Genomic DNA, 125,249 nt, shown 5'->3' on the forward strand with positions numbered 1-125,249 from the left:
ATTCAATTACATGGTTTAGAACTAAATTTAGTTTTAAATACCTCAGGGCTGCTGCTTGCCTTCTATGACAATTCCTTAGGCATTTAACAAATCTTGTTAGCTAACTGAAAGGACAGCTCCAGTTGCTCACTGCAGTGTTGTTTGCAGTGTTCACAGAGGACACCCACAAAGGCAATACTGACATTTGCCTTCTCATCAAGCCACCAGAGTAACAACAGCGCAACAGATGTTGAACACAGCTGACAAAGAAACATGACATCCCAAGGAAAAGCTACCTAGGTTATCAACTGACTCAGCAGAAATTTGCAAAGTATTCCAGTCTGGGTTTTTCCTTATGCAGGAAACAAGAACTGTCATGGGATGGTCATGACTGTCTAGAAATAGCACGCATGGACTAGGTTATTAGGCAGAAGCATCCTTCATGAAGTCTCGGAGTGGAGCTCAGACTGCCACTGCTCTTCATGAAGCAAAGTATTTGATAGTAGAAACCTATTCTTAGAAGCTGGTAGCTCCTAATAGTGGCATAACCTCCTGCAGGCAGACATCTGCTTCTTCCTGTTTTCTTCTTTGAGGTCACAAATTTTAGGCAGAGTAACAGCTGTAGATAAGATTGCCTTCAACTGACATTTGATGGGGTTGGTCCTTAAGAGTAGGTCCTAGCATGGTGCTTAGCAGTTTGTATCAGAAAATCCTGCAGAAATACTCCAAAATTGCAAAAATTTAAATGGAGGAAGAAGTCCATCTCCCATTCAGCAAATAAAATGAAAATTACTCTAGTTCAAGAAATCTCATCTGTCCTACTCAACTTCTGTGTCTGTAGCTGAGGGGTGCAAGCAGAGCAATCACAAGCATAAGCAGTGGGATTGAGTGCGCCCTCAGCAAGTTTGCCAATGACACCAAGCTGTATGGTCCGGTTGATACGCTGGAGGGAAGGGATGCCATCCAGAGGGACCTCAGCACGCTTGTGAGGTGCGCTGATACCAACCTCATGAAGTTCAACCATGACAAGTGCAAGGTCCTACACCTGGGTCGGAGCAATCCCAGGCACGGCTACAGATTGGGCAAAGAAGAGATTCAGAACGGCCCTGCAGAGAAGGACTTGGGGGTGCTGGTAGATGAGAAAATGAACATGAGCCGGCAGTGTGCGCTTGCAGCCCAGAAAGCCAACCGTATCCTGGGCTGCATCAAAAGGAGTGTGACCAGCAGGTTGAAGGAGGTGATCCTGCCCCTCTACTCTGCTCTTGTGAGACCTCACCGGGAGTATTGTGTGCAGTTCTGGTGTCCTCAACATAAAAAGGACATGGAACTGCTGGAACAAGTCCAGAGGAGGGCCACGAGGATGATCAGGGGACTGGAGCACCTCCCGTATGAAGATAGGCTGAGGAAGTTGGGGCTGTTCAGCCTGGAGAAGAGAAGGCTGCGTGGGGACCTAATAGCAGCCTTCCAGTACCTGAAGGGGGCCTATAGGGATGCTGGGGAGGGACTCTTCACTAGGGACTGTAGTGACAGGACAAGGGGTAATGGGTTGAAACTTAAACAGGGGAAGTTTAGATTGGATACAAGGAGGAAGTTCTTTCCTGTTAGGGTGGTGAGACACTGGAATCGGTTGCCCAGGGAGGTTGTGAGTGCTCCATCCCTGGCAGTGTTCAAGGCCAGGTTGGACGAAGCCTTGTGTGGGATGGTTTAGTGTGAGGTGTCCCTGGCCATGGTGGGGGTGTTGGAAATAGATGATCTTACGGTCCTTTCCAACCCTAACTATTCTATGATTCTACGATTCTATGAACTAAAACACCATGCAAGAGCCCAAGGAGCACAGCACCCCTCTAGAAAGGCTCTCTTAGGCACAGAGAATAATTGCCTAAAGTCAGAACAGTTTCATTCCCTAACTGAGGTGATCAGTCGTAGATACCTTGGAGGTGCATTGGGTCTTACAGAAATCAGTGAGAGTTGCCAGCTTTACCAATAGATGTAAGACTGTGCAAACTTGGTTTACTTGCAAGCTGCTTTATGTCATCAGGCTTCCTATAAAACTTGTGAATGTAATACAGCCCAGAGTCTTCTTTGAGGCTTTGAGATGTGCTACACCCAGACTTAGATTCAATCATCTATTTATAAATCCTGTAATGTTTGTGGCTAGTCTCATTTCAGCTGCCAATTAAGTGTATTCAGTCTTTTATAGAGCTTAGAGGCTGGGATCCAGGCTCCTAAGACCTTTGAGAAGGCTGGAATAGTCTTATGCATGTGTAGATAAGGATATAGTAGTCCAACCAAGTGATTCAACTATTATGTAAACAGCTGGCTGTTTGGACTCATTTTCAAGAGTCTCTGTCCCTTATCATTAGCAATATTCAAATTCAGTCAAAACACTTACAAGAGCTCTTGCATTCCTCTCAGACTAAATAGAATTCACTCACTGCTGTACTGGGAAAGAAGCTAAACATTAAACAAGTTAATCTTCATCTAAATGGGTTGTAAAGCAGCTTTTCTCCATAAAAATGTAAGCTACTTAAGAAATAAAGTGTTCAGGTTAATATCATGTCTGCATGTCCACATACTTCTCCTGCCACAAGCTATACATTTGTTTGTGGTTTTATAAGAGTCATAAGAATTATAGGATATGTTAAATATGTAATAAGAAAAAAAAAATCTCATGTCATCACTCCTCCCGTGCAAATTATTACGCATCACAACAACAAATTCTCTTTATAGTTTGAGGGTACCAGCTAAGTCTACAGTTTTCAGTGTTCTCTCTGTCTGAATCCATCTCTCTGAAACCATCCTCTCTGGCCTTAAGAAAAATGTTTAAAGAGATTGAGTGTGCTTAATAGCATATAGCAAAGAGATGATTTAATGACAGAGGGTGGTAGTCAGACAGGTGTGACATAAACCCAACTATTTTATGTCTTTGAGGAGTAAACCAAGTATCTAAGGCAACTCAGCTCAGCTTTATCAACTCATCAGGATGTGAAAGATGTGCGGGAGGGACTTGACAAAAGGGATGCTTTGTGTTTGTGATCTCCATCCATCCTGCATTAGGTCACCACAGTAACTTGGCTTCTTTTGCTCCAGGCATTGCCTACAAAAAAAAAAAAAAAACAAACAAACAAAAAAAAAAAAACCACCAAACCATAAGGAAACCCTGGCCTAAAGCTCATGCTGCCATCTGGAAGCATGCTGTGGGGCATCGGCCTGCTACCTTAATTACATCTATTTGTTTAAAAGAGATGCTGCTGCTCATTAAACACATCAAATCCCTTCAGTTTATCCTTCATGTAGGCTACTTATGTGGCTAAGACTGGCCCAGACCTGGGCTGTAAGTTAATGCTGCCCTAGTTTTCCACCATCTCAGGGCCGCCTTACCTCCCACTATCCTGAGAGAGCCTATATTTCTTACTGTCCTCAGTCTCTCAGCAGCACAGCTCTCAAGTGTAAACAGACTGTAAGGGCCCAGCTGTCTCAGCAGAACTGGGATCCAGGAATTGCTATCTGCTGTGCACAAGCCAAAAATAGCTTTGGGGAACATAACAGAAGTGACCAGAGCTGCTCTCAGACTGTGCCACTAGCCTGTTGCACTATTAAAATCCAGAGATCCCAGAGAGGAAATGCTTCTAATAAAAGCTGAGGGGGAGAAATGAGTCTAATGTTTGCTGACACACATTGTTTCAGGCCTGAAAGAAAATATGATGGTTTGATTTCTGCATATCAGGTACTGAAGGAACAACAGGCAACTCCAGTGCAGCACAGTACTGTTTTCATGCACTTACTAGCAGAACCCTTCTGTGCAACTTCCTTTTTTACGTAACCTGTGCAAGAGTTGTCATTCAAATAGACTGAGGGAAAGTGCAATGCAATACAGATAAGACACGGTTGTATCTTTTTACTGGTAATAAAGGCCATAAGCACAAATAATTCAGTAGACACCTAAATATTTATTCCCTGACTTAGTAGTGCAGTTATTCATCTCACAGAGTCCATTTCACTCTTAAACTATATGACCTACTTTGTAGCTTTTTTAATTTCGGTAGAGGTTTTACAGCTACATACGACCTCAACAGATCGTTTCTGCCCATTCTTTATTTAAAAAACCAACAACAAAACCCCCAACTTATTTAAGGCTATCTCTAATCACTCCAGAGGCAGAACCTACTGCCTAGGGCAGTGTTTGCGGCTCGCCCCAGAAGTCGTTTAAGACACAACAGCACCATCTACCGAGACTAACCTCCCTCTGTGAATGCTAGTATGCCTTGAAAAGTACGTTAGATAAAAGATATATTATTCAACCGGTATAAGTATTATGTTATTAGTGACAACGTGCTGAGTAAAAAGGAAAAGGAAACTTGTTTCATCTTTCCATGAAAACCATTAAACTTTACCTATGAATGTTGCTTTTCTCAAAGCTGAGGAAAACACTGCTTCCATCTCAGCAGTCAAGGTTGAGAACAAAATCAGTTATCATATAAATGATATTTTGTGGGTGCTATGCTTCATTTGTACTGCTGCACACACATATTAAAACAAAGGGGAAAATCAACATAGTTGTTCCATCTTGGTAATATAAAGCAATCTCCTACTGAGATATACAATAATTTAATCAAGTTTTCAGCACAATAATTAAGAAACTACACTTTTTCTGGGAAGGTGATGGTTTGAATCTGCTTCTTTAAAGACTAAATTCAGGCAACACATGACTGTGAAGTGTCTGAGACGTAGCATCAGATGGCATCCAGCCCTAGTTACTGTATTAGCTCAGTATTTCAAAGCATTTTTATCACCATTTTATGGCTTACAATGCAATTTCTCTTCTTCCTGTATCAAATTATCAGCCACAGCCATGGCAAGATGATCTTTCAGTATTCTATTTTAAAATCTCATATATATTGTTTCTAGGCACTCAGCTTAATATGTCTTGACACTGTCTTTGATTCAGTGCCTAAAAATGCACACTCTGCCTGGCTGGTTGCCTGGCTGATTTGCTTAAATCTGCTTTTAAGAAACACTGAAGACATTGATATTCTGTCTCACTTAAACAAATAAATACAGTCTGCTTTGTAGAAAGCAGATACCGTGTACTTCCTCTTCCTCTTTTTGTTCCTGTTTAATAGGATCTGGAGACTGATTAAAGAAAGAAAGAAACAACAACAAAAATCCTGTAAGAGGTTTTGAAGGAGATAACACTAGATTCATGTCTATAGCAGGTTCTATAGAACTTCACTGTCTCTGCTCATCACTTTTCTGTGGCCTGACGCCCTTTAGACTACAGTAGCAAACTGATGCATATTGATATACGGGTGTTCAAGAAACATCCTCTTTAAGCAAACAGTTGAAAATTCATGAGCAGAAAGGAAACCTGTGCCAAGAATGTAACCCCACCTGCTTTTGCATTTCCACATGCATCATTTGCATTTGTCTGGACCTTGGGTATGGTCAGCTGCAACTCTGGATCTGTATTTCAGCTCTCAGTCTCACCTCACTATCACACTTTTCTGCCTCCTGCTTAGGTTTTCTAGCTTTTCTTTTTTATTTAATCTGAATTTTAAGGATTGATCAATATTAATTAAGTAGCACAACACAGATAGGATGACATTATAAAATCTCTGTAGTTTCCTATATAACATTTTAATACACCTAGAATCATGATGATTTGATAAGCAAAAGTTACAGGAATGATACAGTAATTGCATGTAAATTTCACTGAGTCTACTCAAACTTTATTGGTTTCTAAAATAAGGACAGATATCAGATGTTGGCCCTGAGTGGGAAGCCCTGGTGTAAAGACACAGGCTGGCCCCTGCCCGGCTGGGAGCAGTAATGTGGGAAGAGACCCAGACGCCTGGGCAGGCATAACCTGGGAATGAGCCAGCAGCGTGCGCTGGCTGCAGTGATGGACAGCAGCATCCTGGGATGTGTTAAAGGGGTCACAGCCAGGACATAATGGGGAGGGATTCTCTCCCTCTGCTTGTCACCTCTATGATTTTGTTTTCAACCATCAGCTGTGCCTGATTTTGGGTCTCTGGTCCAGAACAGACATCAACAAACTGAAGTGAGTTGTGTTTGGAGACTGGAACATTGTTCTGTGAGAAGAGCTGAGGGACCAGGGTTTTTTCAACCAGAACAGAGGCTTTGGAGGTACCTAGTACAATTTTTGCAATATGTACAAGGAGGTCAGCAAGAAGATGGAGTCTGGCTCTTCAGTGGTGTGGAGGATGGGAAGCAATGAGCATAAACAGAAACAAGAGAACTGTGAAATGCGTATGGCAACAGTGAAGGAGTGGAACAGATTGCCCAAAGAGGCTGCGAAGTCACCAAGCTCACTGCTTTAGAGTGGTGTTACTGTTCCTGTATACACCTTCCTTCTCTCCTTAACTCAAGTACTCCACAGATTCATTAGTGCCTCTTCACTCTCAATTTTTACTGTAAATATGAGCACTGGTACCTTCTGGCTATCCATATGCTCAACTATGATAGTTTTAAGCTTCATGAACACATCAAGTTTAAGCTTTAACAATCCAATCGCAAAATGAAAACAAACTCATTCTGTGCTTCATTCAACACTCTCACACATACTAACAACAATAGTTACAATAGCAGCAACACCCCTTAACTATTTTGCATACATTGAATTTTTCCAGAAGTTTTCTTGATGAGGCAGACCAAAATATTATGAAAGCTTTTTATTACTAAGAACAAGGCTTGGGTTTACAATATGAAAAACCTCTTAAACAGGGCATTTTCAGCAACGTACAAAGAAAGCAACATGCTTAGCTGATGTTTGAGAAAAACCCTCCCAAGTCTAAGGTGCAACAAAGTTAAAAAAATAATGCTATCAGGCACCCAAATAGGTCATGGAGGGTTGCTCTTGGGAGCAGGAAACATGTACTTGTCCTCCATCTGTACAGAGCCTAACACAGCAGTCTCCTCCTCCATAGCAAGGGTTCTCAAGCACTGCAGAATGTAAATCCAAGATTAGGCATAGCAGACTTATACTAGTGTGTGTTACAAATAATGGAATGTGTCCCTTGGCAACAAAAACTGTGTCAGATAACATCAGGCCATGTATGTATATAATTATGCATACAAAACTGGATCCAAGTTGAATAGCTACTTTAAAAATATCCTTCAAGGCCATAGTTTTTAAGTTCCTCAGTTTCACACGAGCAAAGGTATATGTACACAGAATGGTTGAGGTTTGAAGGGACCACTGGAGGTCATCTAGTCCAACCTCCCTGCCCATGCAAGGTTACCTAGAGTACATTGTTCAGGGCTGTGTCCACACAGCTCTTCAATAAAAAATAAGAAAGAATAATCTTTGCAACTGCATAGTTATCTAACTTATTTATATGCAAAACTGTTTGTTGTGTTTGGTTTTGTTTGGTTTGTTTCTCTTAGCAGCATCTTGTCTGCTAAGACATTGAAAACTCATTGAAACACTTAACCATCAGCAAGGTGAGCATGAACTTTGTATGCATGCATGAGTTTAAGACCCTTTCAAAGTTTGTCTCTAAGATTACTAACAGCAGAAATTGTAAGGAAACCTTTCATGTATGCTAGTTAATGTTAAGGTATGTTTTCCATTCCTGAAGGATCCTGCCAATTTAAGGGAAGAAAGAAGGGGAGGGGGAGCAAGATATAAAGTACTCATTGTTCCTACTAAGTTTCCTTTTTGGGTTATTTTATTTTATCATTTACAGAGAGTATTGTTTTACTTCAATAGGGAAGAGAACTCGGATTGTTAATTCAGCAAGTGAACTTTATCCAGGCTTTATGCCTACGAACAGTTCCTGTGACTTTGCATAGCTTACTATAAGTTTGAGACATGATAAGATGTTCTGTTAACTCAGATCTCTGTGCACATAACTGTCTTTGAAATATTTTTTTTTTATCATTTCTGTAAAGCATTTGCCCTATTTGTATCCTAGTTAATGCTATCACTATTCCTCCTTCTCCTTCCTTCCAGTGTGCTTGGCATCCTGCACAGGAAAAGGGGGGAGAAGAAAAAAAGCAGTGGGTGATCAATGGAAATAGTGGGAACAGCAACAGAAAGAAGCAGTCTGGTCTGAGAACAGATGGGGTTTATGCCCCCATCCCACACACACCCTTTTTTTGTTTGTTTGTTTGTTTGTTATTTTAATAAAAAAGAAACATGCCTTTATTTTTTTTTTTTTTTAAATGCTGAGACTTAATCCATTTTTCGTATTTAACGCTCATGGTTAAGAATTGAAAGAGAACTGGAAGGAGTTCTGACATTGGATGTAGGGCTACAGAGAAGGACAATACTTGAGTCTGAACTATGGGACCACAGGACCAAAACTAACTGATAGGAAGAAAGAGGCAAGAGACTGAAAGCACAGACAAAAGCATCAGTGTTGTAAATGGAGTGCAGGAAAGGGCAAAACAATCCTTTGTATCAGCCTCCCTGACACAAAGGATTCAGCAGAGCCACAAAGCCAGGTTATGTAGTTATAAATACTGCTTGCTGTCAGATCAGCGGGATCAGTTCTCTGTCCCCACAACATGGGGAGTGAGACAACTGAATTGAAAGAAGAACACACGCAGGTCATTAGATTTCACAAGATCGAGAAAAGGTACTGGAAGGTCTTGTTTGCAACCACACACTGTTACATTTGAATAAACGTAATTATTAACAAAAAATAGTGATAGTGAGACAAGCATCAAATTGCACCTCTCATGCAACCAAGAGCATGAAATGGGAAAAAAGATGGGAAAAAGCAATCTACAGAGAGGTTTCCTAGGGGAAAATAAGGAATATATCCTTCAATAACAGAAAAATGTGACACAATTGTAGCAAGGAACTTCTCATTTAATCTTTCTTGACTTGCACTATAAAGCACATTTACCTTTTATTTACACAGATACCTGTATTTTTGACTGTAGCAGCTGGATTGGACTTGGACCTGAAACAACTGGAGGACTGCAAAGTTTCCTTGCCTTGATCAACAAACAATGCAGGATATGCAATTTTAGCTCATGAGTGGGATGCGGGTTTTCTCAGACTTCCAGTCGGGGGTATGAGTGCATGTGAACAGAAGTCAACCTCTACTACTAGATTACATCTACCTTACTGCTTGAGTGAGCCTATCAAGTTGTGTGAGACACCACAGGTAAAGATATCAAACCCTATGCCAAGGGCTTCACACATCCACTTCACCGCAAACAAAGGAGGTTGAAAACACGTCTTGTTTTGAAGGTTCTTATTACATTCAGTACTGGATGCAGACTTACATTTTTGAGATTAAGCATTTTCTATCAGCTGTACATCCAAGTTCACTGAGTCTGTGCAGGTGGGGAGCAGGTGGTAGCAAGCACAGCTTATAATGCAGGGTGTTGTGATGTTTTAAATGGAATTCTCTGTCATAAATCCTGCACTGATGCACAGTGCACTGTGCACCACTGCACTGGCCCTGAAGAAACTATACTAAGCCAATCTCAAGGTAGGAGGGGTTTGTTTGTTCAATTACACTTGTATCATGCCAGAACTGAGGTGACTAGGACCCCAACCACACATGGAAAAAAACATACAGCATTCCTTGTGCTGTATGCAAATACCCCAAACCAGAAGAGGAAACCAAAAACCCACACACAAGAGCACGCTTGAAAGGTTCCTAAAACTGTTTAGTCACGGTAACTGAGAGTGTAAAAATGTAACTAACAATTCTTTATCTGCTCTATTTCATCACAAAAATCATGGTGCATACATTCTCTTCAGCTCCTGAAAGACACAGGCTGGATGCAGCTGCTGAGTCCACCAGCCTGCTACATCTGCAAGCCTTGAAGCAGATGAGATGGTACATGGCTCAGGAGCCATCCAGGGCATGCTTGACTGCAGTTTCATACCACAACCAGGTGGAGGCAGACAGGTGATCCCACATAACCACTTCTGCACAGCTGGGCAGCCTCAGCTCAGTTTGAATGGGACTTTCAGTTGCTCAAAGTTTAGAAGATGGGGTGGTGAGGAAACGATAGCTGTCACGAAGACTTCAGTGCAAAATGCCTACTTAAATCATGGAAATACAGCCCTGTGAAACTGGTGATTTTCCTCTCAGAACTCCAGCAGTAATCAGCCATCTTTTTTCTATGAACCTCAGACAGAGCTGACAGGGGAATGATACAGATAGAACACATATTAAAAAATAATTAAAAAAATCACTATTTATACTGATGATTTCTTCACAATAGAACCTACCCCCGAGCTGGCCCAAAATTAACACTGTTATTCAAAAAAATAAAATGTTTGAAGTATTTCCGTGTTTATTAGGCTTCTTCCAGATATTGTTTGACAATATGAAGGATGGGATTAAGATGTCTAAGTACACTACTAAAGAAAAACAAAACAGCATTTGAGCTAATTTGCTTTGCCAGAAATATACTTTAGTGTCAAAATTAACATTCATGTTGTCTGTTTTTAAACAGAAAATCCTTTCTCCTCCATGGGTTACCTGTTACTATTGTTTACAGCTTTCAACTAATTTCTCAGAAAAGGCAAAAAATTAGACAGCATGATATAAATGTAAACAGCCATCACTTAAAAAGACAGTGAAAAAAAGGTGGAATTTGCCTGATCAGTCATCATACAGCACAAATATCACTGAAGCTCGTACCTCTGCATTTCTGCATGGGAATGCATGTTACAAAGTAAGATTGGGAATTACTGTCCATAGGTATTCAAGTGGCACAGATTACTCCTTAGCTGTTACATTTAGGTCAGGTACTTTTCTAGACAAGACACCCACCGAAGAGAGAAAATAAGCACCTGCGGAGTTTGTCTAAGGAGAACCTAGGCCTTAAACAGGTATAAATAAAATATATAAATAAATATATAAATAAAATAGGCATATATATAAATATATAAATAAAATATATAAATATATAAATATATAAATATATATATAAATATATAAATAAAATATATAAATAAAATAGGCAGGAATAAAAAGTTAATAACTTTGCTGTATTCCACCAAATACAGATAGCAACGTGGTGGGGACTGCCTGTGCCAGCAGCTCGGAGCCCCTCCTGCCCTCCTCCCGCTCTGCCCTCGGGGCTCGCAGGGCTGTTTCTCTCCCGGTTCCCCTCAGCCCCGGCTGCTGGGCACCCTTTGCCCTTCCTTACCCAGGCTTTCCCCGAGGCGCCCGCCTGTGGTTGAAGGGCTCAGTGGTGCCCTGCGGTGGGGCTGCTGGATCCCGGCCTCTCCTCACAAGGGCTGCCCCTTCTGCCCACCCTGCTGGTCTCCACACACACACCAAAACCTCCCTATAGGCCTGATGCACTTGCTCATAGGAGGTCGTGGTGTTGCAGGAGTCCCTGTCCTTGGAGACAGTCAAATCCCAACCGGACATGACCCTGACTAGACTTGTCGGTGCTGCTCTGAGAAGGAAGAGTGGTCTAGTTGATATTGTTGGTCCATCTGTACAATTCTTACGACTGTATGGCAAATGCTGGTTGTCTTTAGAATTAGTACTCTTCCATCACTACTGTTAAAATTTGCAATAAAGCTGTAGCAGTGCAAAGGCACGTCTTCTGAATCTGGACTGAAATACCAAACTGGAAGGTTTGTATTTATCAACTGAAAGCCAGCATTGCAGGGCTTTAAATCTGGAAGCTATTGCCTAATCTCAATGCCTGTGAATACACAGATGCCTTTGCTCTCTGAACAATATCCTAGGGCATTTTGAATGGCAGAGGGAAGGGAGAAGGGAGAGGAAAGGGGCTTTATGAGAACATTGAGTAGTTTTGAGTGGAAAAGTGTCCAGATACTTACTAGAAAAGAATGTATTAACCTTGCAGAGTTATTTATGCATACAAGTCAAATGTAATTAAGAAGCAAATGCCTCAACTGCGAAAAAATGAGCAACAGAAAAGATTATCATATCTGTCTTTTAGCCATGATGTTAATTTAACTCTGCTCCCAGCTTCAGAATATACTATCATTTTGGATTGGTAGCTCACATTTCATTGACAGCTTTTCCCAAAAGGATACCAGTAGGAGTTTAAACTTATCACTACAATTTGAAGGATGTCAGAAGCTTGGAAACAACAGCATAATCCTCATTCAGCATTTAGGATAACCTGGAAAAGACAATCCTTTTCTACCATTTGTCTTCAGAGCTATTGCTCTGGCCAACTTTACCTCATTAGTTAACTGATTTTTTTTCCTTTCTCTAAATGCTCTTGCTGAATTATTTGTACAAGCAAACATCCTGTATATGAAGCAATTCAGCTGAGAAGAAAGAAATATTAAGCATCCTTTAGAAACCTAGCATCTTATGTTACTTGTCTCCAGTTTGCCAGGAGCACCGGAGAGGCCACTGCGAGAGAGAGGAGGCAGAAGGAAGATAAGGGAGCAAATGGCAGCATGCATCAGCTTTTATGTACAGATTAGCCTTCATCTTCAGATATGAAACTTTCTGAAAACACTCTCAGGATATTATCTTAAGTGACTTCAAATTCAAGCAGGATGAACAGAATAGCTAAATATTTTGAAAGATAAACAGCCTCTTAAAATTATCATTACGAAGGTCTTAAATTACAGCAGATTAGGGGCAAGTTTTTTTAAAAGCCTCAACAAGGAAAAAATAAAAGGAAATATGAAGACTGGCTTTCCTTGAGTCCAAAATTCAATAGTGAAGGAGATTAGGGAGCACTGTGTTCATTTCTAACCTAAGAGATCTCTGTCTTAAGGAATTCATAATAGTCACAGCTGAGGAAAAACCTCAGTGTGTCTACATGGCTCATTTCTTCCTTAACTTTCAGGCTACTGTTTTGGGTTAGTATCCTAAAATTTCCTACTGTAACTCTGTAACTTTAGAAATATATTACAATGTCAATCCCTTTGTCAGTCTGAGAAACTATTACTTAGTGTCCGAGTGGGAACGCATATGCCCCTAGAAAAAGGAACTGTAAAAGTGGTTATGGTCCATGTACTTTTAAACCGTTAATTTAAAGAAGTTTCCTATACCATGGGTGTAATACTGAAAATTACATGTAATTTTAAAACAGACATCACCTGGAAAAATGAATTGCAGATTGCAGGACATTGGTAAAAATACCCTGATGCCATATGGAGACTATTTATGGACTATATTCACTGTAATGGTAATAGAGAAACAATTATAGTGAATTATTTCCCCTTTCACAGGTATAGATAATATAATAATGGAGCTTGATTTCATTTACAGACTGACAAGTGTTAACCTTTATGAGGTGTTGGCGTTTCCACTGTTAAATGGAAACTGAAAGTTCATATTGCACAGAAATTTCATTGAAATAAAATGCAAAAGGCAGGTCATTTAAGTACCTTAGTTGTAAGATGCAAGTTGGCTTTTACAGAGGATGGAAAAGACTTTATAAAGAAAACTAAATGATACTGTGATGATATAACTAACTGGTTTAGCTTTGAGAGGTAATTGACTAAGTTAAGGGACTAACATTAATGTTATCAATAGAGTTATCTAGGGAATGTGTTCTTCTCAAACATCAGCAGTGCAAACTTGTCTCAGGACCAAAGGACCACGTCTGGTTCCTTTCAGGCCTCATAACTGCATCACCAAAACCAAATTTGTTTCCCAAACTCTGGTGTATTTTATAAAATAGTATGTGCTTAAATTCATTGCATGAGTTTACATATGCACCAAAAGCTTACAATGAAACTTTTAAATGTGGAAGTATCTTTTAGGGCAGTGCATATATCCCCCCATTATGCTCAGTATTCAGCTCTCAGAGGTTTTAGAGACTGAAGGGAATTAAAAGGGCATATTGCAAACATACAGAAACAAAGCATTTCCCAAGCATACGATTATTCACAAAGAAATCTTGTTCTAATTCTTAACAATAGGTACATTTATCCTGCAGTAACACTGAACATCTTCTGAGAAGAAATCCCATTCCAAAACAATCTCAAGAGCCACATTGTCATCTGAACTAGAAATTTCCTGGGCCTAATGGGTAAAATTGGAGTCCATTCAGCCCAGGTCTAGCTGAATTGACTCATATCAGGAAGGAAAAGAAAAGGTAAAGAGGCTAAAATAATCACAAGTGGAGAGATTAAAGAAATGCCTTCAAAGAAAGATGGAGGTGGTGAAAATTGTCAAGAACAGCCCCAACTGTTTTACTTAGAGGCTAAGTGCAAACAGCGACAGACAAATAAGGCACACTCTGCCAATTTATGGCAATATAGGCATTGAGTGGGACATAGAGAAGAAATATTTCAGAAGTCAAAATGGATTTAAATTTTCCTTGTGATTAGAAGTGACATTGAATTTTTTTTCAAGCCCAACAGGCTTGAAAAGTCCCCATCAAAATGCACTCAGCAGCAGAGGTAAATGAAAATGCATGTGAAACAGGGGCAGGAGATGGCTCTGAATTACCTACGTGAAGCATTGGCTTTATGGGCAACATAGGCAGTCATAAGCCACCTGCTGATGGGGGTTGGCAATGACCTGGCTGACACAGGTTGTCAGGAGGTGAGCAATTAAACAGATTTGAATTGACTCGGGATGTGAGGCAGCGCAGCCTCATACTCACACCCTAAATCAATTAAAATGCCAGGTTACATCATAGGGTCTGCTAAGAGAATAAATGAGGCCAGGATGAGAACCTGTGTTCTTCATGGGCTTTCATGGCCAGTGGTTCCCAAGAAAACCAGGTTGGCAGCTCCTAAGTGTAAATCAAAAATCTGTGATCACCTTTGAAAATACAAGTAGTAGGTGCTCAACAGCGCAAATGCTCTTGAATTTCCTGTAGTAATAAACCTCTTTTCTCTATTGCAAGTACTAGCGAAACAAAAACAATGGCTCAGAACAAGCACTGTTCAGAGTTGTCTTTTCCTCAGGTTCTCCTTTAAAGACAGTGTCTAAATATTGACCTTTTATATAACAAATATTCTAACAATGCAGTAACACAGCAGTGTTACTTTCTGCAGCATATTTATCAAATCTAGTTTGTAGCTTCTGTTACACCAAAACGCTTATGCCAAAAATTCCACAAGAATCCAGAGGAAGTAAACAAAAGCATATATCAACTTTTTCAGACTTCTATTGTATTGCTATACATGTCTTGCACTATTAACATTATCTCACACTAAATATTCTGGTTATACAATCCAATTAGTAAATCACAATGCAAGAAGGCTATCTGCTTCATACAAGTATTTCAAGCAACCAGGCCCCATACATGTACACATCAAAATCTGTGTAAATATATGGGGAAAGTAAAGCACTTGAAAACTTGCAGACAAAGCAATTGGCTTATTTATCAAAGCAAAGAAATCCTCAAGTATCCTTAAGCTGTAACCCTATCAGAAGTATATCTTGGAGACTGCTCTCTTAGTTCCCCATACCTTCTTCTTCCTTTCCACAAAACAGCAGGGAAGATGGGAGAAAACACATCATAGGTTTTGCTTGATCAAGAGTCCCATAGGCAGCTAAAATTTTCCATGGTAGTTTTACTTAACTATTGCTGAAGCCACAACAACACATTCCAATATAGTCCCAAGCACTAAGGAACTGGAATAGATTTTTCTTGCCCTGAGTTCATTTAAAAAGGATTTTTGTCTTCCCTTAGCACTCTGTGCAATCATGCCAACATAAGAAGCCCAAACAGTAAGTCTTCATCTACCAGCATGAAGGCATGAGAGAAAATGGACATTTAACACTAATACTATATAATAAGGCTGCTACACAGAATTTGGTAAGCTCAGTGGGGAGCTTTTCATGTACAGTTCCTTCAAACCTCTAATTAGCAGAAGAACTGCACAGAATGTGCATGCCCCCTGCCTTCTTCCTTTTATTGGAAGGAAGCAGCAGGGCTGATTTCTTTTTTAATATACTGAGGTCAGCATCATTTAAGACAAGCACCAAAAGCCATTTGTTGACAACTCGCTGCACCATTGCTCTGATTCTTGTGCCCATCTTTGACATGTGTAGGGAACTGCAGAACACACTATAAAGAAAATTATGATCTTGCCAGTATCTGAGTACCTCTGAATAACTTTCTCCTTTTTATGGGTTTTCAGAAGACAAACAAGTGAGAAGCATGTACTTTAAATCCCCTTCTATAAGCTGGTAAATCCACATGGATGAGGGGCTGTGTGGAGCATAACTGAAGTCAGTAAGCCCTGCCAGAAGCCAGTAGCTGTCTTTTCAGTATTGGAACCATGCTGTACTTTTCAGAGCTATGTCATGAAATGCAAGTTGCCATTAACAGTACTGTAGAAATATGATAAAACCCCATCTTCAATATGTTTCTTCCCTCAGCAGTTACTGTTGCATGCTGCTAATCACTCCAACTGCACCCTGGGCAGACCCACCAGAAGTGACCATCAGCTTTCTCTTGGCTTCAACCAATCTGACAAACCTGAAATCTGAAAATCCAGACACCAATTTTACTACTTCTCAGAACAGAATACTAGGAAACATTTCTATTTGTTTTTAAATGTGAAAGTGCAGCCATCACATAATACCAAATCGCATAATATGCACTAAGATATTTTGCAGATTCACCCACTCCAAACAACAGAAACTGAATTTTTTGTATGCTTTCACCAGGGTACCATCCCTATGGGCCCAAACCCAGCAGTTTCTTTCATTGTATAAAACCATGTTATTACTGTGGGAAAATTGAAAGAAGATCATTTGAGAACTTCCAGGGAATCTAATGTTTAATAGTATCAGTTTAAAAATTTATTTAGCTCTATCTCATCTTTCCAAAATTTTCACTTTTCCAAATATCACTATGAATATTTATGATTCAGTAAGCAATTTATTTTTTTAATTACATTATTTTAATTGGGTTTATTAGCCAAAAATGACTGTCATGGTCTATTAACTCAGTACAAATGCTGGGCCTAGAAAGTGAATGCTAAGCACTGTATTACTGAAACATGAATGTTGAGAAATTTTTACAAGACACTCAGAACACTAAAGAAAATACACGTTCATTAAAAGAACAAGCATTCTTGCGTCTAAGATTATAATAACAATTTCTTTTACTTGCTAAAAATAACTCCCCCAAAAGATCAAAGCAATATCAATAAATGTTTATTAATTTAACCTGAAACTACAAGATAATACTAAAATTTCTAGATGAGTTATTAGCAGTGGAAATAAAGAAACTTTTTTGATCTAAAAATGTTTCTCTCTCAAAAGCTGAAAAGACTCAGGTGTTCCCAAACCTTACCAATTCATGAACTTTATGTTCCAGCCACAAAAGAAAAACAAAGTTCAGTAATGCATAAGCCAGAGGAACAGAAGCTTGCTTCCAGCACAAATATTGTCAAAACTCCAGCTCTAAAATCAGACACATTCTTGGTTACTGTTATCAGTTTGGATGTTGCACTAAAGTGAATTTTCACAAAAAAGAAATGTTAAATTTAGGCTTAGAATAAACCTTGAGCAGCAGAGAAATTGCAGGAATAGCAGCTCAGATCTCTTACAGCCAAAGCAGAACCCTGCCTATAATACAGATTGTTAATGAACATGTTAATGGTCAGCATGCATGCGTGACAATGTGAAGCAGTGGGAATATTTTAAACACTGCTTGTCTAATGAGAGCACAAGTGTGTTCTAATTAATGGAGTACTCACTTCATCATTATTAGAAGCATCTGTCCTAGGATCATTTGGCAAGTGATTGAAATTCAGACTCTACCAGCAGTTATACAGTTTGTTCATGTTTTATTCCCAGAAGAAAATAAACCTACAGTTGAATTTTGTTTCAAATTTAACCCAGTTAGTAATTTTAGAGACAAATTTAAAGAGCATTTAAATGGCTATATAAAAAAAAATATGTATTTTATCTTTGGAATTTTTCTCTTTGAAAAGGTATGTACCCATGTTTCTGCAGTATGTGCATCTATGTTCATCTGTAAACAGCATTTTAAAATTTTGCAATGTGGTTGTAAAATCTATCTTAATCTATTTTTTCCTATGTTTTCCTACATATTTTTATATCTATATATACACACATATGTATATATGGTACTGTATTGCATTATATCCACTGAGTGTGTTTTCCATAGGATGCTCACCAGACCAGCCATGGGTGACCAGTATTCGTTTATAGAGTAGTTACTCGACATACTGTTTTTTTCTTGCTGTTCAATGCACTGCCTTGGGCTGTATTTACTGAAGGATATGATTATCTGTTTATTTTTCATACAGGATAGAATACTATTACTAGAACACAAGTGGCTCATGAAAATTAATTTGTATCCATAGCCTGCAGTGGAATTATCCCCACCTTCCAAAGGAAAAGACAAGGTACAACCATATCAACATTGTAAGCACCAGTTAACAATCAGTGCTCATATTCTCATTGTATTTCATAAAGTATAGTAATTCCAAATCTAGTAAACTATGTTGTGGACATATGAAATATTATCACTTCACTTTTGCTATCACCACACTTTTGTAAATGCCTGCTCTTGATTCAGTTGCAATTTTCTTAGTATATTTAAAGGTCTTAGTTCTTAATCAAATTGGGATTTTTTTTATCCTCCTTAGATGAGCAGAAGGATACTTAATACAAAGGTAGCCTCCTATTAAATATCATTTCTTCAAAATACAAAGCTGCTAAACTTTAAGGGCAAGATATCGTCTCCTTTGTTCTTCGACATTGTTTAGTCTTCAGCAAATAAGTTTCAGCCCATTTCCCCACACCCAGGTCCACTAGAAACAGATTTCCAGAATGGAAAATTGCAAACTGTTAAAGCTTAGCAAAAAACTACAGAACTACAAAAAAACTATAGAAAACTGAAAGAAAAAGTTTACCCTGGGAAACACTGAGCATGATGGATTATGTTATCACCTAGGCTAATTGCATGTCTATAACATTACCTTTCAAGTACCCCAAGTTACACATGTAAATAATTTAACAAGCTTGCCAGTGAATTACAGGTCTTTTTCATGGGTTTGGATGAAGAGAAGACACAGCTGCCAGAAGGCTGGAAAGCAACCTGAAAGCAGGAGTTGACTGCCAAATAGTTTTAGCAGTACTGATTAGATTCAGTTTTGGGGATGGGTCGGGGATTCTCACCATCTTAATCTTAGGACATATGAGTCCAACACCACAACCTTCTTAGGTCATTGCAAATTCATGGCATCCTTTTTTACTACCATACATCAGTATTTCTGTTTAAATTATTTCAGTGACTATAAACTCCAAATTTACTTTCCTATAGAAGAACCTTAATATTTTGTCCATTCTGGCTGGGATGATACACACTTGTACGAAACAGAAAGCTACATAACTTAAACATTTTTAACTATTAAGCACTTCTTCACTAAAATATTAATTATTCTATGTGTGCGTATATATATGCATATGAAACAGAACTTAGCCCAGATTCTGCAGCTGAGCTCCCCAAATGCATGTATGAATGTCTGGATGGGCATTGCAAAGCAGGAGCAAACTTTGCAGGGAAAGGTAAAATAATCAATTCTAGGGCTTAGAGACAATTTATAATTACTGTAGGTATTGCCTGGTGTCAACCTGTAACCAAACGCTGGTGCTACACATCTATGTAAAAGGGAGTAAGTTTAGATGTTTTATAGCAGCAGTAAATTAATGGTTAGTAAAATTACTTCTGTGTGAGATGTACACCAAATAACAGGTGCTTTCCAGACAAAAAACAAACTGCCCAAGTTTAGTGAGTTTCCAGCTGAGTGATGTTTGCTTTAGTCTGTCATGGCATGACTGGGAATATTCCAGCAGAATATCTCCTGGAAGAATAATACATATTTCTGTGACAGAGAAAAACATGTTTTATGGATATGAGGAAAGTATGCAGAACCGACCAGTATTGTTGGTTCTAAGATATAAAATAGAGAAAGATGAGGGACTCAGCATTAACTATAGTGAGTATCATCATGCCTTTGAAGCAACTGAATCCCAGAGCACAAAAACAGTCATGCCTCACGTGCCTTGGAAAGAAATTCACAGCAAAAAGCACATGCCAAGAGAAGCAACAGGTTAACTCCCTTTCCTTGCCATGTGGTCCCAGAGACAGACATCTCTTACAAAAATGATGTGGGGCATATGGCACCCACCAGCAGATAGAGGACTTGAGCTCATTTTCCACAAAACAGGAAACACAAAATAGGGAACACACCCATGTTTGCAAAAAGAAAGCTCAGGACACTGGGTCACAGATCAAACTTCATGTATCTTCTTGTGACTGTGCCATCATACATCAGAAAATCAAAAAAAACCTCAGAATCAGGGTGACTGCAAGTGAGAGGGTACCTGAACCTGAAAGCTCAGTATTGGGTATAGGTTGTGAATGTAGCCAGAAGGAAGCATAATTCATGCCTCTCTAGAGAGAGTGAGCATCCCCACTGTCTCATACTTACTCAGAGGAGTTTGCAGCTGGTCCACGCCCTATCTTCTTTTGGGATTAGATGGTTTTAAGGGTTGTGACAAAAGCTGTCTCTGTTCTTGTATAAGACTTTCATTGCGTACATCCCTCCGTGTTAAGCTGGGAATTCCACACAGTCGATCTGCCAAGAAGTGCAGGCTCACTACAGTGGCCTTCTACCAGGGATGGGTTGTCACAGAATCACAGGCCTTTAACAGGACTGAAACAATAAACAGTAAAAAGAAGACAGAGGGAAACTTGATTGATCTGATCTTTACACTGTTGATGCAATATCTTCTCAAAACACAGAAACAACTAAGTATGCAGCTCACAATCTCATTTTTCTTTTGTAGGTAGCTAGATTTAATAAGACCTGCTGAAGGCTTGAAAGACTTCTTACCCTGGTTGTGAGGCTGTTTTATGCAGCTACTGGAATAATTAGGGTGCAGTTCATCAAGCAAATTTAGGCTGTTTTTAAAAGCATACCCGTATTTCAGGGCAGGAGCACAGAACAATGAAATGAAACTTTACAATTAATAAAAGCAATTTGCAACTTTAAGTCCAGACTGGCTACCAACCTCCATAACCTGATGTACTCTAAAATCATTAAAACACATTGCAATGCATTAAATCTTGCATTTGAGAGCTTACAAGTCAGTACACATATGATGTGACATGCCAAATTCTACTGAAGGAAATAAAGACTGTTATTCCACATTTCTGCTAGAGAAAACTGTGTTCTGGGTGTATTAGAAGGCAAGAAGAACCCTTGTCTCAGGATCACAGGAGAAGTATGAAACCCTAACTTCAGACTTCTTTATCACTGAATTATATGTCCAGTAATCTACTGTATGGTGAAGGGGGATATAGATCTGTCATGAATACCAGTCTAAATATTCAAAACCTTAAAAGTGAACACAAGAATATCTGGTATTGGTGACATAGCCTCTACCCTCAGTCACACGAGGTCCCACCACAGAGTAGTGAGGAGTCCTCTAACCTCCCATATTGTGGCTGCATCAGGATGTAGGCATCTTAACCTGCTGGCTTGCATTAACAATCAGCAAACTTCAGAAAGTATTGATAATGACTTCTGTCAACAGTGATTAAATCAAAACTGGGGCCTTTCTCATGAGCATACTTCTTCCCAGTAACTGTTAAGTAGGTAGATTTTTACCGTGTGTCACACTGAGGCACTGAGGGTATTTAACGCAAAAGGGTGGAATTAACCTGAATCATTTACAATGGGTCAGCTGAGCTTTTTTTGTGTGGATTATGGGATGTAAGCACACATGAAATGAAGACCATATGCTTAAACTAAGAATCCATTCCATTCTTTATTTTACAATCAGGTTGTATTTTACAGCCTTATTTAGATTTATGAATAGTCAATTCTATATTTATAACTATCATAAAAACAGAGAAGCTTATTGTTTTTGTAAACCTAACCTCAAATCTAAGCCAAGAAAAATAAAGCTTTCTAAAAAAGGAACATCGTTCTTACACTGACAGAACAGATAGAAAAATCAAATGTCTGTAATGAACTTGTGCTTCCTGGTCAAGGGAAAGTGGTGTCATGCAAAGATAAAACATGGATCATAGTCAAGTTTGCCATCTGACCTTCTGTGAGGCTTTTAAGTCCTCATGACCTTCCTTCAGCTTAGCCCACTCTGAGGACACTAACCATAGGACACAAGTAATTATGCTGACCTCCTTCCCTCTATGTCTTCATGGGAAAGATAATTTATCACTAGTAGCTGCAACGCGTTCAAGCACTTACACTCTTGGAAAACAGTCTGCTCTGTGGTTAAGCTGCAAGGCTTGGGAAAAGGGAAAGTGGATACTCTTGGTAATGCAAGCGCTAGACTGAACAGAAGTCTTGGTTGAAAAGAAAACAATGAACAGAAGGCTTGGTTGAAAGATAAAAAGCCACTCTGCATACATACAGGTTATTTAGTACAGCACATACTTCACGTTCAAGACAGAAAGAACATTCTCTTTCCTCTAGTTAATACAGTGAGGCTATCCCAAGAAATACTTCCTATATTAAAATTGACAAAAGCTACATCAACAATCTAGTATTTAAAATGCTAAGAAAAAACCTCAGGATTGTTAAAGGTATGTCAGTCCTACAGTTAAAGTAGGACCCTGTTACGCTGGAAACAGCACTAATAACTTCTCCTATAGATCATAAAGTAACTGCACTGATGCCTACTCAGAATTCTTTGAAAGTCATGAGAAAACCCAGCAGAGATATCTGGTATAGACAGCAAATATTTATAGGAGCATAGGGATCAAAATGTTTCCTAGAAAAAGAAGCACAGCAGATTTCTCAGTAAAACATAGGTACCAAAACTAAATATGTACTATGCAAACTGTAACTAAAAAGTTAAATCTCTGAATTTTAGGGAAGGAATTTATGAAGTTTTTGAAAAACCTGAAATTCAAAACTTGGCTTGAAAGATTTCCAAGTACTCTTTCCATTTAGGCTATCTCTCTTTACTAAGCCATACATCATATATTCTAAACACTGCTATTGCATTGCAGTGAAGCTGCTGCATGCTAGTGGCTTGGAAAGACAATATCACGTCAGTCATTCTAGTTTTCCCAGGAGAGATGGGGCTTACCTCTCTGACACCAACACCACTTCCTAGATCCCAGAGCTAACAATACCTGGAATCTTCTTCTGACAGTGTCTGGAAGGCTGATGGTAGGGAGAACTGACATGACATAAGGACTGTTAAAAACAGGAGAGGCTGGAATTCAAAACTGAAAGTTAAATGTCCAGGCCGGGCAAGGGACTAAGAAAAGAAGAAGGATTTGGGGAAGAAAAAGAGGCAGGAAAAAAACCCCAACAAAACAAAACCAACAGGCAGTGAGTACAGGCAAAAGAGAAGGGAAGAGCAAGGAAGAAATGGAAATGCTGTAATATTTGAACTACTGGTGACCATTTTAGTGGGGAAGGGCAACAACATGTCATCCCTTTCTTCTCAAATTCAGGTTCTGATTACAGGCTCTCCTGTCTGTGTGGGCTGAAGAAAATGATTAGGAAAACACAAAGAAGGTACATTCCACTCCCAAGAACTTTCAAAAACCAAACCTAAACCTAACTAAAATTGGAACTGCAGGTCATCATGGAGTTATGCCATCAACCAGGTTGGAAAAGACCTTCAACCAACCATTCCCCAGCACTTCCAGTCTAGATCATTCCAAGAGTCAGAAGTCACTCAAGCTTTTGTTTAAAACTGTATTAGTTTCCTTAACAGCAACAGAGAAGCATTTACAACATAAAGTAACAGCAGAAGCCTCATAACTACACAAGCCAGACAGCTCACCAGGATGTTTCCATCTCCCATTACAATTCATGTCAGAACCCGGCAATATCCCCAGCTGCAAACTGTAATAGTGATGGATGACTTATGTAGCTGACACAGAAAATCAGAGTGCACAGCTTGCCTTACTTCATCATTCCTCAGATATTTAGCATAGCTTTCCCCTTCTCTTACAATTTGCAGAAAGGCAGATGGCTACAATTTTCCATGCTTTAATGGAAGAATAGGACTGTCAGTTGTTTGTCTTTATTTAATAGTTGTTTCAAGAGCTCTTCAGCAAAGAGAAGAGGAAAAAAAAAGGGGGGGGGGGGGGAAATCTCCTCCAAAACCAAACCACTGCAATATTTCCAAGCCAGAAGGCACATCTGATTAGGCCACTTAAATAGTGGCATGGATTTCACTCTTATACCAGTAGATCCTCTGCCATATAAAGCTAGGTCAATCTTTCAGTAATAAGGTGACTGGTAATAGTGTTTATGTATCAAAGTTTGGATGCTAACCTCTCAACACTAGTAGGTTTTCTTGGGTTTTTTTCTATTTAAGGAAGATAACTTCATTGCTTCTTTTGACATTACTAAATGTGGTTTTGGGATGAAGAATGCAAAATGGACATTTTTTAATCAGAAACACACTGCAGTAACTACATTACTATTTGGTATTTTTAAGCAGTCTACTTAGTGACAGAACAATCACCCATCAGTTGCCCATCTGCCTTGGAGCAAAATGGAGCTCTGGTGTGAATGTCATCCCATATTGCAGAAAGCTATACACAGCAGGAGCGGAAAGGCCAGAGGATTCACATCTCTAGTAAGCCAAGTCCCCAGTGGATTAAGACCGATTCTTCTCTTTAAAGTATGAATGTACATATAAATCCCAGTGTTTCCATAAAACATTTATAGTTTCAGAACAGAAGAGCAAACATGGGCCAGTTGCTGGGATTTTACTGTGTGTGCCTTCTGCAGAAATGTGAAATCTCAATCATTCTTTTACAAGAGCTTTTGCAACATGCACATGTGCCTTGCTGAATTAGCAGTGGTCCTGTCTGGAAAACATACGCAATTAAATTGATGTAAGGAAAGAAAAAAGACAGCCCATTGTCTATTGTTTCTAAAAAAAACCAACTCATGTATCTGAGAAATAGGAGCCACGGGATGCAGAAGACAGTAAAAGTAAAGACAACAATAGGTTCACAGTGAACTTTCTGCATTCCGAAGAAGAAATGCTGAGGAGTTGTAAAGGCTTAGAACGTTATAACTCTTTCTCCTGTAAGGTCAACCATCACTTTAAAGCAGTGTGGAAATGCACTGGACTGTTTTATTTAACTTTTGATAGGGTTTTAAACTCCATCCCAGTAGGATTGTTATCATGGTGTACCTCTTGCCACTTGATACTCTGAAGTAACCAATACAGGGGCTAAAACTGTACTTCTGAGAAAGAAAAGAGGAGTGCAGCCCATTGTATAAACACACCCAAGCTCTCTAGTATATATGTTTAATAGGTTCATGTTATCAGGGAATTAATCATAATGGGATTTCATCAACAAACCTGCTTACCTGGTTTGTTTGAAACTGTTTTCTCCCAAATATACATGACGCTTAATTTCCTTAAGCTTAAAAGAACAAAATATTTAGCATTTAAGCATAAAACTAAGTGTTTCTACTGAAATACAGTACAAGTTAACTGTAATTTCTGAAATGGACAGTGCTTTAAACTAAATGAAGGAAGAATTACTCAAACCTCTAAAGGAAAACCAGCTGACTGCAGTGAAAATTTAAACTAACTCCACAAAAAGCCTGTTTTATTTTATAGTGCAGGTGAAACAAACCCTTGACTATCTGCGCTAAGAAAAGATGAACAATAGGACTGAAAGCTGTGCTGGTTGAGCTTTTAATTACTACAGATGGCCAATAAACAATAGTTACATACTGTAGTCTATAGAAGCATGGAAAAGGGAAATTTAATGAAAAAAACCCCATTTCCTTTCTTCAGATTTTCTTTGCTTCGCCAGAGGTCACTGAATGGCCTTCTCTGAGCATCACGAGATGTGTACTTTTAGCAATTTCATAGCCAGAACTGGTGGTATTTTCACATTGTCAGTCATCATCCGAGATATATTGGGCTGTTTTCCTATGCAGAAATTTTCCTCCCCCTCCCCTGCTTTTCTGTGTGTGCTTCATTGCTGTTCCACCTGCTCACTGCAGCTTTTGCAACATGTTCTCTGCAAGTTCAGAGAGCAGGGTACCAACCCACCAAGACGTACTGCACATTCCCCACAGGAGCTGAAAGGAAGAGAGCAGTATGCTGCCCCTGCCCCAAATCTCCTTGTTCTTTCCCACCACAGACAAAACTAGCACCATGTTCATACATTTCTTTAGGCCAAACACCATGGTCAGATCACCAGATATCAGGGCCCAGTCACGTTTGTTTCCATTTCTCACTATTGGCCACTGCTGAAGCTTTTACTAGTGGTTGAACAGCGGATGTGACAATTGTGCACCACTCCTATATCAGCCTTGCTGGGTATTGGTGTGAGTCCACTGCTGGGGCATCTGTCACAGGCAGAGTAGAGAGAGTCACCACGAGAGTGACCCCAACAAAACACACCACCTTTTCCTCCCACATCTCTAAGATTTTGAAAAATCCCCCTCCAGAAGATCAGAGGGGTCAAAGGCATACATTCATACATTCCTGCATGGAGCTGAACTCACTCTCAGCCTAGTCCTCCCGTTCATCTGCAGTGACTCTGACTTTCACCCTTTGCTCTTGGCTACGCCACTGGGAGTCCTGCCCCATGCCAAGTGTTTCCTTATCCCTCCTTTTCATGTGGTCCACCACACCAGGTGACTGAGTTTTGTAAATGTGTTTTCCAGCTGTGTCACACATATGCATATATTTCCCACTAACAGATCTTCACCCCGCTCTGTCAAAGAAGGGAGCAGCATGAGGACATTGGTGCTGTTGGTGCTTTTGTGTGTGCTGTGTCTGTCCCTCCATGTTGAACAGCCGGCCCCTGTGTGTGTAAGTATGTGTGATATACGGGTGCTTGTCTGTGTGTATGTACCTGTTGGGAATACAGGCTCAGCCTCACTACTGAGGCTTGGAGCTGCAGCAGCCTCCCCCCTATCAAACTACCACATTTCAGACTCCCCATAACAGAACCTTCTCATTTGTTTTTCAGAATGTGCCAAAAGCCTTTCCTCGGTTTCTTCTTTGGGAATTTGTATATGACCTATAGCAACAGTGCTCTGGAGAGAAAGAAAATCTAAATTTACTTTTCTTGATGAGTTTGACACCAAGACACTGGGGTTGAAATTCTCCTGGGACAGCCCTAGGAAAGGCCTTGATAGGGTGTCACCTTCCTCTGACAGGCACCTTCTTCTGAGTCCTTAATACGAGTTCGTGCCTGCCTTCGGCCCCTTCCAAACTTACAGGGATGGGCCTTTGATGGGATGATGGCTCCTGAGATGAGCCTGGGAGTAGCTGGGGCTCAGGATTGGATATTAGGGTTTCCCCATTCCATTGTCTCTCTGTGCTCCCCTGTGTGTGTAGATGAGCTTTGTATCACAAAACCTAACAGTGATACTTATGAATTCCAGACCTCGGTGGAAAAAATGTCTTCAAGTCTTACAAAGTGTTGCAGAACTTCTCAATTCCTCTGATGCTTAGAGGGTTATACATGGAAATCTCTGCATTCTGAGTTTCGAAAGAATAAATATAACCCTTTATTATCCAAGCAAAAATTTCATTGTTCGATTTATTACTGTCTGAATTTTGACTGATACCAGAACAAGTTTTTAGCCAAAGTGGTATTCAGCACTGCTGAAGAATGCTGAGGCAGAACAGCAATGTCTGCTCCAAGTCTTTGGCCTCTGGGGAAATGCTGGTAAATTTAAAAGTCAGCCTTTAGTTTCCATTAACTAGTTGTAGGGACATGGGGCATATTTTAAAGGTTTTTGCTTTTGGGGCATTTTAGCAGAGATGGATTAGCTCTTCACTGCTCCTTCAGGAAAGCTGGTTTCTTTTTTTCCTATTGTCAAACAAGAACAGAATTATTTGAACAGAAATAGTCTGAAAAAGAAAAAAATACACCAAGAACTAAAGGACTGTGTGTTGTCCAGTCATGTTTCCTTAGTTTTGTCTACATCTTAATTGACAGCAAGAAAAAATAAAAGAACATCTGTATTCTCCAGTTTATTCTGCGTACTTGTCCTGGTTTTGAGCAGCAGCAGTCATTTTTCTCCTTCTTAGGAGCTAGTACAGTGCTGTGTTTTGATCTTTTGGCCTTGGAACAGTGGTGATAACGCCGATGTTTTCAGTTGCTGCTCGAATGTTTGGTCTGGCCAAGGACTTTCTGAGCCTCATGCTCTGCCAGGGAGGAGGGGAGGCTGGGAGGGAGCAGAGACAGGACACCTGACCCAAACTGACCAAAGAGGTATTCCATACCACAGCACGTCATGCCCAGGATGTAACTTGGAGTGACCCGGAAGGGTTGGGACTGCAGGGTTGGAGAAGGTATCGGTCGGTGCTTGGCTGGGGGGAGTGAGGCGAGTTATTGGTCAGCTGGTGTTGAGGTGTTGTATTCTTTCCTCTTGTTATTTCCTTTATCATTATTATTATTGGTGGTAGCAGTAGTGATTTGTGTTATACCTTAGTTACTAAACTGTTCTTATCTCAACCCGTGGGAGTTGCATTCTTTTTGATTCTCCTCTCCGTCCCTCCAGAAACAGGGGGAGGGCAAGAAGGGGGGGGAGTGAGTGGACGAGGTTTGTGGTTGGGTTTAAACCGCGACAGTTCTTTTTGGCGCCCAACGTGGGGCACGAAGGGTTGAGATAACGACGGAGATGATCAGATTAATAGTCGTCACAGTGCTGATTTATTGGCTCTCAAAGTTGTTTCTCTTGCTCTCAGTGCTTCAGAATGTAGTACATTACATAGAGCCGGTATTCCCTGTGTTCGTGTTTATCAAGTGTGGGGCTTGGGCTAAGGTTTTTGTTTCACTGTACTTTATGGCAATGGCTTGTAATACGGTTGGGCTCCAGCAGCAGGGAGAGATGGACGTGGCCGTGGACTTGTACCGGGCCGTCCCGCTGCTCTTCACCGCCCTGGCCCTTGTCCTCGCCTCCGTCTTTGTGAAGCTGCGGGGAGCCGAGGGGGAGCGGCCCCGGGAGCCGGCGGCGGCCGAAGCGGCCCGGGAGAGCGGCCCCGGGGACCAGGCGGCGGCGGGAGCGGGGCCGGAGCCCGGGAAGGAGGCGGCTGCTGAGCAGCGGGAGGAGGCCGCGGAGGAGCCGAGCCCCGCGGAGGAGCCGAGCCCCGCGGAGGAGCCGAGCCCCGCGGCCGAGCCCAGTCCCGCGGCGGCCGAGAGCGTCCCCCGGCAGCCGCCCGCCGAGCCCCAGGAGGATGCAGGAGCCCAGGCAGCATTTCGCAGCACGGCAGAGGAGGAAGAGCTGCACCCAGGAAGAGAGAAGCTGGTGGTGGGAGAGCCGGCAGGCACGGCAGCTGCACCAGCCCCAGGGACAAGCACAGCAGCGTCATCGGAGAGTTCTGAAGGGTTTGAATGGCCTGTGGGTACCCTTGGGACCTGCCTGCTGATTGCGATGGGGATCAGCATGTTGGCACACACACAGAGCGTGTTCTACCCACGGCCATTTTGTCTGATCTCAGAAGTCAAGCAAAGTCAGGTTTGGGTCTTGTCTGGGGTTAGACCACAATATGGGAGGACCAAGAGATCTTCCCCAAGGCTGGACAGCCATGAGTGGCAGGGTGTGTGGGACAGTATGAGCGAGTATCTGGTCCACTGGGCCCTTCCAGTGCTTTGGAAGCATTGGAGATGGAAGGCGGCTCTATGGAGTCCCCAGCAACAAGCTGCAGAAACTGCTGAAGGGGACAGTGAATTATTTTGAACCTGGTGGGCCCATGGCACTTCAGGCCATCAGGGCAGAGATGCAACATAGAGATGGACTCATGATCGAGGGGTGGACTTAGCAATGGACACTACTGCCCAGGTTATTCATGAGTGTGAACACTGCACACAGCCACTCCTGCTCTGAGAGACTGTAACAAGAGATGGAGCCTGACATCGTGGACCAGATGGACTCAGCAGCTTTATAGGTCCATGCACTAAGAAATGAGGTTTTTCTCTGTGTATATGTAGATGTATATATATATGTAAGAGTGATGGGATATTGAAGATGTGGGATCTGAGCATGACGTGAATGGTATGGAATAAGGGGTGGATAATGTCCTGGTTTTGAGCAGCAGCAGTCATTTTTCTCCTTCTTAGGAGCTAGTACAGTGCTGTGTTTTGATCTTTTGGCCTTGGAACAGTGGTGATAACGCCGATGTTTTCAGTTGCTGCTCGAATGTTTGGTCTGGCCAAGGACTTTCTGAGCCTCATGCTCTGCCAGGGAGGAGGGGAGGCTGGGAGGGAGCAGAGACAGGACACCTGACCCAAACTGACCAAAGAGGTATTCCATACCACAGCACGTCATGCCCAGGATGTAACTTGGAGTGACCCGGAAGGGTTGGGACTGCAGGGTTGGAGAAGGTATCGGTCGGTGCTTGGCTGGGGGGAGTGAGGCGAGTTATTGGTCAGCTGGTGTTGAGGTGTTGTATTCTTTCCTCTTGTTATTTCCTTTATCATTATTATTATTGGTGGTAGCAGTAGTGTTTTGTGTTATACCTTAGTTACTAAACTGTTCTTATCTCAACCCGTGGGAGTTGCATTCTTTTTGATTCTCCTCTCCGTCCCTCCAGAAACAGGGGGAGGGCAAGAAGGGGGGGGAGTGAGTGGACGAGGTTTGTGGTTGGGTTCAAACCGCGACAGTACTTCATATATTTTTAACTGCTCTGCTTCCTGAAGTATTTCTAAAAATAAATCAGTAAATCACACACAGTAAAGAACACTTAAAACTTTTAAGTAAAATTCATTTTGAAAACAAATGGGTAAAAATGCTACAAGTTTTTGTACATACACATTGGTTAGAATACTCTCCTTGCCCCAAATTCATGCAGGTTAGGAACCAATCTTAGTTCTAAATGGTTTCATAAAATGATCATGTTGCTTTTACAAAAGAACTTATGCTACTGAACATCAGGGACATTGCTGACAAAAAGTAGGCTAGTATTTTGCCTCTTCCCCTCTCAGGACTTCCTTTGCAAAAGTTCCAGGAGGTCAGAGCATTGTTAAATCCAGAGAGCCCATTTTCTGCGTTGGGTTCCAGCTTTTGCCTGGACTGCAGAAATCCATCTTGTCCTCTCACTTTTTTCCTGTACATTTTATTTCTTACCCTGACTTTTAGTTTTCTTGCAAAACATGGGGAAAAAAAACACCCCAAACTTATCTACCTACTTTGCTCTTCTGATCTTCCTTGAAACAGAAGGTCTCACAAAATGCTCAAGTGACTATTTCCGAACCAGAAATGAAGGACCCCAGGCTTTCATGAGAGCATGTCACAGTTACAACCTACTCCTAGTTCACACCACAGGCTTCTCAGGCTCCCTGTACTACACATGGAAAACATGCTGCTCATCAAACCCTGTCTCCAGGGCCCTCCTGCTGCTTTGCCCCAAATATGAATCTGCCTGCAAACTCTAGGCTCAACCTCTTGCCGCAAGCAGAAGCTAGCTAGTCATCATAGCCTAGCTGGTGGGAACTGGGGGCTTCTACTGCCAGGGCTGCAGTCAAGAAACAAATGGCATCACACTGCAGAGGCTGCCTTAAGCTCCACCATCTCTAAACTGGCCATGAACCCTATCAGCTACACATCCCAAGGGGGAGGTGGCCCTTACAACCCCTCAAAGTGAGGGAGTTCTAATGAGCACTACAGATTAAAACTACCAGGAACAGAAGTCAGAGTATCTGGCTAATGAACAGAACAATGTTTTCTGGTCTCTGAGAATCAGCCATCCAGTTACTTCAGCCTCTGAATCCCTGCCAGTATTCTGTGATCTAAAGACTGGCAGCTAAACAGCACAGTAACCCTAATTAAATTTAGGCTAGAGCCTCACAAGCTTCTTTTTATAACCCTTCTTTTAAATACAACAAATGGACCATGCTGTTAAACAGCTTCTCACTTCCACTACAACCAAAGGATATTACAGAAACTTCTTTTGTTCATTTCTCCATATCAGCTAATAAAACTTTGAAGAAGTGATTTTCCTCTCCCACATTACTAAAGCCAGCTACTTCCAGGTTAATGCTATCTCTAAGGCATACTTAAAAGGAAAAGCTGTTACTTTGTCTAGGAACAAAGAAAAAGCATGGCAAGGCTAAAGCTGAATAATGAGGTCACTGTAGTTTCCATTTCATCCATTGATTACTTACGCAGAGGCTGCTTTTCTGGGCTGTAATGAGTTTTCATGCTAGCTCCTGCACATGAGATGACATGTTGGACTGACATGAGACAGGGAAAACATACTTTCCCACTCAAATATTTCAATACAGCAGTTAGATTTGCCAAATCTAGTGTCTCCCTGTTGAAGGAACATTTAGCATGAGGTGAACAGTGGTGTGGTCCTTTCAGTATTCTGCACACTAATCTTTGTGGTACTAGTGACCAAGCTGGCAGCTTCATCATTTCCGAACCTTCACCAGAACAAGGCAACTCTTAAAATAATTAAACAACAAAAAGGAACCAACCAAAAAAAACCCAGCAAACAATGCACACCCTCATTTAAGCCTCTGATAGCTGTTAGAAGATTAGAAGAATCTCATTGCCAAATATCACTATTAGGACAGTGAATAAAATGTGTCTTCAAGTACAAACTCCCAGACACAACAACAGATGCCACTGTATTCAAATTCAGAATCTTGGAATTCTGCTCACACGTACAGGATTTTTAAAATTGCCACAGATGTTACAGATTTGTTCGGGCAGTATCAGGATTTTTAGCCCTGAATTAGCAAAGGAAACTTCCTTCTGCAAGCCATTTCAAAGTAGCCCAGACCATCAACAGAACAGATCTATGACAGTCTGAAAAGGGCCAACTGCAAAGATGATGTTCTTTTCATTACAAAGTATGCTGCTATGGATGATTCTGAAATCTGACATACTTTAATACAAGTCAAATATAAATCAACAGCCCCTCTGTATTCAGTCTCTCAAGAAAGTAAAATGAAACGTAATGTTTCATTCTAGCACTTTACCCACCCTTTCTGCCTGTTTAGAAAAACAGTGATAAAATGCTTCTGACACTGGAGCAGCCATTGCAATATTAGTCACAAAAATAAGCTTTCCATTACCAGTTTCTGCAGAGCAACACTGGCATCCAGTGGCCAGTTAAGTAAACCCTCAGCGGCTGCTAAAATGGTTTGTCATCATACCTAAGATGTACCTACAATCTCAAACCAGATACAGTAGGGCCATTCAGTTTCTCATGACTGCCTATTGACTCCATTCTTTGTTGATCAAACCTAGCTATCAACAGGTTTTAAGAAAATCATTACACTGAGCTATACATTTTGTGCATGTTGGGCAATCACAACAGAAAATTTCAGTCTTTTGAACACCAGTGGGATTAGTTTGTGCTTTTGGTCTTTGTTTTACTATTCCACTGCATCTGGCAGGGAGTCTTTCAACAACTGTGATGACTAGCATTACACTTTCAAAGCTTTTTGCACCCTTGAACTGAAACAAAATTAACATGTATCAAAACAGTATTGTACGGTGTGGCACCTACATCACTTAAATTTTCATTAGCAATCATGAGACTAAAAGAAGCAAGAGAATGCTCTAGCTGCATGATTTAAGTACTAAAAAATTAGAAACCACAAGTTAGCCAAGCATCAACTATATCCTGAGGGAAGACCATGGAAATAGAGAAGTTCAGAGACCAGAACAGACATTTCCGGTCAACTCCCTGTAAGCTGCTGGTGATCTGCAAAGCCAAGTGCGTACAGACTCATCAGCTGAATAACAGCACTATATGTGAGCAACTACCCATATCCAAAGGTCAGCTCATACTAATTTCTACAGTGTAAAGGTAGAGCTAATTTTAGTATCTGAGGTCCCATTAAACCTGAGGTGGCTTTCTAGGATGACAACTTCCCTGAGATAGGAGCATGAAAGAGTGCAACACAAGAATAATCCAATTGGAACCAAGCCTTAGCTAGCGCTGATGATCCCAGATGGATCAGCCCCTTCAAAACCTGGTAGAGGACTTTATCCCATTCTGGTGATCTGGGAGCACTCATCATACCAGATGCAGGTCAGTATCAATACCCACACTCACCCTCTAGCTAACACTGCATTCAACCTGTGAGACAGCCCCACATCCCCAAGGACTGAGAAGCCATCAAGCTCAGTTTGTTCTGCAGATCTCAGAACGGACACAGCCAGGCCCCACTTTTGTACTGCAGCAGCCGTGTAACTTGGGCTTTCCCTCACTGGGAAAAGTTTTTCAGCATCACACAATCTTCAGCAAATAAGAGTAGATTAAAGAAGGAAGCTTGACTGCATGAAAGCAGTACCAAGCTAAGAATTAAACACAGACAAGTGTTATAGGGCTATATCAGGAGACAAACACATATAAAAATTCTTGCCAAACTCCAGGCTAGGAAGTACCCAGTGAACACAAACTTCCGAATTTAATGAAGGTGACAGGAACGCCTGCAGAAGACAGATAGGGGTGGCAAACCACATCTCCATCACAGGGACTGCCTCCTTGGCAGCTCCCATCTGTCAGATCTATAGAAGCTTTTTGAAACAGAAGCTTGCAAAGCTGAACACACAAGCAAATATTCATTTTTCTGTTGTTTAACACTTGCAGAATTTCAGTTTCACACTTCTCCCCCACACCCCACCAAAAACTGAAGACAAACACCTAAACCAGAAGGAGTTTCAAAATATGTCAAGGAAGAAATTGTTACAAGAAGGGTGGTAATGTTTTTTCACATACAATTGCTATATAGAGCATAGTGCATTTAAGGACTTACCTACTTCTCTGACCCAGAAACCAGAGTTCTGTATATCTCTACATAAGACGCAAGCACACACAAAAAAAATGGTGACAGCAAAACTAAGTATCCTTGGTGAATTCAACAGAATTGTAGAATCATTGAGTATCTCAAGTTGGAAGGGATCATCAAGTCCAACTCTCTGCTTCTCATAGGACTACCTAAAACTAAACCATATGACTAAGAATGTCATCTATCTTATTTGATATCAATGCAAGTCAAGACAAATCACAACAGAAGTCACGCTTTCTCTAACTAAAGAGTGGTAGCTCAGCCAACAAGGCTGAGCAGTTTCTCAAAGAGCACAGAACGCTTATGTCGCAGGAGCAAAACAGCACAGTAACTGAAGTATTCCTAACATATGTGAAAGCAAAATAAACCACCTGAAACCTCCCCTAGGAAGGCAAATAAAAACATCAGAATTATATGCTGCTCCTAATGGTTAGACAAATAACTTCTAATTCTTAGAATCCTATGCTAGCTCTTCTTGTTTTGTAGTAACTACTTAATATAGCTCCGTGTCACTTGTATTGACCAAAAACCTCTGCTGCTAATTAAGCTAAGGAAACACCAGAACAACACACTGAAGTTGAAGATTGTATGTGCTGCTGTCACCTGCGTTAAAGTGGAACAGAAGCACAGGTTCAGGTAGTTCTTCTAACAGCAGTGACAGATACCATGACAGACCCAGTTGGCCTCATTCAAAAGAAGTACATCTCCAGCTTTTTTGCCCTAGCCTTGAAGAGTACAAGCACATCATTGCATACTTAATGCTTACAGAGATCTTTTTCCCAGCATATGCTCTGGTAGTAGTAGTTCTGTAGCTTTGCTTCCCTGTAAATTCCATTTTTGGTGTATAATACCTAAATCCCACACTGTAACACGATATACACTTTGGCTAAATTATCTTATTTGTCAACGAACCATGCAGAGCTCCTGCTGGCATGAATTTACAAGCAGACTGACATCACATTTTCAACTCATTGTAACTTCATGGTAGGTTGATTCCATCTGCTTCATGACACGCTCTTAGCTTACCTTTGTTCACAGAAGTTAGAAATTGAAGAGCTAGACTGGATCACTTTTTGCAGTTCAGGACAGAATTATTCTTCATACTCATATTCAAGAACAGGTTATTTTGGTTGTTCTTTAAGGAAATACAAAACAAACAAACAAACAAAAAATAAAATAGAAAACCAAACCACCAAGAACATTTTAAGCTGATCAGTAAAGTGCTTATAAACTTGCTATTTGTCCTAAATCAATGCACCTTCTTGGAAGTATTCATAAGGCTGACAAATGCCAGCATAAGGCCAGCTAGTGTAGTTCAGCGACTTCCTTTCTGAGGAAAGACTTTAGTAAGCCACAGTGACATAGCCTACAATAACAAGTTGCTTGGTTTTCTTCCTTGAAGTGTTGGATCCCCCACATTTTCCTAGTATGTTACAGAAGCAAGTCTGTCTGGAAGCCTTCTCTAACTTTAATGCAAACATGGTATGCAGCAGCTATTAAAGTCAACTAAAGTAAAATGTAATTAGCCATCAACAATGACTTGCTCAGTCCTCAAAACCTTTCTATAGTACACTTCAAGCACCAAATCCAGAATAACGGCTTTAAAACTTAACATTACAACTGTTGAGTTAAGTCTCCCTGACCCTGTTTTGAATCCAAAAGCAGGGATAAATACACCCAGTATATGTTACTGAAATTTTATGGAATATCAAGTTGCATCAGACACCCTTCTAAGCCAAAGCAAACTAAGCCACACTCTAACACTTCAGGACTGTGCTGCTCTTACTGCAATTGAGAAGCTTCCCACATAGTCTTTTTCCAGACAGGACAGTGTGTGACATTTCCCCAAGGCACATTCTTCAAAAAACACACAGAACATCCCCTCTTTGACAATCATGCCATACTACGCAGAGAAACACACGGAAGTGTCTTACGCATTCTTTTTCTGCTTCACACTTGCAATTGCAAAGGACCAAAGCAGCTTTTAAGTGTTCAGTCAGTTATTTAAATACTCTGTGTAACTACTGAGCAGTTTAAAAACAGACAAAAAGAAAAAAAAACCCCACAAAAACACAAACCATGAAAAACCTCATCAGTGTGCAACATTTTTCTTGTCCCTGTTTACAGGCTCATACACAAAGTGTCTATAACTGCTCATGATGACAAAGCTACACTTTTCCACTCTAATATTTTCACCCAGAAAGCTGCAGAGTTCTCCTTTTCCACTTCTGCCAGACACCTCTTCCTAGTAGAAATGACAGCCCAGTAATTAGCACTACATCTGTTGCTGTTCTTCAGCAGGGTATCACAGAATGGTTGAAGCTGCAAGTGACCATCAATGGTCATCTAGTCCAACCTCCCTGCTCAAGCAGGGTCACCAAGAGCACATTACTCAGGATTGTGTCCAGACAGCTCTTGAGTTGTGGAATCTCTGGGGAAGGAGACACCACAACCTCTCAAAACAATTTATTTCAGTGCTCAGCCACCCTCACAGGAAAGAAATTCTTCCTCATGTTCAGCTGGAATTTCCTGTGGTTTAATTTGTGCCCATTCATTGCCTCTCATCCTATTGCCTGGCACCACCGAGAAGAGTCTGGCCAACTCTGGCAGAATTCTAGCAGAAGCTGGCATAAATGTGTGCTGACAGGAGGATCCTAAACCTTTTGAACTGATGCAATCACACTTTACAGTGACGCAGAGAACAGTTGTGGCACAGATCTAACAAGGGTAAATCATGCCTGACCAATTTTTCTGCCTTCCAGGAGGCAGCAAACGACTCTGTGGACAAGCAGAGAGTAGTGAATGTTGTATACTTTGACCTCAGCATGGTCTTTAGCATGATCTTCCAGTAACTTGGAATCTAGTCTGGGGAGATATGGGCTCCATCAACTAGCAACAGAGTGGTGGCTGAAAACTTCACTCCTTATCAAGATTGGTAGCTTCAAGGCTTCAGGTTTTTTTTTTTTTTTTGTTCCACTTTACTACTTTTATTTAGCCTAATGTTTTTCTTTTATTAAAATATGTTTTTCAGCAACCATTAACAGCCCATCTCAGTTCCATTTTGCAGAAGGAAGCCATTTGTTGAACTATTATGATGAAAGTGAATAGTAATAAGTACTTTAAAAATAAAAAATATGAACCTATCTTTAATAAAACAATAGAATTTCAATTTTCCCCCAATTCCCATAACAATTTTAAAGCAACTGCTTTAAAACTAGAGAACAACTAGTAAACAGCTTCTTTATCAATTTCTCATATTAATGTCTATTATGTTATGCAAGAACATCATCCGGATTTTACAATATAGACAGTAAATATGGAGTTTCCTATAGCTTTTATTTCTGCCTCCCAGTAACAGATTGTGTGAAACAAACACTATGGAGTTGCATTGGGTTGGCTTTTTTGTTCAGTCTCCTTGTTCCAATCACAAGCACTTGTTAGCAATGCAGATGTTAAAACTCCAGGCATAATTCAATCCGCTCTATACTGAAATGTCAAACTTCTTTAACAGAGAAGAGGGAGGAAGTGCAGAGAGGAAAACAAATGGTCTTGTGTTGGCCTTTGCTTTTTCCTCCTTTCTCCTTAATGAGCTCTATCCCAATAGATGAATGGATTTATCAAGTACAGTAAGTATTCTCTCAAAGACGTTTCAAGTAGCAATTTTGGCTTCTTGTGCGCTTCCAAAAAAAGTAAATTAACATTTCAATTTCATGCAAGTCAGCTGATGAAATGTGATCTCATTCCTAAAAGGTTTGTACTAATAAGACCAACCAATTTCTGTCATTACATCATCATAAAACACCATAAGGAAATTGCTAGCAAAACAAACATACCTTAGAGCTACTGAGAAGTTAGAATCTCTTCATATATTCTCCAAAATGACACAACAGATACAAATTTAATTTTATTATGGTGAGCAACTTTCCTATTTCAAAATTCACCTTGCAGAATGAGGGATGAGAAATTTAAAAACAAGCCTGAAATACATGGGAACTTCACATTACATCCCTAAATGCTTATATAAGGTCTACCATTTAAGCGATATCCAGCTTTGCAGGATCCTTCTTTCCTTTCTCATCTTCAGTAAGGATGTTATGATAGTCATACACAGTAGCCATACACAAAGCCACAAACATCTGTTCTCAACTGTGAGCTCACTGACTGTTGACAGGAAGCCGTGACAGCGGACAGGATACTCCTGCCCTGGTTACTGGTATCCTTCCAAAGAGCCCTGCCAGCTCTGTGGCTCCAACAGTTGAGGTCACAGTAATGAATGAGTCACATGCTGTGCACTGCTGATCATGAACCACCAATATTTTCTTAAAATAATAAAATAATAATAAAAAAATCATTTTGCTATATTGGTTTGCACAAGATATTTAGTCATCTAGATGTTTCTGGATTCATACTACTGACTTTTTCAGCTACATTTCTCACACCGTAATAACTGTAACAGCAGAATTCACAGTAATGGGGATGTAATTGTTCTTGGGAGTCTCAGTCTGTGCTGGATCAAGCTAGTTCTGCTAGAACAGATTACGTAGTTCTATATATCTGCCCTAGTATCAAAGAGCTAGATAGAGAGTGTAAGAATGGATTTCCTATAGACACTGCTAACTAACTATCACCAACAAGACAGCTGGTATTTTCCTGCAGTACTTCAGTTGTGTATTTCCTCTGTAGACTTCCCACCTTCCTGCTAAGCTTATTCATTTTTCAGCCAATACATAGTTCTATAGAAGTTGATCAGAGTCCACATGAAAAACTGATTCTTAAATGTATTGTCTGTGATACAATGTGCTCAGAAGGCAGAAAACCAGCAGAGATCATTAACCCACTGGTAAGGGCTGGTTCACTCTTTAAGTACAATTATTACAGGAAGAATTTGCCAGCATTGCACAGAAACAAGAGCAGCTCAGTTTTGTCTGTACCATTCCACAAGTCATGGCACTTCCAGCAGACCACATTTTGCTCTGCCTTTCACATTATTAGACCAAAACAGGAACTAATATGCAATACCCATATCATTGAGCTGAACAGCTTTCAAAATGCCACCAGGATGCGCAGCAGCAGAAGAAATCAGACTGCTTGTTTTCAGTGAAGAGTGCCACCACCTCCCACAACAGAGTTTTAATCTTACCTCTTTGGAGGACAGTTTGCTTTTAAGAACATTATAACATTATACATAAAAGTAAAGACCAGATTACAAGTCCAGCTATGTAAAGCATACCCAGTCATATAAATTATGACGCACCATAGCACTGTTTCCCTTTAAATAAATGATCTCAGCTTGTGACTGGGACTGTAATTAATATTTTCTCTTCCAACAGTTAGAAAAATTTACCTAGCACTGGGCTCCCTCTGTGTAGCCTCCAAAATACTTAGTGGAGTGTTTTGATTGATGTCTTTCTTAAGCTTCTTTTATTAGTATTTACCACACTCTCGTAGCTACCTAACTGCTGCAAAAAGCAGCTTTACGTAGACAGGCAGGGTCTCCCCTCTTTCAGACCAGCAGAGTTGGTGGCAGACACATGCCTTTCAGAACTCACAAGAAGATCTCATGCCCACGAAGGGAAAAAACATTTTCCAACATGAGACTTGCAAATTTTTCCATATGCTGGCTTCAGGAAGAGCTTGCAAAGAGTTCCTCAGATTCAATAAGGGCATAAGTTTTTATCCCAAGAAGATTGTGCTGGTTAGGTGCTACCACACACTGCTGTACTTACATAACCGGTATGTCATGCCACCTCAGAGAAAGTCTGGACTCAAAGAACCAAAGCCAAGCTGTTTATCAGGGCTTTTCTTTGCTTGTTTGTTTTTAAACAATAGTTGCAGCTTTGTAAAATTGGAGTATAAAACTGCTGCCTGCTAGGTAGTGACTAATTGAGCACACTGTCATTAAAGCAGCTCAGAGCTGGTAACTCAGAACAACCTCAACAATTACTTACGGGTGCGATAGGCAAGATTACACATTTCTTTTAATGGAAAAGTTTAATATCTTTTCATTTTATGTTGTATGCTGGTAGCCTGATCTGAATTCACTCTGCTCTAGGAAGGTGATTGGACCAGGTGACCACCAGAGATTAATTTCAAGCCAAAAAAAAAAATCTAGGATTCTATGTGAGAGAAAGCAGCCAAACCTATAATTTTATTATAAGTTTTGTAACACAAAATAATATATTTGCCACATGGGTTATTAAGTGACTGCCTGCTTCTGAACTTTTCTGGCATTGTATCTGCTGTAGACTGAAGCGCTCAGGAACACAGTTTAGGTCTATGTGCACTGCAGCAAGCACATCTTGCGAGATATACTTGAGCGACTTTTAATATGCTTACTCCCACTAGAGTTTAAAAGATAACTGAAGTTATGCTGAGTTCAGCATGGACTACATCAGCTCTTGTTGGACAACAATGAACAGGAGCAAAGAGATCTCACTGTGTGCTTATGAATTCTAGTGAGCTTTAGTAGGGATCAAGTAGATTATATTTCTGTTTAAAGACAGGTTTTAATTTTCCAGTTTTACTTTCCATAGCATAGCATGTCCCATCAGTTCTTACACACACACACAAAGAGGAATTTCTCTACACAGAATATTCTAGTTGCCAGCTCTCCTGCCTACAAACTTGCAGTCCTGCTGGACTGTTTGTAGGTAAACCACTAAACTGAGAAAGAATTATAGCAAGAAGTTGTGAGAACACATAAAGCTTATAGTTTCAAGTGGTTTCAGTGTTTTACGATGCAAGTTAATATGTTTGCTCTCTCTTGCTACTTTTTTCCTATTATCCAAAAAGAGGAAAGCAAAAAAGAAAAGCTTAAGATTTTTCTTAGTGGTTATTTGCTCAAAATAATGTTCTAGCAATGAAAAGCTGCCAAGATGTCAATAGCCTGCTTTTTATTACACAAACCATAATATGGAAAATAAGTAGTTTCCTGTTCATTGGTTCTTGACACAGACTACAGGAAGTCTGCTGTGCAGTTCAGCAGTCCTGAAATATCTTGCATAGCCACCTCAGAGGCTAAGAAATGCTTCATGAAAGCCTTGCTCAGGGGAGGCTGTTCTCCTAGACATTCTACTAACAAAAGCTCTTCCTGCAGCAATGCAAGACCCCTAGAAGTAGGATCCATTAGAAGATAACTGAGTGCAGGAACCTCCCCATTATTCTATTTAGATTTCTTCTATAGTTGATGTTTTTAAGGCTACTTTAACCCTAGATGGTAACCCATGTCCTACTGTCCTCCCACAGCTTACACTCATGTTGCAGCACCAGCACAACTCCATTCACAGCAATGTTGACTTTAATTCCAATTTAAAATAAATAAATAAATAAAATTTCTTAAAGATAGCAGTAGTAAAATGGACCTTCACAAAGCTCTGTTCACCACCCCAGTTCCCACATTTGGAAATACACTGCAGCATATAGAGATTTGCCTTCAGATCAGATGCCAATTCTGAAGACATTGAAGCATGGGTTTCAATGCGGGCTACCTACATTGCCTTACACTACCAGTTTTATTGCTATTGCACCTGAGCCAGCGCAATTATGCTAAGACATGATGTCAACCATCTCACTGACAGAGCTTCAGTCCATCTATCACATTACTTCTGGGAACTCTACTGATGTAAGTCGTGGGGTGAGCAAGCTTGGAGAAAATATGGCCAAAGCTGCAAGCAACCAATATCCTCAAGGTTTACAAATCATAGTAGACCAAGATCAATAATCTTTTCTATATTTTGTCCTTGCAGCAGCCCAACTGTTCCACAGGTAATTTTTTACTTCTCAGAACAGGTGGAATTACTTGTTGCTGTAACTGTCACAGCTGGATGGCTGGTCCACTTGACAATGCAAATCAGAAAACTGGAAATTTTTTATTAATGCACTCCCTGTTTGGTGGCTAAACAAGGCACAAACTTTGTCCCTCTTATTCAGCTGTATGGCAATGAAAAGAACAAGCCATTGACTCTCAGGCCAGCTTGCCAAGCATTCAAAACAGCACCCTTGATATGGTAAAAGTTCCTTGTGAAATTCAAATAAGATGCAAAAAACCTAAATACTTGTCCTGACAGCAGAAGTTCAGTTTAGAACATCTAACAAACTCTAATCTGGGAAATATATTTCTATGAAGATTTCTTCCCTTTAAATACAAGGGTTTCAGAAATAGAATTATATGAGCATTTCAGATTCTCCTATTGGGAAAGCTGACACAGTATAGAGGAGTATAATAAATACAAAATGAGTAAGAAGAACATTTAGATTGCATAGAAATAGCATATTACCATATGAACAAAGCAACACAGAACGGAGAACAGTCATGTTGAAACAAGACAACAAAGTGAAATTTCACATTTAGCCATTGTTTGCTGGGACACCTCAAGTACTCATAGAATGCTGCAATAGTACTAGGACATTTAATTCGCTCTCTTCATACCATTACAGTTCTGAAAAAGTAGAGAAAATACAGAAATGGCAATACTGGAAGAGACATAACAAGTTACAGAGAGATCTTTTAACTCTGAGGTTTCCATTTGAAATTGCACTTAGCTCAGTCACTAAGTGCTGCAGAATGACAGCCTGAATCCTTTCCTTAGATTTGTGTCTATCCAAGACACTCATTAGGGTATTCATCCCACTCAGACATATGCTCATTAACCAGATGCCTTAGGTAAACAGCATCTGATCAGATACAGTGTTTGAACCACCCACACAGAGCCTTCCACAGGAGACTCTATTACAAAAAAAAAAATATATAAGCAGAACAAAAGCTTCTTTGGAAGACAAGCAAAGAGCTGAACAAGACATTAGAGTCCTGCTACACCAACATCCAGCTTATGTTCCTGTAGCAAGACGGCCATGAAGGCAAAGCAGGGGAAAAAATGAAACATTTCTGCGTGGTAGGAAAACACTTGTCTAGCGTCGAATTCAGCAGAAGCAAGTCCATCAGCCAATTTCAGTTGTCAATAATATAAAACCAGACTGTGTGGTCTAACTCTACAAATACAAAACGAAAAAAAAAAAAAATCCCTTTTTAGAAGACTGGACCTCTTTTCTCGGCAAGAAAAATCACTTTTTTCTAAAGACTCTGTATTAGAGTTGTGCTTCACAAGCTACCTCTGCAGTCAGAAATCAGATCATATATTTAGAAACACAAACATACTTGAATAATTAAAAAGTATCATATCACCATGGAAGAGATTTTACCAGTCTTACAGGGTTGAAATTATTAAGTCAATTAATTAAATGATGCTCCTGAGAGCAAAGAGATAAGACCTCAACCTGCTAACCCATACATTTATTGCATAGAGTCATTCTTCAGCGTTGTAACACACTCCATATGCAATATAACTCTGCCGTCAAAATTAATTTAGAGCACTTCATTGACTGATACATGATATGGTGCTTTAGCCTTAACAAGAATCTTAGCTCCTTCACAGAGTTTGTCTCAAAAATATCTTCCCATGAGCAAATTAACTCTTTAACAGCCATGCTTTATTTTCTTTTATTTCTGAAGAAAGGCTAGTTCCTTGGACAGCAGCAGTCTTTAACCATTGGAAAGGGAAAAAAATTGTTAACAAGATTCAGAGGTATGCATCTGCAGCATAAAACAAACTAAGAATTGTGGCCAGGAACCTTTGGCAGCAAAACTGCTGAGACTATTAATTATAACTTTTGTTTTCATTGGCAAAAGGTACTAAAAAGTTAAAATATATGGTGCACTTTGATATCATGGGGAGCACAGGGAATGACGCCAACTTCAACTCAGTCCAGTCTAAAATTATGGTTCAGAAGAAAAGCACTTACCCGCAGATAATGCAGGGACTCCATTTAGTTAAGATTGATCACTGAAAAATTCACTAGTATTACAAATCTGGGCTATCCAGGCTGGAAGGTTTGTATTGGTTTCAAGCAGGTCTCCTTTTAACTTTTAATATTTTTCAAGGTTAAACCACTTCTAGATTTTCAGCCAAAAGTATCAAAATGCAGTGGTTTCAAGATGACTGCTTCTACTTTTCTAACGTATTTCTACTTGCTGAGAAATACTGAAGGCAAAAGACAATTATCATCACTTGTACATAATAAATACCCATTTATTTAACGTAACTTCTCAACTATTTTCAACTATTATTAGCATAGCAGGGCTGTCTGTTGGAATAGAGGAAGGCTGAAAACAGATACTTCAATAATGCATGACACTACCCATACCTTCAGCTACCTTCTGCAAGAAGTGCTTGTGTGCAGTATTAAGCAAACTGACTACTGGATAAATGCCAGTAAAACCAAGAAAAGGTGTGTGTGAGTTGGAAGAGTGGGAGGGAAATGGAAAAGAAGGTGAGATCTCCAATGGAGACAAAGAAACCATCCTGTCAGCTGCAAAAACCCAATGCTAACCCCTCATAGATTTTTTCCAGAGGGAGTTTGTTTTAAGTCATTGGCATTGCTAGAAAATTTCTTTCACCACCCAAGCTTTTTCTTTTTAGGCTATTTTTTACAATCTTATTTATTAGAGGTCCTTCAAAAAACATAGGATAACCTGACCCCAACCCTTACAACTATCATCTTTTTCCTCATCAAAAACACAACAAAGCAGCACAGGCTTCAGTACTTTGCCTCCAGTTATGCTTGAAGCCAACAAATATAGAATTTGTGTTACAGAAAAAAACCACACCTTTCCAAATCTCACTTTAGGAATGTCAAATGTCAGTTCAAAATTCAACCAGTACTGTAAATTTTGGAAACAGCAGGCCAATTTTCTCCATCAGCACTGTGCTTAGGGACCACGAGCAATATTAACTGAATCAAAAGCAGAACTGAAGCTGATGTACTGAGCAGACACTTTTCTCAATACATTAGTGTTCGTACATTAAGGCCAGAAAAGACTAGTCCAATAAAATGTCTAGGTATGGGATATAGGGATAAATCTAGAAAAATCAGAAAAATCCCGCCTTTCAGACAAGCATCCAGTCTTGAATGGACAAGTCTGTTGGTACAGAAGCCACCACTACACTTTCATCACTTTTTCCAAAAGTTAATTTCTTCCACTATTAAATAGACTCTTTTCAGTCTGCAGTAGTATGCCTTTAGTTTCCAGTTTCTGCATCCTACCATACCTTTTTATACCATGAAAAGCCATTTATCAAGTACATGTATTTATGTTTCAGCTATTGAGTCACCCTTGATCCCTTTTGGGAGTCTAAAAGCAACTGAAGCTCTTCAGGACTTCCACTGATTCATGATGTCTGTTTAGACTGACTCCACAGCACAGTAGGATGCAGCATCCCACCAGGTGCTGCGCAAGCCAGAAAGAAAGTTGTGCAACTCCTTGCTTTTAGTTCCCTTCTTACACATTCAGGGGCTTTTAGCACATCCTCAGCATTCACCAGCTGATGGATGATTATCAGGATCAGACTCTTTCCCTCCTCTATTAAAAAAAAAAAAAAGAAAATTAATAAAACCCCATATTGCAGCATGAAGGTTTGCCAGTGACTGCAATTGCTGATATTCTTCTCTAAGAGGTATATGATGATGAGGAACTGCAGTATAAAACAAAAACACATAACCCCAATGCTTTAGAGGGCTAACCAAAAGTTGCAGTTACAATGAGTAAGAATTAAACCTCTAAGCGGATTTAAATGCAGCTAATTTTCTGTCATTTAAATTCCTTTAGGAGAAAGCAAGTATTGCACCAAACCAAGAAGTTAGAACTTTACAATAAATATGTTTCAGCAGCTTACCAAGATTTCACTTCATATTCCTGTCAGTCTCCTTTTTATTGAGCTCTTTTAACTCACATTAGATACTACCGTTCTAAGCAAACTCTTGTTAAAGGTCATTTCCAGTCACTTTGCTTCAAACACAACAGGTTAGAGGCTCGTAATTACCTGGGGTGCTCTATTTAGGAAGATTCAGGAGGTTCAAAAGCTGTTTTCTAAATCCAGGAGTTGTATATGAGAATTTAATGGTTCAATTTCCTTGGAGGAATGAAGTTTTGAGATTGATTTGGGAGAAGAGAATCTGAAAGTGAACTTAACGAATAAAGGAACCTGTGTTACAGCTAAAACGCAAGGTAAAAACAAGCTGCATATAAAAGATGCCAAGAGACTTCCATGGACCCAGACAGGATTATGTAAAGTTTGCTGTAGCCCAGAAGGCCACCCTATTCCTGTCCCAAAACCAACAAGCAGGTGTCTAAGCAAGGAGCTATGCAGTTATGCTCACAACAGTATCCCATCACACTAAGGTGTTGGGGTTTTTGTTTGTTTTTAAACATTAGGGCAAAATATTCCATTTCCAAGTTGCACCAGCAAGCTGTCTGCACCCACGCATTTACTGTCTATTTTTTTTCCATTTCAAGAGAAAAACCAGGAGATTGCGAGTTACCACGGAATATCCCTCTGTTCTCCCCTTCCTGAATACAAAAATCGTAAAGACACCATTGAGTGCTTCTGTTGTTTCTACTCTATTAGCAATCTTACCACTTTTACTGCTGCTGCTATCTTCACTGTCAGATCAGTTGGAAAAGTTTTTGCACAGAGCCTGTAACAATGCATTTCTCCCTATGCGCTTTCTTTCCTCAGCTCTTCCACAATGAGATTCGGCAGGTATCTCAGGCAATACCATACCAGGTTCCTCTTGCTGCAACATAATAGCCTTGATTTTCAGGCAAGCAAAATTACCTTCACAAAGAGCCATTGGATACTTGTTAAGAATCTCAGCACAGCACCTATTATTCCTCTCTCCTGCTTGTGTAAAGTCACTCTCACATTGCACTAAAGAAAGCATGGCTGAAAAAAACCCCGTAAAAATAAAGAAGCAGACTCTACAAATGGCACCACTCAAACCTGACTGCGAGCACAATTTTTTAGCTAGCCACTGCTATCATAACAGCTTTTCTCTTGTTTTCCAGGATAAATTGGAAAGGCTTAAAGAGAGCCAGAAAAGATGAGAGAATTGTAATAGCCTCAGTTCTGCAAACCAAGTACACAGTTTCCTATATCTATACTTTCATCCCAAGATTCAACAGCAGTGCTCTCAACTGACTGAAAGATTGCTATATTTACATCTACACACAATACACATGGAACACCTCAGAGTGAGTATGCTGAGAAAACCACACTTGCTAAGGGCAGAGTATATAACATAGATATATACTATGAATAGGGGAAAAAAAAAAAACACCACAAAACAAATCAGTTAAAAAGCTATTTTATTTGAAAGAATGCACGCAAACATTTATCCTATACCTTCTAGAGAGTGACTCCAGGGAATATCTGGGAAGGTGCAAGGAGTACAAAATGTTTGAATTTCTCCAAGCTGGTGGATGAAACTGGTACTTTGGAAAGGTCACAAATGGCCCAGAGTAGAGGGGCAGGATCACCTCCTTCAACCTGAATCAAAAGGAGCGTGACCAGCAGGTCGAAGGAGGTGATCCTGCCCCTCTACTCTGCTCTCGTGAGACCTCACCTGGAGTATTGTGTGCAGTTCTGGTGTCCTCAACATAAAAAGGACATGGAACTGTTGGAACAAGTCCAGAGGAGGGCCACGAGGATGATCAGGGGACTGGAGCACCTCCCGTATGAAGACAGGCTGAGGAAGTTGGGGCTGTTCAGCCTGGAGAAGAGAAGGCTGCGTGGGGACCTCATAGCAGCCTTCCAGTACCTGAAGGGGGCCTATAGGGATGCTGAGGAGGGACTCTTCGTCAGGGACTGTAGTGACAGGACAAGGGGTAACGGGTTCAAACTTAAACAGAGGAAGTTTAGATTGGATATAAGGAGGAAATTTTTTCCTGTTAGGGTGGTGAGACACTGGAATCAGTTGCCCAGGGGGGTTGTGAGTGCTCCATCCCTGGCGGTGTTCAAGGCCAGGTTGGATGGAGCCTTTTGTGGGATGGTTTAGTGTGAGGTGTCCCTGTTCATGGCAGGGGGGTTGGAACTAGATGATCTTGAGGTCCTTTCCAACCCTAACTATTCTATGATTCTATTAAGAGAAGAGACAAAGCTACCCAAAGCTAGCATGAAGTTGGGGTGGGGAATCTGCTTCTTTTCAATTTGACAGGTAGGGAAGGAACACAAAAGTATTCCCCTTGTTGCCAACAGCAAAATAAAACAGAAACAAATCACATGTTTGATAGAACCTCTAATCATATATTTTACAGATTAAACCATTTAATTGACCTGATGACATCCTGGTTGCGTCCATTTCTTTACCATTTAAGGCATTGGAAATGTAACAAAGCAACTAAGGTACTTCCATCAAGGCAATAGCATTTCATAGACATAAGAAATGATACCAGGAGTAGAATCTGTATTAATGAGATGCCATGTAGTACTGGAGTCACTAATCAGCTACACTGCAGGAGACTCTGAAGCAACTGAGATTCATGCATGCAAACAACAGAATAAACCTGCAAACCTTTATCTATGTAGAAGGTGAAAGAAAGTTCCCTGGAAGAAGCTTTTTTTGAAGCACGTAACATTGCGAAGCCTAAGTGTCCTGCCTTATCAAAAACGTCACCCTGCACTGGATTAGAAGGCAAGATGGATTCACAGCTGAGAACTCTCATTTCATGTCCATTTGCCAGTTTTAAAACTCTATGTTCTTTGACATATCAAACAAGGTCCAGGGTCTACCCAGGCAGTCTAGTCAGGAGTAGTAAGAGACATGGCCCAAGACAAAGCTATGACATAGGTCTGAGATTGTTCCAGAAGACAAGACTGAAGACAGGTTTAAGGACAGGTTTGCTGTAAGTACACCTACAACAATAATCCAGAAAAGGAGGGCCTGAGCCTAAGCTTAAAAATGAATCTCCTAGACCTGCAGGCACATGGTGCACCTCTTGGTACCCAGGATCAAGTCACAGAATCATAGAATCATAGAATCATAGAATAGCTAGGGTTGGAAAGGACCTCAAGATCATCTAGTTCCAACCCCCCTGCCAGGAACAGGGACACTTCACACTAAACCATCTCACCCAAGGCTCTGTGCAACCTGGCCTTGAACACTGCCAGGAATGGAGCATTCACAGCTTCCCTGGGCAACCCATTCCAGTGCCTCACCACCCTAACAGGAAAGAATTTCCTCCTTGTATCCAATCTAAACTTCCCCTGTTTAAGTTTGAACCCGTTACCCCTTGTCCTGTCACTACAGTCCCTGACGAAGAGTCCCTCCTCAGCATCCCTATAGGCCCCCTTCAGATACTGGAAGGCTGCTATTAGGTCCCCACGCAGCCTTCTCTTCTCCAGGCTGAACAGCCCCAACTTTCTCAGCCTGTCTTCATACGGGAGGTGCTCCAGTCCCCTGATCATCCTCATGGCCCTCCTCTGGACTTGTTCCAACAGTTCCATGTCCTTTTTATGTTGAGGACACCAGAACTGCACACAATACTCCAGGTGAGGTCTCACGAGAGCAGAGTAGAGGGGCAGGATCACCTCCTTCGACCTGCTGGTCACGCTCCTTTTGATGCAGCCCAGGATACGGTTGGCTTTCTGGGCTGCGAGCGTACACTGAAACCGGCTCATGTTCATTTTCTCATCGACCAGCACCCCCAAGTCCTTCTCTGCAGGGCCGCTCTGAATCTTCTTTCTCCAGTCTGTAGCTTGCCTGGGATTGCTCCAACCCAGGTGTAGGACCTTGCACTTGGCATGGTTGAACTCCATAAGGTTGGCATCAGCCCACCTCACACGCATGTTGAGGTCCCTCTGGATGGCATCCCTTCCCTCCAGCGTATCAACCGGACCACACAGCTTGGTGTCATCGGCAAACTTGCTGAGGGCGCACTCAATCCCACTGTCCATGTCAGTGACGAAGGTGTTAAACAAGACCGGCCCCAACACCGATCCCTGAGGGACACCACTCGTTACTGGTCTCCAGCTGGACATTGAGCCATTGACCACAACTCTTTGCGTGCGGCCATCCAGCCAGTTCTTTATCCACCGAGTGGTCCATCCATCAAATTGATGTCTCGCCAATTTAGAGACAAGGATGTTGTGTGGGACAGTGTCGAACGTTTTGCACAAATCCAGGTAGATGACGTCAGCTGCTCTGCCCCTGTCCATCAGTTCCGTAACCCTACCAAGTTGGTCAGGCAGGATTTCCCCTTAGTGAAGCCATGCTGGCTGTCACCAAGCACCTTGTTGTTTTTCATGTGCCTTAGCATGCCTTCCAGGAGAATCTGCTCCAACATTTTGCCAGGCACAGAGGTGAGACTGACTGGTCTGTAATTCCCTGGGTCTTCCATTTTCCCCTTCTTGAAAATGGGGGTTATATTTCCCTTTTTCCAGTCATCGGGAACTTCACCTGACTGCCATGATTTTTCAAATATGATGGCCAGTGGCTTAGCAACTTCATTTGCCAGCTCCTTCAGGACCTGCAGATGGATTTCATCATGTCCCATGGACTTGTGCACATTCAGGTTCTTAAGATGGTCTTGAACCAGATCCTCTCCTACAGTGGGCCTAGGGTCTTCATTCTCACAGTCCCTGCGTCTGCCTTCCAAGTCACTAAACACCTTCTGGTTACTGCAAGACATCCAGTAATCTCGTTTAAGAGATGATTCCTGGGGAGGAATGTTGTTTTTCTGTTGCAGATACAAGCAGAGGTTTGGAGGTTCTTCTGATGCTTGTAACTCATACAAAACAAAACAGCTCGTCAATAATTCCGTCCTCTTTCTACTTTCAAATGCAACACTGACATTCTTCATGGCACCTTCTAGTGCCAGTGGCTACTGATGAACAACACGCATGATGATACATGACATTTTGAATAACCCAGAATAAACCAGCTATTCTTAAATGAGACAATAATGAAGTTAATTACCAAGTGCTCATCCATTTAAGTAAGAATGTACTGCCCTCGCACTAACAACTGAAAATCCACTTGCCCAAGCAATTTTTCACACATTTTCTTTTGATTTCAATTTTTTGACACTGGAGCTTTAAGGAGAGGCCTTGACAAAGAAACCAAGCAGCAAAACTGGCTGAAGTGGGGATTTATGTGGTGATGAGACCACACTTGCTGGGTTTCCTTGAGTATTTGACAATAATTCTCCTCCCCCTCTGGGTTTGGCACTCATGGGGTCCCCGTGGTGGGTCCAGAGAAATGGTCTCACACTGAGACCTCTAATATACAATGAAAAAATGTCTTCAGCCTGGAGAGTGTCCAAAGATAACTGCATAGCCAGTAATATTTTATTTCTTTTATTCACTCTTGGAACTTCTGCATTAGACCTTGGCAAGGTGACACCACAGTTAATTTTGCAACACGCAGTCAAAAACTGCACTATTAAAAAAATTGCCAACAGTTCACAGGTTATGACTCTTGCACCCTGCAGTCATTGAAATTCTTCGCAGTCACACCTCACCATCAAGTGCCAACTCAGATAAACAGACAAATGTTTAAGTCTGAAGATAAAAGAAAGGGATATTTAATTCAAAACTGAAATCCAGTTACATTTGTGAAGGATGGACTGAACTGGGCAGAGCAGTTTGGGTTTTCATTTGCTGGGGACATGCCTCATATTATGTTATTATAAAGGTACAATGTTATTTCTAGAGAGCGGATACCTAATGAACCCAAAATCGGTATGGTATCACCAGACATGTATTAGACTACAACATCAAAATCAGTCAAACATAATTTCTGGGCTATTTAGAATTTAATTATCTAATAAGATATATGAGCACTACACATGCTGGCCTTTATCAAAAAGGAAGTAATCTCCATTAGCTTTTGCCATTAATACAAGGCTGAGAGTAAGCAAAAAAACCCCCCACAACTCCTGTTTCAGTAAGGACAGAAATAATATTGCCATCTTGTGGTAGTCTGCAGACAGTAAAAAATTTGGAGGCATAGGCAAGACTTCAGTTGATATATCTTCGGTATTACTGGATACCGGAAATTTCAGTTTTACTGAACACAATAGAAGATACTTGAAAGGCACCTTAATTCTGCCTTCATGAGGTTTCTTTCTCTCTCATCACCCCAGACAGAAGACCAGGAAGGCCATTAAATCTGAATCAACTTTAATCATTGCCTTTTACTGCCTTAATTGCTTACTGTTAAAGTCTGACTCCTTAAAAGTAGCGTCCTGAATTTCCTCTGTGCTCCTTCTGGGAATACAAATTAAATACACTGGTCACCCTTCTTAGAGGAGGTACTTCAACAGCCCCATTTCACAACCCACAGGGCAAAATGCATCTGTTAGTCTGCCTTGAATCTTCACTACCCCCAGGAAGAATCTTACAGGTCTTACAGATTGTCATAATTACAAACAGACAAAATCAAATGGTGGTTATTTGGATTCCTAAGTCCCTGAGTGTCTGGATGAGCAGGTTTCCTACAAGTTCACATGTAAACAAGCAATCATGAAAACAGACTGAACAGTAGATCACATTACTCAGTGGTCTGGGTTATCAACTAACATATAGCAATACATATGCTTACAACTACACGTACAAAATCACATTTACCACCAATACTCATGCACTCTAAAATAAAAGGTGGACTCATTTGTGGCGATAATGGAAGTTATGTAAATATGCAATATATAATGTAAATTATGACATTGCCAAATATGTGGACAATAAATGGTGAAGACCCACACATAGTTTGCTAAAGTTCCATTTAAGACAAATTATGGATGGCAGTCATATGGCAACAATTTTGGTCCTTGATTTTTAAATTACTTTATCATTATTGTAAGGAAACAATCTTCATTTTTACAGTGCTTTTACTTCTTCACCAATGGACTATTAAAACTTCAGTTATTTCTTAGCAGTCTTTTCTCACATCTGTTGTGGAAGAGCTTTCTTAGGATAGACTTAGAATCATATTTGTGCCTCTTAAGAGACAGACTTACCAGGCCTGTGACTTACAGAGAAACTAAACTTGGATTTGCTTTCATACTAAGATGTTTCAGAAAACTTTTAAAATAAGTACACCTGTTTCCTAAAATCAGCTGTAAGACTTCCCTAAATATCCTTGACCATTTGCTTTGTTGAACACAGAAGTCCGTTAACTGACAGCTTTTTCAAAATAGTAACACAAATATGAAGACAGCAGTTTTGATCCCAGTGCAAGCGTATAAAGAAAGCCATCATTCCACTTTTCAGATTTCAGGAGGAGACTGCAGTTCTTACTCCTTAAGAAGCAATATTATAGACACACTAGAGACACAGAAGAAAAATTACTGGTTTGGATACTTTGAAAAAATAGACTTAATTAGCAGGGCAAATTCTTACTAATGAACTAGACTTCCAAACCCTCATTCACTAGTGAAATTCTTGCTAATTCCTTTCATTTAGAAAGAAATTCAGATTGATTTTTTTTTAATATATTTTCTTAACAGGATAAAAAAAAAGAAAAAAAAAGCTTTTTTGTTATTGAAGATTCATTCTCTCTGAATACCAAGACACAAAGCAATCTATAAAAGCATAAAACCTTGCAACTGTATAGCACAGTACAAGTTGATGTTTTTCTCATGTTACTATTGTTTCTAAAATGCACTAATTTTCCAATCTAGTTGATCATACAAATAAATGAACTTATTCAAAGATCTTTCCACCTCAACTTTGGTGGCAGGACTACAACAAATAGGTTTTTTTAAAAAAAATCCTTGGAAAAGTCTTCAGCCTCCTGTATCAGAATCCTGTTACCAGTTTTTCCCAGAAGAATATATTCTAGCACCTTACTTTTCCTATAGTAGCAAGCTGCGGTCCTTTAAAAGCAAGTGAGATTGAAGTAAGACTGAATAATAGGTCCCATTTCTAAAGTGAACCTCAGCTCTGAGACAGACATGAAAATTACACCTTGTCCTAATAAGGCGTTCTCATTCCAGCTGTCAGAGATTTGAGCAAGTGTTAAGTAAACTGAAATACATATTTACTAGTTACTAGAGCTTTTCTTTTCATTTTTACCTTTTAATGTCTGCACCTGCTAGACACATTTGTTACAATATTCCAGAAAGGAAGGTATAGCATAAACTACAAAACATTCTGCGAATATCCCCTTTGCTTGGAAATTTCCTCCTTTTTCCAGAAAGTGTGGGGAAAAAATACCAATGTGAAGCAGGATAGCTTTTTGGCACTACGACCTCTATTCATTGAGAGCCAGCTGTACTTAACCAGCACCAGCTCTTGAAGCAGATTCACCTACACTAACTCAGTAGGAATGAAAAGAGAGGAAGTAAGCAAGAGACTTCTGATCCCATTTCAACTCTACATTGCCTTGGCAAAAGGACTCTGCTGGGCTAACTCTTTTTCTGCTTTACCAAGAGGCATAACCAAGAAAGTGTGAAATCAGAACATCTCTATTTCAGATAAACCAAAAAAGGTGTTGCTGTCGGTTACACTTTGATTGCAACCCTATAGATGGGTTCTCCTCACAACATTGCAGACAGCTCTAAAAAGCAATGTGAGCAAGATATAGATGGAAAGTACAACAGAGTTAAGAATCTGAATGTGACACTGGAGGCACATCAGATTCTGTGTTTTCACAAGCAACTGCTATTGCCATGGTCTAAAAGTCCTATTGCCATTATGACATTTGGCAGTTAAAGCATCTAGTTATTAGCAAAGGACAAAAACTCATCTGGTTTTCATTCTGAAGGGCCAGTACCCAGCATCAATTGGATACAAGTCTGTGTTCCAAACTGCTCAAACATATCCTTTGCATCACAATCTCACCTAAGGTTTTTTTGGGCACTCCTTCATTTAAAGCGATTGCCACTACTTCCCTTCCCAACCATCCTTACCAAAAAGGCTGTAGGCAGTCCTGCAATCTATTCCACAATGTTTCAGTTATTTCAGTTTTGTCACAGCCCTACATCCATGTACAGAGCCTCCTGTGCCTCATTTGTTTCCCACTTTGCTTGCACGCAAACAAGTGTTTTAGGTTGCTCCCTTATGACAACTTCTACCCTTCCTGACAGCTGTCTCCCATCAGCTTGCTCCATGTATTTGTCACCCCTAACCTCTGTTCCCTCTCTTACGTGTAAGCTGCTGTCACTCGTACCTAGTTTAAATCCCTCTTCAGCAGGTTGTTAAGTCTGTAGACAAAGATAGTTTTAATGCATTTTGTCAGATTGATCCTGTCTGTCATTCCTTGGAAAACAACATATAGCCACAAAAGCCAAAGTGACTTCTGCAACACTAGAAACACAGTCACTTGTTAATTCACAAGAGGCATCCATTCTTACTGAACCTTTTCCCTTCATGAGTGAGAATGAGGACAATACATCCTGAGCTCTTGCATCCTACACCTTTGCCTCCAGAGCTCCATAGTCACTCTTGATTTGCTCTAGGTCTCAGTTGGTGGTATCATTAGCAGATTAATGAAGGGTAATAATCTAAAGGCCAGATGAATTTCAGCACTCCTCTAAAACACCCTGGATCTGTAGATTGCTGGGCCCCAGGAATCTACCTACTTCCCATGACTTGTTTGACTGGCAACTGGGTGTTTCCATCTCATGTAAAAACAAATCTCCAACCACTAATGCCCACCACTTCCTCTTGATACCAATGCTTGTTCAGGCCCAGCTGGCTCTGATGCTTCCCTTTACAGAGTTAGTTCTCCTGTGTTGGCTATTAGGACACAGTACCAATTTTGTAAATTCAGATGGAAGAGAACAAACCTTTCTTCTGCGGCTGAAGTCGGAAGCTTCCAGCCTCTCCATTCTTGGGAGTGTGTACCCACCGCTCCTTCAAGCACGGGGTCTACTTGTGTTGTCTTCCTTGTATTCTGTGTTTTGGGCACTTGCCTTCACAAACACCCTGATAAGACAAGAAAATTAACACAGAGAATTTAGAAAATACATAGCAATAAAAGTTGGATTTAAGATCTCACCTATACTGTACTGAAACCTAAAACTGGATGCTCCAACTCTATATTCTGATCATAGCCCTAGCCTTGACTCCATTTCATGTTTCAGAAGCTACAGATCATGTCAGCAGCAGTTTAAGGTCATTAAAAACTCATTAACACTTCAGAAGTGAAGTCAGCTTCATGATTCAGTCTGTTCTGGCAACTGGATACATCTTTTCTTTTAAGAGAGAGATCACTGATAAGAGATGTGTAATCCTTACAAAGATTAGAGAATTTTGCAGAACTGGATTAAGATTAATCTGACTCAAACTACTAAATAACTTGATCAACATAAAAAGCTGTAGTCCTTGCTCAGTGTCACACTAATGAAAGAAACCCCACTGACATGAAAGGAACTGTTTGCATGCTTCCATAACACATATATGTATTTGTTTAAAGAAAAAAGAAACAACAAAGCACAAAACAAACAAACAAACAAAAAAATCACAACAGGAAACCACAAACTTGCTATTTCTTCTTACAATAAACAAACATGAAGATATCATTCATACTATCCAGAGTTGCTTTTATTTTTTTTTCTCAAAACGATGACAGACATCAATAATAATTTTTCTTTTACTTATGAGATAGACCATTCCTAACTTAGTGTTCCATTAAGAACTTCATCAGCAAACCCAGCCATTTTGCTAAGATTATGCCACGTACACAGAGCTTTATTTAGTTTTAAATCCCACCATTTACCCGTAAGAGGTTCCTTTACTATTCTGTTCACCCCATAGCATCTGCTAATACTTAACATAGTATTTAATTTCACTTCTAGTCTCAAAAAAGTAGCAGCCAACATTTCCATTTTTAAGACACAAATCAAGAAAATATTCAACATTGTTAACTTCCCATTTAGTCAAGGGCCCACGGCCCACCGCCCACCCCCCCACCCCCCCTGCAGAAATAATCTCAGTAATTACACTTGACAGGTAGAATTTTGAGTGCCCAAGTTGAATCAGGTTCCTCTGAGCTTGACACTGCAACAGCAGGGTGAGGACTCCTGCAGTACTCCTGCTTCCAAGGACCTAACTTTTAAATATGGCAAGCCAATATCGGGGAAATAAACAGAGCAGATGACACAAATACCAAATTGCTAAGAGGTCCCAGAGATACAAGCAGACGGAGAATAACAGCTCACAGGGGATAACTCATTCTGAACTGCACTATAAGATTTGAAAAGGTTGCTTTTATAAAACATCATGGTTTATGCCTTAAAAAAAAAAATAAAAAATTGAAGGGTTAAAAATTAAACAACTGTGGACACTGCTGAGGCAAAAGCAGAGGAATAAACATGGACAGCAACAGAGAACTGTGAACATTTCTCTGAAGTTCTCGTTTATTGGTAAGCCATGTTAGTACAGCCCTAACTTCTTTTCAGGAGCACGATCATCCCTGAAAGTGGTAACAAAAGTGGTACTCTTTACAACTCCAGTTCCTCTCTTCTATTCTGTACCTAATTCCCAAAAGCAGGTATCTTCTGCTAACCTGATAAGAACTGTAAGTTCTTCCCAAAATCCACGTCGTCAGCAAGACAACACTTGAGCCAGATATTTCTGTCTAGAACCATAGAAATTCCCACCATTTAATTAAATGCCAACTCAGGAGATTCCAATAGGATGTCTAGACAGCCACTAGCAATTTAACCAAACAGCTTTCTCATAATTGCATTAGGAAAATGCATGGCTTGCTGAGATGGCCTAATTATGTGCTAAAAGAGTGTTAAAATAAACTTTCCTAAAGGAAATATTTGGCACGTTATGTTTCACCTACTAGCCTGGTTGCACATTCTGTCATTTTGCCACAAGTACCACAGCAAAATGCACAACTCCCCCAGTAACTGCATTCAGGGTGCCAATTTTTATCTAGATGGTTTACATATAGGGCATTGTAGCTTAAAAAGAGATGACAAGAAATAGTATGTTCAGGAAACTAAACAAGCTGCAAACTCATAAGCAAATTGAACACACAGAAGTTGCAAGTGTGAGGCAGCAGCATGTACTAATAAAAATGATTTGTAAGTTACCTTCTTTATACATATCTACTTAAAGGTAGGTCTGTCATGGTTAAGCCCAGCCAGCAACCCAGAACCATGCAGCCGCTCACTCCCTCCCTCCCCTTCCCTTCCACCCCCACTCCCACAGGTCAGAAAATAAGACTTTCCTATTTTATTTTTTTTTTCAAATTAATTTGCCTAAGAAGAAGTGTTTCTCAGTCCTTAAGTCTTCCCTTATTCAAAATATTTTTGTGGGAAGAGTGGAATAAATTGTTTTCAACAAAAGAAGAAAAAGATGCTCCAGTTGCCAATGGCAAAGGAGGAAACCAACCTTTGACTTAAGCTCCAAACTCTCATGGAAGATTCTGTGGAGTTAGAGAACTCTTCTTCCATCACTATCAGCTCCCCTGTAACCAAACTGTGTTGGATAGTGTGTTTATCTGTGTTGGATACACAGATGAAACACCTGCTTTCACATATAAAGCAAGGAATAAAAGTTTTATCTCAATACTCCTGTATTTTGCCCAAATTGCTTCTAACTATTTTTGAATTCTCCCATTCCACTCTATTTACACCTTCAGTTTCCTGCTTCACTCCCCACAGAGCAGAAGGTTAGACTGGATGAGCTCCTGATGTCCTTTCTACATTGAATTATCCTAATACAGGAATATATCAAAAGTATCCTAACACACGAGCATTATGCTAACAAAGGAATACTGTAACCACCTCTCAGGTCTAGGACATTGTGCTTAAACTCCTCTCAAAGACCCCACATTGTGCTAAGCTCGCTGTGATGAGCACATGCATCTTCCAGCCACAATACCGACAGAAACAAACAGAAAAATGTAGCTTCCTGTTCTAAACATAAAAGTAGATTTAAACTTCTGTGGCCTGAACAACACTCAATATATATTCCACAATACCAGATCACCACAGTAGACTGATGGAATTCCAGATTGAAGTAGCTAAATACTGAAGCAAGTTCCTGCTGGATAACCTTAGTTTTCTGACTAACTGTAGCCATAGAAAGTAAATGTACACTTACTGCATTGCCTAGATACTTGATTTCAAGATTTTGAATGAATGGTCATGTTCAGCACAATCCATCATTACGACCAAGTGGCATTTGAGACAGGGAAGAAAGTTTGTTTTTCTTAAACACACATTCGTCCTCAAGGGGGCTTTAACCACCCCGATATACACTACAGAGACAACACATCAGTCCAAAAGTATGAAGGGTAAGGTGATGAAGTAGGCTGATAAGAACTTCACGACATTCAACAAGGGGAAGTGCAAAGTCCCGCACCTAGGTAGAAAATAATTGCATGTAGCAGTACAGGTTGGGGAGCAACCAGCTGGAAAGCAGCTTTGCAGAAAAGGCCCTGAAGGTCCTGGTGGTCACCAAATTGACCATGAGTGCCAGCCATGCACACTCATGACAAAGGCAGCTAATAGCATCATGGACTGCATTAGCAAAAGTGTCACTGGTAGGTTTAGAAGGGGGTGGTCCTTACCTTCTGCCCAGCACTGGTTTAAGGATGAATCTTGAGTCCTGGATGCAGGTCTGGGCTCCCCACTGCAAGAAGCATGGACATATTGTAAAAAAATGCATTGAAGGACCACGAAGTTGATCAAGAGATTTCAGCATATGACATACAAACAGAAGATGAGAGAGCTGAGAATAGTTATCTCCAGATTAGCTTGAAAAAGACTCAGAAGAATCTTATCAATTGTATTGGGTTTGTATGGTAAGGTGTTGGTAGCAGCAGGGCTACAGAGGTGGCTTCCATGAGAAGCTGCCAGAAACTCCTCCTATGTCCGATAAAGCCCATGCCAGCCAGCTCTAAGACAGACCTGACACTGGCAAAGGTTGAGTCCATCAGTGGTAGTGGTAGCACCTCTGAGATAACATGTTTACTGTAAGAACAGCAGCTCTGCAGACACCAAGGTCAGTGCAGCAGGAGGGGAGGAGATGCTCCATTCACCAGAACGGAGATTCCCCTGCAGCCCATGGAGGTCCAGATATCCACACAACAGGCACAAACTGAAATACTGTAAAATCCAATTAAACATAAAACAATGGTGAACGTCATGCGCTGGAGTAGGTTTCCCAGAGAGGCTGTATAACCTCCATTCTTGGAGATATTTAAAATCTGATTGGATAATGTCCTGACCAACCTGATCTTACTGACTGGCTTTGAGCAGAGGCGTTGGACTAGATGATCTCCCAAGAGGTCCCTTCCAACCTCAGCTATTCCTGGATTCACTGAAGTTATGAGGAACATTAATATCTAAGATAGTAGTAAACTTACAGCAGCTTTGCAAGACTGCAAGTACAGGCCTTCTCCTGAAACCTTCCTCTTCATTAAACAGCTCACAAATAAAACTGGGATTCAAGCCTCTGCCTCCTGTTTTGCACTATACTGCCTACAGTATAAGCATCCTTTCTCAAAAGCTTTCTATCTACATATCTCAATGCCAGAGGCTTCTCTTATTCCAAAATGTCCTGAAGATAATTTTGTTCTCTTCAGGCACAGAAGTTTCCAGGCAAGAATCCCTCTCAATATTGCAAATGTACATATTTATGAATATATGTAATAAATTTTCACCTCATCTTTAAATTCTCAAGCTTACAGGGAATAATTGTGTCCAAAAAAATCATCATTTCATCATTTAAACCAGGACATTAACTGAGCTGCAATTAGTTTTTTAACTCTACCACCCTAAAATTAACCATGAGGATGGTCAGCTAGTTCCAATCAACTTAAACAATTAACCACACACAGGAACTGCTTGTGCACTTCTCTTTTCCAAACATCTGCTTTGTGCCTGGCAGATGAAATATCTACACATATGGAAAGCTGGGGTCACCATTTAGGCCAAGAACATGAGCTTTTGTCCTTCAAGTAAATTATTGTACAATTCTACTTGTCCTAGTCTGTTAAACTTCAGCCAAAAGACGTTCCTAAACGATGCACTTCATAACCTCATGTCGCCAGTTCTAACAGACTACATGCACATTAATAACAGAAAAAAAAAAGCCTGTTGTTCATCTAATCACTCCCATCACTTATTCCACTGCCATATCCTCAAACACAGTTTAGCCTGACATCTGGATTTTATTGTATGCAGTTTATCTAGCACTACAAGTTATGTATGAGTGCACTAAGAAATTTAGCCAACATAGAGTTTGAAACTACAACCAGCTAAAAGTACAGTGCAAGACCAAGCACAGAAATTATCCACAATCTGATAGAAGTTTATATACATCTTACACACAGACCAGAGACAACTCCTCCCAAGCAGCAGCTCTCTCCACAGAGCCAAAAAGGTATCCCAGAAGATACTTCAGTGCTGCCAAGCCATTGCTCACATCTGTCTCTGCAAGATGACTACTACCACTGCAAGTGGGTTAGACCCTGGCACTGTGATCATGTTTAAAGCTAGCAAGTTGCATCTTGGTTCAGCCTCCTTCCATCCTACTTCTGTACCTTAACTGTGAACTGAGGTCTCATCACATCTTAAAACAGTTATGAAATACATACAGGAGTCCACACCAGCAGCAGGCTGCTCTCTCGAATCAGATAGGTTTCACAGCACCCAAACTTGCATTTATGCTTCTATTTTGGTTAATTCTTTTTTTTTACATTTGTGAAAGCTCACAGGTCTGTTAGTCAGCCAGTCAACTGCTCCCCTCCCGCACTGCTACTTTACATGATGGCATCTTGCAGCATATTCTAGGATCTGTAAAATGGCATCAGGGCACACAAGCCTGGGTAAAAAACAAAACAAACCACCAGCACAGAAAAGAGAGTTTGCCTGGCTGTTCACTTCTGTCCAGGATTTCCTCCAATATGACCCGTAGCATTACGTTATACCAGCCATGACCAGAAGAGGCAGCCTGCACCTCCCCTTCCAAACATCACTCATATTTGCCACAGTTTACATGGTTCTCAAGCAAATTAAAGAAAATGCCTCAAGGAGGCCAGATTTCCCTTTCTTTCGGGTGCTGAAGGAAGGCTTTTTTCCTCTCCATGGGGAAGCTCTGCTCAGCAGGAGTCTTATGGGATGGCTCTAACCATTTGAGGACATCACCCACTCACAGGGCTTCCAACCCTCAGAAGCTCACAGAAGGTATGAACATCAAGTCAAAACTAAATACGATTATTATAGCATGGTCCTGAAGGTCTTGAAACAATTGTAAGGTACACCAAAATGTCATACAGTCCCATAACAGCATTGGACTTATGACAGTTTTAACTTCTACATTATACTGTGGTTGATAAGATATATGGGGAGGAAAAGTCAGAGTCCTTTTTCTTGTTTCTTTAGGTTTTCCTATGGAAATCAGTTTCACCCTTCTTTCTGCCAAAATTGTCAGTATTTCCTCTGTCAGCAGGACTGAGAGCAACCAGCTTTCCCAGAGAACATTCAATTTCTTGAAGAAATTATAGAAGAAATTGTTGTACATGAGTCAAACACGGGTAAGCTTTACTCATAAAGCCTACACAACTCACAGGACACTCCCACTCTGTGCTGAGCACAAGCCATGTTCTATCTCTTGTAGCAAAGACAGGTTTTCTCTGCCCCCTCAAAACATGTTTCAGATATGGTCATAGGTACTGACAAAGGCAGGATAAGGAGCTTTTTTGGTATGTCAAGAGGACTCTGGGGAGAAAGTTACCAACAACATTGATATTTCTGCAGTCATTTCTCTAGATCCCCTCCACTTCTGGAATATATTATAATCCAAGTAATATCTCACGGTATGTCTTTTCCTGAATTTGTAAACTGCTGAAAACAGGACTTGCTCTGGTGAAGTATATGTTCATATGAACCCCAGTCCTTGCCAGTCCTTTTGGGTCTCATTGATGTCACTTCAGCTGCAGTTTGATAACTGCTCCAGCCTACAGTTGTGGGCATGGCAGTCCCATCTTCTTTCTCCCTAATGTAAAATGCCCAGTTTCATAAATCAGGCAATATAGTGAGCACTGCAGCTCTTACCTGTTCATTTCATTACTTGCCTGTTTCAGCCTCTGCATAGCAAAGCAATTCAGTCAGTAGCCTGGACTTAGACTTTGAGTACTTCAGTGCTTTTAAAATGGTGAGACACAGCAAACATTCATAATACTTACTAACAAAATAATGACAAGTCATTTATGCTTTTTAACATACCACTAAAAAACAACATCAGATGGAAAGAAGAGAAATTATTGTTGTGTTCCTCGGAAAGCACAAGGCACTAGCACTGCAATAAACATTTATGTCTTCTCTCATCATATCATCTGAAAAACCTTTAGCCATCTCCTGTGGTCTCTGTTGTTATCATTATATTTTAATGGCACAGCCATTAATTTAAAGCAGTCAGCTGCACGATATCAGCACAGCTGTGCAGTTAGTCTAATTGCTCAGAGTGATGTCATTCATCAATTCCAAGCCTGTCCTACTAGACACCATTTTCCCCTATAAGGTAACTTGTCCAGTACTGAATTTATATCCAGGCTATAATGTGTTCCAGAAAAGGTGTAAAATTATTCCACTGAAACCATGTGTCAGGCTGTTAAAGACTGGAAAAGAAATAGGGAATTTTAGCTTGTTAACACTGATAAAAGGTTTTATTTGTGAGAACCACAAGATGAACCTTGACAAGAGCCAGGCATTGTGCCTCACTTATGTAGAAGCACTGGCTTTACCTCTTACCTATAACTCCTCTGGCCCTTGCTTTGCTCCTACTCAGTACACTAAACAGCTACTTGTATATTGGACATTGTAGCTGTCCATTGAGAAAATTTCTGTACACATTTGTATAAACATTGCTTATACTTGTGACAGCTCAGTACTCTGAATGTACATGATGAAGTGCATTTCTGACTTTTTTCATTTAAAAAAGGACGCTATATTGTCTTGAACAACTTGTTACTGCCTCTCAAAACCACATACTGCTTTTATTTACTTCAAATTTGTTCAAATGCCCAAAGCAAAACTGTCAATTCATGTTTTAATAAAAATACCCTAATCTAAAGCAATTATATCCATGCATTTCAAAGCAAAAACTGAAATAATGAGATCAGAACAAAGGATTTACTTCACTTGGATTTACTTGGCAGCATCTCTGATTTATTCACATCTAAGTTTTCAGTTCACATTATACTGAGGCTGGCATAAAAGTACTATCTAAAATAAAAGCCTCATTATTTCAATACATTACTGGGCAACTACATTAAGGAGAATAGCAATTACTGATACTCTGTCACTAAATAGATTCTATAGATCTTGCAAGTGGATTCAATGTAGACAGCCTTTTTCTGTGAAATACATTCTAAAAACAGTTCTTAGATTTTGACATAAGAATGGCTGGATATAAACTGTTCCTGTTATCAGCACTGTCTTCCCACCCAAGCAAAGCTTGTTCTATGTGCACTTAGGGAATAACAGACTTAATGGATCGCTATAGCTCCTCTGTGAACTGGAAAGCAGCCAGTTTGTCTCCAAAAAGTCTAAAAAAATAAATCTTTGCAACCTCTATTACAAAAGATAGTGCCTTTGAGAAAAGGAACAATCATTCAAATGCAGTCCATGCAAAAGTTCATAGTTACGTAAGCCTCCACACTGCCAGATGCAAGCAGCATGCAAGGTGGAGAAGCACAGCAAATAGACATGTTTTGTGGTCATTACTACATGGTTCATTTCTCTTCTTGCAATATTTTGCTTAGTCACTGTGTCTGGGCCAAGAATAACATGCCACCTAAAACGGGAAGGGTAGCATGCAGTCAGCAGACCCTGTATCACATTATTTCTCTTTAACTGACTGGAAAATATCCCTTCCTCCCCCTAAAAAGGCATCTTGAGCTAACGGGCAACTGTCAGACACTTTTCATTTTCAGGAACATATGCCAGTGTCCACATATGCAGTTCGTCATCTTTATTCTTGCTATGGACTGAGCTACCTTTTATGTTTGACTATAAGCTAAAGCTGGAAGGGCTTACTCTCACTTGTCTGTATGGACAGGCGAGGGTCGAAATGGTAGGTGACAAGGTGCATGGGAAGCTGCAGATCCAACCTTGCACGTGGGCGGACCAGCGCATGGATCACTCGAGATTGCTCAGATGACAGTCCTGGTCGGACACTCCCTGGCTGCCTAAGCATGCTTTTTTTCCCACCAGATTTGCACATCCCACATGCAATCATCATGCTTGTAGTAAGCATGGTTAAAGCCCTTCCCAAATCTTTGCTCTCGAAGCCAAGCCATCAATCAATAAGCTAAAGGTATTTTGATATTCATGTCTGTCTTCAAGAAGAGGATTTCAGAAATTATGGGATTTAGAGAACCACACGTTATGCTTGGACAAGTAAAAGCAGAAGCAGTCTTTCAGTGTTTGCTCTTGAATAACCTTTATCAATAAGAGGAGCCCTACTGAACTGTGATGAACCAGTTATCACAAACATGCATTGCATGGCCCAAGTATTCAGTATCTCTTCTTGTTAATCAAGAATCTATGTATATTTTTCTGGCCAAAAGTTTTCTGTTGTACTTGGAAGAGTTTTCTTGTTGTTTAACTCACTAGCTGTACAGATGGCAGGGCAGGACAAACAAACAAAGCCAATCAAGAAAGTCAAGCCTTTGAAAGAGCCTGGGTTGGCTTTTACTTCTAGGTTTTTTCTCACCTAGAAGAAAACCCCATTCCAGCAGGGTAAAAGTAGAATTTATGCCTTTTTTTTTCCTTTGCGTTTAACATATTAGGTGGTGCCCTAAGTCGTCTTGGGATAACACATTAAAGATTTATTAAAATACACTGCCATTCTACATCAGACAAGAGCTAGTCTGACTTGAAACTTGGGCAGCAAGTCAAACGTAACATTTAATTTAACATAACTGTGTATGCCAGACTGTAACAGAACTGGATTAGGTATGAACAGATATTTCTAAAGAATCACATGTGAAGTACCCATTGTTTATGCAGAAAGAGACCATCTGTGACAAAAACTTAGCTATAACTCAAGAATGAGATTTTTTGAAGATAAGCTTTTTCAACAGAAAAGCTTTCATAAAAATAATTTGAAGTTAAAAAGAGCATTGAAGTCAATGTGACAGAATCTCTCATCTTGAAGTTATCCTCTTGCAGATTGCTACCTAGGAATACTTGGAGGCAGGATTTGCCATTGCCTTAATTCCCTGCATGTTTATCACCTGCAGCCATCCTTGCCCTCTTTCGCTGTTGTAAGAGGATCAATTGGAAGTTTCACGGGTTTCAATAAAGGTATGCAGCTAACAATTGTCTTTCAGAATGAATATCGTGGCAATGATGCACTGTGTAAGCACTCTTTTGCCTTGGAGTCTTTTGATCCTCCTCTTTGAGTTTCCTTTTGTCTTTTTTAATTATTCACACCAAAATAGTAGCTATAATATACTTGATCAAAGAAAATATACTTTTTTCATCAGACAAGATTAATCTGATACTTGTACATCAAGTATACATCATAAAAACAGTCCCCACCCCAAGAAAAATGAATCATCAGAATGTGAGAACTTATTCTTGATATTTTATTAGGTATCTATTTTGTACACATAATGAACACTAATCTCCTGTAGTCAATGAATAACAGAAGTAATTTCAGGACTATTTTACAATTAGAGTTAAGGATGCAGTGTCTACACTTCAAGGGGCAACAAAAGACTGCCTCTAGAATACAAATTCGCAACATGTTTTTTTACCCCCCTCCTCACAAAAATAAAGAATAATTGTGGTTTTTTACCTACTAATATCTTCTCTAGCCTGTTATCCAAACTTTTGTATATTAACAGCTTGATTGCCCACTACAGAGGCAAATTCATCTGCTGGCCTTAGCAAACACATAGCACTAGATGCAGCCCAGGTTCAGTTATTCATCTGATCCATGAAGATAAACTGTTGAAGGAGCTAAAAGGTAAAGGTCTCCCAACACAGCATGAAGTGTTCGAGAAAGAATAGCCATTATGTTTGAGGAAAGGTCCATTTCAGCTTTTGAATGTGATGCTCTGCTCACGTAAGTCTCCCAGTTTTCCTAATCTAGTTTCCAGTTTAGCAAAAGGGTGCTCAAGACACTAAAGTTATAAATTAACCTTTCACACTGAACTCTGGACCTGAAAGTACCTTGTGTCACCACTTTGGTTCTGCTTTATTCAGTAATAAACCCTCAAACTTGTGAGCTGTAGTAGCACTGGTAAAGCTCTGCTCAGCAGTCTCTCAGACACAGAATAACCCTCAGGATTAGGAAAGGCAGCCCATCTTCACACATACCATTGTCTCCACTATTTACAAAAGGTCATTTCACACTTAGTAAAAATCTGCCCAGCTGCCCAAGACTTCACTCAGAAGCTACTGCTAAATGTCCTTGAGGTCCCTACTGAATACCACTGCTGTAAGTGTTGCTGCTTCCTCATCAGCACAGTCACTGAAACAGCAATAGCTCAGGAACTGTCTAGACCAACTGTCACAGATTCCCATCACATCTCTTTGATGAACACATTTTCTAAGGCACGAGAATCTTTGTCATCTTAAAGAAGTCAAAAGACTTATTCTGAACACTCTGAATAGCTACTCTAGCCCACGAGTAAGGCTTGGCACTACAGTTCAAATCTCCTCTTCAACGGAAAGAATATCTCAGGAGAGCATTATATATCAATACCATAATTTAAAGCGTATGAGAGAAGTGGCAAGCAAGGGACTGATTTTTGCTTTCTTTTTCTAAGTGAAGTTTGATCATAACCCAGTAAGAATCTGAATTCAATGCACCTGTCGGGTTTTGAAGCTCCAGCTTGTGTTAAACTGTCACTTTCGACAAATCTTAGTGATCCCCACCCACTGGCCTTAACCACAAGACAAAAAGGTAGTCTTTTTCTGATCATATAACACAGAATTTGATCTGCTTCCAGGTAACCGAATGTTTAGAATCATAGAATAGTTAGGGTTGGAAAGGACCTCAAGATCATCTAGTTCCAAACCCCCTGCCATGGGCAGGGACACCTCACACTAAACCATCCCACACAAGGCTTCATCCGACCTGGCCTTGAACACTGCCAGGGATGGAGCACTCACAACCTCCCTGGGCAACTGATTCCAGTGCCGCACCACCCTAACAGGAAAGAATTTCCTCCTTATATTCAATCTAAACTTCCCCTGTTTAAGTTTTAACCCATTACCCATTGTCCTGTCACTACAGTCCCTGACGAAGAGTCCCTCCCCAGCATCCCTATAGGCCCCTTCAGATACTGGAAGGCTGCTATGAGGTCTCCACGCAGCCTTCTCTTCTCCAGGCTGAACAGGCCCAACTTCCTCAGCCTGTCTTCATACGGGAATCAAGATATCTATCAAGAAATACATACTGCTCAGCTGGCAGGGCGTACCACAGGTCTCCCCATAACTAGCCTGGCTACCACTGTATGGATGGAATAGAGAAGAAACAGGACACAAAGCTTCTTGCCTGAACAAGACATCCTGTGAGCGCAGCACATGATATACAGCACATTGGGAGTTCTGCTAGCACCCTAAAACACTTTGGACATTTTCAGTTCTCAGCTGTGACCTGGGCCTAGCCTCATTATCCACATTAGGAGCTCAGATCTATTCGGTTTCTGTACATAGAAGCCATTTCAGAGTTCCTATATCAGTATTTCAGCCATGAAAGAAGCTTTTGTAAATGTGTTTGCACAAGCACCCTCCCTTTGAAGGGAGGTCACAGAAGCCTAGGAAAATGCACATGAAATCACTCAACTGCACATTGAAAAACTTCAGTTCAAGTGTCTTGAACTGAACCTGTCCTGCAGAACACTACCCACTTTCTAGTCACAGTAAACATTAACAGCTGTCCAGTTTACCTTGCCTTTTGATGTCAGCTAGAAACCAAATTAAATCATGTATATATTTAGTAAACTTTCCCACATGGTTTTGCTATGCGTTTCAGCACATACTCAGCTGTTGCTGTAAGCAGGATTATGTTCAAGAGCTTGCATTCATTTAGCTGCTACAAATTTACATAAGCACGTTACAGCATTCAGGCAGTATTTTACAGCAAGCAGGCACACCTCGTTTAAGTCTTTATGCTCATTTCCTGTTTTTCTGTTTGCACAATCACATCCACGACAGCATATGAAGAAGAGTAGTACAAACAAGTCATTTTCTCTGTCCCTTGGTCACTCGATGCCATAGAGTGCTCCAACTGCAGTCATACCAGAACAGGTTCCCCTTGTACTTCTGGAAGTGCATGTGCAGGATGAAGCACTAGAGGGCAACAGACGCCCTTCAATAAGCTTAAGAAAGCCCTAAGACGTGTTTAGCCTTTAGTCCACTCTTACTTTTGCCAACAGTATTGTCTTTACTTGACTTCAAATCTTGTGCAAAAGAGATGCATATTTTACCAGGTAATCCAGGCTACATGAGTATGTGCATACTCATCAAATGCCAGCTGCTTTCCTTGCCATGAACTCTTCTCCCACCACTGTCCCTTCTTCCCATTAAAGGGTTATCCAAGTTTTTCAATTACATAAATTTAATCTTTTCTATGTGGTGTTCTTGTTTATCTCCTTTGCCATCCATAACTAGAAATAATTGTTTTAATAGAAAAGAGGATTAAGTCTTGATGAGATGCATTCTAATATTTTAACAATGGTGGTGGAATGGAAGGGGAAGGAGAGTTAGGCTGACTTCCTTGGTCAGACTCTGCTACCACTAGTAAATAACCTTATGGATGTATGATTTTTTTTTGTATAAAAATTCACCCTGAGCCCTTCTATGAATCTTCCCATGGACCATTTTCACTCTTTCTCAATAATAAACCCACACAGAACAAATACAGTAGTTGTCTGCTTATACTTGAAGATGCCAATTTCCAAAAATAAGAAAAAAAAGGGGGGGATGGCGGAGGGGGTGGGAGAAGGGAAGCACACTTGAGGTGTCAATTTGCATATGAAATTAGATAAAGAAAAATAATTGGACAATTCACAGGTAAGCCTTTACTGTTTGCATATTTTCCCCAGGTTATCAGGGGGGATAATCTTGACACTTGAAAATTTTCATACCAGCTCAATAGGTTAAATCACATTCTGCTTTGAAGACCACTCCTTGGGTGTTTGAGAACTTCAGTTTAACAGGTTCTTGCAGTTCTTAAGAAGTGTAACAGTCCCCCAGTGGGGCAGAAAGAGCTGTAGAAGAACCTTTTAGAAGAACTGTTCAGTGTTCATAGTCACAGGTAAGTGTAGTAGCATAATTTAAGAAATTCCTGGACTAAGAACTACAGTTATGGATGAAGGAAGAAGGCTTGAATTAGAATGAACTAAGCCAATGCTTAGTACAAACAGTCCCCTTTAAGCAAATGCCAGATTTTAACAGAGTACCAATGGTCAAACACAAGCCCAAAGGGGAAAGCTTTGAGCCTGGGCAAAAGTGGAGTCTCTGCTTCTTGAGAAAAGTATTGGTGAAATGACTTCAGGAAAAGAAAGCCACAGCAGTTAGTACCAACTTTAAAACAGAACAGAGCTGCTTGCATCAAACTGGACCAATGCTCTTCTTAGTCTTAGTCTTCTAACACCTTGCAATGGCAAGTCACCATGCCCATGTCTTGCCACATTTACTTACACACTTACCACATCACATCTGCTGATAAAGTAACCCATCATGTCTTGCCCTGATCACAGAAGACCTCTATTACTATGTCAGTCACTTAATTCAAGCAGTGGTGATTTTTTTGGTAGGTATTGCAGTTTAGGAAGTGGCCCCAAGCGGATATCACAGCACTACTATACGACAATATTTATTTTTCCTTTAAGACTTTGGAAAATTTGTCTATAAATTCTACAAAAAGAATTTTGAAAGACAGATTCTGAAGACCTGCTTTCATAAGCCAGAAAATTTAACAAGCAAAGAAAACAGCAGAAGTAAAACCATCACCCTGAATTACTCTATAGCATCCTTCTTTTATCTTCCCCCTTCTAATCCAGAATTCTTCTGTTTTAGTCAAGGCACAGGGAGACTTGCCCTTGAAATGAATCAGAGCTATGTAATTGAAAGAAGCTGTTTTCTACAGGTCCCCTTCCTTCTCTGGTGAAATAAAATGAGGAAGGTGATGAAAAGGCAGTTTTCTGGTAAGAGTAGCTCAGCTATGAGAAAAAAGCAAACCCGCTACTTCTCCGACTTGCTTCTTTGTTAAATGTGGCTGAGTAACAAGTCAAGCTTTTCTAAGGCAGTTGCTAATTGAACACATCAGATTTTCTCAAGTGCCTGGTGTCACTGGGGTTGGAGTCACTAAAAAGCTGAATGCCTACAATTGTGATGAAAGATGACAGATCCCATTTAAACACAGATATTTATAGCACTTGGTGTGCTCTTAAAAGAAAGAAAACACAAACCAAACCAACAAAACAACCACCAAACAAAAAAAAAAAAAAAAGAAGCCTCAAACCCTATCCCCTCAACCCCCCCAAAAAAATAATAATCTAAGTCCCCAAAACACAAACCACCAAAAAAAGCCCAACAAACCAACTGCAAACAAGTTCTACCTGGTTTTTCCTACCAGAAAAAAACCCTCAGCCGTGAGCCCTGTTTCACCAGTCTTCTTAGCCTCAGTGCCCACCTCCATTTCCCACCCACATTATCTAACTCTGAAGTACTAAAAAAAAACCTGTTTAAGAAACATCAATGACAGTTTTATTCTTGCTGGGATTCAGTCCCGTCAAGAAGGGACAACAGGAGCACCTCCGCACAGCATCTTTTGGGCTCTGCCCATGGGCATTGGGTACATTATGGGACGCAAAGGAACAGCATCTGGGGATTGCACCGGTCTTACTATAGAATTTTGGGAGGGAGGGGAAAAACAAGCATGGAAAAATGAAGGGATAAAGGAATCAAAAAAGACAATCACATGTCAGTAGATGGCTTGTCAGGACACTTCTCTGACCCTGTCTGTCTTCTCATTAAATTCTGTTTTCCTGAGAGGGGAACTGCCTGTTCTGAGTCTGTGTGTGCTCATGTGTGTGTTCAGGGCACCAGCTACCAGCAAATGCCACTAATATGGGTCTGCAATTGAGCATGTGATCACTAGCAAATATTAACCAAGGCTTGCTGGTAAGTAGGTGAAGCACCCTGGGAGCCAGTATCTGTCTTGAAGAGTGACGCCACTGGAGGAGGTGGCTATGGATGGATCAGTGGCTTCCTAGCCAGCTGCTTGTGAGGCCACAGGGCCTGGGGGTCAGTGACACCCCCCTCATGAACCTGTCTGTCTCTAAGATCGTGGGAGTTTGGTTATCAGGACCCAGGGGGTTCTCGCAAGCTGTGCATGTGCATAGGTTTAGACCAGCTGGATGGCACTGTGGGCTCAAATGTCCATGTGCAGAAACTGGGGAGATGGGCGTCCAGGGGCAGCTACCTGCTAGTCCACATGCCTAAGTCCACCTGCTGGAGAGGTCCACATTGTACATGTGTGTGCATACTTAATTATATATGTAATTATAATTAATGAATTGTAATTATTGGCTGCAACTCTACAATTTCTATAATTTCTAGTGATTAATATATACTAATGATATATAATAAATTGACAATATATAATTAATGGTGTGTGTGTGAATATATATATATATATATCAAGAGGGATGGACACATACAATTATGCATTAATGTTTCACACTAGGAGACCTTCATCTTATTCAGCCAGAGAGGAGACCAGGATGAGGCCACTGGTGCCATGTGTGTTCCTGCCTGTGTTGATCTGTGTGGTCAGCCAGGCACGTGTGTGGTGTACATATTCAGGGCTTTGCGTGCAGGGTGTGTGTGTACATGCACATGTGCCTACTGGGAACACACCCTTAGCCCCACCACTGGTTGGAACCAGGGTCATGGAGCTGCAGCAGCCTCCCCTCTGTTGGGCTGCTGGATGCAGTCCCCCCCAGAATAAAGAACACATCTAGAATTCTATATATATTCTAGATGTTCTTGTAAACATCCACTCTTTAAAAATACCTAGTCATAACATCACCTTTGAGAAGTGCTGTTTTTCCTGAAGTCACTGTCTGTTAGACAAATCCTAGCTTTTTCAATGGCTATGACCTTCCTTTTTCGTCTGTACCAGCACCCACTGTAGATCACATCGTTGCTGGAAGGCAAAACCTACAACATAATTTAGTGGTATCTGCTAAAAAAAATCCATTGATATCTGAAACTTTTGAAGTGATAGACTTCAAATTAGCAATTAATCATACAATTTACTTCAAAGGCTTTGTCCTCAACCACAAAGCATTGAAAATAAATACAGCCATGCATTTTGTTGCATGAGAGAGGAAGAAGCAGAAACAATACAATCCTAAAAATGTTTTGATTAACTGTATATTAGGCAAACCAAGCAGCTAAGGTAAGTTGTTAGAGAAACATACACTTCCCAAAGAGCATAACCCACCTGGTCGGCCACTATCAACAGCCTCATCAAGAAGACTGACTGAAAGCATTGACTTTACTTTCAGCCAAGCGACCAACTACTGATTGATTAACCAACAGCAGTTTCTGCCCCTCACATGAGCACTGTGCCTGAGCTTTCCAGAAGGGGTTAAGATTCTGTACAGGCCCACATTTCTTCCTCTGCCCTTGCCAAGAGAGTGAAGACAGCCCTCAAAGCTGTTTGACCAAAAGCAGAATAAAGTCTCATTAAGTTTTCAGACAGGCTTTCACACACCACGTTTGTTTCAATTCAACATCAGAGCAGAAAAAGAATTTCCAACCTGCATGCCAGGAAACTAATAAAACTCCTCAGTTCCTTACCAATAATCACAGTAGTGCAAAACAACACACTAGCTGTCTTAAGCACAGAAAAATTCTGACCAAGAAGCATTTTAATATATAAGAGAAGAAAATATTCCTTGCTGATGAATTCTAAGTTTGTAGGTAGCACATAGTGATCGTGACAGGTACCAAAATTCACCAGCAACATATTAAGGAATCTCAAACCCAGTTTTATTCCTTCCCATAATGTGGAAGAAACTAAACATTAGCAGCTCTGCTCATGCATTGCTGTTGCCACCTCCTCTCTAAAGATGCAACTGGTTTTCCAAGTCAGATACTACTGTACTTGTATGAAGGTCCTGAGAAATTAAAATACCTCCTAACTTTTCAGAAATCCAATAGCAAAATTAATACATCTGATTCCCATTTTTTACTTTCCCACTCAGGGTCATACACTGAGGATGCATACAGTATAGCCACCTAATGCAGACCAGTCAGTCATCTGCATTTAATGGCTTCTTTTTCAAGAAACCTTTCGACCTGAATAGAGTCCCTTGCTGATAGAGCCCCTTGCTGCTCAAGACAAACTCTGTCCTTACAAACTACACTTATTAAACCTCACCAGCTGCCTTCTCTGGTAAGAAATATTCATTCTCCTGGCTCTTTCGTCCACTGGTCAAGTTTCCTCCTATTTTTCATCTGGTTCAAGAAGCAGAGATTAGGGCAAACTTTCTCTGAGGAGCAACAGAATGGAAAATTCCATTACGGAAAAAAAAAAAAAAAAGAAAAGGAAAAACAAACACCACCTTTAAACAGAAGAAGGTGTCATAGTTTGGTTCCACTGGAGACACCACAAATGTCAGCTAGAGCTAGATCTCCTAGATACAGCTCCAAGACTCATAGAAACCCAAGGATACTGTGAAACTGCCCCAGCACAATTGATTCTCCAGAGCTTCAGGAAAGCAGTGCCAAGTGGCTGGTTTCAGTCTGCGTAATTTACATGTTAAATATTAGAGTTTTAATGAGCTCCTTTTCATCTCTGCTTTCCTGTCACCCCCAAGCAAACATAAAGCCCATATGGACTGAATCAAGGAAGTTGCAGGTCTGTTCTTTCAGGAAGAAATGCTATAAGGGATGACAAAGTTGAAATCCACAATCTAAACCTGTGGGAAGCATCCAGCCAGAGTGTAAAACAGGTTGCTTACTTGGAGGAATCTATTTCTCTAAAGAAGTTGAAGCCATGGTATAGACCTGCCTGAGTAAGAGTCATATGCCAAGGCAAGACAGTGTTTTGACTTAGGAAGGAAAAAGGGAAAAGCAGAAGACCAGTGTGCACAGATCAGCAGACAAACCACTGGATCTCAGCCCAACAAAGCCAAGGGGGAAGAAGAGGGGAATATGAGAGGAAAAACCGTCACTTGGCTGATTAAATATCATCTCTCAGCTCTGATTCAAGCTTCTCAGAGCTAAGCTCACACAGACAAATGACTGGTTCCTCTCCTCACTTTGCTGTCTCACACTACCAGTACTATCCAGAATAAAAACCACTAGGATAGCAGAAAGGGGCTAAATTTGATACAGAACTCATGTCTTCAGTGCAAGAGAAAACCTACACACATGCCCTTACATATGTGTATATACATACACGAGCACATATTCAAGTTGTATGTGTGTGCGTGTATGTGTGTAACTAAGCAAACTCACTCAGTTACTATCTTGTTACCCTCATATTATAAAGAATTTAAGGAGATGGCAGACAAGAAAGCAGCCTCAACCTTAAAAAAGAGATTGCTTCAGAAGTACTTAATTTAATCCTAAGGACCAGCAGTACAGACCACTAACACCCAGTCTAAAGCACTGGCTACATTAAGGTTTTCAGCCACTGGAAGAGCAGGATTTAGCTCCTGGGAACAAGCCAGGGAATGATATGGTATCATAAACTTCAAGCAGTATCACATTTAACCGAATAGCTGCATTTTCCAGAAGTCACAGGATCTATGCTTCTCAAAATCCACAGGACCTGACCCAATGAGGTTTAGATCTCCTACATTTGAAACAGGCAAATCCTAAAGGAGTTTAAGTTGTTATAGAAAGGTCTTTGACTCCAGGTGTGCCTAGGACTGGTTGCATTGCCCCAGATCTGCCCCTTGGATTTCATTCCCAGCATGACTGTTTCACTGCAGAGGCCTGCTGCTTCATCTTAACTCCTTTCTCTTGCTCCACTGAAAAGCACAGTTACCTAGCAAGAACATTTTTTGAGGCCAGATAAACCCATTCAGAATATCAAACGGTGAACAACCATGGAGCAACACACCCACATCTGTGCAGGAATAGTTTGAGTACAGCATACAGTTGATATAGACTGATTATTTTTGGTAACCCCCCTGCCCTCCATCCCTTGTCCAATGTCCATCCATTTGTCACAAGGATGTTATTGTGCATCAGCAAGATCAAGGACAATAACAGTAACATAGGCAGCTTTTGGTACCCTCCATCACAATTCAGGGTACCCCTGAGGACTTGGGGATCAAAGATTGGATATGAGCTGGCAGTGTGTGCTCACAGCCCAGAAGGCCAATTGTATCTTGGGCTGCACCAAAGAAGCACGACCAGAAGGTTGAGGGACGTGATCCTGCTCCTCTGCTCTGCTCTCGTAAGACCCCACCTGGAGTACTGTGTTTAGCCCTGGAGTTCTCAGTACAGAGTACCCTCTCCTGTTGGGGAGGGTCCAGAGAAGGGCCACAGAAATGATCAGAGGGATGGAGCACCTCTCCTATGAGTAACAGCTGAGAGAGTTGGGCTTGTTCAGCCTGGCTCCAGGAAGACCTTATTGAGGCCTTTCAGTTCTTCAAAGGGGCCTATAAGAAAGACAGGGGACAGACTTTTTAGCAGAGCCTGTTGTGACAGGAAGAGGGGTAGTTATTTTCAACTAAAAGAGGGGATATCCAGTTGGGCTAGATATGAGGAAAAAATTATTTTAAATGAGGGTGATAAAATATTAGCACAGGTTGCCCAGAGAGGTGGTAGATACACCATTCCTAGAGACATTCAAGGCCAGGCACGATGCGGTTCTCAGCAACTTGTTCTAGTTGAAGATGCCCATGTTCATTGCAATGGGGCTGGACTAGATGACGTTTCAATGTCTCTTCCAACCCAAACTATTCTACGATTGTATGAAAGTAGATCAATTCATGCTGATAGGATGACTGTAAGGCTTAAAAGAACCAGACCAGTCAAACTGAGCCACCAGGCTGCTACCAAAGTATCGACATTTTCACAGAAGTGGAAAAATGCAAGATACTAGTGAAGAGGAACAAGGATAGACCAAGAGACACTTCTGCAGTCCTCTTCCTTCAGTTTTGGCGGGATCTAAGAGCTACAGATCTTCTTCCTTACCAGGAAGCACAGCCAACTTGCTTGCTTCTAGAGAAGGATCCTTGTTCTGGTTGACTAAAGAGGCACAGTTCTGAATTGAACATGTCCTAGAATAACAGTGGAAGACCTGAGGCAGGCTCTGGGCACACTAACTTCTTACGTCTTTCTTGAACAGCTTAAATCCAAGTTATTTAGAAAAAAACAAACAAATAAACAAAACACAAAACCAACCCCTAAACTTCTTGCAGCCTATTACTTCCTGTGGGAAATAAACCACTTTGTAAGATGAGAGTTTCCCCCGGTGTATATTTAAATCTTGAGGAGCAGGGCCTAAGTTCTTGAACTGCAGAGTCCTAGACAGGTATGCCAAGTCTGAACAGAGATCCAACGCAAAGCCAAACCCCTCCAGGGCCCCTACCAAGCCTAGCAAGCGTGTTGCAGGCAACAACAGACATACCTGTGCTAGCAACAATTACATTTTCTGTACATCATTCTAATACCTCATACCAATCCTTAAAGAATTTCTATTAAAAATAGTAGTAAAATTTAAACGTATACCAGCTTGCCAAAACCTCTGCAAAAGCTTGGAAACCCCTCGAGAAAGTCAGTTATTGCACAACGGCAGTTCTGTATGTTGTTTACTTCTTCAAAGATTTCACAGCTGTCAGAGGAGTATCAGGGTGTTAGCTTATAGTTTAATTAATTCCATAACTAGCAGGGAAGGATGCTTATATCTTAGATTAAAAATGTTCATTTCTAAACTTTCACTTCAGATAGGAAAGGCAAAGGGCAATGCACGCTTAGGTGGCTAAGTTCTGTGGGTAGCACATCCTAATTCAACTCTGCAATAAAAAGCAAGAGAAGGTTAACACACATTTAGCTGTATCTGCATTCTGATGACAATAACCCTTCATTAGAGCTCAAAGATACTGACTCCTAAGCTAATTTCAAAGCCTGGCAGACAGAGAAATAAGAGGCTAACTTCAGTCCTCTGTGCCTTCTAAGCACAACAAGTAGACACAGCAAACAAAAGAAACCCCAATGTTATTCCACTGAATAGCCATATCATCCATTTTCATGGCAGAAATAAGTTTTAACTTGAATTACATGTTTTGAAGTATCCGAAATGCAAACTGGAAACAAAGTGTGGTGCTTATTTTGAAATTTTACAGTTTGAAAGGTTGGTTATGACAGCAAAACTTTTTACCACTAACTCTCATTCATTATGTGCAGCCACCACAATCATAATTGCAGGGAGTTGTTTTTTAGAAGTAGCAAGCAAGCATATTTATTGGTGTATCAGAAATAGCTTATTTTTCATAGTTATAACCATAAGGGCTCCAAATGGAAGATGAGCATCACCAGGTGGGAGGCTGGAGATACAGAATAGAAACCTGAAAACCAGCATTAAATTTATTCTCTCCGTTAACTACCAAGACAAACTGTTTACAAGAAAACCTCATCATCTTTCTAAGTCTTTCCTCACTGTCACCAAATGTTGACCCGTATGTGCCCTCTCTTTCTTCCTCCATTCAGCTCCTACGCTTCTAGATTTATCCCAGGTATGCAAGTGGCAGTATCAACAAGAAAAATAGAGTATTTAGGAGAGGTATTTTTCCACGAGGATGATGTAGGCAGTACCAAGGATGTACTTATAACTCACGGTGGAGTAAGTTTGCTGTCAGGCAAGCTCAACTGGGGCCTGAGGACAACAGCCCTCAAGAGACACCAGCATATTCTAGCTTCATTGACACTACTATGGAACTACTTGGAACTATTTGGAACTACTATGTTCCAAAACACGTTTAAGTTCACAATTATTACCAAAATTTGGTAGATAGACACAAGACTCAAATTTCTCAGTCGCCATGGTGGTTCTCACCATAGTGTAAGTCCTTCCAGTGCACTTGGTTCAAAACAGCATGAAAATGATGATGATTTCAGCACATCTGTCTTCTTTATGGCAGACAAACCGTACATTTGCTCCCACACATGTATACAGACAGGAAACTAAATATGCAATTACCCAATTCACAAGTGTGACACAAGTGCAGACATCTTTGAGGACACACCCTTTCAAGCTCCATCCTGTATTTCCCCAAATTTAATTCAGTTTCTTTCCTGCCACAGACACCCATCCTGCTTGCCAAATTCAATTCTGGAAAAAAACAAGAGATGAGCAGCACTGGTCACTCTAGCTGTTTGCGAACCAAAATGTTTTTTACTCAATTAGTCCTTTATGTAGGTTCATTAAAAGAAAAGCCCAAAAAGATGGCAACAGGAAGACAAAAGTTAAAGTCAACCTCTTTGTTTTGTGGAAGTCACTTACTCAGAGAAGAATAAAAAAACAGTATTTAAGAATAGGAAAACACATCCAGGGAAGTAGCCCATTCAGTGATTATGTTTTACTGCAACTGCTTATTTTAGGCCACATCAGTACTGCTAGAAAGTGGCAGAGATGAGTACATTGTTTCCTAAGTCAAATCCGTGATAAATGACTGAAAATTTAGAAACCGAACCAAACAAGCTTCTCTTGGTTTTCTTCCAATACATACAGCAAGATTGAAGGAAGACAGAAACTACCTGAAGACTAAAATTACGTACCAGCTTATCAGACATTTTAGCTTTAAGCTACTCTGGTGACTGACAGAGATAACAGCTGACAGAAATATCAGTATCAGGCATACAGAATAAAATAACTCCTGAAGTAAAGCCAAAGTGAAACAATTGGTTTTCATCAAACTGGCCAAGGGCACAAATACAAAGGGTTGAAAGAAGGTGAGAAAAAGGCTGGGAGTAAAGATAAGCCAGTTAAGTTTCATAGGAGGGTTAGTGGAACACTGGAAACTAAAAATATTAATTTAAAAAAAAAAAAAAAACAAACCCACAAACGCAAGCTTACGATAATCTAAGTTTGGGGTTTCCCCCTCCACTCCCCCAAACAGGGCTCATTACAAAGATTAATTCTCTTCTTCCCACCACTTTGGCTAATCTTGAGAGTTAAGAGTCTTACACAGGACACTTCTGGGTGACCATCTCCTCTGAAACCATGCAACAAGGCAAAGCTATGAGCTCCCCAAGGCCAAGGTTGCACAAGCCTGGCTGTAGTTGGAGTCTATTCCCACTTCCCTGGGAGTATTACCTACAGGCAAGAACTCAGTTACAGGACTAACTGCTGAGGTGCCCACTCCTTACAAGCCCTGGACCTCAGCGACACTCATGTGCTGGCTCAAGCAAGAGTCAGCAACCGCTGAGGTCACACAGCAGAGGGTAAACAAGGCCAAGCTGGGTTTCTGCCCCTGCCAGGAAGCAGTGCCCCTCTCCGGCTCCCCACCACATGCCACAAGCACCTCCAGCAATCAGACAGGCCCCATCAGCCTCTTACAGGAAACACAGCAGCACTGAAGTGGTTCATTTTTATTTGGGAAGGGTGTGCTAGCCCACTGCAGCTGAACAAGAGAGATGAAATATTTCAAGGATACAATAAGAGAATTAACCCTAACTTTATCTACAGCAGAGTCATGACAGGGCAAAGTGCTACTAAGAGAAAAGTCAATCAGAAAGACCAACCAAGCCTAAGCTAGCTCACAGACTAGCACAGACATTAACCTCCGATGCTGCAAGAGAACAGTTCTCAGTGTGGGAGCTCTAGATTTACACACATGTAGAGACTGGAGCCATAGACCTATGAACACAGAGCTGCTCCCTCAGGGTAGCAGCTCACATCTTGAAGTGATGATCCTGCTTACATCCAGCACCAAACTCAACCCTCAGCCATGAAGTGACATGTGGTCTTTCAGATTATTATTGCTGTTATTATTATCCATTTTATGATAAAGTCTTGGGAGCAGAGGCTGTAAAGTTGAAGACTGTCTTCTAAATGGAAACTAGAATGCAGTGCAGCAGTGCCCTTGTTCAAAATGAAAGATCCCACACACCAATGTACATTTAGCAAGCAATGGCAACACAATACTAGATTCTAGTCTGCAGAGACAATTTCTGGACTATGAGAAAAATAATCTCGGGCTTCTCAAACCCCTTTGATTTTCAGGCCTGTCTTCCAAAGAAGACCCTAGACTCCAGAACACATAAGGATACATGCTGAAATTCCAGATAAAGGCAGACATTTGTCTCAGTTCATTGTTCCTGCCACCTGCATCCTGGATAACTTGTGATCATTACAGATCAGCTATCTAACTGACAATCTAAAGAAGCCTAAACCCCAAATAGCTATGATCACCTGTTGGAGCTTGATAATCTCCTCTCAAGCTGTTGTATCTTCATACACACAGACATAAGCAAACACAGTGAATCTGGACTATGCAATTAACTTGTACACTTGGCAACTTTTTTATTGTTGCTATTTTGCAGCTCATTTTTTACCATGCAGACATCAAGACAAATGAAGCAGTATCTTCACCTGCACAAGAGGAAGTGGGTTGTGATACGCTACTGCTAAACACCTCTGCTAACAGAGTGCTAATAAGCTCAAAAATTTTGTTGCTTACCCACAAAGTAGGATTTTGGAGCACAGTGAGGGCTGGCTGCTGCCTCAGGATGACATCTCACAGCCCCAGCCAGAGAGCAGGATACATGGAGAGGGCAGCCCAGGCTCTAGACTTCAGGCACTTACTTGGGTATGGGTCAAGGCTAGGCTAGACTAGAACACCAGTCCGCAGATGAGGAACAACAGTATCCATAGCCAGGCAGGAGTATAAAAAATGCCTGTAGAGCAGCTCAAGCAGGACTGAGGGGCCGGGGCTAAACTGAAGTGGAGCTCCTGGGCCATGAGGGTGGCCTCAGGTGAAGGTGGTCAAGTCCATTAAGGCTTATTAGTGCCCTCAGGGTCCCCATAAGAACTGTTTGCATGAGGCAACACAAGTCTTATGAATAAAGGAACCATAATGCTGGAGCCTCTTTCAAATATTAAACACACATAAGCGGACCTGACATAAATGCTGTTTTTGAAGCTCCTTTGGAGCTCCTAGGGAAAATTTAGTAAGAGCTTTTGCTTCTCCCTCTTCATGTGTTCTTATTTTAAGGTAAAGGCCATGCAGATAAGATTAAACTTACGTGGAAATCTCTGTAGGAGAATGATATATTTGTAAAGATAACCCTGGATTGATATATTTCAAACTCTCTGGTCTTCACTGGATGGCATAAAGACTGGACAAGCATCTATTCTGTTTGCGCTGCTCATTAAGCCACCTGCTCCTGGGAGTTAACAAGTTTATGCTGAATTTTGGGGCTTTACCAGGGAAGTTACAGAGGCCTCACCCCAATTTCATCAAGATATTAAAGCAAATTACTGGTTCTCCTTTTTGTTTATCAAATACATACTTAGCACTAGGTTTTTTTTTCAGCTATAAGAAGTTGACTAGTCTACATTTATCTTTCCAAAGAAAACCCTCCTTCAGGCAGCTTAAAATCTGGAAGTTTAGGATATGCCAGAGGAAGACAAAAATCATAGCTTCTAAGTATCATGCCACATTAGCTGAAAGGAAAAGAGAATCATTATGGCTATTTTGTACAGACCAGCTGGAAAGGCAGCAGGCACAGCACTTGCTACCACATGGCTATTTCAGGACTGCAGATGCTTGGTTCTAACAGCCTCAAGAACCAGCTGCAAAAAAAGGATCCCCAAGGAAAGCATTTTCTTTCTCTACCCAGTGAGAAACCCTGTAACACAGAGACTTAGGAGCAACCAGAAACTTGGCTGTGATCTTCTGCAGGAAGATACTGTTTTCTCTAAACTTCAAAGGATTCTGGGATTATACTACACCAAAAACTGCATAGTATTTTTATACAGTCTGGCATTTTAAACAGAAAGTGGTGGGGCATTTCTATAAGAAAGGGTTACAGAGCACTGATCCAGGCTAAAGACAGTGGACTAAAAGACCCCAGTGACGTGATGGCTGGGACTATAAAAAGCTGCAGCCACGTGGTAGAAAGGTAGAGGAAAAACATTTAAAAGCTTAATTTTTCCTTTCCCAATTGCTAGGGAGGATGGGGAATGCAGTAAAGAAGTCTCTACTGGGTTATGAAACACTACTGCATTAGTTATACAGAAAACAAAAGTATGGACATACTGTGAAAGAACTTGAAATCAACTTATTAAAAATCAGGGATTTTGTAGGTTGTAGCAGTTCCAATGTTCTATGTAGAGTAGGAAAATGAAGGCAATAAAAGCAGAAAAAGGGTAGCAATGTGTGTGTATTTATAATGCTTAAAAAGAGGAGAAGAGAGGAGGGAAGAGAAACCTCTGACAGCTTGACTAGAAGGTGATTCCTATCATTCATCTCTCTCCTTGAAGGGTGGTGTGACCAGCCTAGTGGGATTAGCTCCATGATTCTTTAACTGTCTCTTCGCTCTATGGTACCTTTTACTGAGACTGATATAAAACTTGCCCTTTGAAGTTTCAGCACTGTTTGTGACAGCTCATTAGCACAAAAGTGTAACCTCTACACTGATTATTTCATTCACTTGATCACATGAGGGCACAACAATGTTACCTACCAGATTTGAAAATGACACTCCAACAAGAAATCTACACTTAAAGTGGTCCATTACTATGTTTCAGCTGTGCTGGAATTTAGGTGGCTTTGCATTATTATGCAAAAGTTGGTTTAGTTAACTATAAAAACTTTTTCATACTCAGAGCTCGTGAAAAATAAAATTTGTTTTTATAAGACAGGGTTTTTCCATTTGCTGAAAATTGTGGTGAAAATGAGTTAAGCATTTTTAAAAAGGAAAACCAAGAAATTGGTAACTATATATTTATGGTACTCATTTGTGAGACCCAGATTCATTTGAACAGTAATCTAATTTAATTAAGTTGAAGTCACACCTCCCACATGCTACATAAGTATTCTGTCTCCCCTCTGTAACAGGAGTGGCATGTCTAATATCTTATTCCCTGCTGAGGATGTAAAAATTTTCACAGAATACATTTGTGAAGTATCCCCTTTACAGATACAACAGGTTTCTCTGGAAACGAAAGTAATCTGACAAATTCCTTGACCATCCGATGAAAACTGAGGCATATTTTATGTGCATTGGTTTTATCTTAATACCAATATAAAAAGATTAGTTTGCCACAGTGCTGCTGAGCCAGAGGGCTGTAGACTACATCTACTACTGCAGTCTCCCAGCAAGTGTGTTTACAGCAGTATGCTAAGCTTGAAGCTAAATACCCACTATTGAGGCAACAGATAGTCTTTAAAGTTACAGTTATTACTGAATATTCCTAAGCTGCTGGGTAAAAGTCCAGTCTTCACATATGGTTGTCCATGTACAGCAGGTTGCATGAATTTAACTTGGAACCTCACCAAAAGCCTTTAGTTCTTAGCCACCCTGGCTATGCCTGAAAGACAAACAGTCTGCATTCAAATAATGAAGGTGTTTTCTTGGCATATGAGAAAATGTGAGGTTTTGGAAGGAGCTTTTAATTGACAGTCTGTGACTGTGTGGTTCTGTGGGGCTCTGGCAGAGAAATTGTGTGTATACGTATGTATAAACACACACACTCATACACAGGAGAGGATGGACAGAAAGAGCAAAAACAGGCTATCTAATTGAGGGTAATCCTAGAGGCACACCTGCATGCCTTGCCTAGTGCAAAGCAGTGAGTATTGCTTAGATTACTGAAAGAACAAAATAATGATCTGTACGTCTGCTGTAATGATTTCCTTTGAAGGCTGAATTCTACACAAAAAGGGAGCTGGCTGGAACAAAGAACAGTGGATTATACTGCTTGTTACTTTTCCAGCAGTAAGCCAACTCAAAATACATCTGCTAATATCTGTTCACCTGCTAACTCAATAGCAGATGTGCCAAGTCATCAGTTAGGCTTACTGGTTATTGCTTTTACCTGGGGTCTCTAAAACACGTCACCTGCTTTAGGAAAGACCACCTGACAACACAAGGTTGAGGTGCAGAGGCCTCTCAGAAGACAGGCATTGACAGGCTCAATGACAAGACAGGCTCAAGAAGACATTGGCTAAACCTGGACCTGTCCCAGTGCCTACCACTGACAGTGGTCAAAAGCACACACCTTGGTAGAAGTGTTCAATCAGAGTGAGTGGGGAGTGTTCCTCACCTGTAGCAGACAGGCTCAGCGAAGGGCCTGTGGTTGATAGAGAACTGCACAACATGCTGCAGCTGGTGGGGCACAAGCCTTGGGAATAGTAAGCAGAAGACAGTCAGGAGGATGCAGGAGAAGGTAGTGGAATGCACTGGCATTTACCTAAAGAGAAACATGAGATTGTGAGGTGGTGGGAATATGATTGCAAGGTGGTGGGAATATGATCCTTTGTGGGAACAGTGTCTTTTGTGGAAAGTTACTAAATGCTTGTAATGCAAAACAATGCCCTGTGTGAAGGTATAGAAAAGCATGCTTTAGTACAATAAAGGTCTTCTCTCTACCCCACAAGAGGAGTCTGTGCCATCTGTTGTCACGCTTACCTGTAACACACATGCAGTCTCCAATGACGCCCAGCTCAGACACACTTCTTGAGCAACATACAACTAATATTTAATAACAGAGGATAGTATTCTCTTCCACAAATTTGTCCAGTCTCCCTTTGAACCTATATAAAACATTTAGGATCAATAACATCCTGTGACAAGACTTTCTTCTGCTTAATAAGCACTTTTGAACCTGAGTGCTGCCAGTTTCCTCCCATGTCACCTATTTGGGCATTACAAGGGTCATGAAGAAATCAAAGCTCACTCACATTGTCTGTGACACTTGAAATATTACATGTGAGGTCTACTTCTCATAAGCTCTTTCCCTTCCAGCCTGAAGTGTTAAAGTCTACTAGATGATTTCCCATGTAGAAGTCATTACATACCTCTGACACTTTTTCCTTCAGCTTTATTACCTCTTTTGGAGGTAGGCTTGTGGGAAGATTAAGTAGAAAAGAGAAGTACAGGGGAAGAAGCAATACTATAACTGTACACAATGCACCAGATATAGGCGTACTATGGATTTCTGCAGTGGTCCAGTGCTGTTCGTTCTGGACTCTAACAATAACTGTGCATTAAGCTGACAATAATACAGGTGACTATAACAACGTCTATATGCTGTCCATCAGAAATGTGGGAAGACAAACAGATCTGTGTTCAGGATGGGAGTTATTTCCTCCTCCTGCCCCTTGAGCATCACTTTATACCTGTTTACATGGAATTGCAACATCTGTTCAGTACTGTAAGGTTCTTCTGCAACTCTTTACAGCCTGCTTCAGTTTTTTCACCCTGAATGCCACAGTATCAGCAGCAAAATGATTAAAAGGGTAGCTTTTCTGTAATACTGGTACTGGTCAATAGCCTTGGTGTCAAAATACTTGCTGTCAAGTATGCTCAACCCTGGACTTATACAAGAAACCCAATTAAACAGTTCTAGTCTCCTGACCACTCCCAAGTTTTCAAGTGCATTGAAGGATAAGAAATGCTGTGCCCACTTCTGTTCATGCTTGAGTGTTCCTACATAAATACAGCAACAAAGAGGGTTTGACTCAAGGGCTTCAATCCCCCTTCTTTCAATAAAAAAGTAGCAACACTTTAGATGCTGACTAATTTTTTTCCAATTAAAACACACCTTCTTGTATATATCACAAAGGTGTGAATAGAGCCATACAAACAGCGACTGTTAATACATTAACTTCTCCAAGCTGAGCTTGTAAACTTGCTGGTTTATGGTTATCAGAGCACTGCATAGTTCATATGTCCCGGTCTTGTCTGTCTTAGAAATCCATAGAGGTAAGAAAACTGGATTTTTAAAGATGGATTTTCAAGCAGTAATTAAAGATTCTTAGTTTAAGATTCTAATGAATATATATGCCCACTGCAAATGCAAAGCTAACATCCTACACAGTGGGGTCCTGCTGGGAGAAGATCAGCCCTGGAAAGCTCTTGAAACACATTCTGTGAAAACTCAAGAATTTTGTTTTCCCATCACGGGGAGAAATTACATGTAGCAGATGTTCACTATGAGTTAATGAACCGGTTTAAGCTATCTAATCCTCACAGAGGAAACATTCAGTTCTTGTATCTCAGTCAAACATAGTTAGCCTTCATCGTTATATAGTAACCCTGAAATCTGCAGGCAGTTTTTTGACGGCTATAGTGACAGAAGTTTCAATTTCCAGACACTGATTGGTTTCAAAAGTTTTTTTTAAGCAGCTTGATGGCAATAGTTTCATGGACACTTGCTCTCCACATGTAAGGTAGATGTATATTAACATCTGTAGATACATACCAGAGGGAACGACCTCTCTACCCAATCTACTGCAAATAAATAAAGACTAATGTTATGACAATGATGCTGTCTTCCCATCTATTTTCTGAAAAGCACAGTACCATACAGCATAGAATGCATCTTCATGAATACTCTGATTCTACTTTTGACTCCAGGAAAAATTCAATTGAAGTTGAGCCCAATATTAATGCTCTAGAATGGTCCATAATAAAAGCTGTCTGTAAGTGGGTATAATCAGTTGGGAAAGTCAACAATCACACTGTCATTGCATCACTTATTAGCCAGTATACTGCAGTTTTTTACTGTCCTATTTTTTCCAGTCTACTGTTAGGTTTGATCTCATTTCTCTGCGCCATTGCAAAAATAGGAACCTGGCAGAATTTCCTGCAGGAACAAATAAAACATTCTTTGCATGCAGGAAACAGGAGAATATAGTACTACCTACCTGAATCAAGACAACTGTAGCCATAAGTGATTTAGGTGATTTTATTGCCATGTGGCACACTCTAGATGTGGCTATAGAAATGAGCATTAAATAAATTGAGTCCTGGGGAGTTTGAACAGCAAATTTTCCAGCATAAGGAAACAAAACAAAACATTATCTTAATGCATGTGGACACCATTAGGAAACACCAAGGAGTGTGGGAAAAACTTTAACCTTTTTTTCATACCTATTCTTCAAGAGTTCAGACATAAGGGAGTTAATGTAACTCCCTTTGTCAGACATAAGGGAATAACCCACCATCAGAAGGCAACAGCTTTTGACCATATAGCTTCGTGATTTAAGTGGCAGCATGGAAACCCATTTCTTAGATCCTAACTGCACTGCCAATCTCAGGCATATTGAACTGAATCAATTTCTCAGCATCATTATTTTGGTCAACCTAGGCAAGATCCTGCAACAGAAATAGGGAAAGTAGTAACTGCTGCATAAGCGGTGACTGCTGTCATCTCTATCTTCCCAAGTGAGAGCAGCAGAGACAACACTTAGAATTTGATTCCACAGTACATGTTACTTCTAATTTGAAGGTCAAAGATCAACTTGCCTGGAGAAATACGATGAAAATATGCACTCCCCTTTCTGCAACTGCCTTTCCCCTTGCAGTCACCTTCGGAGATTCCTCCTTCATGTCACAGTTATGCAGTTACCTAAAGGATAAATCACTGCAGTCTGTATGAGGAGTGAGTGGAAAAGCACTGCTTCCTTATTTCCTTCAGTCTCAGCAACAAAAGGACTGCTGTTGAGACTTTATCAATTATTTATTCAACTGCTATTTCTTCTGCTGCTCTTTATTCCCCAGATTCAAATACCTCTCTCTCTGGACCAAACTCAAATAAGATCTTCAATTATTCATTCAATTTGGCAATTTTTTTCCCTTGCTCATTTAAGTTCTTTTTTGTTAGTTTGTTTGTTTGTTTGACTTGAACAGTTGGAACAGTAGCAATTTGTAGATTAGATAATACCGAGTTTGGAAGTTAGCAAAGACCTACAAGTCTCTGCTAAATAAATATCAAGATTTGGCATGGAGTATGGAGTAAATATTGCAATGGCTGTCACAGTTTTTGCATCATATCATAATCTGATATGTGAGTGGCGCTCACAGTAACTGGCTAAGTAGCACAGCCGAAGTACCTGTCACTAACTGACAGTGACCTCTATACACCTGTTGCAACATATAAATCCCAGATAACCACACAAACAACAAGTAAACCACCCAAATAAGTGTGCCAGTTAGCTTCCTGTGCCAAGACTCCAGTCAACACATTTGGCTTGGGTTCACTCTTTCATCTTCAGAAGAAATTTCTCATTTTGCTAAGAAATATAATTAAACCAAAATCAGTTTTTTAAAAAATAACTTTACAAACATGTGTCCATTTCCCACCAGTATTACATGTGCAGGGTAGTCTAAATTGCCACAGAAGCTAAAGAAAAGAAGGGAGAAGGATTTTAGGTTCATCATCCCTGGAAATCACTCTCTCTGAGTCTGAATTTTATACTGAATCAGTTAGAGTGATGAGGACTCAGAAATAACATTTGTGCTTCTTTAGAGGTTGTGCATGATGTCTTTAATATGTTGAAAGCATAATTTTTTAAAAAAGGCTCAGAAAATAACTTCTTACTCTTCCCATTCTTTGCAGCTTGAAAATTCTTGCTATTCCTATAGAACCATTTTATCTTCTATTTCCATTAAACAGCACATTAAGACAACTAAATGTAGAACCTGAAAGCTTTGAAAAGAGGGAAAAACATCTAAAAGGCTAATTACTGTCCTTACACAGTTGTTCTGCAATGGTTAATTATGGAGATAACAGTTGTGGCACCACGCCTAAGGCTGAACCAAGTATTTGGCTACAAAATGTGGATTTTTGAAGTAAAGTTTTTGAAACTTAAGTATTTATTTAATATACAAGCAAGCAAACATAAAATGGAATCTGTGTGGAAACCTCACCAGCTTTCTCAGGGGTTTTTTTTAGTGGTAACTTCTCTCCTTGGTGGGTAGAGAACAAAGCACATTTTTCTGTCTTATGGTCCATTCTGTATTATCTTACTCTACTAAGCAGAAGTTGTTTTCCCTGTTTTAGGTTACAGGGCCCTATGGTAATGTACTAGAAGAGCTTAAATGATTTCTCATAATGATGAACTGTATCTCTACTTTAGATATACTGCTCCCTGAGAACATGCATTTTCCAGTGCTTAACAGTTAGATAAATTGACCAGATAACAGGAGAACAAGACAAATCAATTCTAATGCTCCCTAAGTGGTCCAGATTCAAACAAAATTATTTCAATCATTGATTCTACAAAAACCCAACATTAGCCAGAAATTAAATGCAGAGACACCTTTAGGTCACTATCAATCTGTTACAGAGAATGAGTAAAACCAAAACAGACATGTGTTTTAAATTAATTTCTGTCAAATTGCTTTTAATTTGCATAGGTTTGTGTGAAGTAAATAGATATGTCTCTAGCTTGTATCCCAGAGAGCTTTTTAGAAATGTCAAGGTATTATTAATATGTCTACTGCTTTAAAACTACTTTTGTCTTTAACGTTCCAGGTAACCAAAACTAGAAAAACCAATACTTCTACAGAATTGGAGCATCAGTACATATCAAATGGCACAGACTAAGTGCATGACTATTAGCCTTCATCCCCACATAGCTTAGGGAAGTATTTTTAAAACACTCCAAATGAAAGCAGGCTCACTTCAAACACCAAAGCACAGCAAGCTCCTGCACATCTTGACAGGACTGATCTATTTTGTGTCACTCTTTCAGTACAGACAGACATTACCTCAGTTACTATCACTTGACAATTATTTTATTAAAGAGCTTTAAAGGTCTTGTTCATGTAACTAGTATCTTTCACCCCCAGGCACTTTACCCGGTTGCATAGGTAGGACGTCAGCAAAATACAGTCAGACCTTATTTGATTACAGCAGCACTCATCTTTCATAAGTAGAAGAGCGAAAAGACAGAAATAATTTACTCTAAACATTCAGTAAAACAGTGGGTATCCCTGAAACTGCCAGTGAAGGCGAAGGGCTGTGATGTCAGTGCATCTATTTAGTTTCATTTGGTTTGCAATTCTGCCCTTTCTTCTTGCACAGAGGAAGCAGAATCTCGTGGACTAGCTTCTTGGAGCCACTAAGCCCAAGCAGGCAAGAATAACAGCTCTGGGTGCCCAGTGTCTTGGGAAAACTAGCCATTTAATTCTGAGACTTCTTCCACAGGTAGTCTGGAAGCATGCTGTGCAACTGTTAGTACATCTCTCCCTCCCCAGACAGTCAGAACCATGTCAACCTTACTAGAGTTCAAGAGTAGCTACATATTTTAAGCTTGCTGCTTATGACAACTTCACAAGGCCATGATGATGTTAATTAGGAAGGTTCTTCCTCTCCTCCGTTTTCCGTCTCCCAGTTATTCCTTCCTACAGAGAGAGAAGGGTGTCAGATGCCCATGAAATCTTACTGCAGGCAGTAAACTTCATTTAACTTATGCATGCTCTGAGGATTACTGATAGTCATTTTGCATTCCATGTTGAGAACACTTTGTATTAATTATGTTGCTGTCAATTAACTATTGTTATTACTTCAGTGGATTTATGCTCAGGACCTCTTTGTCTCTCAGGCTTTTTGATGCTGTGGCTTCAATTGTCCATAGAACAGTCCCTTGGGACAAGCAGTCCCTTGGGAAAAGCTCAAAAGATCGTCTTTTCTTACCCTTTTAATTTCATTCTGTAAATTTAATTCTAGTTTTTGTCTTCATTGACAATAGCCTTTCTATGCAGTTTGTTTAGGGAAAATGACATCATTGCCTTTGAAAAAACAGAAGGAAACCTTTGCAAATGAATCCACCATGGCAGGGGATCACTTTGGAGTAAGGCTCCTTCACACAGGGCAAGCAGCTGTACAGGGAGCTCGCTGAGGGACTGAGTCCCTTGCAACTGCAAACCACCAGCAGGAAGCAGCCTCTGTGTAAGGAAGTGATTAGATATTTATATCCTTCACTGTGGCCAGTAAACAGAATTAGTGTGACTTGGACCAAGTTTTAATTATACAGGAGCTTAATGATCTAAGCTGTTGTGGGAGGAGAGCGTGGGGAAAGAGAATGAAGGGTCAACAAAGTGCATCTGTCTGTTTTCTCTCCTCTCTTCAGAAATGGTACTCACAAAGCTATTTTGGTTTTTTTTTTTTTTCCCAAGGTGGTTTTCTTCCCCCTTAGTCCAACGAAAACGAGATTCATGACTGGCTCGTAAAGAAGTGAAAAGCAAGGAGGTGCTGGGTCATATTTCAAGTACAACTCCTTCCCACCATGTAAGTCGCTGAACTTAAAACACCAGCAATCTCATTTCTCAGCATACATCCTAAAACCTCTAGGCAGGTGAGAAAATCCTCTCTGAATGGTACCTGCCCACACTCCATGAGCTAACAAAGTTACTCTGCTGCCTTGACCAACAGCACAACTTGTGGATCACAGTGAAGAACCAGCACTGATTCTATAACTGGCAGCTCTAACTAGAAATTTCAGGGAGAGTGGGTCAGTTTCTACCTGTCTGGAAGGAAACTAATCTCCTGCATACTTAACTTCAGGAGCTGTAATCAGATTTACATTTGATCCCTTATTTTTCCTACTATCTCCCAAATTGGAAAATACCCTTAAGAAATTCTATTGAATATTACTGTTTCATTCCAGCTACCAAAACAGCTCTGAAAAAAAATGCAGGTTCAGTCTGTTGTTTTGAATCTTTTGATCCTTTCTGATTTTCTTTTGCATAGAGGGAGCAACTCCTTGAATATGTCCAACACTTAGTTTGCCTAGAGATTCTCCACAGCTCACCTGTTGCAGCTAGCATAGTAGAGAATGAACACTTGCAGTATAGAACTCATGTTTTGCATTTTAAATGCACTTAAAGTTACAGCTAAGGCCTTGACCAGTCTGCCTGGCAAATGGAGCATCTGTACAGGTTCAGATCTTACTAAAGCCTACTTGCAGGGATTTCATTAACCCCTGCTGTTCATTTTTAGGCTGGATATAAGTATAGAGAAGTGGCATGCATGCTGAAGTAGGTAAACTCTTAGACTTCTGGGTTTAGTCACTGATATTTCCCTTTTTCATCGTTCAAGTGTTAATTGTTATGCCAGCCTCCAACATGATTTAAAATTGATAGAATACCCATCACTGTCATAAACAAAAAATATGGCCATCAAACTAAAAATATAGGGCTCTGGCAGGTCCTACTTCCACAGAAATAGAAATGTTTTTATTCAAGTAGTTCACAATCCCCTGGAAAAAAGCAAAGGTGATCAACATCATTATCACTCTAGTAATGCTGAAAAGCACCCTAACAGTAAAGGTGATCTGAAATCTGACTTTAAGACAAAGAAAGAACCTCTTTTCCTTTACACATGGACTGGGTATTCCTATGACGTCCAAACAGAAAACTGCAGCACAAGAAATTGTGATTTACTGCCATCCCTTTCCTTCAGTGGAGCTCATTATGATTTTGACTAACAAGTTTCCCTGTCAGCAGGGGTAAACCAGTGCTTTGTCAGCTCAATTGCCACTCACCTAACCAGGGCACAATCCTGCAATCAATCAGCTCTGTCAGGACAAAGCCACCAAGTTAACAGAAGGAGGGGAAACTGTGTAGAACCAATTTGCCCCATGAACGCTCAGTTTGAGAAATCTCAAATCTGATTTACAGGCTCCTGCCCTGGTCACCTGTGCCTGTGCTGAGCAGACTCACAGTTAAGTACTTGCAAGCAATACGCAGAACACAAGTATGCAGGAGAGGCATTGATGTATAGCTCAGCTAAAGGTTGTACAGCTTTGAACAGCTGCAGATTACAAGGCAGCTATTCAAGCAATTAAGTTCTCCTCACCTTTTGCTGAAATTGCTGAACATAGCTTCATGGTTCCTACACTGCTATTGAAATAATTTATCAAAGGTTTGCTTTTCTTTTCAAAATGTCTGCTACTCATTTTCAGGTTAATGAATAGTATCAGCCTGTGTGGTTAAAGCAACCTCGAAATTGAAGATATCTTTTTTATATGTAAAGAGGTTGTTAAGAAGGCAAAATAAACCATTGACACTATCAAGCAGATAATATTAAGTAGATAATTCTGTATTTTCATTTAAAGGATGATCAGCTGGATTCAAGTGCCAAGTGAATTAAAAATCAGGTTACCACACCTGAAATCCCAGTCCAATACATCATCATCTGTGAGTCAGATACCATAGAAACCCATGTCTTGTTCAGTCTGATAAATTTTGGCACAGCAAAAACCTGTTTTTCTGTGCCCAAAGATAAAAACCTGAAATATCTAAAATGAATCAAAGAGAGGTTTATTCTGCAAGAAGCTATCTATCCTTTTGAGCCAAACTTCTGCACTCTGTCATCCTGAACTAGACATCTACTGCAATTAAATTGGCTTTTCTTCAGGCTGTTGATAAATATAATTTGTGAATGTGCTAAGCACTGTTTCTGCAGATTCCAACTGATTCACACTGACAGCATTTGAAGGCATCATCACTTATTCACCTAGAATAAATGCCACACCAAGAAGTAAGTAATCCTAGGTTTTCAAGGAAAAGTAATTCTTTAAAAAGCACACGATTTATAGGTTACTTCCTTTCATAATGCAGAGAGACATACGTTCTTAAAGATGTTATGTATATTCACACAGAAGCCAGACAACAGAAGACAGTGGTGTCAGTTCTAAATGTCAATTATTCTCTTAAACCATAGTAAGAAAAAAAAAAATCCAAAATTGAAATTCTTTACTTCCTGACAAGTTCATCTAAGACCATGTGTTGGCATACGCATTGGGGTTATGCACTATCTAACCATATTGTACGAACTGATCACATGCATCAAGGAAAGGGTTTTCAGAGATTACATCCTTACATGTAAAACTGCAAGGTCAAATCTGGAGGGCAATGCTTCCACACAAAGCAGTCAGCAATGCGTACATCTGGGATTTACTGTATCTCATGACTCCCATTCAACTTTAGTGAATGACAGTTTAAAAGGTTGCAGTCACACAGTAAAACACTATGAGGAGACAGCTAGAGAGCTACAAAATCAATTGCTTCCCAACACAGAAAGAGGTTTTACAAACAGAAAATCCCAAAGTGAGTTATTTTGCTCTGCAATAGTAAGCAGCTGTTGACCAGTATTTCCAAACTACCAATATGGAGCCAGAATGAAGGCTTTAACTAAGAAATTTGTAGATTGTAGTCCTCCATTCAAATGCAAACAACATGCATTGAACATCTGTAAACCAAAACATATTTGTGTGTTCTGCAGCTTTTGCCTAACATACTTCTATATGTACCCCCTTCTCAGTCCAACAGTGTGACTGGAACACAGACAGCTTTACTTATTTTAAATTAAAATTAAAACAGTAGTTAGGATGAGGGGAGAAATAGTTTATTGAGCAGAAAATAGCCGTTACCTAAAAATAACTTTATAAACATTCAATGCTCTTCAGGAACCTTAAAAAATAGCAAAGAGATTCACTCAACTCTGAATGTCGAATGAGGAAGTAAAAACAAAGGCCATTGGAAGAAAGCACCTCTACCAGTTTTTACTACAGTTACACTATTTGCAATGAAGTGGAAAACTCCACAGTACATAATAAAAGGGGAGACTTAGAAAATGTGACTGTGCTTTCAGAATCCCAATCAGAATGATTTTAGGCAGCATTTTTAAAACAAGAAATAGAGATTAAAAGTAGCCCGAAATAAAAAATACATAATTTATTTTTTTTTACTTCTCATCTTATGTATTCGTTTTTCACAATGAAAAAAGTTCTCTAGTTTCAACAGTTTAATCATGATAGTTCAAACAAAAGCTATCATTGCTTTTCAGCAGAACAGATCTGAGAACATGAAGTACTTGACTTCTTTTCTTTACAGAAACTATTCACCATACTGAAATCTCACTCTCCAAAAGTGTTTGCTCCCAACAACACACAAGAAGTTACTTTCTCTCTCTACTAAGCACATCTGATGTGCAGGGCCAGGTGCCCAGAGCCAACAGGAACCAAGGAATGTGGCACATACTAAAACACAAAACAGATAAAGAGAGTACCGTGAAAAACAGGACATCACCAGGAACTGGGCTCATTTCTGGAGAAGGAGCACCCAGTCAGATCACCCCAAGATAAAAGCCAGTAAAACATTAAGACACAAACTTCCATTAAATTATGCGTTTGTCTATGCCACTACACGCTTCATCATATTGCATGGGATTCACAGGATCAGGGAGACTGCCCTGCACATGAAGTGTGTTGCACTGCAGGTTTTTTCCATTCTTTTCCATAAAGTTAAGAAAGTTCTGGAAATCTAGAATCAAGTCAGGAGGACAGAAATCATCATGAGTATTACCCTTATAGCATGGGTCTTTTGATGTCAATGGAACAGTATTTTCCAGGGTAGGAGTTTCAGACAGTTAGTCACTGGTGATAGTGCAAGATAACAGGCTAATTACAGCGCTCTTTCGGAACGGCAGCTTTCCAGCTCACTGTAGAACGCTGTAACAAGAGAGCTGGCATCTTTTTTAAGGTACCCAAGATGACGGAACGTAGATGTTGTGAGCTGTCCCTACAAGCGCAACAAATATCACCGGGGGCCTTGGAAACCCCAGTTAAGAAAAGAACAGAGTAAATTTCTGTTTTGATGATAAACAGCAATCTTGTAACATTTTAAGGAGAGTTTCATGACTGGCAATCCATGTTCCCAGCATGAATCCCTGCTTTTGACAATTATGCTTTTGAGAATTTCATAGTATAAAGGAGAAAAAACAGAAAAGTTGAAAAAAAATGAACATAATATGCTTCTCAACTCATTGCCAAGTCAGATACTCATCCAAATGTAGAGTCAACTCACTAAAAGTAATAAACCAGCAAAATTTCACAGGAAAAAAAAAATCATTGTATTTTAACACTTAGCAGCATGGAAAAGACATAATTTTGACTTTTATTCAGTTAAAACAAAAGTAAAGAATTCAGACATCTGTGTAGGTTCTCCAGTAAGCTGAAGAACATAAACTGCCATACAAGGTATGTACTAAATTATCTCACCGAACCAGAAACCTAGCCCCTGGCAAGTTCTTAGGATATTTTTCTTTACCCCATAAGCTGTTCAGGGCTTCCTGCAACCCCCTTTTTCCAATTCCACACTACTTTTTTATACTAGTTCTCCACTGAATGTTTATTCACAAGTTTCTGCCAATCAGGTTGATGACTGTACAGCATCATGAAGGTGGGGTGTAAATTGAAGTATGTTTGTACCAGTCAAACACCAACATTATTTTAAACTCACTGCACAGCCTTTACCCTACAAGGACAAGCAGGCCAGCCACCAAAAGATAAGAAAATGACACATGGGGTTTCAAATAAAGCTTCAATTTCAAGCACAAAAAATCCATGAAACTGCTTGGCTCACATCTACAGAACTGTGAACATGTTTACAGAAGGCTTTGACCTACTTGTGGAGAGCATTTATCCACCAATAAGCTCAGTTTTCCACTTCAGCTGCTCACAACTCAACTTGAAGCTTCTTATCAAGAGAAACAGGAGTTTCTCCTATTCCTCGTGTGACACATTTCTCAAGGCCACAGTTAGTGTCTTAGCTTCATAGCACAGAACACTCTCCCATTCAGCTTTGTGTGGCTATCTATCTTCAGATACAGGAGTCAGGACTCTGCCTCTCTCTCCTTCCTCACACCAGCCCACTGTAAGATGACAACAGTTCTACATTTTCCTCTGCATGCGTACCTCCCTCACAGATTTCAGGGGGTCTTCAAGAAACAAGAAGCATCCAGACTAAATAAAAATTTTAGTGTTTGCCCTGCCAGTGCTCTGCAGACTACGGAATTTGGCTTTCATAAGTCATCTTCAACTCACAATGAAACACCTTATCTATATCTGGTTTTTATATTTGTGATGTTTAAGGAATATGTTAGCAGCATGGCAAAAAGAGACTTTAATGAAAATGCACCACAAAAATCTGTAAAATTAGATGGTTGCTTGGCTTTGCAGAGGAGGGGTTTTATGAAGTATATTGAAAGAAGAAGAATGTCTTATCTGTGCTATTTCCATATACTGGTGGCTCCATTATGGAGGAAGGTGCACCCAAGATAGCAAAGGAATAATGCAAAGCAATTTCCTTTAAATATTCTGGGGTGCATTACAGAATATCCTCAGTCTGTCAGGGCCCTGAGTACACTAGTATGCCTTAAATAGCTGTGACCAGGCTCACGTGAGGCTGCTCCCACACCCTTGGGCCCTCAACAGTGAAGATGATAGCATGAGAATGGAAATAAATAGAACTCATATCCAATAACATTTTTCTCTTTCTAAAGGAGAATTACTGAACAATTTCTTCCAAAACACTGGAGGAAGGGTTACTTCTACACCACTTCAAGGATCATTTGTTATAACCAGAAATAAGATTATCATAATCTGTAAGATCATCAGTTTCTGTCTTACTAGTACAACTGTCAAAAGACTGTCACTTGTACAAAATGTCCATATGGGATTTTTATGTAAAGATCATAAATCTGAAAACGAGTTTGACCCTAAAATAAGTGAATTTTCCTTGTAAATTTAGAGCTAGAATGGATTCCTGAATGTCGAGGTTTAAACCCAACCACAAACCTCGTCCACTCACTCCCCCCCTTCTTGCCCTCCCCCTGCTTCTGGAGGGATGGAGAGGAGAATCAAAAAGAATGCAACTCCCATGGGTTGAGATAAGAACAGTTTAGTAACTAAGGTATAACACAAATCACTACTGCAACCACCAATAATAATAGTGCTAAAGGAAATAACAAGAGGAAAGAATACAACACCTCAATGCCAGCTGACCAAAAACTCGCCCCACTCCCCCCAGCCAAGCACTGACCCATACATACCTCCTCCAACCCTGCAGTCCCCAACCCTTCTGGGTAACTCTCTGTTACATCCTGGGCATGACGTGCTGTGGTATGGAATACCTCTTTGGTCAGTTTGGGTCAGGTGTCCTGTCTCTGCTTCCTCCCGGCCTCCCCTCCTCCCTGGCAGAGCATGAGGCTCAGAAAGTCCTTGGACAGACCAAACATTCGAGCAGCAACTGAAAACATTGGCGTTATCAGCACTGTTCCCAGGCCAAAAGATCAAAACACAGCACTGTACTAGCTACTAAGAAGGAGAAAAATGGCTGCTGCTGCTCAACCCAGGACACTGAAAAAGGAATTATAATTTTTAGAAGTACATTTCAGGTTGCATTCAAGAAGCAGACTGACTTGTGGTGCAATCACATGAAAGTAACTCAAACTTTTGAATTGGTTTACCGTTAGAATCATAGAATCATAGAATAGTTAGGGTTGGAAAGGACCTCAAGATCATCTAGTTCCACCCCCCATTGCCATGGGCAGGGACACCTCACACTAAACCATCCCACCCAAGGCTTCGTCCAACCTGGTCTTGAACACTGCCAGGGATGTTCACAACCTCCCTGGGCAGTCTATTCCAATGTCTCACTACCCTTACAGTAAAGAACTTACTCCTTGTATCCAATCTAAACTTCCCCTGTTTAAGTTTTAACCCGTTACCCCTTCTCCTGTCACTGCAGTCCCTGACGAAGAGTCCCTCCCCAGCATCCCTATAGGCCCCCTTCAGGTACTGGAAGGCTGCTATGAGGTCTCCACGCAGCCTTCTCTTCTCCAGGCTGAACAGCCCCAACTTCCTCAGCCTATCTTCATATGGGAGGTGCTCCAGCCCTCCTCTGGACTTGTTCCAACAGTTCCATGTCCTTTTTATGTTGAGGACACCAGAACTGCACACAATACTCCAAGTGAGGTTTCACGAGAGCAGAGTAGAAGGGCAGGATCACCTCCTTTGACCTACTGGTCACGTTCCTTTTGATGCAGCCCAGGATACGGTTGGCTTTCTGGGCTGCGAGCGCACACTGAAGCCGGCTCATGTTCATTTTCTCATCAACCAGCACCCCCAAGTCCTTCTCTGCAGGGCTGCTCTGAATCTCTTTTCTGCCCAACCTGCAGCTGTGCCTGGGATTGCTTCGACCCAGGTGTAGGACCTTGCACTTGGCATGGTTGAACTCCATAAGGTTGGCATCAGCCCACCTCACAAGTGTGTCAAGGTCCCTCTGGATGGCATCCCTTCCCTCCAGCATATCAACCGAACCACACAGCTTGGTGTCATCGGCAAACTTGCTGAGGGCACACTCAATCCCACTGTCCACGTCACCAACGATGTTGAACAAGGCTGGTCCCAACACCAATCCCTGATGGACACCACTCGTTACTGGTCTCCAGCCAGACATTGAGCCATTGACCACAACTCATCCAGCCAGTTCTTTACCCACTGAGCGGTCCACCTATCAAATTGATGTCTCTCCAATTTAGAGACAAGGATGTGGTATGGGACAGTGTCGAACGCTTTGCACAAGTCCAGGTAGATGATATCAACTGCTCTACCCCTGTCCATCAGTTCTGCAGCCCCATCATAGAAGGCCATAAAATTGGTCAGGCAGGATTTCCCCTTAGTGAAGCCATGCTGGCTGTCACCAAGCACCTTGTTGTTTTTCATGTGCCTTAGCATGCCTTCCTAAGAGCAGATTGTAATGCCCACCTCTTTTAGGGATTTTATAGTGGCTCTTGTTAGACATCTTAAGAAAGTACTTTTCCATACTTGCATGAGAATTGGATAAATGCTTTATCGTTCACTAGAATTGTAAAGCAAAGGTCTTCCTTTTGGTGCTAGTGGTGATGGAATCCCAACCAAACAAAACATTCTACCCAGCTGAAGCATGCAAACATAGATCTGTTCACAGCATACTTTGAATTACACTGTGAGATAATGAACATTAATTTGCCAGAAAAGAAAAAGATATATGCACCCAATCTACATACCAAGCAATTAATTTTAAGATAGATAACTTATTTTTTAAAGCAGTTATGTAGACTGGTTTGCAAATATGCTACTTTTTAGATCAATAACCTCCATTTCTTTTTCAGTTTATGAAGCCTACTACAGAACTAAAAAATGTTATTTTGTACAGTCTTTTCCTGCACTAATTTAAACTTTATTACACAATATGATGAAGTCATAGTCCTGTTTTCCAAAATGAGCAGGAAAGACCTGACCACAGCAGAAAGAATCTTGGGACATAAGGGGAACAGGGGCAACATAATTACCAATTACTTAAATGCTGCAAGAAAAACAGGGGTAGTGAAGGGCATGTTGAGTGAAAGAAACAAGGCTTCTGTTTACCAATGAAGGAGAGAGTCATCTTCTGTTTCTTGTGTAATCTGTCAAGTAAAAAATGTTTGATTTGGGCAAGAACCAGAAGCAGAAGAAAAAATAACGCTATTGATCAATGTCAAATCACCTTTTAGACCTAGAGTAAACTTGGAATGAGACTTCTTGCACAAAGCTATCTGAAAAAAAAGGACTATGTATCTCTAACATCAAAACACTGATCTTTTGTTCATCATACTGCCTAAGGAGCTTTAAAAAGTTAAATTACATGAAGCTCATCTTTAGGACACAATTAATTCAACTTATTCCTACTATAAGCCTGGAGCTTTTGTTCAGACTCTATTTTGAGCTAAGTTTTCTGCCTCCTTCTGTTCTGCTATCACTTAATTCTGGTTTTTCACACTGCTGCTGGTGCACTATGAGAAATGTCCTTCGATGTTCTTGGCTTGACTCCACCATTTTCTAGATTCTAAACAGAGACAAGTTTTGTCTGGTACTGTAAGGCAAACAGCCATGCTATGTAGCTAGAAAGTAAGCCAACATATCTCCCTTTTAACACTCTTCCCTCAGTTGCCAAAGACTTAAGCTACGTTTTCCATATTGGGTTCCTCCTCAGCCTACATAGTTTTGCAGTTCAGATTGAATCAGAATCAATTCTATCATTTCTAAGAAGCATGAAAAGTCTTTCTGTCTGATTTAACAAGAAAAAGAAATCTTCCTTTCTGAAAATCATACTGAGTGCTTTCCAGCAAGATTTGAGGTCTTCTGGGATGGGACTACAGTCAGCTTTTACACTCATTGTGAAATCCAGACAATATATAAGTCTTTGTACTAGTCAGAATCTATGCACTCAGAGCAGACCACTTAACTGTAGAACAGAGCTTAACCGTACTTGTAGTACAGATTTTATCTGTACTATGTATAATGAACCTTTCACAGACATATCTAGTGATTCTATTTGTTCCCTGGAAATAAGAATGATGAGCAGTCAGAAGATGCAGTTGCAGGGAAAATCACGCTGAGGTTGAGTGTTCTTGCTTCAGGCAACTGCTGGCCAAGGAAATTGTGTGCCCATCTCTGACACAGCCCCCATGGGATACAGAACATTCATCCAAGACAGAAATTTCAAAAGTTCTAATTCCAGGCACCCACAGGAGGCCCTTCAGTCTGGCTTAAAAATGCTCAGCATACAGAGCTACCAATGCAGTCACAGAGGGGGGAGCCATGCTTTGAACATATTATGTAGTATTAGGCATCTAACACCTGGTACTCCAGTTACCAGAGAACTTTGACTTTAATTTCTCTGTGTTCTGAATATCAGCTTTATCGTTAGGGCAATGCCCTTTGTACGGCTCATACAAGTCTCTGTGAGAATTAACATTTATGGCACAAACACTGCTGGAAGTACACAAGAGAAATATTCACAAAGATCTTGCCAGCAGGTGTGGCACAGTATGCTCTAAATGGGGTCTAGCATTATGAAGGGAATGGGAGTAAGAGGAAGTCGGGCAGCTATGTGACATCTTCCTGTGAGCCTTGAATTGCCCAGGCAAACCTCAACATCTCGCTGCTTGCCCAAGCCCCACCTATCTGCTAATTACCACAAGGAGACATAGCTGTATCCCCTCACCCTGCTGTGCCAGCTCCTCACTCAGGCCCCACAAGAGGAAAGGAGATTGTAACGTCTGTCAATATACTCTGATACATTACAGGATCTTGTCCCATAATTTGTCTGGCTATTGAAAACTCCTTATCTCAATAAGGAGTTTGGTTGTTGGGTTGGTTTTTTTTTTGTGACTTATTGGAATTTTTCTGTGTGGAAATTGGTTTAGTCCGGACATTATGTATACATGCATATGGACAAAATATGTGATTCAGACAATAATACAGAATAAATAAATGCAGTTTTCATTACTGTCTCAGACACAACAACCGTTTTGGGATCATAGCAGTCATGATCTTCAATCCCACCTCAGAATAAAAAAACGATGTGGCAATCTAATTAAAGACTACATTGATGCACACAATCAAGGAACCAAGCTGGAACTGTAGACAGGAATGGAAAAAGACTGTCTGAGCAGTCCCCACACCTCTATTTCTACCCCAGTGACTTCATTTACTGTAATGTTCCTAACAATTTAACAACTATACACTTTCACACAAAAAATCACAGGTGTCAGAGGAACCAAAAGTTACAAATAACAGATTATGCCAGATATTTCACTTCATCATCACATATCCTCGGGACGACAAGGCTTCTCTTACTCCTTCTTTAATCCATGGGGCTTAAATTGATTAAATATAAAGTACTTAATTTTCAAAGACTTTAAACCATGCTAGGGTTAAAGAATTAACTTTCCCTGGCAGTGCCTGCTGCAGATGGGGACTCTTGAAGGAGCAGGACTGGCATGGCCTAAGACTAACCAGAGAGCCACTCACTGCTCAGCATCAGGCCTTCGGCCAGAGTTTGTCACAGAGAGCCCAGTCACTGCAAATGTGCTCTGGATGAACAGAGATGGGGATGAAAATCTGGCCCAGAAAACATAACAGGGGGGGAACTTTATTTAGTGAAGCCCCAGGTTCAACCATCTCAGTCTCCCCTTCAAGCACAGAATCAGTTTCCTTTTGACAGAAGTCTCTAGTTTTGAGGACTCTCAGGTTGCTACTACAACCTGACCATTGGATTAAAGGCCGAACATACACCCCGTCCAACTGGAATCTCAATAAAACTTTTTTCCCAGTCACAACCTTCCCTAGCCACTATTTTGGTTCACTTTGAGATAAAGTTAATATTAATTCCTTTGTACAGTTGGAAATGCAGCACAATAAAATCCTCAAAGTAAATGGTTGCATGTTTCTAAAGCACAAAGAGCCCAGTGTATTATGTTTCCACAGACTTTATGTGTGTTAGTCTTAAAATTTTCCCTTCATACAGGGGATTCCAGACCCACAGTCTTACCACTGCTGTTTGAACGGAAGCCCCAGTCTTACTCAGCATGAGTTGTTTGGTTGTGTTCAGAGGAATAAATCTAACAGGATAACATGCTCCTAGTAGATTCTGGTGACATTACTGTATATGAACATCTGGATTTACTTTACACTTTCAATCAAATTACACATTTACTTTCTGATTCATTAGGCAGTAAAAAACCAGTGAAAACAGAACTCCGGAATTAAGTAGCTTTTGCTGTATTTTTTAAATAATTATTCTAATACGAAGTATATCTCATCTCCGTTTCTTCCATACCAACTACTTTGTTGTAGCTGTCATTTCTACAGGGAACACAGGCAAAACCAAAGAATTTCTTTCCCCCATTTTGTTTTTTTTTTTTTTTTCATTATAAAAGAATATCAGATTGACAGGTTTTAAGTTCAAAAGCCTTTGGTTTTAAGCTCCTGGAAGGGTTCTGTGCCCCAGGTCAGAAGCTGGGGTGGGGTCTGTAACTTCTCCTCTTCCTGCCTCATAAACAAATATGGTTTCACTGCAGGCTAATGTGAAGAACAGAAAATAAGCTGTTGAGAGCTTAAGTCACCTTATAACATGTAACTGAGGTTATGATAGGGACTAGCTATAGAACTACAGAATTAATTGTGGTCTAGTTTTGGAAGTAAACTATAAATGGTGGTACAGTCTACTCTTCATTTCTGCCATGCCAGGAAAAATGTTAAATTTATATTTAGGCTACCTGTCCATCTGTAAGGAAACCAAGAAAAGCAGCCTAGAAACAAGCCCTGAATCAATTCTACTTCTACATTACTTGTAAGGATGGGTATTTTGTGAAATTCTGTACCCACAGGTACTCTCTAGAAATCTCCACACAGCCCAAAAGCAGTGTTTTTGGACAATGTTTGCAGCGCACTAGAGCGCACTGTTCTCTATGACTCGGGCAACATGAGCCTTTAAATTTGATCGTTAGTTCTCTTACAGATGGAGACATTTAGAATTTGTTATTGTTGCTGCTAAAACAACTGAGGTTTTGAAGGCAGGAAAAACCCTTATGGAATGAGGTTTCTGAAACATGACCAAGCCAAAGCCACCAAAAATAAGTCTGGCCTGGCTGCAAAACAGAACTCTTAGTCTGTCTCAGTCCATTCCCTGTGTTGCAGCTATGCTTTTGGCAATACACATTCACCTTGCCACTTAATCACAAGAGGAAAAACAACCTAGCCAATCCCATGTCAGTAGATGAACCCCAAGTCTTAATGTCATTCATACTACAGACTGGAAAACGTTAGAAGAATAAGGTTTTCTTCTCTTTGTGTTCCTCCTCGAAGCAAGTATGCATGGAAGAGGGATTAAGAGGAATCTGAACAGCACAGACTGCACAAAAATGCAGCAACTTCAGCAACCATACTCCAGGTTTAACATCAGCAGAAGTGGAGGACATCGTCAGCTGACCAACTGACACACTCCAGATGTCCTCAGGGAACCAGAATGCAAGAGACATGACTAAGATGGCTGTTCAAACCTTAGTGAAGCTTCAGACTGCTATAGTTTCCTTCGAATAGTTAACAGCAACCTTTCCTGGAAAGCTCCTCTTTCCTCAGTAACTACTGCCTGGAATCTCATCAACAACTAATCGAACTGCATAACAAAAATAAGCATGTTAGGGGACCTTAGTGGCTCTTGAAAGACAATTTGAACAGAAAAAACTGTCCCCTTTTTCCCTTATGTCAAAACCTCACAAAATAACAACTATAGGGAAACTATGATAAAAAGAAAAGGAGGAGATCTTGAGCTTTCCTGTGAAGGATCCCACACAGGATATTTACTCAGCCAGCTGATGATTATGGAGAGAGAATTCCAGACATGTGGGTCTCAGCTAGGAAAGCTTTCTCTTCCCCTACACACCCACACATATCCACTTTGTGCTACACTTAAGCTTCAGGATGAAAGAGTAAGTATTATGGGTGAAATATGTGACATGAACATACACTCCTTGGCTTTCACAGGCCTCTTGATGGATTGTCCTGAGAGTAAATGTGCACCATACAATTTTCCTTGAATAGAAGGAAATGCCAGACATTTACACAGTGACCAAGTTACCACTGAACTTTGTTGCCTCTACCGAAGAGAGCTGTATATCTGATCCTCCTAGAAGAGATTTTGTTGTCAAAAAGGTCACAGGTATTAAGCTTAAGTATATTGTTCACTGGTAACCTTTAAGAACTCAACATTTATCTAGCAGAACTTACTAAATATACTGCCCTTATTTCTTATTCGAAACATTGGGATCTATACAGTCTATGCTAATAAGAGAAAAATAAATATCATCGTGCTACTCACAAATGATAAAATCTACTTCTGTTCCAAATTTTAAGAGACCATGTGAGGCATACAGTTGTCCAAAGACACACAACTACAACAGCTTTTACACTGTATTGAGATAACATGTCTTGTGAACCTAGTGGCCTTTCAGTTGAAAACACTCCATTTATTCTTCTTGGTGTGAGAAGACAACATTCATAGCAATTCTCACATTCTATGACCTTCAGGAGAATAAAGAGCTGATATTTGCACTTCATCATAAGTCAGGAAGGATGACTCCACTTCCTGATTGCTAAATTTACCATAAATCCCAAAAGCTGACTGTGAAAAAAGAAGTTCCAGGAGCCCAGGTCTTCCCGAAAATTTATCACAATGGAAAAATAAAGTAGTTTACCCTTATTCCACACCTACACCCCAAAGGAAAATAATATTCTACCTGCTGATGACAGAACTCTACCAACTGCTCCAGCCACACTATTGTTCTGGTCTGGGATTGCTTTCTTTGCTGGTTTTCAGTCTTGGAGAAAATTCATCACTGAACCCCCCCCCCCAAAAAACTCCCTTTCACTGATTTTCAGAGAACATATATGCTTAGGTCAGTAGTAAGTTTAGATCCACAATTATAATTAAAACCAAACAAGAACTTCTCAGATGCCAAGCCCAGGAAAAAGTGTTCTGCCCCACTTGGTCCCCTGCTTAGTCACCTTATACAATTATCCCTTTATTACTATTGCAAGTTATAGAGCTCTTAGGTATGAAGCATGTGTCCATAGGCAAAAGTAGTATCTTACAGACCTGGTAGCATTGATAGCATTCCTAATTATTTTTAATGAAAAAAAAAAAACCACCACAAATGAAACAAAAATCCCCTACTGAATATACCAACAAGAAAAATAGCACTTCCACTCTTAGAAAATAATCAATTTAAAATTCATGCTTTGCTTTTTCAGTTTAAATACTGCAGTATTTGAAGATCCATGTTTTGGGGAATTTCTGTTTCATGCCACAATGGGACAGAGAGTGAAGCATGCATGTTTAGTGCTCTCATGTTTAGTCTGCTATAAGATTTCTACAATTATACGCATCTTGTAAGAACCACATATCAATCAAGATTCTGACCCTAGTTACAAGATTGAAGCTTCTTGAAGCTTGGTTGAAGCTATCCATCAATTCTGACTAAACAGCGAATTATAGCCATATGTTGACAAGGGACAGATCTGTAAAGGAAGATTTTTGTAAAAAAAATAACATTACGTTCATGGAGAAATCAATGCTCAACTTCTCTGAGAAAGCATTCACTTTAACTGCAAGGTGTTGACTCGATATTTTAACGGCAAGCAATCGACCTGCTAGGATCTATAAATGGTGGTTTTTTTTGTTTTTTTTTGTATTTTTTTTCTTTTTTTTTTTCTTAAATTCTGAAACTGCAGAACAAAATTTGCATCTTGTTTTGGAAAAGCTCCATTATTTCTTACTAGATGTTGATCTTCATGAATGTTACTTCACTGTCTTGAGAGAGGCAGGAGGGTACAGTTGGACTGCTCTTCAAAATTTATTAGTAGAGAAACCAAGCTTGTCAATATGGCAGCATCAGTCACCTAGATTTTAACCCCTGCCTGTCTGCTTCCTTCCCAAAGAATGTAGTTAGGCAACAACACAAGGACTTCCTGCATTTTAAAATTAGTATTTGCACAGTGTGATGGAAATGTAATGATGGGTCTTTGCTTCTGGTAATTGTGGGTTACACAGTCAACAGCAGTTTTGCAAGGGATGAAGGTGGTGGGGGGTAAATGGGGAGGATGTGGCCACCCCATTAAAAAACATAGTGGTGAGAAGCTGTCCACTTGACTGAGGATACTTTCCAGAAGCAGCAACAAGCTGCTAAGATTCACCACAGAGCCCAGCTTATTTCCCTCACAGATTTGGAGGTAATGTCACCACCCTCTCCCCAAACAGTTTTCCTCCTATGGTAGAGCATGAATTTGCTGATTAAGAATACAAATAAAGTTCAGATTTTGGATGTAGGTGTAATGCCAAACTACAAAGAGAAAAGTGTGACTGCCCTTGATGATTAACATGGCTAGACTCCCTTATCTCTAGATAATCTTCAGGGTGAAGCATGAACCTCAAAAGGGTGATTCAGCTCCTCTCAGCCATATCTTGGAATGGCCTATCTGCTTTTACCATCTGCGGATCCTAAAAGAGCTACGGACCCAACATTCAATGAATCATCTTGTTCTGCTAGTAAGGCATTTACTAGCCTAGGTGTTCTCTGCCACTGGAATAAATGGAAAGAAGCCAAAACATACAAGACACCCTAAAATCTTATTATCATTTGACATAACCTGCATCAATGCAATGTGATTTTGTCAAGGAATAACCTCTGGGGCTTGCAGTACCAAAGAGCCTTTGTTGTCAGGACACATAAAATCCAGATTTCACAATTGTAAAACAACATATCTGATTTTAGCTGCAGATAAAAAGCACAACACAATTATTTAGCAATTCAGATGATGATGGTTATTAGTATAAGCTCCTTTTCAGACTTCTAAAGAAAATGAACCAGTTATCCTGTCCCAGTAGACGTGTACTACATCCTCCATCTGAAAAGAAGGCATTTCTACATATTGTGTTTTAAGTTTTGCTAAGAGATAAGCAACATAGAGTGTAATCCTTATAATGCTACAATTGTGCTTATAATTGCTACCATGTATTTACCATCTCTTGCATTGTTGTTGAGTATTTGAGTGACTGCTGTCTTCAGTTGGTATCTGGGGCAGAAAGTGAAAAATCACCTTGCTTCATTGGTGGGAGTTTTTCTATAGACATTATCTATCTCATTCCTTGAGCTGATGAGGTCCCCATCTCTAGAAAGATGGCACAAAGCATTGTGAATATGGCAGGTTTTGCTCTTGAACCCCTTGCCAACCAGTTTGGCAGCTATGAAATAAATGGTGTGTTGTTTTTGTAAGAAATGATACCTGGCAGACAGGTGAGCACCTTAACTTCATTCACTGCCATTACCTTAGCTCAAATTCTTTTACATAATTTCATAGAATAAGAGACAAGCACTCTGGCAGACTCCAATAATTGTTCTCAAGAACAATTTTCCTCTGTACCATCACGAGTGATACATGAAACAATGGTCACTCTTGTGATGATGACAGCTCTGTCACGGTTCAGACAGAGGTTTCTGCGCATTCACGGCTTCACCACAAAAGCAGGAGGCATTATTAGGTGAAGACAGCTGACAGACTACTGAAACTTGCCAGCTTGGTCAAAATATCCAAAAGCTTTAAATAGCATTTCCATTGTCAGCACCAACCAATAAAGCAAAATCAAATATAAACCCTTCATATTTGTTTTCCAAAAGTTCATTTTCACATATTCATAAAATCCACCAGCTAGAGCACAAAAAATCTTTTTTTGAGCACTTTTAACTACTGGCAGGATGTCATCAGGGAGGTGAATTGCAAAATAAAATGTAAGTAATTAACTTTGACAGTGCATTTGTTCGATGAAGTATCATCTTGCAAAGTGCAGAGTCAGTTACAGACACCTGCTGCCAGACTGAAGAAATCACTGTTAATCTGCTTAACTGCAAGGCTACTCTAGTTTCAAGACTCCTTTAGATACAGGCTCATAGAGTCCTAGCATAAAGCATGCAGGCAGCAAATCCTTGCTTCCCTCCTTGATAAAATAGCAAATCGGTGTGTTGATTAATAAGAACTGTTCCTGCTTAGGCTGTGGAAGCGTAAACAGGACAGACTACAATTAATTGCCAAAAGATTAAAAATTAGCAGCACATTTAAATCTCCATTCAATTAACTGATATTCACAAAGCATTTTCAGTAACATGCAAATCTCAGACTACCTCTGATATAGCAACATCAAGGAGACAGTCCTTGTGCTAGGGCCCCTCCTGGAGGCTGGCTCCCCAGGCTGAGGGTCAAAGCAGCCACTGGCTGTCCATCACTAATGAATGCATTACATTTCACACTGCACCCAGAAAAATTAGCATTTTCACTTATTCTGAGATGTCAAATAAATAAATTGCTCTCACTGGAAGCCACCTTGCAACAAGAGATTTGCTGAACTAGAGCCAAGTGCTGAAAAACGGTGCAGGCATACCAATACCTTCATGAGTCAAACAAGAAGCCTAAAATGCTGCTGAACAAACTGCAGCCAGTGGAGAAACACTACATCTGACCAGCAGGATGGCCTTAGGCTGAAAGACACCCAACAATGAAGTACGCAGTTGGACTCGTCCACCTCCCCTGAATTTAGCTGTTTCAGTCCCTTTGCTGTGTATCTGAGGTTGTACCATGCATGTCTGCATTAAACCACAGATGGGTTTAGCATATCCTTCCTCAAGTCCCTTGTTCTGGAAGCATGACAGACTGGGGCTGAGAAATCACAGGTAACTGAACCAGTGGTAACTGAATCAGACCTCACTTGGACCAAGTTTCCACTAACTTATCAGTTTTTGGGGCCACAATTGTGACCGCAGAGAACGAGCTCTGTTTTCAGAAACTAGAGAGGACCCTGCCTTGGGGTAGCTCCTCTGCTCCTCTGTGTCCTATCTGTTGCACTCCATTGCCTCTAAACAAAAGGTATTGCCAGCTTTACTGCAAAAGTGACTGAAAAATGCTTATTGCTTTCTGAGATTTTGCCAGCAAAAACTACATGGAAGAAAACTTTGGAAGAGCTTTGGCACTTGAAGGACAACTCCAGGTCAAATGTCCTCATGGCAGTTTCAACAGCCCATGGAGTTTCCTGGATGAATGAACAATTTCATGTACTAAAAAGATGTGATCTCTTGTGTTCACCCATATTCTGGGAAGATTACCATCTTTGGTCCAGACAGCCACAAGAGGTCAAACCTTCAGTCATAGCCAGGGCTGCAACCAAAATTGGAAGATTACTACCAAGAACAGCTATCACAGAATTTCCCATATGCTACATTAGCAAACTGAACTAGAAATGTATTTATCCTTCAACAAACTAAGTTTGTCCTAGACACATATAATAATGAAAAAGAGAAGTTCATTTTAAAGTAGTTTGTACTATGCTACACTTGTAAATATTAATTAAGGTAACTGCTGATCACAGCAGAATCAAACCTCAACTTAATGCTAACAAAGCAAAAGCATCCCCCAGGGAAAAACTTGTAAACATCTTCATCTGTATTTTGTTGTTCAACAGTTGAACAGAAACTACAGTTAATCTGTGATATTGCTTAAATACCACAAGTACCAGAAGGAATTAAATTCAATGCATATTTAATAATAAAAATAATAAAAATAAAATATCCTGGGGTTTGTGTTTTCACCCCAGTATTTCAGAGATGTCCAGATGTGCATGAAGGATAATGAAATGTTAGGAAGCAGCATCAAGATTTGTTCAATGAATTGTGGTAGGACTTGAAAAGCCAGACCTATTGAAGGCTGAAGAAGTTTAGTCAAGTTTCACATTAATAAAGACTCCTTCATGAAACCTGGCATCCCTGAATGACCTAACCAGCTGGAAGAAGTGAGAATCCCATCAGGTGGAGTGGTTTGGTATATGCTAATAAACATTTCTGTACTCAAACTAAGATCAAGAATTTGAGGACAGATAATATAGAACTGCTTATCAGCTTCAATTAATTTGCTCTTGAAAAGGAAATCTTAAATACATGTTTTTTTTATTTTACAAAAGTGTTGATTGACAGAATAACATAAAGTTCAGTTTCTGAAGAATGATTTAGTTAGGATAGGAAGCGGGGCTCAGAAACAAGCAAAACCGCAGAAAATATATCTCAGCTCTGTCTGCTCGGGGCAGTTGCACACCTGTATCTCCAATGACCTCAGTGATACTGCGTTCTGTACATAGTGACTTCAAGATAAATAATTCAGAAAATTAAATAAAATAACGGAAGTTAAAGGCAAGTTCTGTAATCAAGCAGCAAGTCTGTCTGAGAATTGCCTACACGCACATACATACCAAAGCTCCCTAAGTATGGATTTTCCTTGCTGTAGCTAAACTAACCTACACTGAACCGTATCATCAGACAGAATCCAAAAGCAGATTCTGGGCATCTGACCACTATGAGCCAGGGATCAGCCCCAAATTTAACACTGCACATAACTGCTTCTCATCAACAGAAAAGCTTGGAAAGAAGCTACCAGGGAGATTTTCTGTCACATCAAAGTTTTGGAACATAGTAAGGAACTGCTGTTTTATAGTGCAGAACACTCCTTGCCCAGTTTAGTCCTTATTTTCATTCCCAGGAGAAACACTCAAGGCCCAGCAAACCTCTGCAAAAAAGCACCAGAAGAAATGCTCACTCAGCTCATCCTGACTCCCACTAATGCCACAGAACCCACCAGCAGTGGGACACTAACACTGTGACAGAGGAATCCCACAGCACTGCATTGCTTTCCTCCACTCTTGCTCATGCACACACACAGAAATGACTGTAGCACAGTAACTATTAAGTGAATAATTAAAATGTCTCATGCATTGCAAAAATGCATGATGAAATAAGATTAAAAGGGTGATTTTTCTATGCTGAAATTTGAGTTTTAAAACTAAAATACCACCCAGCGGAAACAAGGAGCAATTGCTGGCTTGTTGGTGACAGGTCCTAATTTGTCTTTTGATAGCACAATGACTCCCCAGCAGCACAATGATGTGTTCACTTTCACACTACAAAAGCAATTATTTTTGCAAACCCGAATCACTTCACATTCTGGAGCTATATAAATAATTAAGATTCAACTAAATTTGTCAAAATAGATAAGCACATCACTCTACAACATTAAAGACTGTGTTTTATTCATGCAGTTTCAGCTCAGTGCTCATAATGAACCTCGTCGCTTTGCCCAGGGGATATTTGAAACCCCAGGAGCTCAACCCAGAGCTGGAAGATCACATGGCAGGAACCCGGGGCTGACAAATTACATCTCAGTATTTGTAACATCTTCCACTAGCAAAGGCCTGAATTAAAAGAAATTGTTTGTGCAGTTGGCATGCTGTGAATCAAAGAATGCTTAAACTTGACAGGGAGATTAATCTTTATCAAGTAGCACTGATTCTAACTTTATATTCCCAGGGCTTCATGTCAACCAATGTTCATGATTTTTTTTTCCTATGTGCTTCTTATCAGCACTAATAGGTCACAAAGATCCATTACCCCTTTGCAAAAGAATAATTTTCCAATGGCATTTGCAGAAGTTAATAGGTACACATATAATGCCTGAGAAAAATTAAAAACAATAGACACCTTATTTATTTATGTATTTCCATTGTATTGACCAAAAAACTTTCAGGCTCAAGGCATAGCTGTCACTGGTCATATTTAGCATGAACAAGTGTTTCCTAAGCATGAGGCAGCTGTTTGCCAGTGCATCCATTTGTCCTTGCCTGACACTCTTTAACCATCTGACTGCCTTTAATTAAATTTTGCCAGAGGAGAAAAAGTCTTGGAAAATCTTCCAAGTTCTCCAAGGATCAGCAGTTAGGCATCTGGGGATCATAAGAGCATTTGGTAAAGCACATTTTATTAAAAAATAGGAAATAGCTTCCTACTTGCTAGAAAACCAGACTTTATTGGGAAAACACAAACTTGGGAACAAATGAAAAGATAACAGCAGATGAGACCGACATCCTGCAGAGCACATTAGCAAAAGTCCTGACCTACTCTGCCACCATCTATGGTGAGTAGCTAGAAAGCTATTCCCCTGTTCAATGGGACCATGCTGATCTCCAGCAAAGGGGAGGTGATTCTGTTACCCTTCATGGATACTTGGTTTTGAGGACTGCACCATCTAATCCACCTGGGAAAAGAAGCCTCCCTACCATTCAGGCACTAAACTGTGGTGCCTGGAATATCTGGTACCTGTACAGATCGACAGCTGCCCTTGCTAACTGCATTCACTGCTGGCTGGCTGTTACAGCAACCACTGCAGTGCAGTACAGCTCTTTCAGCAAGAGCCTGAGGGCTGATATCCTCACAGAATCTGTATTTCAAGGCAGGTAACCTTTCACATGGAGTCTTTTCCTGTCCTTTAACAAGGAAAAATACCCCCTTCCCACAACCAGCAAAACTCCACCATTTTGAACTACCATTTTGAACTGCAGACTACAGCAAGCACCACAACTTCCTTCAGCAAATTTACATCTATTTTTCTTAACAGGGCTGATCTTAAACAGCATCATTACCCACCACCTAGGCAAGCCTGACCCACTGCAGATGCTTTCACATGTTCTTGGACAGATGCCCACAAATAACTGTCTTTCCCTGCATCCCTGTGAGATGCTTCTGCTTCCCTGCCCTGCCAGGTTGCAGACCTTAAGCTTCATCACTTACTCAGGTTCAGCCCCCGTACCCTGAGAGGCAATGCCATTACATCCAGTAAAGGACAGAGCCTTAGGGAAAATCAGAGATTTACCGTGGTGTCATGCTGTAAATTCACAGTCCACTAGACCAATAAATACCCCTTAAAGCAGAAGCAAGGAAGCACAGCATAGGCTGCTTTCACCACTGAGCTCCACATGCACAAGCAAAACATGAGGTGAGCCCTCTGCTGTCATTGCCACTGAGCCAAGCTCTGTTCCATGTGCAAGGCTTGCTTTGTTTGACTCCCTTATGCTCTCCTCTGCTGCTTCTAGCAGATCCCCATTCCCCTGCACCCAGAGGGTGGGATTCATTTGACCAGCCTGATCCAGCTACCCCCAGACCCCTTCCATAATAACACAGGCTTCCCAAACACACCAAGCCCTCCCTTAGATACATGGTTTCTCTGTTCCTTTCACCCACTTTTACCACCAATCCATGGCGTGGCTGCTGGACGGAGGATGGAAAAAAATCTGTGCTTCATTTTCACAGATGAAAGCCCTGTCCAGTCTGCTAAAAGATGCTGAGATGTCAGAAAGAGCAGTGCATGACTGAAACAGGACAACAGGTCTCCACCTCTTTCTTCCTCCCTTATACCTGCAGGACTAGGGCGACTCGAAATACTCTCTTCTAGACCAGGCCTTGGCAGCTCAAACTTGTTAATTCTGTTTGGAGGAGCTCTGCTTCACAGAGTTTATGTCATATTGTTGTACTTCAAACAGCAACTGTGATGTGTTTTGGATGTGAGGGAGATTGATTACTGCTATGGGATTTTATTCATCAAATCAGTCTTTGTTCAGAGTCTGCCCCAGGTCTAATGCAGTTCTTCTCAAAGTATTCATTTACTGCCGGAAGGCTCTTTTCTAGAAAGGAAAGGGAAATGTGGTGATTGATTACTTAAATATATTGGTGCGTCTGGAGCTTGTCTACACCAAATTTCTTGTGGTTCATCACCAACTGAGACCACACACTTGTTAGACAGTTTTGGTAAGAAATCCATTCAGCACACAATTTTTACTTTCATTAGTAACTGAGTAGACCAATCCAATTTTATGTCATTGGATATGACAGATCTCTCTTGCAGTTTAAGATAGCAACAGGTTAATCCAAATTCCCATAGGCAGAAAAGACTATGCCATAGTGTTCTTTTTTTAGGCCTATCTTAGCACAATGTGGTTCAGCTAATAAGAGTCTCATTCCACCAGCATGCAAGAAACAATTGTCTGACTATACCCAGATATGAATAAAACCTGTTTTAGGCAATAAGTTGGAGTCTGAGTGGATTAGTAAACTGACTGCACTGCACCCAAAGAATAAGCAAACATTTGAGAAGTTTGAAAACCTAAGTGAAAACATCTAGTCTTCCATGTCCTAGGAAGAATGTAAATCCTGTTAATGAAATCTCCAGAAGAGAGAGATTTTGAGAGAATCCCACGGTCCTGCTTTCAGCTGGGATAGAGTTATTTTTCTTCCCAGAAGCTGGTGCAGCGCTGTGTTTTGGCTTTAGTCTGAGAACAGTGACGATAACACCGATGTTTTAGTTGTTGCTCAGTAGCACTTACTTACCCTCATCAAAGACTTCAGTCTCATGCTTTTCAGTGAGAGTGAGGAGGGGCACAAGAAGCCGGGAGGAAGCAGAGACAGGACACCTACTCCAAACTAGCCAAAGGGGTGTTCCATACCACAGCACATCACACCCACTATATAAACTGAGGGTAGTTACCTGGAGGGGACAGATCACTGTCCAGGTCAGGCTAGGCATCAGTCAGTGGGTGGTAAGCAATTGTATTGTGCATCACTTGGGGGGGAGGCAGCATTTGTGTTTTATTCCTCTCTATCTATTTCCTGTAACTGTTGTTATTCTATTTCACTTTCTTTCAATTACTAAACTGTTCTTACCTCGACCCACGGATTTTTACCTTTTTTTCTAATTCTTCTCCCCATCCCACTGGGCCAGGGGATGAAGTGACCGAGCAGCTGCATGGGACCTAGTTGCCAACTGCAGTTACAATATCACACTCACCTAAGATGTCCCATTGCCCCATGCAAATGACAGACAGTACTGTGCTAGTCTCTTCTGTCCCTTCATAATGCTGTTTTTAAAGTAGAGAAAAAAATTATAGCAAAAATTTTGGGAAAAATGCCAATAGTTGTGTCATTCAGCATCCTCTGAAATAAAACACTCCTTTAACAGACTTAAAAATGTAAGTGCAAGGAAGTACTTGAGGTGTTTTTAAATATCAAACTCATCTCTATATGTGGACATGCATTTGATCAAAATAACAAAATTTATCACCAAGAGATATTCTGCTGAAATTTATCAGCTACTGTGCAATTCCAATATTAAAGGTTCGTGCAAATCGAATTCTCTTTCGTCTTTTCATCACCTCTTTCATTCCTTTTTTCAGAGGACCTGACCATCCTGCCTTTTTGAGTAGTTATAAATAGTATAAATAGAGAAAATTTTGCATTGATGGAGTTGAATTGCTTTTAGATTTTTACCATTTATTTTTCATCAACCCACCAACTGCCTTCATTTGGACAGGCCAATATTAACTTGGTCTCTCTAATCATGGAATGAAAATTATAGAGACTTCCTGTAGTTATCCAGTGCCTATCCTTCCATTATTAGAAGAGACAAGCATCTTGGAGGGACAAGGAGATATGATTAAGAGCCAATCCATTCCTCAGGAGTAAGCATTTTGAAAAGCCATGTAAGATACTAATTAGCTAGTGAGTGCAGCTTACGCTCTTCTATCAATTATACAGTCTGCTTTTTCTTTTTCTGTTTTTTTCAGGTTTGTTTTTTTTTTGTTGGTGGTGGTTTGTTTGTTTGGTTTGGTTTTTTTGGGGGTTTTTTTAAGAATCCAAAATATCCAGGCCTTGGAAGAAATATTTTCAGCTTTCAGATGAAGATGGTTCTTTTTTTCTTCTTTTAATTCTTTATAAGAGAAGACAATGACACAATTTCATCTACTGAAGAACAACAGATGTCTGAGACCTTGGATAAGGACATTATCCACACACAAATAACAGACTATACTTGGCTGTAAATTTCTGCTTGTTTTCTAAATATTTATCAACTAACTCAACAGATTATACTCCCTGCCTGTGAACCAATTCTTTTTTGTTTGTTTGTTGTTTTTCATTTAGGTTCAGCAGAAAAATTTGAATGAATCAGAAGATGCAAAGGGGTCAGTTACAGGTCTGGGATACATGTCCCTCTGCCTAACGAGCACACAGGCCACTCGCTTCCCTCTGTTTTGCACATCTGTAAAATAGGGACATTTCTTGCCCTTGGTACTTCTGATATTGCAGCATCTATCACAAGAACACTTCAGATTTCCAAAGCACTTTAGGGTCTGACAGGCATTAAGGGCAATGAAATCGTTGAAAAGTGATCTTGTACGGTTTCACAAATTGGTTGCCTTGTACCCTCCTGAATAACATCCATTATCATAAAAGTACAGAATGCTCATTCCAAAAAGCAAATATTTCATAAAAGCTCACAGTGGGTAAAAAGAAGTTAGGAACAAAATCTCATTTCTCTAAAATAAGCAAATTTTATCAAATATTATAATTAGATGGTCAGACAATAGGAGTATCTTAAGATGTCAAAGAGCAGCACTGTACATTTTAAAGATAAAACTTTATACCAGTACTGAATATACTGGCTTTAGTATGCATATGCTATAGCATTTTCACTTATACAAGCACTAATAAATAATGCTTATGCATTTGTACATTACTATATTTTCACAAACACATTAGATTACTTGTTACCATGGATTCTGTACAGAGGCTGTTCTTATGATGGCTACAACAACACAGAAGCCATACTTGCCAAGACACATATAGATAGACTGATGCCATTCTAAAGAAAACTGGAGACGGTGACGTATCACAAGCTCATAAATGCATATTTCTGAAACAGTTAAACATATACTTAATAATTAATCCAGTTACTAAACTCAACATCATAAAAGGACATAGCATAGGAGATTTTGGAACACAAATTCACAAACACCTCCTACAAGTTTTAGTTAAATGGTATTCAACTACACCAATAATCTCCACAGACAGCTAAAGTCCCATATTAATTACTGTTTTAATGATACCCAAAGCCATAAAAATTGACCTTTTCAAGTTTGCATTACTGGTAAGGTTGTGTGCTTATTAGTTTTTGCACGTAGCACAGAAAGTAGTGAGAAGCAACCAGGCTGCAGAAAGTCCTAGTATGTCCTAATGCTTGGTAATAGTAAAGTAGTAAAGATGCCAAATGCACATAAAAAAATGGATTCTAAATTCCAGGCAAACCAAAGCTTATTGAGGATATAAATAGATTTTAGTTCATTAACTACAAATAAGTTCTGGAAAACATTTTAAAGTATTACATTTCTATCAAAATGTTTGAACACATATGTTATAATCATTAAATAATCTATAATTTAGAAATTACAGGGGTAAACCCGACAGACAAGACAAAAAACCCCAATGTTTAAAGACTTAATTTCTCTCACGCTGAGGTAACATAACATTTGTATATGTTTGCTTTGATGATGAGAAAATTTCCGTCCCTCTGATCAGAAAACAATGCCAGAGCCTCAGGCCTTATGCGAGGACAATGAGAGACCCTCCGTAGCACAGAAGGTTCTTAAGCACTGAAGTCCCTCAGGATCCCAGATGCCACACCACAAGCACTTGGAAGAGAAATCTTTTACTTGGGCAGAGCCTTATCCAGTCAGCCTCCTGTGATGCAGTATCCACATTCATGCAACTCCAACACCGAGGCAGGAGCTGTTGGTATTAATCTTCACAGTGTTGCCTTAGTGAGTGGAGCTGCAGTTGAGCATCACCATGTCTCCCTGCCTGCAGCCTGCAGCTTGAGACCAGCTGCTCCCATCAGCTTCCCCGTCTTGGAGTCACATGCCTCAGGTTGCCTTGGAAGAAGAAGATACAGACTCGGAACACAAGCCACGAAGACAAATGTGTTCAGGACCATGAACCATGCATACAGCTGGAATTACTCCAGCTCGTGAGCTTGAGTGAGCAGTGGAGCAGACACTGCTATACAAACACAGGGGAAAGAGCCAATGCTCCAGATGCCCTGTGACACAAGGCATCTTCCGGACTGGTCCCCTGATGCAGGTCACCAGAGACAGTGCTTTGATTCTCACCTGAAAAATTAGTCAGGCAATTCTGGTGACCCCGGTCTCCTTGTGCCACTGAAACATGACCTTCATTTGCTCTTGCTCTATTAAGCATTAATAGCAAGCTTCTCTTTCTTCATCAGCCAGGAAACAGTTTTGCCTGAAGGTGCCAGGGCACTTGTGCCAGACAAAAAAAGAAAGACATGGGCTTCCTGCAGGGGCATCATTTTTATCATCTTGACAAGCCAGCTGCAGCTGAAGCAGACTGGCCTTAGGGAGGGGGCATAGGTTGAATGTAAAGACCATTTTTATACTTCTGACAGAGCTGCAGCTAAACTGGAATCGGATTGGCTGGATACTTGTCTGACTGACAACCCTTTGGCTGTTGTCTGATCTTTCAATTCAACTCTAGCCATTCACAGAATAAAATCTTATATAGGCTTTTCCTGCAGCATTCCTATGCTCTTTCCAGTTATAAACGGCCACAGCCTAGAAGTCATGGCCAGGCACACAGCCCAAGAACAGTGCCTCTTGATCCTAAGGATGATGCATGAGGAGTAAGACAAGAGGAGTTCCACAAACCCTTTGAGATGAAGGCTTTCTGAACAGCTCACAGTGATTACAGTGGCATAGGCTGAGTTTTCACCTAGGAAGCCAAACCGCTGTGCATACAGCTCTCCTTTGCCCTGCAAGAAGAGGCCAGGTGTACATTTTTCCTAGGAACAGGCTTTATGCAGAAACGGGGAGCCAGTTCAAGAAGGGGACTTTCAGCTGGGTCACAATGATTCGTTAAAAGTGAGCTTTGTGCCAGGCCAGTCCTCTAAAAACAAATAGTGGGTAGATGATTTTTGCTTTTTATTTCTCAGCACTAAATCAGAATCGGTTATTTTTCCTCTAAGTGCACAAGACCCACATTCTGAGCATTTCTGCAGCAACACTCAGTCATAGTTTGACAGCATTTTAAAATTACAATCTTACTGTTTTAATTGTCATTGTATAAAGAGGTGGAGATATGCATCAGACTCAGTTCCAAATTAAAAGTTATGTCTGTAAGAGGCAGCTGTTGCAGGGGGAGGAATAACTCAAGATAGAGTCATACAATCAAAGAATGGTTAGGATTGGAAGGGACCTTAAGGCTCATCTGGTTCCAAACCCCCTGCCATAGGTCCACTAGACCAGGTTGCTCAAAGCCCCGTCCAACCTGGCCTTGAACACTGTCAGGGATGGGGCAGCCACAATTTCTCTGGGCAACCTGTGCCAGTGCCTCACCACCTTCATAGTAAAGAATTTCTTCATAATATGGAACCTAAACCTGTCATCTTTCAGTTTAAAGACATTCCCCCTTGTCCTATCACCATATGCCCTTGTAAAAAGTCCCTCTCCAGCTGTCCTGTAAGCCCCATTTAGGTACTTGAAGGCTGCTACAAAAGCCAAATATGACTGTGGAGATGTCTTTCCATTTTGTCAGGCAACAGACAGGGAGAGACAGTCATTATCTGCTCCCTCACAGCCCAATACCATTCAGAGACCAGAATCCCTAGCCATTCTGTAGACTGGGAGATCCAGTTGATCTGTCCTCTTTTGGCACGAGTTATTTGCAGATTTTGTTATCCATGTTACCCATGAAACTGAATTTCTTATACAAAGAGTGCTTGCCATTCACTAGGCTACAAGGAAAAAAAAAAAAGAAAAGAAGAAATCCTAGGTAGAAAATAAGGTTTGGAAGAGCTCCAAAATGCAGGGGTGACTGATGAATTGCCAACTGGGGATGGAAAGACCAAGCACAGTGATTTAAGGGAAAAGAACAACAACAAAACCCAAACAAAAAAAGCCCAACCACAACCAACCAAGACCTGTTTTCTCTAGTAGCTAATTAGCAGTAGTCTCAACAGGAAAGCAGAGGCATCTTTCTGAGGCAAGCCAACAGCACAGCAGGGTCCTCTCAAGAGTCTCATCACATAGTTGTGGTGAGGGCCCTCCTTTAAGTTCAGGAAAGGACTGTGACCCTAACACGTGTTAAAGTCTTAAATCTCATGTGCTGATCCACGTGTTGGTTTTCTGACTGCATGAGTAAAGCTAAGAGGCACTGCCCTGATAATGATCTGCTACTAGGAACACCTTTGGACTTTTGACTCTGTTGCTTAAGCAGCAGTCACAGACACATTTTGTTACCAGGCACAAGGGAGTTTTCTGATATGTTTCATCATTTATACTGTAACACAATACCGTACTGTACTTGATTCACACGGACTTCTCCAGTGAGAAGCCTCTATTCGAGATACTCCTGGACCAGGTATTTTTTTTCAAAAGCAGAGAGATTATGGCTAATTATTTCCTGCTGCCCATTCTGTCTTTTTTATTCCTCTAAACAAACAGACAGTGTTTGGTATATGAGTAAGAAATGTAGCGTAACAGAAAATATGCTAGAAAGGAAACGATTACTAATCGCTGCTTTTTGCCTAAGACAGCTGAAATGACCTGTTTCCTCAGCTCATCAGCTGAGCAAACTACTGACTTCAAGATGTGAGAAGCCACCCTTGTTCTTTGGTTCCAAACACAATTTTGTTTCTGTAATGAACTCGAGGAGCAAACATGACCTGGCTGAAAGAGAAACACACAAGAACCACATTCATCCCATAAACAGAAGACATGAATGGGAAGCAAACAGGCAAACCTAAACCATAGCCTAAGAGTTTATTAAATAAGTTTAATGATTTTATTATACATCAGTTAGGTTAACATACACCCAGGACATTCCAGTAAATGTTAGGAGGTAAAATGTAAACTACTCTTGAAACTGTGCTAGTGCTTTGGGCAGCAGGAAGATAAAAAGTTCACTAGAGCTCTCAAGTGACCCATCCCATGGAAATTAATTACAGATGTCAGGGGCCTGATTCATTATCTTCTGGAGTTGAAAAGTATCAACTACCTTATGAGGACATAATAAACCCCACACTGGATACGCCTCATACTCCATTGAACTGCTCTGGTGTATCAGTATTTCCAGGACTGAACATAACTTTGTGACAGACAAAGTAATTAATCACTATGTATGCTTTATAGTTAGCACTGTGAGCCACATACTCAGCGTCCAAATGTTTTGATTCAGGAAGTTTAATTTTGTGGTGGTTTGTTTTTGCCAGGAAGGGTAGTCCTCAAACATCAACTCACCTGAGAATTTCAAACGGCAAGTGAAAATCATGTATTTACAAGTGGCTCTGGGGCTTCCCTTTTACTCTTCTCTGACTCACGAACAGCACTAAAAGCTTCTATCCCTAAAAAATAAATAAATAAATCCCTCTACACTGAAACAAAATAGGGACACCTTACCAGGAAAATATGCAAAAACATGGAGTTGTAAACAATATTCTTCCATAATTTCACCTACAAGTTGTTCTTAGACCCATGGCAATGTGGAATGACCTCACTCCCAGTGAAATCTAGTCCTATCGGAAAGAAAAGTTACCGGCAGTAAAGTTATCGAAAACCAAATACAGCCTCTGGAACACAGAATTTAATATTGAATTAAATGGCTTTGAAATATAGCCAGCCTTGTCTTCAAAAGCCATGAGACTTGCTCCAAAGAAAGGGATGTACTACACAGGTCTTCTATGTATTTCTACAACTTACACGTAAGCGATGTTTAAACAAGCTGGTAACTCAGCTCAATGAAAGCAAACAAGTAAAACAAGGCGCTGATATAAGGCCCCTGCACCTACAGGAGAGTTTCTACTTCAGTCCAACTTTAGTGTGGTTAGTTGGAGACCGAATGTTTCCCACCACAGATGCGGTTTGAAGTCGTCTGATGGACCAACCACTGGTCCATCTGGAGATGATTACATCTTACTTAGGGTGATGAAGATTTGGTGCTGTTAAATCAAAGATGCATTTAGGAAATCACAAACAAATCCTGCTTCCCTCCTCCCAGTTTATTGTCCTCTCCTGCTTGCACTGCTCTGTTCCACTGTCTCCAGGACACCATGCCCATGGCATTTTAAGTAATTGACAGGATGAAGGCAAGTCTGCACTGTGATAACTGTTTGAGTTTGCTCCTGTGCACCCACAAAGAAGGCTGTGTCAGCTTAAGGGCTGCTAAGTGAGACAAACTCCAGCTGCAGAGGGGGAAAAACCATCAGCAACAGCTGGGGCTGACTTTGTTTGTCACTTTGGGAGCCAGAGGCTCTCACGCTCCCACCCCACAGCCTGTCATCTGCCCATCAGGGATTTTCAGAGCTCACCTCCTGTTAACTATCCAAACCATGTGGAATGGCTCTTGGTCACAGGAATATTCCAGTACAGGAGTTTTTGGGTAAGGAAGGCTTTCTACCACTCCTCTGCTGGCCACTGCCTTTCTGAGGATCAGATACAGGTATCTAACTCCCCATGGGTCTTCCACCTTCCCAAAATATTTGGCAACCTTCCCTGAAGGTGGGTGGCAAGGTGACACCACAAACCTAAATGCCCCAGAGAAACTCAATTACAATGAAACCCTTGAGATCCCCCCAGTGAGTTTGAAGAAGCTGAGAAACACAGTGTGTTCAGAAGGGGGACGGTTGGTTTCTCTTCTTTTCCTCACCCCTTAAACTGACAAGGGCCTCTCGGTTTGTCAAGGTTGTGGGTCAGAACATAACCCGAGTGCCCAGTCAGGCAGGACCCTCCTGGAAGCTGCCTTGTAGCCACATATGCAGTCCTTTGTCCACGACTTAGGCAAAGACTTTGAAAAACAAGGATGCTGCATTCATCACTTGTTTATTTCAGGTGTTTGACCAGAATAAATTACTAAGAAATC

General features: G+C 40.5%; 1 long non-coding RNA gene across 1 annotated transcript; it reads right to left on the reverse strand.

Annotated features, from left to right (window-relative positions):
- Positions 1-16,036: 16,036 nt before the first annotated feature.
- On the reverse strand, positions 16,037-82,413 carry LOC136009281 (uncharacterized). Its single transcript, XR_010610460.1, has 5 exons — positions 82,144-82,413; positions 60,031-60,092; positions 56,288-56,426; positions 20,363-20,587; positions 16,037-16,375 (listed from the first exon to the last, which is right to left on the reverse strand). It is a non-coding gene; the product is annotated as an uncharacterized LOC136009281 (long non-coding RNA).
- Between the last annotated feature and the right edge of the window lie 42,836 nt (positions 82,414-125,249).

The sequence above is a fragment of the Lathamus discolor genome, chromosome 2 (genome assembly GCF_037157495.1).
Source record: "Lathamus discolor isolate bLatDis1 chromosome 2, bLatDis1.hap1, whole genome shotgun sequence".
In the NCBI taxonomy this organism is placed as follows: Eukaryota; Metazoa; Chordata; class Aves; order Psittaciformes; family Psittacidae; genus Lathamus; species Lathamus discolor.